Source organism: Mytilus californianus, unplaced genomic scaffold (assembly GCF_021869535.1).
Source record: "Mytilus californianus isolate M0D057914Y unplaced genomic scaffold, xbMytCali1.0.p SCAF_11, whole genome shotgun sequence".
Lineage (NCBI taxonomy): Eukaryota > Metazoa > Mollusca > Bivalvia > Mytilida > Mytilidae > Mytilus > Mytilus californianus.
In genome coordinates this window covers 20,151,358-20,295,536 of record NW_026262593.1, presented here as the reverse complement: position 1 = coordinate 20,295,536, position 144,179 = coordinate 20,151,358, and the positions used below count along the sequence as shown (strand labels likewise).

The 144,179-nt window shown below is 32.2% G+C and overlaps 2 protein-coding genes, 2 long non-coding RNA genes and 3 other non-coding genes across 10 annotated transcripts in view; 2 read left to right on the top strand and 5 right to left on the bottom strand.

The window, feature by feature from the left end:
• LOC127719715 (uncharacterized) overlaps nt 1-2,848 on the bottom strand; it is a 3,309-nt gene extending 461 nt beyond the window's left edge. The window contains exons 1-3 of the long non-coding RNA XR_007990463.1: nt 2,825-2,848; nt 931-1,089; nt 151-227 (exon numbers count right to left, since the gene is read on the bottom strand). This is a non-coding gene — a long non-coding RNA (uncharacterized LOC127719715). The remainder of the gene's footprint in view (nt 1-150; nt 228-930; nt 1,090-2,824) is intronic.
• Nucleotides 2,849-48,831: 45,983 nt separating this feature from the next.
• Nucleotides 48,832-89,266, bottom strand: LOC127719697 (eukaryotic translation initiation factor 4 gamma 1-like). 4 transcript variants are annotated; one of them, XM_052225935.1, is made up of 29 exons: nt 89,221-89,266; nt 86,635-86,720; nt 85,331-85,477; nt 83,688-83,867; nt 81,579-81,908; nt 78,622-79,357; nt 77,403-77,503; nt 75,881-76,136; nt 74,951-75,084; nt 74,088-74,198; nt 73,128-73,331; nt 71,778-71,915; nt 71,326-71,385; nt 70,757-70,900; nt 68,952-69,031; nt 67,937-68,093; nt 58,426-58,530; nt 57,403-57,559; nt 56,762-56,895; nt 55,922-56,049; nt 55,296-55,457; nt 54,724-54,916; nt 54,176-54,348; nt 53,089-53,293; nt 52,698-52,793; nt 51,952-52,092; nt 51,412-51,493; nt 50,877-51,023; nt 48,832-50,033 (listed from the first exon to the last, which is right to left on the bottom strand). In XM_052225935.1, the coding sequence occupies exons 3-29, from the start codon at nt 85,364-85,366 to the stop codon at nt 49,855-49,857; spliced, it is 4,569 nt and encodes a 1,522-aa protein (XP_052081895.1). In that variant the 5' UTR covers nt 85,367-85,477; nt 86,635-86,720; nt 89,221-89,266; the 3' UTR covers nt 48,832-49,854. The 4 variants fall into 4 exon arrangements, with proteins under 4 accessions (XP_052081895.1, XP_052081893.1, XP_052081892.1 ...); XM_052225933.1 differs by lacking the exon at nt 89,221-89,266 and adding an exon at nt 88,951-89,137; XM_052225932.1 differs by lacking the exon at nt 89,221-89,266 and adding an exon at nt 87,718-87,752.
• On the bottom strand, nt 53,904-53,979 carry LOC127721038 (small nucleolar RNA R38). Its single transcript, XR_007991053.1, has one exon. It is a non-coding gene; the product is annotated as a small nucleolar RNA R38 (small nucleolar RNA).
• On the bottom strand, nt 55,197-55,266 carry LOC127721040 (small nucleolar RNA R38). The gene has a single exon (XR_007991055.1). It is a non-coding gene; the product is annotated as a small nucleolar RNA R38 (small nucleolar RNA).
• On the bottom strand, nt 56,562-56,634 carry LOC127721039 (small nucleolar RNA R38). Its single transcript, XR_007991054.1, has one exon. It is a non-coding gene; the product is annotated as a small nucleolar RNA R38 (small nucleolar RNA).
• A 675-nt stretch (nt 89,267-89,941) lies between the features above and the next one.
• LOC127719701 (lysosomal amino acid transporter 1 homolog) lies at nt 89,942-123,459 on the top strand. The gene is made up of 9 exons (XM_052225938.1): nt 89,942-90,100; nt 98,049-98,136; nt 104,686-104,891; nt 107,445-107,574; nt 111,334-111,427; nt 113,196-113,347; nt 120,008-120,094; nt 121,127-121,297; nt 121,944-123,459. Exons 3-9 carry the CDS (start codon nt 104,698-104,700, stop codon nt 122,106-122,108), a joined length of 993 nt encoding a protein of 330 aa, XP_052081898.1. The 5' UTR covers nt 89,942-90,100; nt 98,049-98,136; nt 104,686-104,697; the 3' UTR covers nt 122,109-123,459.
• Nucleotides 123,460-125,351: 1,892 nt separating this feature from the next.
• On the top strand, nt 125,352-128,099 carry LOC127719706 (uncharacterized). Its single transcript, XR_007990459.1, has 2 exons — nt 125,352-126,197; nt 126,368-128,099. It is a non-coding gene; the product is annotated as an uncharacterized LOC127719706 (long non-coding RNA).
• The last annotated feature ends 16,080 nt before the right edge of the window (nt 128,100-144,179 follow it).

Sequence of the window (144,179 nt, the reverse complement as noted above, 5' to 3'; positions counted from 1 at the left end):
AGCTTGAAACAGGAGGCTGGACTGAATTTTAGAAACCTAGCATTTAAAAATTGCTGTATAAAAAAATATTTTCACTAGCTGATTTCGATCCACTTGCATGCCAAAAATATAACTTGCATAGTACACTTTCGCTTCATATTATTCACTTACTTTCTCTTTTAAATAATCTAATCTTTCACTTGTTTCCCTTTTGAGTCCAAAACCAAATGAAATATCTGCCTGGTTGCCTTAAAATAAAGGTTCTTGTATATTAAAAAAGGTATACATGCATATTATAAATTAAATACGATGACGCAACCCTATGATCGCTTCTCTCGAAACAGGCCTACGAGTTCGTCCCATTACTTGCAATAAGCAGTCCAGAAGTGATTCACTCCTGGCACACTTAATGAGTTTATTCGTTTATGTGTGAATACACTTAATAACATTGACGATACCAATTTTTCTGCACCAGATACACTCAAGTTGACATTAACTAGTTCGCTGATACAAATCTATTTTAGTACGAAATATCGTTTAAAAACATTAAAACTGTAGAAAATCTGAGATATTAGTGTTTACAATTTATATTTGTTTATAGTTCAAGATTTGTCTTTCACGACATGCAGGGTGGGGGGACGACAATATTCAGATGAATACGGATTAAGTTTTTAGGAGGAATCATAATGCGGTCGGAATGTACTGAAAGACCATTACATACTCCAGGAGACCATTTGATATGTTGATATATTTTTTTAGACTATTTGTTCACCTTAAGTTTGGTTGAATTGTTAACCTATTTGGACACTTGGCTATTTTTGAAGACTATTTGTTTACCTTAAGTTTGATTTAATTGTTTTGTGAGATTGCTGTCTTGTTAACCTATACCCTACATATTTCCATTATCGCACAAAATACTTAATCAGCAGCTACTTGTATATATTTACTCACCACAAGGATATGATGTCGTCTGTACTGTCACATAGATTGTCAAAAATATAACCACAAAATTTAGAATTTCCATTTGCTTTTCTTTCCCAGCAGGTGATATGTACTGATTCTTAAATTTCTTCTTTCAGATATTATTTTTCAAACAGCACTTTAAAATTCCTTAAAACAAGTTAAAACTATAGGCTATCAGATATATATTTGCTGGTGGACTATCAGTTCCCGCGGGTATCATTAGCTCGGTACTCAGTACTTTGGTAGTGACATGATTTATAACAAACCTTGCTAAAATTGCCGTTCATAAAGTTTGAAAATTACAAAGAAACTAAGGTTTCAACTCCCTCAGGCAAAGTTGACTTTAGATGGATTTGGCAATTTATTTTAGGTTCTTTTTGGTCATATAGCTCTTCAACTGTTTCTGAGTTCTTAAACATCCTTGGCTTTCAAATATTCGGCTTTGAGCGTTCCTAATGAAGGTAAATCTAGAAAAGCTCTTCGGACGCATGAAATTTATAACGTGATGTTTTTATTTTCTACAAATATCAAATTATGTGTTTGTATGCCCAGCTTCATAACCACAAAAACGATTTTCATGCAGTTCATATTGCCCAATGGAAATATTCTTGTTCAAACAGCACTTTAATCAAGGACCAATCTTCACTTTTAAGTGAAGCCGTCATTTACACGTTCGTCTTATGTTTTTTCCTTCAATTTGTAGGGCGTAACTGCCAAGTTGGTTAAAGTGTTGCAAAGAAAATATGTCAACCGTATATTCCAAACCTGACGTTGTTAACTTTCCAACTGACCTTTATAGTTTGTTCTCGTGTTGTAATGGTGATGGTGCAGCTCTGTCCCAAGTGTGGAAAGACACGTTTTGACGTGGCTGTCCCGGGCCAGGAGCTTGTAGTCCTGTGATTGTCGCTGGTTGCTGCCTGCCATGTTTATTTTTATTGTTGTGGTATATGTAATGCCGTTGTTTTTCTCTTGTAATTGGCTTAATTTTGTGGTCCTTGGTGTGAAATTTGCCTTGTTGCATTTATGTCATTTGGACTTTGATTGATAATTTTCTCGATGGAAATCATACCATATATCCTTACCTTTATATCTTTAAATTGGAGCAATTGAAATGATATTCATTGTACTTTAGCTACGTTTGATTGATAAGTTTCACGAATAATTGCCTTTTTTCTAAACTACCAAATTTTAAACTGCTGACGGGAATGTTTAGATGTCGACTGCGCTTCCCAGTAGTCTTATATTTGAAGATAATTAAATCGCGATAGCAAAGGGTGCGTAACCCGTTATGATAGTCAGATAATACAGTAATGGTGTTTTCCAAATGATTGTTTTTGTTATGACTTTCAAATAGTCATAGCATAAGTAATACTTTAATTTTCAAAAGTCAATGTAACATTTTCGAACTCGAATCGCAATAGTGGTAATTTAATGCGCATTTGAAGTACGTGTATAATCAACGAGCACCTGCATTAAGCAGAATCAAAGTGAATGAGAAAACGATAAGAACTTCTTACCACATGTTATAAGTCCTTTTATTGATATCTTTGGTCTTGTGAAAAATTTATCTTGATTTCTTTTTATCAAACATAAAATACGTATCTATCAATAGCAATATACATTTAAGACTTCAATGATTGTTTATCGGAAGTGATTTTGACCCACTAGATCCCCACTAACCCCAAACCCGTGTTAATATACTAAATATATATGCGATTGGCTAGTTAAAAAAATGTTTGAATGCTGTATTGTGAAGCAATTTTTGACATTTTCGGCAAAGCTTTCTTGTCCCATAAAGAAAAAACCCGAAAACACAGCTGCTCTTTGCGAGGTAATCTCTTAAAGCCAAAATATATATATAGACAAAAGTAAAGCTTTTTACCTGAAACCGTTGGCGAAATGTTAAATGTTTGTCGAAGTTTTCAATTTCAAACTTTATTTATATACATCGTGTAGTTAATTTTTGGGAAAAGTTGATTTCCTCGCCTTAATTTTATATCAATTGGATTATTATAGCTAATCATAATAAACAAGAATTCTTTATAAGACAAGTGACGTAGCAGGATATGAATCTAGACGTACATGTATAAGTGTATATAGCCTATGTAACTACCGGACAAATATATAAACGAATAATATGCCTTACTTATCTATGACCGATTATAGTGCGCATTAAATATTATCAGCCCCAAATGTGTCCGTTTTTGAACAATTATGCATTGTTCTTCATTTAATATTAACACAGAAGTCAACATATAAAGTAAATATTTATCAAAAAGTTTGGGAATGGCAAATGTTCATATGGATTGAAGATTAAAGTCACTGTTTTTAGTTTGTAGGCGCATTAATCACTTGATGTCACATCTGATAGGACGACACCATATGCTATTAGGGATGTGGTTAAGTTTCCTCCTTGAATGTGAAATTAACGAAAATGTTAGGGTAATATTTTTGAAAATATGTTTACCTACTTGAGGAATAACAGTACTGTAATTGAAGAGTTGCCATCGTCAATTGGGATTTGACGGTCGCAAATGCAGTTTTACTGGCAACGCGTAGCAAGTAACGCTTTATAATTTGCGATAAACAATCACTGAAATCTTAAACGTATTTTGCTATTGTTAGATACGTATCTTATGTATATGAAGAAAACAATATCACGATAGATTTTTCACAAGACCAAAGATAACAATAAAAGGAAATAATCCCGTAAATGTCGACTGCAATTGCGCAACGTTGTTGCCAATGACTCCGACCGTCAAACGTGGAATTGATGGTAGTCGTAATCCTATCAAAATTGTCGTCACATACCTTGTATCATTATAATTATTATTAAAATAAAGTACAAAGTTTAAGAGCATTGAGGACCCAATATTCTGAAAGGTTTTGCCAAATACAGGTATTGTAAACTACTATTCAACGCCTAGATAGGCACCAGAACTCAAAATTAGTAGAGGAACACCACAGTAGGTGCATAATTTGGATTTAAACTGTTCATGAATGTTTATATTTTTTGTATGGCTTTATTATGTCCAACTGTGGTAATTATATTATATTTCAGATTGGCAAAACGAGTTGCTTTCTTTAGAAAAAGAAAAGCAATTCGTGAACCCTAGACCGCAGACTGGTCACCAAAAAACTTCGTTGCCGAATTTGTTTGCCTTTGATTTGAAATAATTGACTAGCTGTGGGTAGAATAAGGCGATGATGATGTTAAAACACCTTTTTTGAAAATATGTAATTGTGTTTAGATTCTTGCAAAAGTCAATAAAAAACAATGCTGGATTTTAGCAGTAAATAGAAAAGTGTATACAGCTACCATTTGAATTTATCTTTTAAGGCTTGACCATTTTATTTATTACTTGGGTGTGTACATCATTTTTTCTTCGTGTTTAATATACAAAGTCCTAATCCTATTGCAATACCCAGTTTATGCAAACCGGATGTCTATAGCAAATCGCTGTGTAAATTTCAGCACTCAGTTTGCTTTATAATCTGGATGTATTTATTTTATCTTTCATATCTTCATATTTGCTTTCTTGATGCCTTCAATTATTCTTATACTCATTATTGAAGCTGTCTGTACTCATGATAGAGGTGATATAGAGAAATTGAAAGTCCAATTTCCATGTGAAGTGTAATTCTGTGTCATACAACTTATACGAATGTTGCGTATTTTGTTCTTGAGAGTAACACACCAGCTTGATTAGTACATTTTATATACTGACAATTATTTTGGTTAAATAAACATCTCAAATTTAAAGGATTTCCCGAGGTTACTTAAATCGATCCAAATATTTTACAGGAAAAACTTTGTTTTGAAGAATATCTTGTTTTCAGAAGTTTTATGAATACCTGGACATGCTCTCAATGGAACCAATTTATATAAAAAGATGCGTTTGGTAAAGTCAATAAACTAATCATTGATACCAGGATTAAAATTTTGTATACCAGACTCGCGTTTTGTTTACAGAAGACTCACAGTGACGCCTGAATCGAAAAAGGTTAAAAAAAAAAGTCAAATAAAGAACGAAGTTGAAGAGCATTGAGGACTCAAAATTCCGAAAGGTTTTGCCAATTGCAGCTAAGGTAATCTATTCCTGTGGGTAAAAAATCCTTAGTATTTCGAAAATTTATAAGTTTATAGTAAGAAAGTCACTTAGAAAAAGAAAGAAAACGAAATGAGGTCAGAATACCTTAAAGATGACCATTCGTCAAAGTTACATGTCAAGCTCCTACTGCCGTATCCTGAATTTAGTTAAGAAATACGAAAATTCACATTCCGTGCGTGAAATTAATATGTATGCATGCACGTGGTATTCTTGCGCAAGAACTAGTATTGATTGATTGATTGACTGTTGGTTGCTAAACGTTCAGTGGCAAATATTCATGTATGATCAGGACGAGAACAAATTAACAATAAATACAACAGGTATGTTCTGTCATAGAAGCCGTTTGGAAGGTTGAGGAAATTGTGGACTGCCACTGGAAAATGGCAATTACGCAAGAACACATTTATCGTTTTAGAAGACCCCATAAATTTAAAAGTATCATTTATCAACACCTTAAAAAGCACAATCATCCTATTAATTCAATCTTTAGAAGTAACAAATAAGCAACCTCATGAATCTCATTAAAAATTTGTACGATAACGGAAAATAATTGAACTAAATTGGATTAAAAAAATACAGACAGTCTATCCTCTCGGTCTTAATGATAATATCACGGGAATAGGTAATACATCAAGAACCGATTCTTTTGACATTTTGGATATAGTTTCTAAAACTATTCGTAAAAACCATTCTCATGGACGGAGAATAAATCGCGATCATAGAAAGTTTCGTACAATACAAATATTTCAGACCTAATTGCTATTAAAAAAAACAACTGCAGACATTGTCTGTTGATTAAGCTCTGTTCTGTACCTGTTAATAAATTACATCAAATTCTAACATTTTAAACTGCCTCCCAAAATTGATCGCCCTGAAGATCATAAAAAAACATTTCATTAAAATCAAATACGTCAATAAAGGTTTTGATTTTGTAATTATTGCTGGTCTTCTAAATGATCTTTCTATAAAAGAACAAATTCCTGGTTATTTTGATAATACTGAGATCCCTCTTATTTGTTAGTATACAAAAAATGTACACGGAAATATGTGTTTACTATAGCGAGGTGTGAAAAGATGTTAATATCAGTGACAATACACCTACGTCGTGCAATTGCAATAATTGCAGATACATTTATGGCCCCAGTTCCCATGTTATAACGAGAGACCTTAATATCGTCCAGGACCGAGAGTTGAAATCATTTTTTAGTATAGAAAACCTTAATATCGTCCCCCGTCAATTATTAATTGGAATGAGTGTCGTAAAATCATCCACGACTCGCTCCGTACTTGCTGTATACAATTGATAAAGAGAGAAAAAGCTGACAAAAAATCCTTTGATTCTTTTTTTTTAGTACAGTAATGAACATAGTTGATATTCGTATCAAACATTTTACTCCTAAAGCCAACCATGAAAGTCATATTTCTCGTATCAAACATAAGCTAAAAGAACTCGGCAAAGGATTTGTTTTGGTCCTGGCCGATAAGGCAGCCAATTATATCATTATTGGTTGACGTAAATTTTATATTGAGGCTCTTCAACGGGAAATCACGAATTCACCAACACTCCAACTGACTCAATTTTTGGGAAATGACATATGTGACAAACATAAACTTTTAGCTACCTCTTTACAAGCAGAACCGAATAACATGCAAGTTCCAACGATGTACTGGCTTCCGAAGCTGCACAAAACACCTTTACAAATATAGATTTAATTCGTCTCCAAGCCATTGTTCCGCTACTAAACTGTCTATTCTACTTACTAGTTCACTTGTTACAATCAAAAACCTGGTGATAAATTGTTCAAATAAGGCCTTTGAAAATAGTGGAATTAATTCATTTTTGAATGTCAAAAATTCGTTGGAAGTACTTGATAAACTGCATGCTCATATTGGTGATTTCGAATTTGTTCGCAGTTCTGATTTTTGTCGAGCCTTCGACTTTAGTCGAAAAAGCGAGACATAGCGATCCTACATTCCGTCGGCGTCGGCGTCGGCGTCGTCGTCGTCGTCGTCGTCGTTGTCGTCGGCGGCGTCCACAAATATTCACTCTGTGGTTAAAGTTTTTGAAATTTTAACAACTTTCTTAAACTATCCTTGATTTCTACCAAACTTGGACAGAAGCTTGTTTATGATCATAAGATAGTATCCAGAAGTAAATTTTGTAAAAATAAAATTCCGTTTTTTCCGTATTTTACTTATAAATGGACTTAGTTTTTCTGCCGAGAAATATTACATTCACTCTGTGGTTAAAGTTTTTAAAATTTTAATAACTTTCTTAAACTATCCTGGGTTTGTACCAAACTTGGACAGAAGCTTGTTTGTGATCATAAGATAGTATCCAGAAGTAAATTTTGTAAAAAAATAAATCCATTTTTTCCTTATTTTACTTTTAAATGGACTAAGATTTTCTGCCAGGAAACAACACATTCAATCTGTGGTTAAAGATTTTAAAATTTTAATAACTCTCTTATACTATTTTGGATTTGTACCAAACTTGGACAGAAGCTTGTTTATGATCAAAAGCCAGTATCTAGAAGGAAATTTTGTAAAAAAAATAAATCCATTTTTTCCATTTTTTACTTTTAAATGGACTTAGATTTTCTGCCGGGAAACAACACATTCACTCTGTGGTTTTTAAAATTTTAATAACTTTCTTATACTATTTTGGATTTGTACCAGACTTGGACAGAAGCTTGTTTATGATCAAATGCTAGTATCTAGAAGGAAATTTTGTTTTCTTCCAGTTAACATTACATTCAGTCTGCAGTTAAAGTTTTTAAACATTTATTAGATTCATAAACTATCCTGGATTTTTACCAAACTTGGACAGATGCATCTTACAATCAAAAGATAATATCAAGAGGAATATTTTTATTGATTTACTTCCTCATTTTTGTTGAGCCTGCGATTAACAGAAAAAGTAGGCGAGACACTGGGTTCCGCGGAACCCTTACGAATTTTTATATACCACATTACCTCATAATCTCATTAAGAAAATAAAATCACATACCCAGTTAAATGGGAATTTATAAAGTCAGAATGCAAATATATATGTTTAAACTCTTTTAGGTCAATTTTAGTAACGATAAACAAACGAACTATGCCAATTCGACCTGCTTTGATACGATAGCTGCACTTGAAATTTTACTAGATAACATTTTTGTTCGCTATGGAGATTTCGTATATCGTCAAGTTGTCGGAATCCAATGGGGACTAACTGTGTATCACTTATTGCAACCCTGTTTCTGTATTATTACGAGTTACAATTTATGACTAAAATCAGCAAAGACCGATCGAAACAACATCTGATACAAAAACACTCTTAGATATTTGGTTGATATATTGGCTCTCAATAATGACGACTTCAGTATGTACACTAAAGAGATTTATCCTGTTGAACTGACTAAAAAATAAAGCTAATGCTAACAATGAACACTGGCCTTTCCTGGGATTTTGATATCTATATCTTTAACAGGAAGCTAAATATTAAAATTAATATCCACTTTTAGATGGTGACGTTTCCTTGCCACCATCTTATAAATCAACGTGCAGACATCTTATACGTTCAGGAAATTCACATCCCATCTTATATGGTAATAATCCATACAAAGCACAAACATGTCGTCATTCAACTCAAAAACTAACCAAACCTTTAAACAGACTTATTCAGAAGGGATATAGTTACGATGCTGTTATTTATCAGGTCATTAAAGATGGCATTTTTTTTGGAATAAATATTGATTCACTCATATGGTCTTTGCATAGGAAATAAACTCATTCATTCTAAAACCAGTTTTTGGCATGATACGGGTTATGTTCTTCTCGTATATTTTATGATGGTATGATACTAAACCCCTAACGGGAGGGATTGTGCTTGATTTTCATATGATGAAGACATAATCTTTCAATCAGTTTAGTTGAGGTCTGGAGCTGGCATGTCAGTAACTGCTAGTAGTCCTTTGTTAATTTATGTTGATCGTTGTCCTTTTGCTTAGTTTCTTCTGTCGGACTCGGACTTCTTTTTAACTGAGTTTTACTGTGCTTATTGCTGTGTGTTTGTTTCTCCACATGGCTAGACATATTGGGGGAGGGTTGTTCGAGATCTCACAAAACATGTTTAACCCCGCCACATTTTTGCGCCAGTCCCAAGCCAGGAACCTCTGACCTTTGTTAGTCTTGTATGATTTTTAATTTTGGTTCATTTATGTGTCTCGGGGTTTAGTATGACGTCCATGTTCGCTGAAATAGTATACATTATTGTTTAGAAGCCAGCTACAAACTATTGGTTCTGAATAAGAGCGACCGTGGTTTACCGATGTTCAATCTCGCAAATCGGTTAAAAAGAGATAAATCAAGGTAACAAACCAAAAACTGGCTGCATCAACAGAGTAAACAATCGGACAAAAACAATACAACCAGAGACAATCATCGATTCTGATCGGCCAATTTTCTGAATTCTCTCCTATTAACCTTGTCTTGTAGTTTAATAGGAGAGAATTTCGACTTTAAAGGATTTGGTAATTGGGAAACCTACAAACGATCCTCGTTTAATGTTTATTCGGTAGCAGGCATTGATTCATTCATGGTACGTTCCCTTTTCAACAGTTTTGAACGTCATATTTTCAACTTCTCTAAAGCCACTGAACCAACTAACTTTAAATATTTAGGCTGGGTTGGCACATCGTTACTGGCTAGGTCCAGTCGGTAATTGAATTATCCTCTTCTCCTCTGACTATCTGAAACAACTAAGCCCATTTGAACCAAAATTGGAAGAAATACTGTATGGAAGGCAATCTTCAATTAATGATTGATGATAAACATTTGCCATTATCCGATGTCATTTTATGTTAATATTACATGATACAAGGGTTTTTTAGGAGTTACAAACATTTAGTACTTTTACACTTCTGCCCAAGATTATGGGAGGGTTGAGGGGCACACACATTTTGCCAATACAAATAATCAACATATTGTAGGTATTCCTATGGCACCAATGTTCCCCTTTAAAAGTTGTGTTTGTTTGGCATTGGTAAGAATCAGTCTGATAAGATCCGTCTAAATTCCAAAATTGATCAATACCTGACACCACAAAAATTCTCTCAAACTGCTGAGCTAATATCAATCAAACTTTACCCGAATTGTTATATTTCGTTCCATCCAACGTTATTCCTGTAAGCGATTTAGTTTGCTATGTGTCTGTAGTTACTAAACCTGTTTCTTTAATATGATAAAGCACTTATTTGTTCTTTAATGTAATGCACTCATTCACAGTATTAATTTATAAGACTGAAATTATGAAAAAAAAATTTCAGTTTCTGTGAACAGGGTGGACATGCAGTATAACATAATATGAAGGAAAGACAAGAGGAAAGAGAGAAAGGAAGGGGTGATGGAATTGGCGAAAAGAGGCTGAACAACAAAAAGAGATTTACGTTGATGGATTAATTCATTAAGTGGCTAAATAGATTTGTTGGAAGTGCTCAATGTTTGTTGCAGATTGTATATAAACTAGCTCGCCCATCCTCGGAATTGGCAGAATGTAAATTTGTAAAACCGAGAGATGAAAAGAGGCATAGGGGTAATAAACTTGGGAAGGAGAAAAGTAAATGGTACATTCTATGCTCGTCCCAGTTACAAGTGAAGACCGATGCATACAACATTGTATGTATTGCTTACCTTCTCTTTTAAGTATTTTAACTTCTCCTGCTGTCCAGTATTAAATTTCAGTTTCGGTGCCTAGATAAGTAAAGGATTATGACAAAGGGTAATATTCTTTCATATTTTAAGTTATCTTATGTAAAAAAAAAAGCAACGTAAAATATCACCATTAGTTTTCTCCTACAAAATAATATTTACCTGTGTGATTTGTAATCTTATTTACACGAAATATTTCACCAAAGCATAAAAAAAACATCTAAAATACTTAATGAAGCCCTATTTTTTGTTTGTCTCTCATCAACATGGAAGATTTAAACAATCAGCATGACTGTGTATCTTAAAGTTTACTTGGAAAATCTGAAGAACAGTTTGGAAAAGAAAATAATTTTAACATTAGATTCGGATTTATGTCTAATTTTACCCTTTCCTTACGTCAGCCATATTCACTTGAGAAAGTTATGACTTAAAAACCAACACAATTTCCAAGTAACAACACCCAACAACGTACCAAAATGAAACAAATAAAGGGATTCAGAAAGTAAACTGGAATTTATTTAAAGTTATGGAAGAACGGGTAATGAAATATCAATAGACCAATTAAAAGATTACTCGAGTTGTAAATATGTGCTAAATTGGATAGTCAATGGAAAGATATATACTATGAAATTAAGTGCTCGGGGCAAGCCCCTAGCTCTAGATTTCATAGTATATACCTTTCCATAGACTAACCGATACATGACTTAGTATTGTCTGACAAATTTAGAACATATTCACTTTCGAGTGATAAAACAAAATTAGCCTCTCCAACGTGCTCACTTTGAATGTTAACAATTCTTTCTTTTTTTTGATAAGGGGGTCTATAAAATGTACTATTATATAACGTTTACAATGTTGAAATCTCAACTTAAAATGCTTTTATAGTTCTATTCTCCTGTTTTCATTTATAATAATTAGACTAACAGTACTCATGGTTTGTTTCTTTTGCTCTTTTCCTATAGAAATTTCCTCGGGGGTTTGTATACTTCGTTAGTGCAGTTTTTGAGAGTTCACTTTCACAATTAATCTACAATGAAAAGTCATTCATGTATAGTGCATGGAAAGCCATGTTCTATGAAAAATAGAAGGGAAAATACCGATTTTCCATTGGACGAGAATGGGTGAGTATGTTCTAAAACATTATTCTTTCCCATTGTAATATTCAAACCTTAATATGAATTCACTTTTTATAATTAAGTGTTAACATGGTTAATAATAGGAATGTATATCATATTTAATGGTCATTTCAATGAATAATGAAATAGCACTGAGATAGTTTTGGAAGGACAAAAAAGGTAAACTTCTCAAAAAATTTCTGCTTCGGATAAAATTTTTAATACTTACATATCTTATTTTTTTTCATTTCAAAAAGCACACAATGTTATATAGATCAGCTTTTTGAAATTTGTATATTTTTTTATATAATTAAAAAACTCACTAAATAAATATTAAAATTAGGATCATTCAACATCAGATGCTTACTTTTCATTGATGAATATACAAGAATAGACCACTTTCGAGTTATGTCCTTCATCGGAAAAGTTCGTCAATTATGCGCGCCTTTATGACGTTATTTACCAGATATAGTATCACTGCACTATTAAAGTTCACCAAGTGTCTTCGTGATCGTCATTATGAAAGAAACTCTAGAAAAAGTTTTTGTTCCGTAAATACTTAATCACAATTCCCTAATGACAGCAGTGCTGATAATCAATTATAAGAATTTAATTTGCCGCATAATTCGTTCAATATAGCATCATATTTTTTCAACCGCTCGCTCAACATGGGAAGGAAGTGACGAAGCCCCTAAAAGCACGAATGATGTTCACTAAAACCAAAGTTTTTGACGGAAATGCAACAAACGCGAATGTGGTCTATTGAATTTTTTTCGAAAAAATTCCATTGCTTTATATATCAACAGTCAACATTGACTTTAAGGTCTGGTATACAATTATATTAAATATTATTTTACCTACACCTTTTTGTTCATATAATTCTATTCTTTTTCATCTCTAATAATTAGGCTCTTTTTCCATGGAAATTGTCTCAGGGGATCGTACACTTCTTTAGTGTAGTTATTAAAAGTTCACATGATTAATCTACAATGAAAAGTCATTCATGTATAGCATTTTATAATGCACGGAAAGCCAAATACTATGAAAATTAGAAAGAAAAAAAACTGATTTTCATTGGACGAGAAGGGGCGAGGAAGTTCTGAAGTTATATCAAGCTTTTCGTATGTTTTTCCAATGCATTATTTTAACATAATCACGAATAGCACGTGCAGTCATAGCTGTGGCTTTTTTTTACGGAAATAAAATGTGATATTGGAGTGTTTTGCAATTGTTGGCAGCCAATCAAAACTATTGATTCTAATGATCCATACATGTAATGTAATTATTCATGCACGCATTAATAGGATTAAAACTTATCTTTTATCTTTATAACAATAGTTCGACAAAGTGGTTTGAGGATAGGCTACTTATAAATAAACTTAGGCCATTCCATGTTGTGAAATACGTGTAAATAATTTTACTTTTTCTCACCTTGAATAAACTTTGCAAGTGAATTTTAAGTATTGTGCAATGTAACCAAACTGTGTTGTTGTAGTATGCGTATATAAACTTAATATGGCAAAAAATGACCTGTCAGATCACTTCCTCAAATTAACTGCGAATTATAAATGTTCAATTTACAACATGCTATCGTTCTATTATATGTTTGTACAAACTTTCGATTTGGAAAATAAACGATTCCATCGAAAGAACCAAATACATTTTGATTTGGTAATTATTTTATAACATAAATCAAATTCAGATTCACACACATGCGCGCACATACACACACACTTTGGCAAAACCACGAAATCACGTATCCACGAAAAGGCAAGTTTCCGTAATCCACAAAAATTGGTACCCATGAAAATAAATGAATCCACAGTATAAAATTCTAAACTAGTGCTGTCTTCTGGTTACATGCGCACAAATGTTTTAGACAATAATAAACTGTTTTTGGCACGTGAATGGGGGCTTCTTTGTCTTGACGTGGATTGGTTTTCAGCTGTTGTCTATTTACACTAAGAACAAAATTCTGAATAAGTTCCTTCATGTCTGATATTCGAAGGGGAACTAAACGCACTTCTGGCTTACGAAATTTTAATCCTGGTATCTATTCTGAGTTTATCTATTCATATCTCAAATAAAACCATATGTAGGTGATCGATTTTATTAAGACGCAGCATAAACATTTTTGTTTTTATTTTGGTTGGTTATTTGGGATGTTTAAATTTTAAAATTTCTCGTTTGTATGAAGATCAAGATCACGTTTTTGTTGTTATATATTGTATGTTTTATGCTTGAGTCGTTTTGAACTTTTTTTTAATTTGGTGATTATATTCAATATATTAATTTTTTTAATTTTACATATTAATCTTACCTTTATTGCGTTTTTATATAATAATAGGATTTAGAATGCACTGTTCGCGTCGCCAGGTAAACTAAATTTGCGACAGTAAAACTACCGATGGACGTCCGCAAAGCTTCAAATACAATACAGTTATCTCTGAATTCTAATGCAATTATTTTGTATCAATGGCTCTGATTGGAGCGACAAGCGTAAAAATCTCTATCTTCCTGTCTGTAACTAGGGAAGCCGACATTTTGAATTCCGGAATATATTGACATGTAATTTCTCCAATAATAAGCATAAAAACTCTCATTTGAACCTACAAATCTTCTTTTCATCAAATTTTATTACATTTTGAAGCGGTCAAGTAGTCAGAAAACGCCTGGTGTTTACGTTTGATGCCGGAAGCACACCAAGACCTCACCTAGTTTAGGCGGCAAATAAGATAACATCATTTCGCGGAATTTTCGTTTAATGAAAAATTTACACTAAAATAATGACTTAAATTGAATGATTTGTTTATTTTGCATTAGAATAGAGATAACTGTATTGTATTTGAAGCTTTGCGGACGTCCATCGGTAGTTTTACTGTCGCAAATACCCGTTTACCTGTCTCCGCTACGCGTTGCCACCTAAACTAAATTTGCGACAGTAAAACTATATACCGATGGACGTCCGCAAAGCTTCAAATACAATACACTTATCTCTAAACTCATAGGTCGAGAGAAACTGTCGATGTCATGACAAAAATGCGAAAGACGACGAAAAACAAGTTCACAAAACACTACATATAAAACCAAAGACTGAGCAACACGAACCCCACTAAAAACTTGGGATATCAAGTACACCGGAGCTGATATACTAAAAAATTATAAATTATTCTATATTATTCTTAATTTTGATTTTGATATATTATGTTTTTTGCGGATTGGCCATTCATTTTCATCTGTTGCTACGTATGCTTATAATTTGTCAGCGGCTCTCCACACGAACATTTATTTTCACTTTTGTACATTTGACCAGGATATTCTGCCCCCAGCGCGACACCTAATAAATGAATCATGCTAGTGTACACGTGGTATAAGAGTTTTTAACAGCAGTATTACATATCCATTATACATTTATACAGATTATCGTTAAATTGTCGTCTGTATGATATGATATGACATGATTTTGCATTGCTATTATGGAAACTCTGTAAAGTTAACATTTGGATCACGTATGTCCCTATATTCAAAAAGCAATACAATATATGTCATATAGAGACAACAGGTAGGAGTTTTTTTTGAGGATTGAATATTCATTTTCATACTGTCTTGGGCAAGATTATTTATTTTCAGTTCATACCATGCCAGGTTATTCATTTTCAAAATCCTCTTTCTCCCTCCTCCTCAGGGGAGATTTAGAGTTTGACACATAATTGTATTTACATATGTCTACTGTTAAAGACCACATGTTGACCCCATCTATCTTCTATTTTTTGTGTGTTGTTGTTGGGCCGCAGTGTTAAAAGTATTTGCCCAATCTCCTATTATCCCTGCTTATTTCTGTACGCCTGTTTGATGGTAATAAAACAGTGTATGAGCACTGTTATTTTAAATAAGATGACGTACATTTAAACTAGCGCTTAGGCGTCTTAGCCATGACTTGGTGTATTGATTTTTTTATTGAGAAATGTATTTTACAGTTTAGGAACTGATTCATTCGCCTACATAGATGAACATTTCTTTTTAATCCGATACATTCAAATTTTGACATTCTTATATCTTCTTTCGGTTACTTAAATACAAAAGTTAAGACGCAAAGAAATTGTCTAATATTGATTAGTATAAACTCACTTTTCTATAAATGCATATCATCATTACATGTATCGGATGTCACACAATTAGTATTATAGGTGCATTTACCATTCAAACAATTAAGTAATATCTATTGTGGTCGCATGAAAACAAAGTAGTATCCTGCTCCTGTCGTCTGTTTTTGACAACTGAATCATGGAATTTATAATTAATTGCATACCTTTGAAATTTGTAGGTGTCTGATGAATGTCACAGAACCGGAATCTGTAGGTTGATCTAATCCCCATATAGATAAAAAAAACTATATTGCAATTTATACTAAATACAGCAATGGAAGTCCATACTCTGTTCCTGTTTCTTACATGTATAGCAATCTCAGTGATTGCAAACAACTGTGGTGAGTAAAGGAATGTTTTTAAGGTTTCATTTTAAAATTACATTCGAATCAAATTATCTAAATGTTGTTCGTAGTTTAAAAACATCCGAACATCGTAAAACTTATTTTTTTATCAGAACAGGATTACAACGGATATTATGATTGGTTGAACGTTACAATCAAGTGGCTTTCATGCATATTCAGAACGAGGTTAAAATAACAATACATCCAATAGACAAGTTCTGTATACATGGTTAACCCGGATGAGGGGAAATTTAGACTGAATAAAAATAAGGAGATATGGTATGATTGCCAATAAGACAACTATCAACTAAAAACCAAAGGATAAGGATATTAATTGACACTGATGAAAGAATATATGTTGAAGGAACAGAAATTGTTTGTTGCAACAGGTTAGATACCAACCCCTCAACTATGTTGAACGCATCTATCCCATCGAACTTGAGATAAAGGATACAACAGATAGTTAAGTCGGCCTCATATCTTGACTTATATCTAGAAATTGACAATAAAGGTCGTTTGAAAACAAAACTTTACGACAATAGAAATGATTTCAGCTTCCCAATTGTGAACTTCCCTTTTCTATGTAGCAACATTCCTGCAGCACCTGCATACGGAGTATATATATCTCCCAGTTGATACGATATTCCCGGGCTTGTGTTTTCTATCATGATTTCCTTGATAGAGGGTTGCTGCTCACAAGGAAGCTATTAAACCAAGATTTCCAAGAAGGACAGTTGAAATCGTCCCTCCGTAAATTCTATGGACGCCATCACGAGTTGCTTGTTCGTTATGGAATATCTGTTTCACAGATGACAACGGATATGTTCCAATTGTCGTAACTACAATCTCGACGGGTGCCACATGTGGAGCAGGATCTGTCTACCCTTCCGGAGCACTTGAGATCACCCCCAGTTTTTGGTGGGGTTTCGTGTTGCTCAGCCTTAAGTTTTCTATGTAATGTTTTGTGTACTGTTGTTTGTTTGTCTTTTTTCTTTTTAGTCATAGCGTTGTCATTTTATTTTCGACTTGTGAGTTTGAATGTCCCTTTGGTATCCCTCACCTCTCTTTTAATGTCATTTGAGTCTTCAACAATAGACAATGATCTACAGAGTATGTGAAGCTCTTAGTGAAACGAGTCAATACATACGTTTCCCACCGAAAAAAATATTTGCAGGCTGAAGAGTAAAAAGCATAAAACTTGAAGAGCCAGTATGAGTTGTTTTCATCACTTGTCGTCTGCTGTTGTCTATTGAAGTTGAAACCCTTTTAAACTCATATGAAACCATTGTTCCAATAGAAACAAAGCTTGATCACAATTATCCTTAAGATGTTCTCAGTTTCCTCCGGTGATGCACAGTGGCTTTTTTTTTAGGACTCAATGTAGACGTAATAAAAAAAATTGAACCGTTTACTATTTAAAATGATAGAAACGGAAAATAGCTCAAGTTCTAGTATATATAGTTTGAACTGTTTTTAAAAAAGTCGTGGTTTTGTAAGAGAACTATTTTCCTCTTTGTTTGATATTTTGTGATAAAGGTAACAGACAATGCAAGGCGGTCTAGAGTAAAGCTTGTCTTTGGAGTCTTGTATATACTACAGGAACTTTTCCGTTGTTGAGGATTGCATATTAACCTCTAGATGTATTTTTTATTTATTGAGGTGCTATAGTGATGGGAGTTTGATAGAGACATTATCGTTACATTACATCTCCTGGATGTGTACTGATTGATACTTTTGTCTGGGAGAACACGATTTTTTTTTAATTGTTGTAAACTAGCTTTCAGTAACTGTGAGATTTATTTTTTTTTTCGGTGCTTTGTGTCTATTGTTATGCTGTTGTTTTGTGCCTCGTACCGATCTTTTGATTTAAGACAAATGCAACTGATTATTACAGTTTGTTCTTTAATTTTACAAATAAATTTTAAAAAAAAGTGTCTTGATCCAGGCACAGAGGCTGGAATAAATTATCATTTCAACCTGAAACAGGGCAACCGGGAAAGGATAAATTGCCTCAAAGATCAGGTTAGTCATTATTTCAAATTGAAGGAACCAGTTTAATAACTAGAGTCCTAGTAGACAACATGGCTTACATGAATTACTTTGGATAAAAAGAAATATATAACAATTCCTACAAAGTTTGACTGACTTTGGACTTTGGTCAAGCGGTTTGAGAACGAAAATGGTGCAAAAAATGAAGGTGAACTACCTCATAATGCCCTTGTTCCATATAATGTTTGCAGACACCCGGTAATGGCAACAGATTAACATCAGATCCCATGTTGAAGATGACCTTCTACTATCATTTCTGTCGATTTTTGTTTCATATTGGCCCCCTTTTTATAGAAGAAGATGAACATTTGATTTCTGACATGATTAAACCGGTAACTATGTACCACCTCTGCCTACATGTTTGTCAAAAAGTAGATATTAAATGAGTATCCTTTTTGGATAATTTTGTTATCATCAGTCTTGTAAAGTATCGAACCTATTGTACTCATCTTCCGATGCATGATATTTTTTCTTCAAATTGTTCAGTCAGAATCTAAGAATGCATTTGGCCACATGTTTTATCTCATCGGAAATACCTGATGATCTTTTATATATAATCTTCTATTCATCAGTTGGAAAGTTTAATAAAGTTCGGCTTAAAGTTTTCAGTGAAATACAATTTGAATAAAATTACAAGCCACTAATGCCACCATGATTACCACATAAAAGGATCGTGTGGAGATAGTTTCGTAATCACAAAATCCTGTAATGTTTCAAAACTTTTCGCCATGTAGTTTAATAGAAGGAGATTTTGGAAATTTGGCCAATTAGAAGTAATAATTGCATTTAATGTCCATGTTTTTTTCTTCGATCATAATCAATTATTTGAGAAAAAACATCTTTGTGACCTGTAATTAACGATGTAAGTAAGACATATTATTTTGCTGTTGCCAAAATTCCAAATTTCTGTGATTTTTATTTATTTAATGTTTTCTTCGTTTTCTTTATTAAAAATATTGACCATTCTTTATTGATATATATATATATAAAAGTCTAAATTGAAAACAACGTTCAAACCTATGATTGCGTTGGATAAAAACCGCAATTTTTATACGTGTGTATGTAAAACAAATTTCTTGGTAGAGGGGTCTAAATACAGCACAAACAACAATTTCCAAAAGACCAAAAAAAGTGAAAAAGTCTATTTTAACAAAACGCATTTGATTAACAGGTCGAACAACTGATGTTCTTAAACCCTGCTGACTGCCATTGGCGATTGCCAAATAAATTGATCACCAGATCTAACAAAATGGATCTTAATATTAATTAAATACCAAACAGAAAACAATAAACTTGTGGAAAAGATGGTATACCACAAACATGAGGTGCAAAAATTTGTACACCATATCCGGATTTCGACAATTAATGTCTCTTCAGTGATGTTAGGGATCGAAACGGTATTTGGAAGGCCATATAATTTACCTCAATTTAGGATAGACTCTTGAATTTTAAAGAGTCGAAATAGGATGAACGGATCATATAAACCCGAAGGAAAATATAATACAAGCCCAAACGAAAAAATATATAAAAGTCTAAATTGAAAACAACGTTCAAACCTATGATTGCGTTGGATAAAAACCGCAATTTTTATACGTGTGCATGTAAAACAGATTTCTTGGTAGAGGGTTCTTAATACAGCACAAACAACAATTTCCAAAAGACCAAAAAAAGTGAAAAAGTCTATTTTAACAAAACGCATTTGACTAACAGGTCGAACAACTGATGTTCTTAAACCCTGCTGACTGCCATTGGCGATTGCCAAATAAATTGATCACCAGATCTAACAAAATGGATCTTAATACTAATTAAATACTAAACAGAAAACAATAAACTTGTGGAAAAGATGGTATACCACAAACATGAGGTGCAAAAATTTATACACCATATCCGGATTTCGACAATTAATGTCTCTTCAGTGATGTTAGGGATCGAAACGGTATTTGGAAGGCCATATAATTTACCTCAATTTAGGATAGACTCTTGAATTTTAAAGAGTCGAAATAGGATGAACGGATCATATAAACCCGAAGGAAAATATAATACAAGCCCAAACGAAAAAGTAATATATATATATATATATATTTATCCAACGCAATCATAGGTTTGAACGTTGTTTTCAATTAAGACTTGTTTATATTTTTCGTTTGGGCTTGTATTATATTTGCCTTAGGGTTTATATGATCCGTTCATCCTATTTTGACTCCTCAAAATTCAAGAGTCTATCCTAAATTGAGATAAATTGTTGGGCTTTCCAAATACCGTTTCGATTCCTAACATCACTGAAGAGACATTATTTGTCGAAATCCGGGTATGGTGTACAAAAACCTTTGCACCTTTTGTTTGCGGTATATCATCTTCTCCGCAAGTTTATTGTTTTCTGTTTAGTATTAAATTTAAAATTAAGATCCATTTATTACATCGGTGATCCGTTTATTTGGCAATCGCCAATGGCAGTCAGCAGGGTTTAAGAACATTTGTTGTTCGACCTGTTAGTCAAATGCGTTTTGTTAAAATATACTTTTTCACTGTTTTGGTCTTTTGGAAAATGTTGTTTAGACCCCTCTAACAAGAAATTTGTTTTGCATGCACACGTATAAAAATTGCGGTTTTTATCCAACTCAATCATAGGTTTGAACGTTGTTTTAAATTAAGACTTGTATATATATTATATGGATACATTATAATTTAGAAATATATATATTACAGAATTAAGTACAAAAATTATTATATACAAGTACTACTAATGTTTAACGAGGCCGGGATAAGGTACCTGTATTTTTTTGTATCCTCTTAACAAATGTCAAAATTATCAATTTCACATTGTCCTAGTGGTTTCAGATATAATTTATTTCGTCTGTGTGCAACCAATGCCGCAATGATAACAGCCCCATCAACATTATATGATCTTATATGAGGATGGCTCGTAGAAGGTCTAGAAAATCAACCATTTGAATTTCAAAGCATTTTGTCTTTGAGAAGATTTTTGTATATTGGCTAATCAGACTCAATAATTGCCTGTTGTGTGTCTTCAACCTACCTATGCCAACATTTGATAAATATATATTCAGCATATGCCTACAAAAAAAAATGGGTATTATTAATTAATTACAAAATACAGTCAGTATGTTTAAGCATTAAAATTATTGTATAAAAATGAGAAACAAAAATAAAATACTTGCAAAATTGTATTACAGTAAACATGAAATTATTATAAAAAATATAGACAAAAATTATAAAATAGAACACTTGAAACTTACAAAATTGTGTTGTAGTAAATACTCAATTATTAGATAAAAAACACGTAATACTCGCCAAAGAAAAATAAAGTTAAAAAGCTATTATATTTGCGAATCTTTAAGATAACTTTTATTAATTATTTTTGAAACATACAATATACAAGCAACAACATATAAAAAATACTACAAAAAATACTGAACTTTAACAAAAAATAAAATAGCAATTTTAATTCAGATAAATTATGCAATATTTTAAATCTAAAATAACTTTCAAATTGCAGGCTAACTGACCTAAAACAGAGACTCCAGGATAACAACATGACACCAGTTAAATACGCAGATGTATCATCATATTTTCTACATATTAATAAATGTATGACTTTTGTGACAATCATACCACATCTCCTTATTCTCATTTAGTATTAAAACTGTATCTTATTCTGCTTCTGTGTCAATATTGTAGGATTTAATACTGAACTTTAAAAAGTGATTTTTTTTCGCAAGTCAGCATTTATAAAATATGTGTTTTAATAGTGCTATAGTCAGTATGTCCATGTATTTGAAAGAATCTAATTAAATTATAATTAAATATTTTGATCAAATATTCTGTATTACTCATGAGAAGGATACTTGTATATGTTCCAGACCATATGAGTATTTAGACCGTACGAGTATGGTCATGACCATATGGGTACACTCATATGGTCCGACCATATTCAAGTTCAAACAGTTGACTTCTTGTTTTACAGTTCATTTAGTTATTTTCGGAGTCGACATATTATGTTTCGTATAGACAAATTAATAATGACCATGCAAAAATGCTTCCACTATAATTTTAACCTGTGAGTAAAATTCATTTTATTTCATTAATCACGTTACAATGATTACGAAATTATTATCTAAGTCAAAATTTCATTTTTAGAAACTCTTAATTTATGACACCTTGAAGGGTAATACCGTACGCAATTACTGTTCAACGTATTCATTACTCGGACCATATGAGTATCTACGCATATGGTCATGACCATACGCGTATGGTCCAAATACTCATATGGTCCGGAAGATATATACATACTACCTATGCTGTCTGATATTTGACCAACATAACTGTTGTACTCTCAAATACACTAATAGTTGTAGATTAAGAAAACATACACTTCAAAGACAAATCGAGATTTGTTTAACTTTATTTTCAGTGAGAAGTTGTGTTGCCTAACTTTTTTAAAGAAATATATTTTATATATGAAAAGATGATTATTCCTTTTTAAATTATAAAAATCCTTATTTTTTATTGTTGTATTATATCAATCATAAAGATATCTTCAACACATAAAATTACCTATATTTTCACTATTACATGTATAACAAAATGGTTTTGAGTACACTTTAAGCTAATTTTAAACTTGTTATAAATTGAATAGCCTAATCAATTTATGTTTTTATAATACTTAATTTGTTGCATATTATTCAACCTATGTCTACATTTTTTCATACAATTCTATACCTAAATTTCAAAATGTTGGCATAGGTTGAAAAAACCGCCTGTGATGGCAATGGCTTTTGTCCGATCAGAATAAAAAGTTTTTAGATGTTTATCTATTCATCAACTCTGTAATTAAAGTTTATTTCACATTAAACTAGTTGTTTCAGATGTGAAGTTTATATATAATTTTAATCACTAGATACAAATAATGATGCCATGTTACCAACCCGATAACATTATATGAGAATGCATGGTTTGTAGAACGTCTACTAAGCATTACTCCTATACAGTTCACATCATTCGGTATTGTATTTTCAGTGAAAAACAAATATTCCCTTGAATTTGACAGTTGTAGGAAGTTAACCCTGCATTTCATTGCAGAAACTTGAGGTAACATGGTTACTAAAGCTTGTAAACAGAAAAAAGGAGTGACAATTTGATTGCTTAATTTCCAGTGATGGTTATTATCTTATATCCAATGAAATGTTATGTGAAATTTAGTCTGTGCTACTAGTGGACAGGATAAAACTTTACTCATGCCAAGTATTTCTTTATTTGAAACATAGATAAGTTCTACACATTGTTTTGATAAGTGCCAATTTAACAAAGACAAATAGGGGAAAATCAATGGTGATATTACTCCTAAAGTTTTGTCTTATCCATTATTACTATGTATTTGACAATTGAAAATGTTAAAACTTATCACATTTCATACTGACATATCGATTTGAGGTTGATATCTTTGTAATGTCAATGGTAGTTTTCTTCTTTGATCTTAGAGTGAGCTAATTGATGATAAACAATGTGGGGAGCTTTAAAAAGGGAGACGAAAGATACCAGAGGGACAGTCAAACTCATAGATCGAAAACAACAGACAATGCCATGGCCAAAAAAAAAAAGACAAACAGACAAATAATAGCACATATGACACAACATAGAAAACTAAAGACTTAGCAACACGAACCCCACCAAAAACTATACACACTGGACCACTTGTCATATGAAATCAAAGAATGGAAAAAGCTTACACAAGTAGATTAAATTCGAACTCAGAAATTGTAATTGCACTGTCTGGTTCCACCTAAGTAGTGTAGTTACAAACAAAAATAACAAATTTTCCTACGAACTAAAAAAGACAGTACATAACTAAACACTAATTCCGGCTTTAAACAAGGGGTATCTTATAAAGGAAATTTGTTGCGTTTATTAAATCTTTTCCCGTTCCTAGAAATATCGAATTCTAAACAGAAAGAAACAGGTTGCATATTCCTTAAAGAAATATAATTTCAAGGGTACCATACTTACCTTGCCCCTCCATCTTTTCCTATTCTATGGTTAGAGTTATATGTGTAAAGGTATATTTGATAGGCAACGAAAATTGGTTACATCATCTCCTATATCAATTTGTCATGTTTAGATAGTTTTCACTGCTACTTAAACTCATAGTCAATTTTATATCGAATACGGTAACGATATATTCTGTGAATGTTTATTCAGTTTCAGTCTCTTCATTCTATTTCCTTCTTCCAATTGAAATATTGTTTTCATCTTTATAACATTCACAAATACCTACTAGTATATTTATTACATTTTGGTGTATTTTAAACAAAGATTTCACCTATGAACATACACTTAAACCTTAGAGTAAAAGGTAAAATTATTTTAGGAATTATATCAAATATTTACAAGTGAGGTTAAAATATGAAAAAATATAAAAATATGCACATATGAATTTATATTTTTCCAATAATTGCCAATAAAAACGTTTCGGCTTATTCCCAATTGTGTCCTTTTAATCGACGAGCAAACTGGCACACATTTAGCTTTCTTTCTTTTTTTTTTATTTCAGATGTTATTTATATATTCAAACTTCAACAGTTTAAAACCTTTACCAGAACAAACCAGCATGTATCTGAAAACCAACATCTAGACTTAGCGATTGAATTTTGCTTTTGGTTTGGAAAGTTTAATCCGATTGCCCCAGTTTTCAAATGAATTTTGTTTGTTTTTTTGTTTTTTGTAGTCGGCGTAGGAACATAATATTCTTTCTTTTTACTTCTCTTTGGTTTTAAATAAAATAAATAAAAACCTGAGATCTTTTTTTCAATTAGATGAATATGTAAGACTTATTTCACTGTTGAGTATTTTGTAGACGAAACGCTTGTCTGGCGTATAAAATTTTAATTCTGGTATCTTTGATTAGTCTATTTAAAAAAACATATTAATTTCTATTCTCTTTAGACCAATTATTTAATTTCCGACTTACTGAAAAAGATATATATATATATACCCTATTTAGCACGGACTAACATTTGTATGCTGTCAATATATTTACAACCATTGAAACAATTTTTTTAAGTATGTTGAATAGATTATTTAAGTTTCAAATTCCAATAGGTTCATTATTACTTTCTAATTTGACACTTTGAGTAAAACAAATACAGGAAGTATTGGCCTTAGCATTAAGCATGCAAGCGTCGACAATGAACGACAGACGTATTAAACATCAAAGCATTATCGGTATTAATTATTTTTACAAGTAACAGAGAACAGAACACAATTCTATTAATAGAAAAGAAGGGATACGGAACTCAAAATCAGTACATGCACAGCAAAACACAAACAGCAAAGGAACAGCGCTTTTATTGCCGATAAAATACATTTCGAAACAAATACATGCATATATGTACCATTTATATTCCCAAAGATTAAGTCAATTAAAAATTAAATGATATATATGTATTTTAAACATTATTGTTATTTTTTCGAGATTATTTGCATAGTTAAAACAATGAGAAGACAAAATTAAAGGACCAGTATAGTTAAAAATGAAAGAACTTGAAAATGTTATCATATCGTATATATTGCTAAACAATGATGAATTTTAATTCAATGTCTTTCTATTTATTAATGTCATATTTTTTACTCCAATTTGCTATTTGCCAATTTTTGGAATAACAAAAATAAATGTCTATAGGACATCATGTACAACTGGCATAATTTACATTTCTGTGTTCAGTGAACCGCGAAATATTGTTAGATATAAAAATTAGAAGATGTGGTATGATTGCCAATGAGACAACTCTCCACAAGAGACCAAATGACACATAATTTAAAAACTATAGGTCACCGTACGGCCTTCAACAATGAGTAGAACAATTTGAAAACGGGACCAAACATTAAGAATCTAAATACACGGTTAGATTCAGCATATCAAAAAACCCAAATATTTCAATTTTTAATGAAATCAAACCTTATCATTATTATTTGCTTTTATATACAAATAAAAAATAACCAACTTAAAATGGAAAATTTTAAAGAAAAAAAAAAAGGAAAAAAAGGAAAAAAAAAAAGGAAAAAAAATCCCCCCCCCCCCCCAATTTTTTGAACCCCCTTATGATTCATCACCCCAAACTCTATCCCAGCCTTCCCTTTGTGGTATGGTAGCTCGCAGTACAATTTCAGAGAGATGCATACACATATGATTAACAGTTATTGTCTGGAAACCTTGAATAAACTTTGCAAGTGAATTTTAAGTATTGTGCAATATAACCAAACTGTGTTGTTGTAGTATGCGTATATAAACTTAATATGGCAAAAAAATGACCTGTCAGATCACTTCCTCAAATTAACTGCGAATTATAAATGTTCAATTTACAACATGCTATCGTTCTATTATATGTTTGTACAAACTTTCGATTTGGAAAATAAACGATTCGATCGAAAGAACCAAATACATTTTGATTTGGTAATTATTTTATAACATAAATCAAATTCAGATTCACACACATGCGCGCACATACACATACACTTTGGCAAAACCACGAAATCACGTATCCACGAAAAGGCAGGTTTTCCGTAATCCACAAAAATTGGTACCCATGAAAATAAATGAATCCACAGTATAAAATTCTAAACTAGTGCTGTCTTCTGGTTACATGCGCACAAATGTTTTCGACAATAATAAACTGTTTTTGGCACGTGAATGGGGGCTTCTTTGTCTTGACGTGGATTGGTTTTCAGCTGTTGTCTATTTACACTAAGAACAAAATTCTGAATAAGTTCCTTCATGTCTGATATTCGAAGGGGAACTAAACGCGCTTCTTGCTTACGAAATTTTAATCCTGGTATCTATTCTGAGTTTATCTATTCCATATGTAGGTGATCGATTTTATTAAGACGCAGCATAAAAATTTTTGTTTTTATTTTGGTTGGTTATTTGGGATGTTTAAATTTTAAAATTTCTCGTTTGTATGAAGATTCAGATCACGTTTTTGTTGTTATATATTGTATGTTTTATGCTTGAGTCGTTTTGAACTTTTTTTTAATTTGGTGATTATATTCAATATATTAATTTCTTTAATTTTACATATTAATCTTACCTTTATTGCGTTTTTATATTATAATAATAGGATTTAGAATGCACTGTTCGCGTCGCCAGGTAAACTAAATTTGCGACAGTAAAACTACCGATGGACGTCCGCAAAGCTTCAAATACAATACAGTTATCTCTGAATTCTAATGCAATTATTTTGTATCAATGGCTCTGATTGGATGACGACAAGCGTAAAAATCTCTATCTTCCTGTCTGTAACTAGGGAAGCCGACATTTTGAATTCCGGAATATATTGACATGTATACGTAATTTCTCCAATAATAAGCATAAAAACTCTCATTTGAACCTACAAATCTTCTTTTCATCAAATTTTATTACATTTTGAAGCGGTCAAGTAGTCAGAAAACGCCTGGTGTTTACGTTTGATGCCGGAAGCACACCAAGACCTCACCTAGTTTAGGCAGCAAATAAGATAACATCATTTCGCGGGATTTTCGTTTAATGAAAAATTTACACTAAAATAATGACTTAAATTGAATGATTTGTTTATTTTGCATTAGAATAGAGATAACTGTATTGTATTTGAAGCTTTGCGGACGTCCATCGGTAGTTTTACTGTCGCAAATACCCGTTTACCTGTCTCTGCTACGCGTTGCCACGTAAACTAAATTTGCGACAGTAAAACTACCGATGGACGTCCGCAAAGCTTCAAATACAATACACTTATCTCTAAACTCATAGGTCGAGAGAAACTGTCAACGTCATGACAAAAATGCGAAAGACGACGAAAAACAAGTTCACAAAACACTACATATAAAACCAAAGACTGAGCAACACGAACCCCACTAAAAACTTGGGATATCAAGTACACCGGAGCTGATTCTGCTAAAAAATTATAAATTATTCTATATTATTCTTAATTTTGATTTTGATATATTATGTTTTTTGCGGATTGGCCATTCATTTTCATCTGTTGCTACGTATGCTTATAATTTGTCAGCGGCTCTCCCCACGAGCACTTATTTTCACTTTTGTACATTTGACCAGGATATTCTGCCCCCAGCGCGACGCCTAATAAATGAATCATGCTAGTGTACACGTGGTATAAGAGTTTTTAACAGCAGTATTACATATCCATTATACATTTATACAGATTATCGTTAAATTGTCGTCTGTATGATATGATATGACATGATTTTGCATTGCTATTATGGAAACTCTGTAAAGTTAACATTTGGATCACGTATGTCCCTATATTCAAAAAGCAATACAATATATGTCATTAAGAGACAACAGGTAGGAGTTTTTTTTTGAGGATTGAATATTCATTTTCATACTGTCTTGGGCAAGATTATTTATTTTCAGTTCATACCATGCCAGGTTATTCATTTTCAAAATCCTCTTTCTCCCTCCTCCTCAGGGGAGATTTAGAGTTTGACACATAATTGTATTTACATATGTCTACTGTTATAGACCACATGTTGACCCCATCTATCTTCTATTTTTTGTGTGTTGTTGTTGGGCCGCAGTGTTAAAAGTATTTACCCAATCTCCTTTTATCCCTGCTTATTTCTGTACGCCTGTTTGATGGTAATAAAACAGTGTATGAGCACTTTTATTTTAAATAAGATGACGTACATTTAAACTAGCGCTTAGGCGTCTTAGCCATGACTTGGTGTATTGATTTTTTTATTGAGAAATGTATTTTACAGTTTAGGAACTGATTCATTCGCCTACATAGATGAACATTTCTTTTTAATCCGATACATTCAAATTTTGACATTCTTATATCTTCTTTCGGTTACTTAAATACAAAAGTTAAGAGGCAAAGAAATTGTCTAATATTGATTAGTATAAACTCACTTTTCTATAAATGCATATCATCATTACATGTATCGGATGTCACACAATTAGTTTTATAGGTGCATTTACCATTCAAACAATTAAGTAATATCTATTGTGGTCGCATGAAAACAAAGTAGTATCCTGCTCCTGTCGTCTGTTTTGACAACTTAATCATGGAATTTATAATTAATTGCATACCTTTGAAATTTGTAGGTGTCTGATGAATGTCACAGAACCGGAATCTGTAGGTTGATCTAATCCCCATATAGATAAAAAAAACTATATTGCAATTTATACTAAATACAGCAATGGAAGTCCATACTCTGTTCCTGTTTCTTACATGTATAGCAATCTCAGTGATTGCAAACAACTGTGGTGAGTAAAGGAATGTTTTTTAAGGTTTCATTTTAAAATTACATTCGAATCAAATTATCTAAATGTTGTTCGTAGTTTAAAAACATCCGAACATCGTAAAACTTTTTTTTATCAGAACAGGATTACAACGGATATTATGATTGGTTGAACGTTACAATCAGGTGGCTTTCATGCATACGCAGAACGAGGTTAAAATAACAATACATCCAATAGACAAGTTCTGCATACATGGTTAACCCGGATGAGGGGAAATTTAGACTGAATAAAAATAAGGAGATATGGTATGATTGCCAATAAGACAACTATCAACTAAAAACCAAAGGATAAGGATATTAATTGACACTGATGAAAGAATATATGTTGAAGGAACAGAAATTGTTTGTTGCAACAGGTTAGATACCAACCCCTCAACTATGTTGAACGCATCTATCCCATCGAACTTGAGATAAAGGATACAACAGATAGTTAAGTCGGCCTCATATCTTGACTTACATCTAGAAATTGACAATAAAGGTCGTTTGAAAACAAAACTTTACGACAATAGAGATGATTTCAGCTTCCCAATTGTGAACTTCCCTTTTCTATGTAGCAACATTCCTGCAGCACCTGCATACGGAGTATATATATCTCCCAGTTGATACGATATTCCCGGGCTTGTGTTTTCTATCATGATTTCCTTGATAGAGGGTTGCTGCTCACAAGGAAGCCATTAAACCAAGATTTCCAAGAGGGACAGTTGAAATCGTCCCTCCGTAAATTCTATGGACGCCATCACGAGTTGCTTGTTCGTTATGGAATATCTGTTTCACAGATGACAACGGATATGTTCCAATTGTCGTAACTACAATCTCGACGGGTGCCACATGTGGAGCAGGATCTGTCTACCCTTCCGGAGCACTTGAGATCACCCCCAGTTTTTGGTGGGGTTTCGTGTTGCTCAGCCTTAAGTTTTCTATGTAATGTTTTGTGTACTGTTGTTTGTTTGTCTTTTTTCTTTTTAGTCATAGCGTTGTCATTTTATTTCCGACTTGTGAGTTTGAATGTCCCTTTGGTATCCCTCACCTCTCTTTTAATGTCATTTGAGTCTTCAACAATAGACAATGATCTACAGAGTATGTGAAGCTCTTAGTGAAACGAGTCTATACATACGTTTCCCACCGAAAAAAATATTTGCAGGCTGAAGAGTAAAAATCATAAAACTTGAAGAGCCAGTATGAGTTGTTTTCATCACTTGTCGTCTGCTGTTGTCTATTGAAGTTGAAACCCTTGTAAACTCATATGAAACCATTGTTCCAATAGAAACAAAGCTTGATCACAATTATCCTTAAGATGTTCTAAGTTTCCTCCGGTGATGCACAGTGGCTTTTTTTTAGGACTCAATGTAGATGTAATAAAAAAAAATTGAAGCGTTTACTATTTAAAATGATAGAAACGGAAAATAGCTCAAGTTCTAGTATATATAGTTTGAACTGTTTTTAAAAAAGTCGTGGTTTTGTAAGAGAACTATTTTCCTCTTTGTTTGATATTTTGTGATAAAGGTAACAGACAATGCAAGGCGGTCTAGAGTAAAGCTTGTCTTTGGAGTCTTGTATATACTACAGGAACTTCTCCGTTGTTGAGGATTGCATATTAACCTCTAAATGTATTTTTTATTTATTGAGGTGCTATAGTGATGGGAGTTTGATAGAGACATTATCGTTACACTACATCTCCTGGATGTGTACTGATTGATACTTTTGTCTGGGAGAACACGATTTTTTTTTAATTGTTGTAAACTAGCTTTCAGTTACTGTGAGATCTAATTTTTTTTCGGTGCTTTGTGTCTATTGTTATGCTGTTGTTTTGTGCCTCGTACCGATCTTTTGAGCTAAGACAAATGCAACTGATTATTACAGTTTGTTCTTTAATTTTACAAATAAATTGAAAAAAAAAGTGTCTTGATCCAGGCACAGAGACTGGAATAAATTATCATTTCAACCTGAAACAGGGCAACCGGGAAAGGATAAATTACCTCAAACATCAGGTTAGTCATTATTTCAAATTGAAGGAACCAGTTTAATAACTAGAGTCCTAGTAGACAACATGGCTTACATGAATTACTTTGGATAAAAAGAAATATATAACAATTCCTACAAAGTTTGACTGACTTTGGACTTTGGTCAAGCGGTTTGAGAACGAAAATGGTGAAAAAAATGAAGGTGAACTACCTCATAATGCCCTTCTACCATATAATGTTTGCAGTCACCCGGTAATGGCAACAGATTAACATCAGATCCCATGTTGAAGATGACCTTCTACTATCATTTCTGTCGATTTTTGTTTCATATTGGCCCCCTTTTATAGAAGAAGATGAACATTTGATTTCTGACATGATTAAACCGGTAACTATGTACCACCTCTGCCTACATGTTTGTCAAAAAGAAGATATTAAATGAGTATCCTTTTTGGATAATTTTGTTATCATCAGCCTTGTAAAGTATCGAACCTATTGTACTAATCTTCCGATGCATGATATTTTTTCTTCAAATTGTTCAGTCAGAATCTAAGAATGCATTTGGCCACATGTTTTATCTCATCGGAAATACCTGATGATCTTTTATATATAATCTTCTATTCATCAGTTGGAAAGTTTAATAAAGTTCGGCTTAAAATTTTCAGTGAAGAAGTTGAAAAACTGATTTTCCATACAATTTGAATAAAATTACAAGCCACTAATGCCACCATGATTACCACATAAAAGGATCGTATGAAGATAGTTTCGTAATCACAAAATCCTGTAATGTTTCAAAACTTTTCGCCATGTAGTTTAATAGAAGGAGATTTTGGAAAATTGGCCAATTAGAAGTAATAATTGCATTTAATGTCCATGTTTTTTTCTTCGATCATAATCAATTACTGCATCGAGTGTGATACGATATTTATCCACTCGAGACAGTTAAATTTTCAAATTTAAAACGCGAGGCTCGCCGAGCGTTTTAAATATTTAAAATTTAACTGTCGAGAGTGGATAAATATCGTATTACACGAGATTTGGTGGTGGAATCTGTTTCTCTAATGATTTTCAAACAATATGCAGGCAAACTTAGTCCTTCTTTTTGAATGATCTGCAAAAAAATGTGTTCTTTCTATGTGACGTCATCAGGCATGGTCGCCTTTTTTCATATAGAAATATAGATTCTACCACTGCGTCGAGTGTGATACGATATTTATCCACTCGAGACAGACTACATGCCGTCACATAGGAAATTCAGAGGAAAGCAAGAAAATTCGACGTCATAATCGGATTTTAACCAATGAAGAACTGAGATCAAACGAACCACACGTTGATTAAATTTTGTTTATACAATGGGTGCAGAAAGGGATAAATTGACGAAGAGTTAGAGAAATATAGATTCTACCACTGCATCGAGTGTGATACGATATTTATCCACTCGAGACAGTTAAATTTTCAACCAATGAAGAAATGAGATCAAACGAACCACACGTTGATTAAATTTGTTTATATAATGGGTGCAGAAAGGGATAAATTGACGAAGAATTAGAGAAATATATATATATATATATATATATATTTATCCAACGCAATCATAGGTTTGAACGTTGTTTTCAATTAAGACTTGTTTATATTTTTTCGTTTGGGCTTGTATTATATTTGCCTTAGGGTTTATATGATAAGTTCATCCTATTTTGACTCCTCAAAATTCAAGAGTCTATCCTAAATTGAGATAAATTGTTGGGCTTTCCAAATACCGTTTCGATTCCTAACATCACTGAAGAGACATTATTTGTCGAAACCGGATATGGTGTACAAAAACCTTTGCACCTTTTGTTTGCGGTATATCATCTTCTCCGCAAGTTTATTGTTTTCTGTTTAGTATTAAATTTAAAATTAAGATCCATTTATTACATCGGTGATACGTTTATTTGGCAATCGCCAATGGCAGTCAGCAGGGTTTAAGAACATTTGTTGTTCGACCTGTTAGTCAAATGCGTTTTGTTAAAATATACTTTGTCACTTTTTTGGTCTTTTGGAAAATGTTGTTTCGACCCCTCTAACAAGAAATTTGTTTTGCATGATCACGTATAAAAATTGCGGTTTTTATCCAACTCAATCATAGGTTTGAACGTTGTTTTAAATTTAGACTTGTATTTATATTATATGGATACATTATAATTTAGAAATATATATATTACAGAATTAAGTACTAAAATTATTATATACAAGTACTACTAATGTTTAACGAGGCCGGGATAAGGTACCTGTATTTTTTTGTATCCTCTTAACGAATGTCAAAATTATCAATTTCACATTGGCCTAGTGGTTTCAGATATAATTTATTTCGTCTGTGTGCAACCAATGCCGCAATGATAACAGCCCCATCCACATTATATGATCTTATATGAGGATGGCTCGTAGAAGGTCTAGAAAATCAACCATTTGAATTTCAAAGCATTTTGTCTTTGAGAAGATTTTTGTATATTGGCTAATCAGACTCAATAATTGCCTGTTGTGTGTCTTCAACCTACCTATGCCAACATTTGATAAATATATATTCAGCATATGCCTACAAAAAAAATGGGTATTGTTATGACAATTATTAATTAATTACAAAATACAGTCAGTATGTTTAAGCATTAAAATTATTGTATAAAAATGAGAAACAAAAAAAAATACTTGCAAAATTGTATTACAGTAAACATGAAATTATTATAAAAAAATATAGACAAAAATTAGAAAATAGAACACTTGAAACTTACAAAATTGTGTTGTAGTAAATACTCAATTATTAGATAAAAAACACGTAATACTCGCCAAAGAAAGATAAAGTTAAAAAGCTATTATATTTGCGAATCTTTAAGATAACTTTTATTAATTATTTTTGAAACATACAATATACAAGCAACAACATATAAAAAAATACTACAAAAAATACTGAACTTCAACAAAAAATAAAATAGCAATTTTAATTCAGATAAATTATGCAATATTTTAAATCTAAAATAACTTTCAAATTGCAGGCTAACTGACCTAAAACAGAGACTCCAGGATAACAACATGACACCAGTTAAATACGCAGATGTATCATCATATTTTCTACATATTAATAAATGTATGACTTTTGTGACAATCATACCACATCTCCTTATTCTCATTAAGTATTAAAACTGTATCTTATTCTGCTTCTGTGTCAATATTGTAGGATTTAATACTGAACTTTAAAAAGTGATTTTTTTTTCGCAAGTCAGCATTTATGAAATATGTGTTTTAATAGTGCTATAGTCAGTATGTCCATGTATTTGAAAGAATCTAATTAAATTATAATTAAATATTTTGATCAAATATTCTGTATTACTCATGAGAAGGATACTTGTATATGTTCCAGACCATATGAGTATTTAGACTGTACGCGTATGGTCATGACCATATGGGTACACTCATATGGTCCGACCATATGAGTATATACTCGTTTGGTTATTAACGGGCCGGATCATATGAGTATTTAGACCATATAGGTATTTTTTTAACTTCCTTAACAGACACAGCTCGTTCTCTGATCCAAAATCGGCACAAGTTATTAATTGAAATCCTTTATATTTGTTACATATTGTCTGAATCTTGCTATATTTCTTACCTTCGCTATGTAGAGTCAATTCTTAGCACCTTTATCCTGTCGACAGTTTCGTTTGTACGTGAAACCACGGGTGTTTGGGGCATGGACATTTTTTTTCTCCCCCCCGGCGTTTATATTAGATTTTCTTCTTATTTCCACTTATTTTCACTTAACTGTTGTGTTCATACTCTTATACGATCTTACAATAACAGTAGTTTCTACATAAGAATAGAGGGACAGCGCGTATAAACAACTGTGATTGTAAATCGTATAAAGAGGGGCATGAACAAATTTAATAACTAAATTTGATTTGAAATTTTAATTTACAAAAAACAAATTGAAACACCGAAATAAAGAAAAAAAATGAGGGTTCAGTTGACTTCTTGTTTTACAGTTCATTTAGTTATTTTCGGAGTCGACATATTGTGTTTCGTATAGACAAATTAATAATGACCATGCAAAAATGCTTCCACTATAATTTTAACCTGTGAGTAAAATTCATTTTATTTCATTAATCACGTTACAATGATTACGAAATTATTATCTAAGTCAAAATTTCATTTTTAGAAACTTTTAATTTATGACACCTTGAAGGGTAATACCGTACGCAATTACTGTTCAACGTTCATCGTATTCATTACTCGGACCATATGAGTATCTACGCATATGGTCATGACCATACGCGTATGGTCCAAATACTCATATGGTCCGGAAGATATATACATACTACCTATGCTGTCTGAAATTTGACCAACATAACTGTTGTACTCTCAAATACACTAATAGTTGTAGATTAAGAAAACATACACTTCAAAGACAAATCGAGATTTGTTTAACTTTATTTTCAGTGAGAAGTTGTGTTGCCTAACTTTTTTAAAGAAATATATTTTATATATGAAAAGATGATTATTCCTTTTTAAATTATAAAAATCCTTATTTTTTATTGTTTTATTATATCAATCATAAAGATATCTTCAACACATAAAATTACCTATATTTTCACTATTACATGTATAACAAAATGGTTTTGAGTACACTTAAAGCTAATTTTAAACTTGTTATAAATTGAATAGCCTAATCAATTTATGTTTTTATAATACTTAATTTGTTGCATATTATTCAACCTATGTCTACATTTTTTCATACAATTTTATACCTAAATTTTAAAATGTTGCCATAGGTTAAATGAACCGCCTGTGATGGCAATGGCTTTTGTCCGATCAGAATAAAAAGTTTTTAGATGTTCATCTTTACATCAACTCTGTAAAGTTTATTTCACATTAAACTAGTGGTTTCAGATGTGAAGTTTATAGAGAATTTTAATCACTAGATACAAATAATGATGCCATGTTACCAACCCGATAACATTATATGAGAATGGTTTGTAGAACGTCTCCTAAGCATTACTCCTATACAGTTCACAGCATTCGGCATTGTATTTTCAGTGAAAAAAATATTCCCTTGAACTTGACAGTTAACCCTGCATTTCATTGCAGAAACTTGAGGTTACATGGTTACTAAAGCTTATAAACAGAAAATAGGAGTGAAATTTTGATTGCTTAATTTCCAGTGATGGTTATTATCTTATATGCAATGAAATGTTATGTGAAATTTAGTCTGTGCTACTAGTGGACAGGATAAAACTTTACTCATGCCAAGTATTTCTTTATTTGAAACATAGATAAATTCTGCACATTGTTTTGAAAAGTGCAAATTTAACAAAGACAAATATGGGAAAATCAATGGTGATATTACTCCTAAAGTTTTGTCTTATCCGTTCTTACTATGTATTTGACAATTGAAAATGTTGAAACTTATCACATTTCATACAGACATATCGATTTGAGGTTGATATCTTGTAATGTCAATGGTAGTTTTCTTCTTTGATCTTAGAGTGAGTTAATTGATGATAAACAATGTGGAGAGCTTTAAAAAGGGAGACGAAAGATACCAGAGGGACAGTCAAACTCATAGATCGAAAACAAACTGACAATGCCATGGCCAAAAACAAAAAGACAAACAGACAAATAATAGTACAGATGGCACAACATAGAAAACTAAAGACTAAGCAACACGAACCCCACCAAAAACTATACACACTGGACCACTTGTCATATGAAATCAAAGAATGGAAAAAGCTTACACAAGTAGATTAAATTCGAACTCAGAAATTGTAATTGCACTGTCTGGTTCCACCTAAGCAGTGTAGTTACAAACAAAAATAACAAATTTTCCTACGAACTAAAAAAGACACAGTACATAAACTAAACACTAATTCCGGCTTTAAACAAGGGGTATCTTATAAAGGAAATTTGTTGCGTTTATTAAATCTTTTCCCGTTCCTAGAAATATCAAATTCTAAACAGAAAGAAACAGGTTGCATATTCCTTAAAGAAATATAATTTCAAGGGCACCATACTCACCTTGCCCCTCCATCTTTTCATATTTCCTATTCTATGGTTAGAGTTATATGTGTAAAGGTATATTTGATAGGCAACGAAAATTGGTTACATCATCTCCTATATCAATTTGTCATGTTTAGATAGTTTTCACTGCTACTTAAACTCATAGTCAATTTTATATCGAATACGGTAACGATATATTCTGTGAATGTTTATTCAGTTTCAGTCTCTTCATTCTATTTCCTTCTTCCAATTGAAATATTGTTTTCGTCTTTATAACATTCACAAATACCTACTAGTATATTTATTACATGTTGGTGTATTTTAAACAAAGATTTCACCTATGAACATACACTAAAACCTTAGAGTAAAAGGTAAAATTATTTTAGGAATTATATCAAATATTTACAAGTGAGGTTAAAATATGAAAAAAAATATAAAAAATTATGCGAACAAACCTTTAAAATGCACATATGAATTTATATTTTTCCAATAATTGCCAATAAAAACGTTTCGGCTTATTCCCAATTGTGTCCTTTTAATCGACGAGCAAACTGGCACACATTTAGCTTTCTTTCTTTTTTTTTTATTTCAGATGTTATTTATATATTCAAACTTCAACAGTTTAAAACCTTTACCAGAACAAACCAGCATGTATCTGAAAACCAACATCTAGACTTAGCGATTGAATTTTGCTTTTGGTTTGGAAAGTTTAATCCGATTGCCCCAGTTTTCAAATGAATTTTGTTTGTTTTTTTTGTTTTTTGTAGTCGGCGTAGGAACATAATATTCTTTCTTTTTACTTCTCTTTGGTTTTAAATAAAATAAATAAAAACCTGAGATCTTTTTTTCAATTAGATGAATATGTAAGACTTATTTCACTGTTGAGTATTTTGTAGACGAAACGCTTGTCTGGCGTATAAAATTTTAATTCTGGTATCTTTGATTAGCCTATTTAAAAAAACATATTAATTTCTATTCTCTTTAGACCAATTATTTAATTTCCGACTTACTGAAAAAGATATATATATATATATACCATATTTAGCACGGACTAACATTTGTATGCTGTCAATATATTTACAACCATTGAAACAATTTTTTTAAGTATGTTGAATAGATTATTTAAGTTTCAAATTCCAGTAGGTTCATTATTACTTTCTAATTTGACACTTTGAGTAAAACAAATACAGGGAGTATTGGCCTTAGCATTAAGCATGCAAGCGTCGACAATGAACGACAGACGTATTAAACATCAAAATCATTGTCGGTATTAATTATTTTTACAAGTAACAGAGAACAGAACACAATTCTATTAATAGAAAAGAAGGGATACGGAACTCAAAATCAGTACATGCACAGCAAAACACAAACAGCAAAGGAACAGCGCTTTTATTGCCGATAAAATACATTTCGAAACAAATACATGTATATATGTACCATTTATATTCCCAAAGATTAAGTCAATTAAAAATTAAATGATATATATGTATTTTAAACATTATTGTTATTTTTTCGAGATTATTTGCGTAGTTAAAACAATGAGAAGACAAAATTAAAGGACCAGTATAGTTAAAAATGAAAGAACTTGAAAATGTTATCATATCGTATATATTGCTAAACAATGATGAATTTTAATTCAATGTCTTTCTATTTATTAATGTCATATTTTTTACTCCAATTTGCTATTTGCCAATTTTTTGAATAACAAAAATATATGTCTATAGGACATCATGTACAACTGGCATAATTTACATTTCTATGTTCAGTGAACCGCGAAATATTGTTAGATATAAAAATTAGAAGATGTGGTATGATTGCCAATGAGACAACTCTCCACAAGAGACCAAATGACACATAATTTAACAACTATAGGTCACCGTACGGCCTTCAAGAATGAGTAGAACAATTTGAAAACGGGACCAAAAATTAAGAATCTAAATACACGGTTAGATTCAGCATATCAAAAAACCCAAATATTTCAATTTTTAATGAAATCAAACCTTATCATTATTATTTGCTTTTATGTACAAATAAAAAATAACCAACTTAAAATGGAAAATTTTAAAGAAAAAAAAAGGAAAAAAAAAGGAAAAAAAATCCCCCCCCCCCAATTTTTTGAACCCCCTTATGATTCATCACCCCAAGCTCTATCCCAGCCTTCCCTTTGTGGTATGGTAGCTCGCAGTACAATTTCAGAGAGATCCATACACATATGATTAACAGTTATTGTCTGGAAACTGTAAAAATGCTTGTTTTTTTATCACTTTTGGCCCCTAATTCCTTAAATTTTGAGGCAATTACCCCCAAAATCAATCCCAGCCTTCCCTTTGTGGTAGGGTACCTTTCAGTACACTGTCAGAGAGATCCATACACTTGAACACAAGTTATTATCTGGAAACTAGAAAAATGCTTATCTTTGGCCCCTTATTCCTAAACGTTTAGGCAATTACCCCTAAACTCAATTCCAGCTTTTCCCTTGTGATATGGAACCTTGTAGTACAATTTCAGAAAGATCCATACACTTACACACAAGTCATTGTCCTGAAACTAGAAAAATGCTTGTTTTTTGCCCTTTTTTTGCCCCTAATTCCTTAAGTTTTGAGACAATTACCCCCAAAATCAATCCCAACATTCCCTTTGTGATATGGAACCTTGTGGTACAATATCAGAGAGATCCATACACTAACACACAAGTTATTGCCTGGAAGTTACAAAAATGCTTATTTTTGGCCCCTTTTTGGCTCCTAATTCCTTAACTGTTGGTACCATAACCACCAAAATCAATCCCAACCTTCCTTTTGTGGTATTTAACCTTATGGTAAAATTTCATAGAGATCCGTTCACTTAAACTAAAGTTATTGTGCGAAAACCAATGCGTCTTCGGACGACAACGACGACGACGACGGCGACGACGCCAGCGTCATACCAATATACGACCGCAAATTTTTTTTGCGGTCGTATAAAAATCATAATTACAAAAAGTTAGCGTTTACCAATGGACCATGAAAATCAGGTCAAGGTAAGATAGGTATGTATATCTTACAATCATTCTATACACCAAATATAGATGACATATTGCTTACAACAATAGTATCTGAGAAAGAGAATTAGACACGAAAACTTAAAATTGGCCAAAGGAACTAAACCGTGAAATGAGGTCAAGGTCGGGTGTACCCTGCCCAAATGGACATGTTTACCTTGCACAGATTGTATATATCAAATATAGTTGTACTTTTACTTATAACTTGAAAAAATAAAATGCTTCGCTGGGGCGCAGCTTGATACGACCGCAGAGGTCGAACCCTGAACAGTTGGGGCAAGTATGGACACAACATTCAAGCTTGATACAGCTCTGAATTGGGATTGTTATTAAATATTTGACACAGCATAGGTTTCTGACACAGAAAGAATGTGGTCTAAGAACTTGAATTTTTTTAATTTACCTATTATGGTCCAATGTCCAAAATCAAAATACATGGTTAGATTCAGCATATCAAAGAACCCCATATTTTCAATTTTTGTTGAAATCAAACAAAAGTTAATTTTGGACCCCAACTTGGACAAACTTGAAAACTGGGCCCATAATCAAAAATCTAAACACATGTTTAGATTCAGCATATCAAAGAACCCCAAGAATTCAATTTTTGCTAAAATCAAACTAAGTTTAATTTTGGACCCTTTGGACCTTAATGTAGACCAATTTAAAAAACGGGACTTAAAATCAAAAATCTAAATACACGGTTAGATTTGGAATATCAAAGAACCCCAATAATTCAATTTTTGATGAAATCAAACAAAGTTTAATTTTGGACCCTTTTGACCTCAATATGAACCAATTTGATAGCGGGGCCCACAAATAAAAAATCTAAATTCATGGTTAGATTCAGCATATCAAAGAACCCCATATATTCAATTTTTGTTGAAATAAAAAAAAGTTTAATTTTGGACCCCAACTTGGACCAACTTGAAAACTGGGCCCATAATCAAAAATCTAAACACATGTTTAGATTCAGCATATCAAAGAACCCCAAGAATTCAATTTTTGTTAAAATCAAACTAAGATTAATTTTGGACCCTTGGGACCTCAATGAAGACCAATTTAAAAAACGGGACCCAAATTAAAAATCTAAAAACATGGTTAGATTTGGCATACTAGTATCAAAGAACCCCAATAATTCAATTTTTGATGAAATCAAACAAAGTTTAATTTTGGACCCTTTTGACCTCAATATGAACCAATTTGATAGCGGGGCCCACAAATAAAAAATCTAAATACATGGTTAGATTCAGCATATCAAAGAACCTCATATATTCATTTTTTGTTGAAATCAAACAAAGTTTAATTTTGGACCCCAATTTGGACCAACTTGAAAACTGGGCCCATAATCAAAAATCTAAATACATGTTTAGATTCAGCATATCAAAGAACCCCATATATTCAATTTTTGTTGAAATCAAACAAAGTTTAAATACTGGACCCTATCTTGGACCAACTTGAAAACTGGGCCCATAATCAAAAATCTAAACACATGTTTAGATTCAGCATATCAAAGAACCCCAAGAATTCAATTTTAGATGAAATCAAACAAAGTTTAATTTTGGACCCTTTTGACCTCAAAATGAACCAATTTGATAACGGGGTCTACAAATAAAAAATCTAAATACATGGTTAGATTCAGCATATTAAAGAACCCCATATATTCAATTTTTGTTGAAATCAAACAAAAGTTTAATTTTGGACCCCAATTTGGACCAACTTGAAAACTGGGCTAAAAATCAAAAATCTAAATACATGTTTAGATTCAGCATATCAAAGAACCTCATATATTCAATTTTTGCTAAAATCAAACAAAGTTTAATTTTGGACCCTTTGGACCTTAATGTAGACCAATTTGAAAACTGGACCCAAAATTAAAAATCTAAATACACTGTTAGATTCGGCATAACAAATAAATAAATGTGATCAAAGATTTTACAAATCTAATGCGCCATACTGTGCAATTAAAGATTACTTCTTGAAATTTTTCAATATTTGAAATTTGAAAAAAAAATAATATTTGAAGAATAATTCTTTTTAATTTCTGAAATCTGAAATGAGAAAAAATTGACCCCCCACAATTTCTTTTTACCCCCCCCCCCCCTTTTTCCCCAAAAATATTCTTTCCCTCAAGATATGGTCATAATCTCAATTCAAATTTCCAATGGAGTTGGCAACCATAATTACCCATTTAAATTTACCATAGTGCTAACTTAATCTATTTTATAATAGAATTAAAAATATAGTGTCAAATCTTTCATATATAAGATGCAACATTTGCAGATATTTTTACTGGTCTACCTTTATAAATATGCATTTCTTTAAACATAATTTAAAAGCAGTGTAAGGGAAGTAACCAAAACGTTGTATTTGGATTACCTCCCTTACACTGTTTTAAATTATCTTTATTGTTCATTAACCATTACTTTATACATAATTTAAAAGCAGCGTAAGGGAGATAATTTCAATGATGTATTTGATTTATCTCCCTTACACTGCTTTAAATTATGTTTTGTACTAAAGTATTTGTCCATTAACCAAGACAACCTTGTTTTCCCCCCTTTTTTGCCCCTAATTCCTAAACGGTTTGAGCCATAACCCCCCAAAGCAAATCCTAACCATCCCTTTGTGGTATGGAAACTTGTAGTATAATTTCAGAGAGATCCATACACCGTTCCACAGTTATTGTCTGGAAACTAGAAAATGCTTATTTTTGGCCCCTAATTCCTTAACTGTTGGTACCATAACCCCCAAAATCAATCCCAACCTTCCTTTTGTGGTATTTAACCTTATGGTCAAATTTCAAAAAGATCCATTCACTTAAACTAAAGTTAGAGTGCGAAAACCAATGTGTCTTCGGACGACGCCGGACGACGACGACGACGGACGACGACGACGACGACGCCAACGTCATACCAATATACGACCACAAAATTTTTTTGCGGTCGTATAAAAACCTGATAAAGAACTTTTTTTCAAGGACAACAGACATATGCCAGAGGAAAACATCAGATAATAAGTTGCTTACAGATGTCTTTAGTTGTCTGTATTTGGCAAAATATGTGTGGATTGCTATTTCTGGTTCTATTGTCTTGTGGAATCAAAAGGTTAAATGTAGGGACTGCAACAATTTGGTGTATAATTTTGTAAAAGAAAATAATTCTGTATCTGAATAGTCTTATTTTAACTGGGTACCAGTTTAGGTCTGTCATCATATCATATCATATCCAGCTGGTGTTCTGGAAGAGGTTACTTGCATGTGAAGCGGGCTGCTTTTTTCTGCCCTTTTTTAATGAAGGGAAAATTTGTTGTTTTAGATGTGGTCCCAAATGATTGAGCAGTCTGTAGTCTAATTTTGGTCGGACTAGAGCTTTGAATGCGTGGGCTTTTACAGAGCTCCAGGTAAGCAGTCTGGCGTCTTACACTTTAGATGGTTATTTTTAGATTTCTACGAATAAATCCAAGAAACTGATTTGCTTTTGCGGTCATGTTATCAATATGTCTATCCCATTTAAATTTGACTTAAAAGTACCTTCTGAATTATTAAATCTTATACAAATAATTTACGTTAACGAATGCTGTAGGCAAGACAACAAAACCTGCATATCAGCATGATTTCCCGAAGTTACATTTTTATTAAGTCCTAAAGCTGGTGAACCAGAACAAATCTCGTGGAATGGAACAAGCATCTAGTATCTTACATCAAAATTATATTACCAAATATCAACTGATTATCTGCACGGAGTAAGGTAAATGAAAGCTACTTAGTCATGAAACTGGAAGTTATCAACCATTACAAAATTCATATTTTTTATTAAACATCTCATTATATAATATCCTAGTGGGACAGTCTTCTCTGCCAACTTGCTAAAAGCCTATATCATATCAACTTGTAGCCAGTACAAAGCTCCTCACAATGTTATAGATCTTACACAACTTATATATAAGTAACATACCTCTGTTTGTTAACTGGTCTTCATAATAAGAATATTGACAGAACTCGAACGATAGTTTTCATCCGCTTATATACTCCAGGTTGAATACATTATTTCCTGGATAAGGGTGTTCCCTAAATGTTTCTCTTACTGAACATGAGAATCACTCACAAACACCCCTATAACCTTAAACCCCATTCAAACGTCTAAATCTACACATACTTTCTACAGCGTGAAACATGTATTGCTACAATAATCTTTTTTTTGTAACCATAAAGATCAATAAACATTACATACGGTGTTACCATGTTATCAAGTTACTTTCATTGGGCCAAGTGATGGCAAAAGCTCATACTCTAGAACTTTAGGCCAGGCGAGTGAATGACAGAATATAACACAACGTTTCTTAACTGTTTAAAGATATTGAACCAGTAAAAACCAGACACCTTCTTTCTTTGTTGACACAAGCAACACTCTCCAGAATATTAAACTATTATATAAGGCAATATATGGCAACCTCACAAGAACATCTCTCATCATAATATATTTTGAATTGATTTGTAATAAAATGCGTGGGGCGCAGCGTGATACGACCCTGGGGGTCGAACCCTGAATAGTTGGGGTAAGTATTGATACTACTTTCAAGCTCGATACAGCTCTGAATTCGGATTGTGATTAAATATTTTACACAGCATAGATTTCGGACACAGAACTGAAAAATTTGAAATTAGACACCTATCATTGTCCAATATCCAAAATCTAAATACACTGTTAAGATGCAGCATATCTAAGTACACCAACAATTTAATTTGTTCATTTATTAATGGAAAATATTAGCTAAGTTTTTAAAATGCTCCATAAGGAATTAGCTTAAGCTGTAATTGGTATGAAACCTTTTATTATCATGTATAATAGTGAACTGAAGATTCATATTTTTTTTGGCAAAATAGGATAATAATATGGGATAAAGTGGTTGGGATGTTATTTGAATTAGATTTGTGAATTTGTGTTTTTTAGAGTGGACTATCATTTAAATTGTGGTTTGAGTTATTTCCTTTGAACAGAAATATCAATATGGAGGAAATTGTCTGAAGTATATGTGGGAAATGTTTAGCACCCTAATTTGGACCCACTTGGAATCACAGCCCAAAATCAAAATTCTAAATATACAGAAAGATTAATTATATCAAAGAACCCCAATGTTTCAAGATTATGTAAACCCCATTGAAATTGGTCAGATATAAGCAATTCAAACAAAGTGGTTTGTGAATGAAAATGAAGTCAAGGTCAGATAAACCAATCCAGACATGTAAACATTACAATCATTCCCTACACCAAATATAGTTGACCTATTGTTTATAGTATACAAGAAACTGACCAAACTATGAAAACTTAATATTAACTAATGAACCATGAAAATGAGGTCAAGGTCAGATGAACTCTAAACAGACATGCATACCTTACAATTATTTCATACAGTTAAATTATTGTTTATGGTATCAAGTAGGAGTCATTAACTACTGAAACCTATTGACCAATGAAACATGAAAATAAGGTCAAGGTCAAATATCTGCCAGACATATCTACACCTAACAATCATTTCATACACCAAATATAGTTATCCTTTTGCTTATAGTATTAGAACAAGAGTGCACACGCTGAAATGTCTCGCCTTCTTTACTAATTGTTGATATTATGTTGATAGTCCTAAATATAAAGTTTTATTACAACTGTCACATAAACTTAACATTAACCAAGTAAACTAAACATTGACCAATGAACCATGAAAATGAGGTCAAGGTCAGATGAACCATGCTAGGCAGGCATGTACAGCTAACAATTCTTCCATACAACAAATATAGTTGACCTATTGCTTATAGTTTAAGAAAAACAGACCAAAACACAAAAACTTAACACTGAGCAATGAACCTTGAAAATGAGGTCAAGGTCAAATAAAACCTGCGTGACTGCCAAATAGATCATAAAATATTTCCATACACCAAATATAGTTGAACTATTGCATATAGTATAAGAAAAACAGACCAAAACACAAAAACTTAACTATAACCACTGAACCATGAAAATGAGGTCAAGGTCAGATGACATCTGCCAGTTGGACATGTACACCTTACAGTCCTTCCATATACCAAATATACTAGACCTATTGCTTATAGTATCTGAGATATGGACTGGACCACCAAAACTTAACCTTGTTCACTGATCCATGAAATGAGGTCGAGGTCAAGTGAAAACTGTCTGACGGGCATGAGGACCTTGCAAGGTACGCACATACCAAATATAGTTATCCTATTACTTATAATAAGAGAGAATTTAACACGACAAAAAATCTGAACTTTTTTTTCAAGTAGTCACTGAACCATGAAAATGAGGTCAAGGACATTGGACATGTGACTGACAGAAACTTCGTAACATGAGGCATCCATATACAAAGTATGAAGCATCCAGACCTTCCACCTTCTAAAATATAAAGCTTTTAAGAAGTTAGCTAACGCCGCCGCCGCCGGATCACTATCCCTATGTCGAGCTTTCTGCGACAAAAGTCGCAGGCTCGACAAAAACGGACCAAAATACAAAAATGAACCAGGAAAATGAGGCCCAGGTCAGTGGAAACCTGTGGGACCGACATATATACCTTACATTCCATACAATAAATATAGTTGACCTACTGCTCACAGTACCATGAAATGAGGTTGAGGTCAGGTGAACCCTATATGAAAGACATGTAGACCTTGCAAAGATCATTTACAAAATATGGCGTTCTCATGTTGTACTGTGACACCACTGTCCCAGGTTAGGGGAAGGTTTTCTATGATGTGTCATCTGTACTATTATTTGTCTGTTTGTCTATTTATTTTTGGCCATGGCGTTGTCAGTTTGTTTTCGATCTATGAGTTTGACTGTCCCTCTGGTATCTTTCGTCCCTCTTTTTTGGCCCCAGTAAATATGTTTAACCCACCACATTCTGTATGTGCCTGTAGTTCAGTGGTTGTTGTTTGTTGCTGTACATCGTATTTGTTTATTACATAAATCAGGCCATTAAGTTTTTTTCGTTTAAATTGTTTTACATTTGTCATTTTGGGGCCTTTTGACTTGCTGTGTGGGGTTGATGGAGGCTTTACAAAGTTGTTGACTTTTATGTTGTTTGGTCTCTGGTGGAGAGTTCTCCATTGGCAATTATACATTTCATTTTATACTATTAATCATAATCAGTAAGAAATTCACATGACAAAATTAACGATTTTTTTTTTTAAAGCATCGGCAGACCAATGAAAATGACATCAAGGACAAAGGACATATGAGACAGAAACTCCATTTCATAAGGCATCTGTACGCAAGGTATGAAGCCTTCAGGACTTTTACACTCAGAAATGTAAAGCTTAGTACAAATAATTTAGGCCATCACCGAATTGTAATCTATGTCTCGCATTTTGAGACGAAACTAGTAGGCGAGATAATTCAGTTATCAGGCACATTTGAATAAAAGTTTTGACTTGAAATATGAAACTTCTATCATTATGATAGAAATAAGAAAAAATTCTCAATTTTGTATGAATCAATCATAAGAAAGCATCTAGTCCCAAGAGTCAATCCAACCAACTCTAGTAACAAAACAGCAACACAAACTTTGATGACACACATAACTGATTAAGACTATTTTGATATTACCGACAGGTAACCTACATTTGCTCTTACTTGACCGAGTACGAGAATGTCCAACCAGAGTAGGTAACCTATCGATAAATAATATACTCTGGATTCAAGTCGTTATTATGAAATTAGTCAATTTCATTAAAGCATGCTTAGGCCAAATAAAAATATATGTGTGGCTCAAGTTACACAGAATTTGTTTAATTTTTAGCATGTATAGGATACTTTTAATAGAAATTCAGATGACAGAAGTCTATGAATTAAATTATTGAATTTCACATTCCATAAAATTGGATCTTTCAAAATTTATTTTTCAGAAATGTAATAAAAGTTCTAGGGTCGGTCGCGTAACTAGAACCACAAATACATTTTTATTTGGCCTTACCAAGGTTTATGGACCGACTTTCCAAGACTGATTACTTAATACCTTTTACCTTTGTGTGTGATAGATGTAAGTAAAATTCTTAAACATGGACAATAAAAACCATAACAAATAATAAAGATTCAATCTTGGTTTATTTACACCCCCTGGTTTTTTAATAATTTTTCAGTCATCACAGTCATAAAAGGTCAAAAGCATTTTAGGCTTGGTTTATTTTGATGTTGCTAGAATATCCTTATATCATGCACATTGCACAGATATTAGCAACTGTTAAATTCATACACATTCAAAGCTTGAAAACAAGAATTATGAAACAATTTGGTAAATTAACAAAAAACTTTTTAACAATTACACATAATGTCCTTGTTTTCAAGAAAATAATAGTATTAACATAAATAATATTCATCTTTCATAAATAATAATTTATCACAATACATAAACAATTATTCATTTGCATATATAACACAAAATATTTTAATTGCATGTTATACACATAATTATGCACAAATGCTTCAAATCATTTACCAGCAATTATACTGTCACATGATTGATGAATGGGTTAAAGGTCATACGAATAAGTTAGTAGCACCATATGCCATGAATTTATTCCCCTGAAGTTGTAAATGCACTTTCTCGAGAGAACTTGTGTCACATAATATTGATAAACTTCAACTGGGGAATATCTTATTTCATTTGTTACGATCATGGAAGGCAGCTGAGCAATATATAAACATGATACTCCACATATTAATAATGCTTCCATATCTGTAAAAATATTCCAGTAAAATGAATCAATGATTTATATGCTCGGCACGATCAATCACACTGTAATAAATAATCTAACTTCTTACACATGCACATTTCTTGAATTTATACAACCAAATCCATGATATAATACAATAATCTGTAATTGCTGAAGACGTTGAAAACGTCCGGTTTTATACATGCATGATCACGTTAAAAATTGTCAATTTCAAAAGATCATGATCACGTCACTGTTTTAAGTGTTTCATTTAAGTTGCCATTCAATATCTCAACTGTAAATAAATGCCTTACGCCACATTTTTTTCATCTATATCATTCAGAACAGTGGCAGTATTAAACATGAAAACATTATATGACTAAAATGAAGCTATTCTCAGCTATCCACTTCATCATCTGCTTCTCGTAACCATGTGAAAAATTGAACAACTTGTTTCATTGCTACTCCTTTTCCTTCCTGTTCTGCAGGGTCCTTACTTGCTTCCCACTGATTAAAGGCATCCTCAGAAATAATGTCCTCATCATACAATGTATCAAATAATGTCCGTAAAACTCCTGCAAAAAGCAATCAATGAATTTAGTTATTTCTTTGTGAAACTGAACATTATCAAATTTTTGTATTTGAAATTTCAGATCAGAAAATATGGTACTACTCAAATCTTCCAATAATGAACCACAAGCTTTACTATAACAAGTCCTTGATTGCTGTTTTTTTTTTACTATTTACAAAATTGTTCGGTATCTAAATTTCACAATAAAGCAAGAACGGGAAGAAATGGTACTCAAACAGTATGTCTTCCTTCATCAAAGGACAAAAACAAGTCTAACAACTTATAATGTAATCACACGACTCAAATTCTATGGGTGAAGAAAACTGTATAGTCATCAGGAAAGTCAGAAAAAACAGGTTTCTTAACAAATAATGACCCTACATAGAAACTAAATTTCATCAATGCCAAGATAAAATGTGGAATGTAAAAGATAATGTGATTACAAGTCATATGCAAACATCTTCCAAGATTGACAGACTTATTCATAACCTAACAAAATAATTTAATTTTAGATGTAACGCGTCTTCTGATTGGCTGACATTGTTTTGTTTATCAGCTCATAGACATAATTTTGTCAGATGACCGTGACGTCATCACCGTTTTTTCATGGTTTACTCCTGTTTAAAATGGAATTTAGAATTAAATTATAAGAAATGACTGTATTTATGACCTATATTTTTTCTGTCTATTCTACGCAGGTTATTCAGTGTGCACCACATTTTTGATGTTATTTCTTCATAGACAGAAAAAATATTACAGTCATCCCTTAAATAAAACAAGGAGTTATCCTGCATTTATGCTTTTTTTTAACATAACTAATTGTAAATTCTTTTCTTATTTGACTAACCTGGTGGGTGTTCTAATTTATGTACAAGAGCTTGAAGTGCATAGAGTGCCTGTAATTCAAACTCTGCTTGATGATCTAAGTATTTCTGTAATATAACTCCTCGTGCTGTAATTCTTGTAGCGTCTACCTTAGCACTGTTACCACGCCCTGGAAAAGAAAACGTATCACATTAACATATTGCAATGTTGATAATGCAAACAAAAATACAAATTGGAAACAACATATACATATACAAACTTACCATTACATCTTTTAGTGTAACTATACTTTTATAGACTTTACAGACCTGCTGGACAACTTTTTTTTTATCCCACTACCAATAATTATTTTTTTTATTTGTAACAGAATTGTATTTGCTTCAATCCCTATTACACACAGAAAAAAATATCATGTGATGTCCAACCCTCCCCTACATTTTTATCCTGGATTAGCTCTCATAAAATTTGGGATAAATATCTATGATACAGCAAACCAATATCACATGTCAACCTACACATAAAATATTCTGAAAGTCTTTACAAAGACTGTACATTACCTGTTATTGCACTTGAACATACTGCAGTCATCAATGCACGAATGAACTTCTTATCTTTAGTTGTAAAATCATCTAAATTAGCCTGTGAAAAAATAATATGTTCAATCTAAATTCAATTCTATCCAAATCAATTCCACTTTTTTTTTTTAACTGCTTTCTAGTTTATTAATGTAACAGCTGTTACTGTATGAGTTCAAAGTAATTTTAGTCTTGTTCTACTTGTCCAGTTGTATATTCAGTAATGCATTGGAACCCTTTTCTATTTATTATTTTGTTTTTTTTTTTAATTACAAACTATTAAATTTTCTATATAATGTAAATTCAGAAATTATTGTGTGCATTTATTTTGTGATGGTTGAACAATGAACACAAATGAGAGTTAAATTATTGCAATTTCAGGAAATGTTGGGTTTGTCTACTTTGAATGAGATATTGTGATTGAATGCGGTCTTTTTATTTTATATATTTGTTGATGTTGAAAACTTTGTTTTGCTCTATGTGTACACATAAATAATCAGCTAAATCTACACTGTTGTATACCTCTATCCAATCAAATATTTCTTCATTCCTAACTGCTTTTTCTACTACTAAATCATGTAAATTATCTTGGATTCTTTCTAAAGGCATTCTAACAGTTGGTGTTGTTGGTGTGCTACCATCCCTAGTTGTAAATTCTAATTTCTGAAAGAAAAAAACAAGATTACTAAAATCATTATTGCAATCTTGCAATATTTAACATTCCAACAAAGATGGGGAAAAACGCGATGATGTCAAATACAATATGAGCCTGTTTAAATTTAACTTACAAATGTGTGCAATGTAAAGTGTATGCCTAGCAGATTTGCTCAAAAAGAATTGATGGTTAAAATTGAATGAAAATTTTCCAAAAATAAATTAAAACAGGTTTTAAATGTTGTGATTTTAAAAAATTATTTATAAAAGCAGATAAGAAATGTCGCCTAACTGTCAATATTATGTTTAGAATATATAAGTATAGCTCAACATTACATTAAAATAATGTGTGTGAAAGTCCAGAAAAGAAAAACATTCCATAAAGTCTCTTAGCCCATATTCCCAACTAGCACTCATCCTTAATATTTTCTATTTTGTTAACCAAAAAAAAAAAGAAAAATAAATTTTTCAACACAACTTTGAGAGTATCTGCAAATGCTATATGAAGCTGTATAACAAAAGTAAACATTGAAGGCAACTTTTGTAAATTATTTTTTTTCATATTTGGCAGAGTATAAATCTCTACACCAGAAGATAAACAAACATTTCATTACCTTATCCTTTAAAAACTGTGTGATCTGGTCTTCAGGTACAAAATCTGACCATTCTAAACCTGATTTTCTCCATAAATCACCAACTTTTTTATGACCCTGCAAGAAAAAAATTTCAATATCTAAATCAAAAGTAAATAATTACAAATTTAACCTCTGACAACAAAATTCATAACAATTTCAACTCATTTTAAATTAATCCTTTACTAAAAACACAATCATTCTAACAGCATTTCCCCTTTAATTTGATTATCCTATTGTTATCATAAAAACACATGCCTTCAATAGCTGGTAGATGATTCAATTAAAGGAAATAAATAATGGTTACGAGAATCAACAGGATGTTTGATAAATTAATGCCCATTACAGTCCTTTTGATGATCAAATAACTAACCTCACGGTCACTAGCATCATGAAGAATCTCAGCTACCAGAATTCCAGCTTTGCCAGTTTCTTTAAGAGGCTGACATGCTTCTTTAAGAAAGCTAAGAGGTACACTACCATCTTGAACCATGGGACCAATTAGCTCTCCAAAATACTGGTAGATCTTAGGAATGTCTATTTCCATATCTTCTGCATATGCAAGAACTGAATTCAGCCTGCATAAAAATGTACAATACTATAGCCATAGCACTTTCCAGAAAGTCATTTTCGTAATCATGAATTTTACTCTAAAATTATTATTTCTTTTGTTGGGCAGTAGAATTTTAGAAATTATTAATGGTCTTTTTGCTTCAAACATACTTGTGCTTGAACTCAATTATAAAACTAAAAATGTTTGTATAATTAAGTTACCCATTGTTTTCTATTTACTCCTCACCGTTGCACTGCAGTGAATCAATATTTATAACAGTATACTTCACAACAAAGAGAAGTAACTTGTATCCAATTGTAATTTTAAAATCAAGTTCAGAATATTTTTAGTGTATTGATTTTTTAGGGTATATTCTTTAGTCTTGTAATGGTAGTCTTTGAAGTATATCAATCAATTTTGTAGGTATTTCTAACTTTAACTCTTGTTATCTTTCCCCTCAACATCTCTGATCAATCATTGTACTTGCATACAGTATCAACGTTCAAGTTTCTGGCAGTGATTTTTGATAAGCAGCTGCTTCGTTTCTTTCTCAACTGTAACAGACTTTATTGTACAGTAGTGGTAATTTTCAATGATATACATTTATATTCTTTACTTAACATAAAATTCAGATTTATAGTCTCAGAAAGAAAGTTATCAACATTGATTATCAGACCTGGATAACTTTATATAAAATCATCTTTGACTATAAATTGAAATTAAAATAACATTCATTGTTATTGCACAATTGGTTGAGTGTATTCCTAAAATTCTTTCAGTTGAGAACTACACCTACTTAATATGATCATAGATAAAAGCTGGTTATAATATATTTGCAGGTGAGGTGGTCTGTATCATGACTGGATCCCCAAAAAACGAAGTTGGTAACCATATTATTTTGACTTACCCTTGTAAATATTGCTTATCTGTGATGATTGGTTTCTTGACTAGATCATGGAGTAAAAGACCTGTATGTCGTCTAGCGACCGTAGATCTCTCTAGCACTTGATTTATACATTCAGATACGAACACATGGTTGATTGAGGGACAATTCAGCTCTTCTACACAAATAAGAGCCTCCTGGAATAAAATTTATTGAACATTTGATAACATGAGATGACATCCTTCAAAAAATTACATCTTCTGAATTTACTTTGCAACCCCCCCCCTATAAAGCACTTAATAACACTCAAAATCTTTCAAATCAGATCATAACACTATCTTGAACTGCTGAAGATCAACCGTTATTTTCACAATAGAATTGAATATGCTATCTTTCAAGTTGTTTAAACAAACTATAAGAAATAGATAAAGAAAATAATTTCAGTAACTAAACGCTCATGTTCCTATTGAAATATGGTTAAGTTGAACATTTTCATAAACTTTTGTCATTTTCTAAGGCATTAAGCTCAAAATTAAACATCTGTAGTTCTTTTAAAGATAAATTTGACTGACCTTCATATCTTGTAAATGGAGGTATTCATCTAAGATTGCATGTGCTTTCTTCACCATTTCTGCTTCAGTTAATTGAACACTAGCTTCGACTGGTTTTTCTGGCTCTTTCAAAGAGCTCTCACGAGGTTCCCGTCCACGACTGCTTTCTCTGCTTGGTCCTTCCCTAGGTGTGGTTTGACCACCGGCAATTGACCTAATAAAGGAATTTTATTATATATTATGTTTCTAAATTTTGATGTTAGGAGCATTATGTGTTAGAATATATAAGTATAAAGTACAGGAAATTGTGATATAATGAAACTGTAAACACATCAACAGTATAGCATATTCACATAAAGCAAGCTTTCATTTAATTTCAGGAAGTTTTAATCTGTAGTTCCTGAGAAAAATGCAACATACACAAAAGTTCAGGAGTATCCCCCCTGCCACTCTTCCCTTTGGAGCAAGGGCATAATTCCACAAAATTAATCCGTTAAAGTCTCAGATAAAAGTTGGTCAACATTTCATTTCTGACAGGGATAACTTTATTCATCACAGACATGCTTTAACAGTAGTATATTCAAAGGTACTACCTAGCTGCAGCAAGTGCACTTTCTTTTTCTTGTTCCTGTGAGGATCTTTGAGAAATGCGTACTGGCCTTCCAAATCCTCGTCCTCCTCTCCCTCCATCACGTGCAGGACTAACTCCATACCGTGATCTTCCTTCCTCTTCAGGTTTACTCAGTGCGGAAAATCTGTAAAGTCATAAAAATATCATTACTTGTTTTTCAATTTCTTTAAATCAATCTGAATAATAAGTCAAAAAGATTTCTACAAAAAATGCAATAATTTAGGCTCAATTAGGCAAATCTTCTCTATAACACTTGAAAGTTACTTCTTATTTCTATTTCTAACGCCGATTTGACATTGAAAACAAAGATACGTTGAAAGAAAAAACATTTAACTTAAAATAAGTGAAAACTCTTTACTCCCTCCATTGGTGAAACAGGTTATATCACAATCCTAATTGAATTCTCAATCTTGCTTTAGTACCAAGGTTAATAATTAAATTTTGAACCACTGGTCAACTAAACTTATTCCACGGATTTTTTTTTTGTTGAAGCTCTACAAGACTAACACCATTACACTAGAAGAATGTTTTTTTTTTAAGTCAAAAGTTTTGTGACAATTCTTTTTTTAAACAATCAACTTCACAGACCTGTTTCCTGGAGTTTTTTCTGCTTCCTGTGAAGTTCTAGCACCACCACCTGAACTTCCTCTTTGCCATCCAGCAAATCTACCAGCTCCACCTCCAGGACCTAACTGTATGTTCTCATCAACATTTTGCTAGAAAAGAAAATTTATTCTACATTTAAATACTGTAAATTCAGAAATCTTTCCGTCCATCAATTATTGGAACTGTTAAACAAAGGACAGAAATGTGAAATTCACTGAAACCGGATGCTGTAAATATGAAGTCCCTATTTAAGAATTGTATGCTTCTTTTTATAATTTCATCGGGAATGCAAGTGTTGACATACTAAAAATGTGAGCAGGAACAACGCTCTAAGTAGTTATTTTTAGGAAAATGTGACAAAATTTTTTGATGGTCGAACAGGCTAGAAATGATTGCAATTTAGCCACCACTATTAGCGTGGGATTATAGTGGGAAATATCATACATGTAAGTTGTCATGAGCAATTCTTAGCATGTCATTATCTTGCATATCTCAAGCTCACATCCAGAGTTGGATCTGAAGAACAATACTTATGTTGAACAAATGCATAATTTTACAGAACCTTGTGAGCATTATTTCTTCATCAAATAACATTTTCCCAAAGGCTTTTCAAATAGTGTTTCCAAGTCTCAGAATAAAGTTCTCAACACTATTTAAATCTGACAGGGATAACTTTATATTCATCACAGACTATTTTTCATATCTGTTCATGAGTCTGGTCAAGTGTAAAAGGGAGGGGAGGAATAGTACACCATTCCAAAAGGTTGACAATGCAAGTCATTTTTATTCATAACACATACTTATGCATATTAATGTACTTACTCTGGATAATTTTAATCTTGCAGGATCAATAGTTTGTCTTTCACCTCTCCTACTAGGTGGTCCAGCAACTGTACTCCAGCCATCAGGTGTAGCACCACCACCCATTGAACCAGACTGTCCTCCGAGTCGTGGACCTGCAATGATTGTTTTCATATTGTAATGGTTCATCTAATGGTACATACTTTAAATGGTCCCTACATATTTCAGTTTCTTCATTTGTCAATGATTAACTACCAAATGGTCCCTTCAGTACATATTTCAGTTTCTTCCATTTGTCAATGATTATAATTAACTACCAAAAACAACCATATGAATAAACTGCTATACAAATAACACAACTTGGTCATTGAAGGACAGAAATGTAAGTTGTACAAGATAGTGAGATTATATGACCAAAATATAAAAGATTCTTTAACGATAATATTCAAGGACTTTTCTTTTTTTTGTTGTTTAGTAGCTGTCACATTAATGCTTACCCTCCATGTTTTTATATTATTCAAAAACATGCTTGTAACCATATGTCAAAATGAAATACTTCACCAAAAAAAAAAAAGAATCCCAGTAATTGTCATTCAAATACAGGATTTTTTTTCATTCATAGCAGTTTGCCCTTAAAACAGTAAATGAATATTGTATCATACCTCCTCCCCCTCGTCCACCACCTCTGCCACCAGATTTGGATTGTACAGCCAATGACTGTACTAATAACTGTTTTTCCTGTGCCTCCTGCTGAGCTTCTTTGTGAATCTGTTCTATCGTCTTTGGATTACTTTCATCCCTTCGTGGTACCCAATTACTCTTTTAAAAGAAACATTAGTTATATTTAACTGCAGTGTGTATCAACACAATTAGTTCTTTTTAGTTGTATTCACTATTGAAGGTTTACCTGTTTCCATATACAGTTATTACTACGATGATTGATTGGCAGCGGTTTATGCTAAGTAGTTAATATTACATGAAGGTATTTTGATGTCAAATGAAATTACTACATTTATAAGACCCATTCCATGCGAGAAATTACATAAAGGACTTTTGATCAACTTTACAAGACACGTTGTTAAATATTCTTTTTATTTATTATTCTTTATATAAACCTCTATATATTTATTTTCAATGTAATCAACTTCAGCAACGAGGAATTCAGTTGTTCACCAGCAGTGATGTAAGCCAGGGATAACTTTTTATCATCATTAGCTGATTACACTGTGATGAGAAACAGAAGTAATTATAAAGCTAATCTTTTATAATATAACATGCAAGTATTTCACAACTAATTAATTATTTCCACATTGTAAATTGTGTTTTATTGATCACCAGTATGCTACCAATAATTATGCATACTTTTTAGAATTTCGTTAATTTTTTGTTTTTGTACCATTTTGCATGGACTGGCTCATATACTAGCTTACAACAGAGTCATACTATAAGGTTAAAATTATATTCAAATAAATCATAGATCATTTCAGCTTAAGAGTTATTCAAATAAATCTGGTAGAATAGTGTAAAAAGATTTTCTACATGTACTTTTCTTTTTTAGAATTAGTTTTCATGTTAAAAGTATACTTTTTTAGAATTAGTTTTCATGTTAAAAGTATCAATAAGGAATGATATGTGGTAGTTATACATTCCCTCGATTTTGAAATGTGTAAAGTTTATATTCTTACATGTCTGAGTTCTACCACATCCTGTAACATAAATCGGACTCTAGATGATGTCTTCTTTTCTTCTACTACCTTATTCATTCTTTGGAAATACTGATCTACTCTTGGCTGAAAAAAAACCCAAACAAAACATTTCAGTTGTCTATAAGCATGTGGTTATGCAGGTAATGTTTACCTACTTACACCATCAGGTCTTTTCTTTGTGATACTGTGGTTTCATGTTTATCTATCTGATACCCATTTAAGTGGTTATATGCAAACCACAATTTTAAACTTTCAAAAATGAACAAGTTTTCTAGAGGCTTGTATGCCGACTTTTGCATATCCCATATAAAAAGCTTTCTTGTTTTTCTAACAATTGAGTGCTTATATAAATATATATGTTAGGATTCTTAATACATGCAATAATATTAGAAAATTGTACATTACAATATTTCTGACCAGTAATGCAGGTATAATTTTTCAGTTAAGCACAAGTCTTTTATAGCATTTCATTATTTTTTTTAAATTGCAATACAATTATTTTCAATGTAATCAGCTTCAGCAACGAGGAATTCAGTTGTTCACCAGCATTGATGTAAGCAAGGGATAACTTTTTATCATCATAAGCAGATTACACTGTGATGAAAAGCAAAAGCAATTCTAAAGCCCATCCTTTATAATATAACATGTTTGTACAACTCATTCATTGAATAAAACAAACTTGAGGTAAGTTCAAGTTTGACCGAGGCATGTTTCAATTTTTCAGAACATACAGCAACCTCTAGATGTCTTAGAAACTTTTATTTGGTTGTTGTTTGCCGTCTTATTAAACATATATACCACATCTTTCTTTATATCTAAAAAGTTTCAAGAAATGAAATTCCCTCCATCTTTCTTTAATAATAAAATTTCCAATGATAACAGCTTCAGTTCGAGGAATTCAGTTGTTCACCAGCATTGATGTAAGCCAGGGATAACTTTTCATCATCATAAGCTAATTTCACTGTCATGGCAATCAAAGCAATAGTATAGCCCATAATTTATAACAAGTACAACTTATTCAATATTTCTACACTGTAAATTGAAATCCCCAAAACATTGAAATAAACAGATCTGAGATGAGTAAGAGCATTTAAACAGACACATCTGTATTGTCAACACCATATAACAACCTCTAGATGTCTTTTGATGGGTGTTTTTTGGTTTTAATGGTTGCCATGTCTTTTGATGGTGTTTTTTGGTTTTCATGGTTGCTGTCTCATTTGACATTTAACCAACATATTTCTTTCATATTTAAGAAATGCAATTTTCCAACTCTTCCTTTCAATTAAATTTTCAATGTAAGCAGCTTCAGCAACGAGGAATTCAGTTGTTCACCAGCATTGATGTAAGCCAGGGATAACTTTTGATCATCAGTAGATGCTTACATTGATGGTAACCAAAAGCAATATTAAAGCCCTAATTTAATATAAAAAATGTTACTATTTCCATACTGTATATAATCCCAAATAATTGAGAATAAAGAGACTTGAGGTGAGTATGACCTTGACATAGACATGTCTTTCGTTGTTTTTTTATGTGGTTGATTGTGTTCCCGTCTCATATATACCCAGTCTTTTAATGACAGTTCCTATTTTGATTTTTTTTAATATTTAAGTTTTGAGAGTTGGAATTCCCTAACTCTTCCTTACTTAATAAAATATTTCAATGTAAAAACAACTTCAGTTCGAGGAATTCAGTTGTTCACCAGCATTGATGTAAGCCAGGGATAACTTTTCAATCATCAGTAGTTGCTTACATAGCGACAAAGATTCAAAAACAATCTAATAGCCCATAATTTATTTCACAACTTGAACATTATTTCCACTGTCAATATATTGTAATCCCAAATACATTAGAGGTGAAACGAGTTTGACACACACTCCTTGTTCAGACCATACAGCAACCACTAGATGTCTTTTGATGGTTTAATTTTGGTTGTTAAGTTTGCCGTTTCATTTAATATATTCCCCAAATCTCATTTACACTTAACAAATTTCATGAAGAGGAAATCCACAACTCCCTTACAACAAATAATTATTTCAATGTAATAAGCTTCAGCAACGAGGAATTCAGTTGTTCACCAGCATTGATGTAAGCCAGGGATAACTTTTAATCATCATTAGCCAATTACACTGTGGTGGCAATCAAAAGCATTTTTTTTTTAAATATCTCATATTTCATCACGTTAGTATTTCACAACTTGTTTATTATTTTCACACCATATATTGTAATCTTGAATATATATTGGATGAAAGAGACTTGAGGTGAGTTGGAGCTTCACATGGACAATTTTCTATAATTAACACCAAATAGTAGACTCATGATGACCTTTTAGAGGTTTTTGTTAAATGGGTAACTGGCCTACTGGCTCATTTGATATATACCTATAACAACTTTTATTCACAATTCCTTTTTTTTTTGGGGGGGGGGGGGGGGGGGATTTAAAAAAAAAATTTCCGTAAGTTTTAAAAGGTAGAATTCCCCAACTCTCCCTTACATAATACAATTTCAATGTAAACAGCTTCAGTTCGAGGAATTCGTTAGTTCACCAGCATTGATGTAAGCCAGGGATAACTTTTAATCATCATTAGCTGATTACACTGATATTGCAATCAAAAGCAATTTTATAGCCCATCATTTATAATAAAACATGTTAGTATCTAACAACTCGTCATTATTTCCACACTGATTATAATCCCAAACCTTTTTAAAAATAAAGACTAACTTTTCATACATTGTGACAGTTGTCTCATTGGCACTCATACCACATCTTCTTATTCATATTGAGGTGGATTCCAGTTTGACACAGACAAGTCTAGATGTTTTTGAGCGATTTTTTGGTTGTTTTTGGGTTGCTGTCTCATTGAACATATAGACAACATATTTTCATATTAAAGAAATGGAATTTCCCAACTCTTCCTTACAAACTAAATTTCAATGTAAACAGCTTCAGCAACGAGGAATTCAGTTGTTCACCAGCATTGATGTAAGCCAGGGATAACTTTTGATCATCATAAGCTAATTACACTGTGATGGTAATCAAAAGAAATTAAATAGCCCATATTTTAAAACATGTTAGTATTTCATAACTTGTTGATTTTTTCCATACTGTTTACTGTAATCCCAAATATATTGGATTAAGCACATTTAAGATAATTTGTTTAAATTGGACAATTTTCTATAACTAAGACCAAATAGTAACCCCTTAACTCTTTCAGAGGTTTTTGTTTATGGTATTACTGGCTCATTTGGCATATATCTACAGCTACTTTTATTGGATTTACAGTTTGGCTAAACAAAATCATTATAGACTTAAGGTGGAATTCCATAAAAAATCATTATAGACTTAAGGTGGAATTCCATAAAAAATCATTATAGACTTAAGGTGGAATTCCATAAAAAATCATTATAGTTTTAAGGTGGAATTCCATAAAAAATCATTATAGTTTTAAGGTGGAAGTCCATAAAAAATCATTATAGTTTTAAGGTGGAATTCCATAAAAAATCATTATAGTTTTAAGGTAGAATTCCATAAAAAATCATTATAGACTTAAGGTGGAATTCCATTACTCTTTCTTACATAATAAAATTGTAAACAGCTTCAGTTCGAGGAATTCGTTAGTTCACCAGCATTGATGTAAGCCAGGGATAACTTTAGATCATCAGTAGCTGATAACACTATTATGGCAATCAAAAACAATTCTTCAGTCCATAATTCACATGAATTTTTTTGATCATTATTTCTGCACAGTATATTGAAATCCCAAAAGATTGAAATAAACAGACTTGAGGTGAGTACGAGCATTTACACAGACACATCTCTCATGTCTCTATTGTCAAGACCATATAGCTACCTATAGATGTCTTTTGATGGTGTTTTTTTGGTTTGTTTTAAAGGTTGTTATCTCACATAGCATATGGCCTGTTATTTTTCTTTTTTAAGAAATGGAATTACCCAACTCTTCCTTTCAAATAAAATTTCCAATGATAACAGCTTCAGTTCGAGGAATTCGTTAGTTCACCAGCATTGATGTAAGCCAGGGATAACTTTAGATCATCAGTAGCTGATAACACTATTATGGCAATCAAAAACAATTCTTCAGTCCACAATTCACATGATTTTTTTTTTATCATTATTTCTGCACAGTATATTGAAATCCCAAAACATTGAAATAAACAGACTTCAGGTGAGTTCTAGCATTTACACAGACACATCTCTCATGTCTCTATTGTCAAGACCATATAGCTACCTCAAGATGTCTTTTGATGGTGTTTTTTTGGTTTGTATTAAAGGTTGTTATCTCACATAACATATAGCCTGTATCTTTTCTCATTTCTAAGAAATAGAATTACCCAACCCTTGCTTTCAAATAAAATTTCCAATGATAATAGCTTCAGTTCGAGGAATTCATTTGTTCACCAGCATTGATGTAAGCCAGGGATAACTTTTGATCATCATAAGCTGACAACATTATTATGGCTATCAAAACAATTCTACAGTCCATAATTCACATGTTAGTACAACTCATTGAAATATACAGACTTGAGGAAATGTACATGTACACAGTCTCTATTGTCAAGACTATAAGACTATATAGCAACCTCTAAATGTCTTTTGATTGATTTTTTTTGGTTGTTAATCCTAGTACTGCAGGACATTGATAATGATATAGTGATTGCCATTATAACTTTACTCTACTGCAGGTTGTCACTAAATTGACTTTCTATATAAGGTAAAGGTTCTAGCCAATCAAATCACACAGATATTTTTATTTTAAGTTGATATTACGTCAAAAGCAGGATTTCCCTGTAGAAAGATGTTTTCATTGGTGGCTTCCCAGCTACTTTTATTTTATTCACAGTTCTGTTTTTTATTTCGGTTAAAAAAAAACATCATTCAATAAGTATTAAGGTGGAATCCTGAACTCTTTCTTCAAAAATAAAATTGTAAACAGCTTCAGTTCGAGGAATTCGTTAGTTCACCAGCATTGATGTAAGCCAGGGATAACTTTAGATCATCATAAGCTGACAGCATTGTTATGGCTATCAAAACAATTCTACAGTCCATAATTCACATGTTAAGTTTTCACAACTTGTTCATTATTTCTACACAGTATGTTGAAATAAGACTTGAGGTGAGTTTGAGAATTTACACAGACACATCTCTTGTGTCCCTATTGTCAAGACCATATAGCAACCTCTCAATTGATTTTTTTGTGGTTGTTAAGGTTGCGGTCTACTTTAACATCTTTTTCATACTTAACAAGTGGAATTCCCCTACTCTTCCATACAAATTAAAATTTCAATGTAAAAAGCTTCAGAAACGAGGAATTCAGTTGTTCACCAGCATTGATGTAAGCCAGGGATAACTTTTAATCATCATCAGCTAAGTACACTGTGATGGGAATCAAAAGCAATTGAGTAGCCCTAATTTCATAACATGTAAGTATTTCACAAATTTTACATTACATGTATTTCTATACTGTATATTGTAATCCCAAATATATTGGAATAAACAGACTTGGGGTGAGCATTGAGTTTTACACGGAAAATTTGATATAATTAAGACCAAATAGTAACCCCTAGATGTCATTTAGGGATTTTTGTTTTAGGGGGTTACTGGGTCATTTGACAGATATCTAATAAGTTTTAAGGGGTAGAATTCTCTAACTCTTTTCTTACATAAACTTTTTTTTCAATTCAAACAGCTTCAGTTCGAGGAATTCGTTAATTCACCATCATTGATGTAAGCCAGGGATAACTTTTAATCATCATAAGCTGATTTCACAGTTGTGGGAATCAAAAGCAATTTTATAGTCCATCATTTATAAAATGTACATTATTTCTACACTGTAAATTGAAATCCCAAATACATTAAAATAAACAATTTGATTAGAGTTTATTACACACTTTTATAATGTTAAGGCAATATAGCAACCTCTAGTTTTCATTTGTCTTTTTGAGTTTTTTTGTTTGTTGTTGGGTTGATGTCTCATTTAACATTAACCCACATCTCTTTTATATTAAACAAATTTTATGATGTGGAATTCCCTATCTATTCCTAACAAAATTTCAATGTAAAAAGCTTCAGCAACGAGGAATTCAGTTGTTCACCAGCATTGATGTAAGCCAGGGATAACTTTCAATCATCATTAGCTTATTACACTGATGATAACATGTCATTTATAAAATTAAATTATTCATTTATTTAACATCCTTCATTTTTATTTACTTAAAATGATGCTCCAACTCTGTAGAACAATTATTCTGTGATGATTACATACACTAAATACTTATTGATGTCAACTTTTCTTAGAAGTTTAAAGTCCAATAAGAATACATGTTTGGATATAAACATACCCTCAGATGAATTTTACCCTATAGACATACACAGTGACATATCCATCCACAGATACATAACTGTAATAAAATGCTTCGCTAGGGCGCAGCTTGATACGACCGCAGAGGTCGAACCCTGAACAGTTGGAGCAAGTATGGACACAACATTCAAGCTTGATACAGCTCTGAATTTGGATTGTTATTAAATATTTGACACAGCATAGGTTTCTGACACAGAAAGAATGTGGTCTAAGAACTTGAATTTTTTTAATTTACCTATTATGGTCCAATGTCCAAAATCAAAATACATGGTTAGATTCAGCATATCAAAGAACCCCATATATTCAATTTTTGTTGAAATCAAAAAAAATTTAATTTTGGACCCCAACTTGGACCAACTTGAAAACTGGGCCCATAACAAAAATCTAAACACATGTTTAGATTCAGCATATCAAAGAACCCCAAGAATTCAATTTTTGTTAAAATCAAACTAAGTTTCATTTTGGACCCTTTGGACCTCAATGAAGACCAATTTAAAAAACGGGACCCAAATTAAAAATCTAGAATATACAGTTAGATTTGGCATATCAAAGAACCCCAATAATTCAATTTTTGATGAAATCAAACAAAGTTTAATTTTGGACCCTTTTGACCTCAATATGAACCAATTTGATAACGGGGTCCACAAATAAAAAATCTAAATACATGGTTAGATTCAGCATATCAAAGAACCTCAAATATTCAATTTTTGTTGAAATCAAAAAAACTTTAATTTTGGACCCCAATTTGGACCAACTTGAAACAGGGCCCATAATCAAAAAACTAAATACATGTTTAGATTCAGCATATCAAAGAACCCCATATATTCAATTTTTGTTGAAATCAAACAAAGTTTAGATACTGGACCCTATCTTGGACCAACTTGAAAACTGGGCCCATAATCAAAAATCTAAACACATGTTTAGATTCAGCATATCAAAGAACCCCAAGAATTCAATTTTTGTTAAAATCAAACTTAGTTTAATTTTGGACCCTTTGGACCTTAATGTAGACCAATTTAAAAAACAGGACCCAAAATTAAAAATCTAAATACACAGTTAGATTTGGCATATCAAAGAACCCCAATAATTCAATTTTAGATGAAATCAAACAAAGTTTAATTTTGGACCCTTTTGACCTCAATATGAACCAATTTGATAACAGGGTCCACAAATAAAAAATCTAAATACATGGTTAGATTCAGCATATCAAAGAACCCCACATATTCAATTTTTGTTGAAATCAAACAAAGTTTAATTTTGGACCCCAATTTGGACCAACTTGAAAACTGGGCCAAAAATCAAAATCTAAATACATGTTTAGATTCAGCATATCAAAGAACCTCATATATTCAATTTTTGCTAAAATCAAACAAAGTTTAATTTTGGACCCTTTGGACCTTAATGTAGACCAATTTGAAAACTGGACCCAAAATTAAAAATCTAAATACACTGTTAGATTCGGCATAACAAATAAATAAATGTGATCAAAGATTTTACAAATCTAATGCGCCATACTGTGCAATTAAAGATTACTTCTTGAAATTTTTCAATATTTGAAATTTGAAAAAAAAATAATATTTGAAGAATAATTCTTTTTAATTTCTGAAATCTGAAATAAGAAAAAATTGACCCCCCACAATTTCTTTTTATCCCCCCCCTTTTTTCCCCCAAAAAATTCTTTCCCTCAAGATATGGTCATAATCTCAATTCAAATTTCCAATGGAGTTGGAGACCATTAATTACCCATTTAAATTTACCATAGTGCTAACTTAATCTATTTTATAATAGAATTAAAAATATAGTGTCAAATCTTTCATATGGATTTTTTTGTAAAAAAAAAAGATGCAACATTTGCAGATATTTTTACTGGTCTTCCTTTATAAATATGCATTTCTTTAAACATAATTTAAAAGCAGTGTAAGGGAAGTAACCAAAACGTTGTATTTGGATTACCTCCCTTACACTGTTTAAAATTATCTTTATTGTTCATTAACCATTACTTTATACATAATTTTAAAGCAGTGTAAGGGAGATAATTTCAATGATGAATTTGATTTATCTCCCTTACACTGCTTTAAATTATGTTTTGTACTAAAGTATTTGTCCATTAACCAGGACAACCTTGTTTTTCCCCCTTTTTTGCCCCTAATTCCTAAACGGTTTGAGCCATAACCCCCCAAAGCAAATCCTAACAATCCCTTTGTGGTATGGAAACTTGTAGTATAATTTCAGAGAGATCCATACACTGTTCCACAGTTATTGTCTGGAAACTAGAAAATGCTTATTTTTGGCCCCTTTTTGGCCCCTAATTCCTTAACTGTTGGTACAATAACCCCCAAAATCAATCCCAACCTTCCTTTTGTGGTATTTAACCTTATGGTCAAATTTCAAAAAGATCCATTCACTTAAACTAAAGTTAGAGTGCGAAAACCAGTGTGTATTCGGACGACGACGCCGGACGACGACGATGACGCCAACGTCATACCAATATACGACCACAAAATTTTTTTGCGGTCGTATAAAAATTATTTTGAAATTGATCTTATTTCCCTACCATTTTTTCGTAATGGAGATTTTTATTAAATAAGCAAAGGATTTTTTTTTTCTCTAATAATTAGCCTTTACACCACTTTATTCAGCTTTGGCCTACTATTAAATTCTTCATTCATTGTAAATATGCAATAAATAAAATTTTTGTAGTGTTTACTATCATTACTATGCTGAGGTTTGATTGATTGTTGATGTTTAATGCCACTTCCAGTAATACTGACTATATAGTGGCATTCAGTTTCTATTGTTGGGAGGAAGCCAGAGCCTGGAGCAATCCTTGTCAATCAAGATTAGTCAAAAGCACCGGACAGGCTACTGATACAATACATGATCTACACGTGTAATTGAGACCACTGGACTATAGGCCACCGGCTAAGGTTTGAAACCATACCCTATGTCAAGGTTTAAAACCATACCCTATGTTAAGGTTGAAACCATACTCATGTCTGAATTTTCTTATCAAATTCAAGTACTAGCATTAACTAATAGGACTTTACGCAAAATTCCAGTGCTGTAGACTCCCAAATTTGTTAATTGTAATAAATTTATGCAAAATTTACCTTGGCCTTCTCAGAGTCTAATTCTTTTCCTATGGTTCGTAACAATTTACATAAACATTCCAAACTCTCCTCATCTTTAGAATTGAGCAATTTAAAGACACATTCATGCATGATTGGTTCTGTTAACATTTTCAATTTAAATAATTCTCCAATGAACCTGAAAAATAAAAAAAGCAACCTATGTATTTTTTCAAATCATTAATAAATTAAACTCTTTCGATCTTACATTATAATTAGATACACAAAGGTGGAATATAAATACTTCAAACTAATAAATTAATTGTGTCCAATTTTAAAACATGATAATCCAAAAAGTTTCAAAGTAAATAGACCATGACTGAGGCAGCGGAACCAACTATTCTCCATGGAAATGAGATGTGCTAATGCTTATACAACTAAATACTAAATATCATTGACCTAACACTAGTGGTTCCCCATAAATTGACCTAATCACAAACTAATACATGTAAACTATGAAAAGTTTCAAAGTCAATAGACCTTGACTGAGGGGGCAGGGCCAAATAATCTCCATGGTAATGAGATGTGCCAATGCTAATACAACTGCATACCAAATATCATTGACCTACCACTAGTGGTTCACCATGAACTAGACCTAATCACAAACTAATACATTGTTGCCGCCGCCGCAAACAGCATACCTATGTTTCGCTTTTTGACTCCGAGGCGAGACAAAAATGACCTATTATACTATTTCCAAATGCAAGTCTTATATTTATTATTTTTGAATAACTGAGAGCAGCTTCAGCACAAGTTCATAAATTTTATAAAAGAGAGAAAAAAAAATTCAGGATTTCAGATGAATGTACATATTTAAATTTCTAGGCATTTTTCTACTGTCACATGTTTTACTGTAGTTTCAATATCTAAATAGTCAATCAGCAACATTTTCAAACAAGATTTTTTTTTCAGATATCAGCTATTTACTTAGTCATTGTACTCAGAAGTATTTTTTTGCATTTTTTACCACAATGTGATGAAGAGCAAATGTTCAAACCTAATATTTCCTAAAGATCTGCGTCGAGCATTCGTCTCTGTTACTACAATCTCTGCTTCAATTTCTGCTTTTTTGCTTTCCTGTGAATGAAAAATATTGTTTATTATTTTCATTATCTAAAAACCATCATTATAAACAAGTGACAAGGACTGTAAATGAACATAGTAATAAAAAATCAAGAAGTACACATTTATTTCTGTTGCATATATTTTTCATCAGCTTCAGCAACAAGGATGTCATATTTATCACTGTATTTGTATGCCAGAAATTTCAACATGGATCAGATGGATATAGCATAAAGCATCGATTATTTATATATATAATAAAGAAAAATGCATTATAATCTACCAAGTCAGTAACTACAGCTCAACAATATTTAGAAAACAGACAAAATAGCAAAGCAGGAATTTAGCGTGACCATAATCCAAAATGTTTGCCAAAGATACCCCATTGATAGAATTGGCAATCATACATCTTCTTACATTAGATTGGGACAATTTTATGCCTCACATAGACTATACTTTGACCTCTAAAAACCTTTTTCTTTTTAATATTGGGTTACATATAGCTTCCATCTCCTTTTAGTCATGGCTTCTGTTTTTTTTTTTCTCCTCAAGTTTCACATGTTTTGAGAAGTGTGATTCCCTTACTTTTAGAGTAGAAAATTTCCAATGTACAAAGCTTCAGCAACGAGGAATTCAGTTGTTCACCAGCATTGATGTAAGCCAGGGATAACTTTAATCATCATTAGCTAATTACACTGTGATGGGAATCAAAAGCAATTAAAAAGCCGATCTTTTATAATAAAACATGTTCACAGTAATTGTAATCCAAAATATTTTTTAAATAAAGACTCGAGGTGGATTCCAGTTGGACACTGAACCTTCTCTATTGTTCAGATCATATAAAAACCACTAAGAGTGATTTTTGTTGTTGTTTTTGGGGTTGTTGTCTCGTGTGACATATATCCCAAATCTCCAATGCGAGTTACAATTTTTAAGAAGTAGGATTCCCTTACTTTCTTAAGTATTCAATTTTCAATGTAATCAACTTCAGCAACGAGGAATTCAGTTGTTCACCAGCATTGATGTAAGCCAGGGATAACTTTCGATCATCAGTAGCAGATTACACTGTGATGGGAATCAAAAGCAAATTTAACACCCATCTTTTATAATATAACATTAAGTATTTGACAACTCTTCATTATTTCCAAACTGATTGTAATCCCCAATAATTTGAAATAAAGACAATGTGGATTTGAGTTTGAGACAGACACTCCTCTATTGTTCAGACCATATTACCACCATAGATGTCTATAGAGTAATTTTTTGGTTGTTTTTTTGGGCTGCTGTCTCTTTTGACACATACCCCACATCTTTTCTCAAGTTACAAGTTATAAGAAGTATGATTCCCTTACATTTCTTCAAGTAGTGAATTTCAATGTTAACAGCTTCAGTTCGAGGAATTCAGTTGTTCACCAGCATTGATGTAAGCCAGGGATAACTTTTAATCATCATTAGCTGTTATAACATGTATTAATGATTTATAAGGTATATTGGTATAAATGGCTCATATTGTTCGGCAGTTAATCAGATGTACTACGGAGTTTTATTTAAACTCTGCTTACATTTTTTTTTTCTTACAAAAAGATGTGCTAGTTTACTGTTCACAGGGTAACAGTCTGCAAGAAAAGACATGTCACCTTACCTGGAAACATAATTCTGACTCTAAGCCCACCGGTATTTGCTCTTACTCCTAACTCTGCAGAAGCAAAGAAGCTGTCTTCTAAATAGTTAAAAACTTACTTCTGCATCTTTCAATTTTATTCTCAACTGTTCTATGTCATCTTCAGCAGCTTTGTCTTTTTCAAATTCCTTTTGACATTTAGTCAGCAGTATAGCACGGAAATTTACAAATTCTCCAGATTTCTTAGTTGATGGCACTTTAATCTAAAAACAAATTCCACATTATTGTTCTGAATATTATTGTTCTATATTCAACTTCTTGGATACAAGAAATCCTTCATAGAATTTATAACAATCATCGAAGAGCTATTCTACAACTCATCTTGTCAGCTAAAAAGTTAAAACTACATCAAGTGTATTTGAAAGTTACGTGAAAGGTATTTAGATACCAAGAAATATAAAATTTTAATGTAGTTTTTCATATTGAAATCAAAAATCATTGTGGTATTAGTGAGAACTGACCTTGACTTAAGAATTATTATTATTATTCATTGTAAGTTTGCTTGGTGAAACTTTTCTTCTTTGAAATTATAGTTAGTACCTTTTTGCTATCATTTCCTTTATACACTCAATACCAAATAAAAATATGAGAACTTCTGTTTACATATATGACATTTACAGGTACTTACTTGGGTTAAATAACGACACATGCTGGCATAGGCTACACTAAATCCTGGTTCTGCAATGGCCTGAAATAAAAAATCAATTGTGCTTTCAATGAGACTAAAATTAGTTCAGCAGCAACTTTTGTCTTGAATGAGAGGTTTATGGTTCAAGATAATTATGTTTTTTCATTGGCTATACATACATGTATGTTTATATACTGTTACCACAGTTGATAATTTCTGTCTGATTATCATGTTTCAAAATTCTGTAGTTTTAGTTCTTCCCACTGGACAATAAATTGCAAAGTTCAAGTCCTTTTCCCCTTTTCCAATATCTTGAGACAAAGGGATTAGTTATTTTATTAGCCCCCTGAATTTTTACTTCAGTAGTTTTCAAAATTTGCTTGAGATTCCTCATGTGTGTCATACACATTTCAATGACATCTTAGGCAACTACTCCTGTTCGTATCTCTTACCTTTTCAAAAACAAGGTTGGCAACACCCTGTAGATGATCTTCTGATGTAATTTCAAGTTCTGACATTTGTTTTACAAGGGTCTGGAACTTTTGTGGAGTAAGTTTGTTTAAGATACCTCGTGCTTTCTTATACAATTCCTAAAAAAAGAAGATGAATTATTAAATAACAGAAACATCAGTTTGCGATTCACCTTCAAATTATTTTTTAATACTACTTTCCATGGGCTGTGCAGTACTTCAGATAGTTGTTCAAAGAAAAATCACCAGCATCAAATTTTTGTCACCAGATTCAAACATTTGTACCAAAACCCAACTCTTTTCAGATTTCTGCATCACATATTCTATTAGGAATGCAGTTCATGCATATCAGATCAAAACATTAAACAATTTACCTGACCAATTAAAGGTGCACCTTTGGGTCATTCAGCTGATAACTTGTTTATTCAGTCATCTAACTTTCTCTTAACAGCTTATTTGTTTGAGGAAATGGAAGCCATTTATCAATGAACGATTTAGATATTATAGTTTGTCAACAATGTACCGTTTTGGCTTATAATTAATTTCTTGCACAAATGTGGCCAGATAGAATATAAAATCATAGCAGGCAACTTTGGCCAAGCCAAGTACAACCCCCGTTTTCTTTGCTTATCTAAGTAAGAGGGTGACTGCTCTTTTATTTTCAAAGCAATCTTTCTAGTGTCACATCTTCAAGACTGTACTTGTCTCTTGAAGAAACTGTTAAAATTTCTCCTACCCTCTGCAATGTCATGTGACAACATTATCAGGTTTACAATTTTTCTCTTTCATGTTTATATATTCATTTTTTTTTTATCATTTACAGATGGGTTTAAATATATTTTCCTCCATGAATACTTTTAGAATACACCTTATAGCTAATCCCGCTTGACCCGAGAATCAGTCCCGCTCGAACTTTTGACGTCATACAACAATCACTTTTCCATTGTGGCGTCAGATATTTTCTATTATGACGTCAAAATTTTACGGGAACTTGTGTGATGTCCAGTAATGGCGGACAAATAGCGATAAGGTGTATTCAAATATTTTCCATATATCACTATTTTCTGATTGAATGTTAATTCCAGATGCACTTCTTGTTGAATTTTGATTCAAAGCATTAAAACCAAAACTAGACTTAGCAAAACAATCAAAATTGTATGAGGTTTATCTTTGCTAGAGGGAGTTGCATCCTTAGTTTTAGTACAATTCCCCAACTGTTTAAGCAAATTTTCCAGGTTATAATGGCACAGTTTGATGCAAATTCAAAACTTAGCCTCAAGATACTGTAACCCAACTTTCAAACCACACTTAAAATCCTCTTATTCAACAAACCTCTGTTTTAAGTTCATCTTCATCCTTGACTTCCTTAGTATCTTTATGTGTTGGTTTCCAAGCGGATTCAGCTTTGTGTAATTTTACTTCCTGTTGCATCGAGGACAAATTGATTACTTTCTGAGCACTTGGTCGATCAGGAATTCTCTTATGACTTTGTTGAGAGTTTCTTTTCGTTATACTACCACCACCACCACCGCCACCCTACAAAACAAATTGAACATCTATAATCAGGGATCTCCATGGAGGAACTTTCACTTGTAAAGTCATTCAATTTGATTGATAATTAATGTACTCATGTTATTTGGCATGAAATTTTGTTGTGATTTACGATTGATAAGTCTTATCTTGTAATCATTTAAAATGGGAGATACGACTAACAAAGTCAGTAATTTCTGAATCTAAATTGTCATTAGCATTGGCTGAAAAGTAATTAAGAATTCACGAGTCAGTATTTTGTGTCTTTTGTCACCTCTTTGGGTCGAGTCCTTTTCAACTGATTTTTAATTTGTTCTTATGGTGCACTGCTACACCACTGGCAAAGGTCAATGGGAGGGTTGACCACTCACAAACATACTTTACCCTGCCATATTCTTTATTTTCCTGTTCCAAGCTAGTAGTCAGTTGGTTGTCTACCATAAGTTATCTTTTTTCTATCTTATTAGCTTAAATCAGTCTGTTGGATTTCTCTTTTGAATTGTTTCACATTATCCTGGAGCTTTTTATAGACAACTGTACAGTATGGGTTTTGCTAATTGTCGAAGGCCCTCCGTTGAACTGGTTTACATTTGTCCTTTGAACTCTGGTGGATAGTAATCTCACTTGCATTACCACATCTCTCATTTTTATATTTATACTAGTACATCAGTCCAAGACAAATAATTTCCTGACAGGAAACAGAAGTAAATAGCAGCCCTTACCGACAATAATATCAAAATTTTCTGTCTTTTGATCACTTACCCTTGATGGAGTTCCTTTCACATAGCCAGGTGTGAAATCAAATCCACTTGATTGTGATGCAGAGAAACTGAAATTATCTCGTGAACTTCTAGCAGTACCTCCTAGCAGTGGCTGTAAATCAAGTCATTTATTAGCAATTAATGAGAAAAAGAAAATCATCACAGTTAATATTGACAAAAGTTACAATCCAAGACAATATGTTATCTTAGATGTAAAAATTCATAAAGGGTTCTGCAGAACTGCGTCTCTCGCCTGCGATTTCTGCGGTAAGTGTAAAAATTCAGTCCATTTATCCGTAAAATACAGAATCAATCTTTTTTCTTTAGATGCGATTTATTGATCTTGAAGATTAGCTTCAGTCCAAGAAGTAAAATGCTAAATATGAAATCAGTATATATTCAAAAGTTTGCAACTGTGATAAAAACTAAGTCTATTTATCAGTAAAATAAGAAAACATTCAAATAAATATTTTTTTAAATTTTGCTACAGACATTATCTCTTAATTGTAAACTAGCTCCTGCCAAAGTTCCATAAAAATTCTATGAAGGTTTGACAAAGTAGTTGATGTGAAACAAACCTTAACCTTAACTTTGTTTCTACTTAAAAACTGTAAAAAAAAAGTTTCTACTTGTAAACTGTAAAAAAAAAGTAAGTCCATTTACCGGTAAAATATGAGAAAGTAAAAATAAATATTTTCAAATTTTTGCTCTGGATAAAGTCTGTTGGTCTTCTTTTTCTTGTAAGAGGATGTTTATAAACTCTGTGGACATCAATGATGATTTCTTGTAAGATGCCTATAATCTCAGTGGACATCAATGATGATGTATTTTTGTTAAAGATTGAAAGAATGTGATTAAACTTACGTTATCTAAAATGATGTCAGGCAAATCTGGCAAGTCTTTTGGTTTGGCTGTAGATTCTTGTGAAAATTGTAGTTGAAGCAAAAATTCTCTGTCATATAATTTTTTTCCTTCCATGTTCAATGGACTCCACTGATCTAAAATAAAATTTTATTTAAGCTGAATATAATAGAACTGTAAAACATTGGCATTCTGCAATGTAAATTTTAGTAAAATTTGGATCCCAAATGTAACGACTTTAATAAATCCTGACAATGGTAAAATTGCAGTTAACGACATTATATTCTTAAATACTGTATAAAACCAACAAATTTTAGCGAGCGATTTATTTTTACAAGTAGAAAAATAACACGAATATGTTTCAACTTTGATCTTTCTTACTTAACTACATGAAATAAATTTTAAAATCATAAAATGTAATTGCACTAGGTGGACTAGAAAGGCCTAAATGTGAAAATAAAGTATCTGCAAAAATTAGTTGGTTTACAGTAAATCAAATTAGACAAAATGGCTAAGGGTTTGTTAGATGTTTTTACATCAACAACTACTGAAGCTACTGTTTCAATTTTTCTTGTAATTCCTATTTATTTGAATGAGTGGCAATTATATTGTTCATATAAATTTACACACCTATCATCCGTTACAAATGTGTTTAAATTCAGGTTCACCACAAACTACTAAAATAGAGGATGCACTGTGGGCTATGTGAGCTGAATTTTGACTAAATGGGATTGAAGTTTCAAATTTGTGAAAGACGTTTTTAAAAATATGTTTTTGGGAAACTTCATTGGAATTAAAAAAAGTGTCACATGTTATATAGCACAAACAGATAAAGCCGAGCAATATAGTTGCTGAGAAAAGTGAGTTGTGGCTTGACAAAAGTATACCAGTAAACCATTTTTCCTTTGAATAGTATCTTGTGTATGTGAATACCTTCTTTGTAAGTGTATTTTAATTTCATTGATGGATCAGATTCAGCATCAGCATCAGCATCAGATTCAGATATTTCTCTGTTCTTTGCATTTTCTTCCTGGACTTTTTCATCTTCCACTATTATTTCAACTGTTGGAACTTCAACACTGACTTCTTGTACAGACTCTTTTTTTGTTTTATCCTCCTCTGGTTTTTCTTGCGGTGGTTTTTGTTCTACAGGTTTTTCTTCTACTGGTGTAATTTCTTCTTTCACATGCTATTTAAAAACATGAAAATCGATATGCAACATGTTGAATATCATATATAAACTATGTGATTGCTATTTATTTTTTCTAGCCCATTTCATTTCCTATTCTGGGTTAGAATAATTTTTTTGGAGGTAAGAGAAAATCTTGTAAATAATAAAATAATTTTCGCTTAATTTTGCTTGAAGTGGTAAATTTCCACACCTTCAACATCTTTTATGGTACATGCAAGGCAATTTTGATAATTGAACCTCTGTGAACAGTGATAGCTGGCAATTGAAGGCGACAAAACTGAAGATATACACCTTTTCTTTCAATTTCTGTTGAAGGACAGAGTAAAAATATACTATTATATAACTTCCATGTGTCTGGAAAACCTTCAACATGCACATGTACACTCAAGAGAACTTGCTTGAAAAGCAAAAAAAAAAGTATGTTTGAAAGCATAATAACAGAAAGGTAATAAATGATTTATTACCCACAATTATTATCATTCACCATGAAACATTGGACACAATGATTGATTTTTAACTGAATTACCTGGCGTGTACTTTATCTTGAAAACAACAATTCAGAATCAGATACAAGTCTTTCTTTTACTCTCCCAAAGAACATAGTATCATACTTTTATAATGATATGTGAGCTATATGAATGAAAGAATCTTTAGTAAGCAAGCTTACATACCCCAACCTCCGCATATAAAGTTACAAGGAAAAAGCTTTTAGTGATCTGATGGCATGTTTTTTTTCTGCTTCATTAAAGGTATGATTCTTTTCTGGGTTATGATTTTAGACTAATTAATATCCTCTTCTACATAAGGTGACTATGACCTTGATCTTAGATGAAGTGACCTAAGAACTAACAGGAACCATCCTCTCATATGAAATCATAAATGCATGCAAAGTTGTAATCCCATATAAAGTTTTCTGAAATGAAATGACTAAATACCATATACCCCTTTAATTTGATGTGTGGGGTATAATTAGGATCGGTCAAGTATTACTAATGTTGCATTGAAAAATCAACAGAGAGACTATGACACATGTATATTACAATGCAACTGCAACTGTTATTTTTTATGATTAAAAATATGCATTCAAGGGGAAAATTACAAGAATGAAATAGACAACCAGCATCAATTACTTTTTTCATACACAGTTACCATAATTTGTCATTCAATTGTTGTAAAATACAGTTATTGTATATAGAAAGTTGCAACATATCTAAACTTCTGATGAATATTATGGATGATAAATATCAGTTTTAGACTTCTTACCTCAACATCAATAAATGCATCCATATCACTTCCATCCATTTCCTTCTTGTTCAAATCTTTCAATTTCTTTTTGGTACTTTCTTTTTTGGATTCTCTGGCAACTGATAAAAAAGATTTAACTTTTAAGTAAAAAATGACCCCCTTCAGGTATGTGTACATTGTACATGCAAGTCAACATCTTTTACCTATTCCATTTCCTGTCAAATGTAAGTTGAAATCTGACAATATCTTCCTTATAAAAGTCTTTTTGAATTCTTCAGAAACTTTTCAGGAGTGAAAAACGAAATATTCAGTCAACTTCTTTCTGAATAGGGTCAATTTTGTTAGAAGTCTCAATCAAATAAATTTCTGTTATTCTGAATTTTTACATATTTCTTGCTTTTAAATCAAAGGTAAAATTCTGCTAAACTTTATGCCATGTTAAAGATAAAATTGATATATTTAAAATCAAGCCTAGAATATTAGGTATTTTCAATGCAGATTTTCAGCCATGAAACAAATAAAAACTGCTCATTAAAATTGTCTTGAAGAATTATAATGTTTGGTCCAACTTCAGAGGACCATGATCCAAAAACTGTATCACAAGGATTTAGCAACATTGCTAACTACTGAAGGGATAAAACATGAACAGACACAGGGTCAATCCTTACCCATGAAAACAATGGGAACTCAAACAAGAATGTGTCCATAGAAAACAATGCCCTGCTGGAACTATCACTTTCCCATGTTCTATGAACTGTAAAATCTGGGTTAAAAATAGTAATTTTTCATTGAATTTTAAAAGCTCGCATCATAATGAACATGTGTACAAGTTTCAAGCTAATGTAACTATAAATTCATGGTATAATACCTCAACAATAAACTTTGAAACCTGATATGGAAGGAATGGATTAACGAATGGACTACAGGATAGGCAGACCAAAAATCTTAACTCTTCACTACTATTGTGGGATGGAATAAAGAAAAACCACCATCTGACCACCATGTCAACAGTGAAAATTTCAGATGAGCATTCTGCTTAGCATAAAAAATGAAACTACTAAGTTGTTTAAGAATTAAGAATGAAATGAAATATTGATGACCATTTTGCCAATTTTCTAAATGAAAAAACAAAAAAACTTCTAGGTACATGTAGCAAAACAATGTTGCTACCCACTGATACATTAACTCTTACTTTATCATATTATCTAAATTATCATATTATCAAATTAAAACTAACCAACTGTTTCTGTAACTGAAGCTGGTTCCCCTACAGCTTTTGGATCTGGTACTGGATCAACAGATGAAGACTCCTCTTTCCCTACTTCCTGGATCAACATATTTTCTTCACTTTTGACAACAGGGTTTTGTTTTTTATCTTCAATTTTTACAACACTTTCTTCACTTTTTGTTTTAGAAGGTTCTGAAATAACTTTAGTTTCAACCTTTTCTTCCACTTGTGTGGGAACATTTATGTCCACTGCATTTATATCCTCGCTACCACTAACTAATTCTTGTGATGGTTCTCGACTGGAACCTTCACTTATTCCATTAGTTTGTACATTTGACAAAGAATCTACAGAACTAATAGTTTCTGGAGTTTCTGATTTAGTCCTTGTAGCTTCAACTACTTCTACATTGTTCTGAGAATGCACATTAGATTCACTAGATGAAAGACTTGGGGTGTTTTCTACAGGCAGCTGAACGGCTGAGACATGTGTATTTACAATTGGTTGTTGTGGTATGCTGTTTGTGGTGTCTCCTTCTGTAACAATCGGAGGTTGAGATTGAGGTTCCACCACTGGTGCAGTTTGTACTAAAGGTTGAAGTTGCACACCTGGTGGCGGACCTTCAGTAGAAAGCATCTGTGTAGGATGCTGTCCACCTCCTCCAGATCTCATGGTTGCCGCAACCTGAGCTGCAAACTGGGCACAAATAGCACTAGCTTCGCCTTGTGGAGGAGAAGTACCCCCTTCCTAAAAGAAAATGAAACATATAAAATACAGTTTTTAAAAAGAGTCGTCCTGATCATTTTACTGATAATTTCTTTTAATGTCTGACATACATACATGTTGTTACAATGTCAGTCAAATGTTTTACACAAGTTGCAATGTCAGTCCAAATGTTTTACACAAGTTACAATGTCAGTCAAATGTTTTACACAAGTTACAATGTCAGTCCAAATGTTTTACACAAGTTACAATGTCAGTCCAAATGTTTTACAAAAGTTACAATGTCAGTCCAAATGTTTTACAAAAGTTACAATGTCAGTCCAAATGTTTTACACAAGTTACAATGTCAGTCAAATGTTTTTACACAAGTGAGTGAATTTTTCAAAAGAATTACAGTATTGGAGTAAAGATAATGTATTTTTGACTATCCAAGTGATCTACAAAATGAAATTCTATTCTGGGCACAATACATTAACATTTTAAAAAAGCATTCTGCAAGTATTGCCAAGGACCATAACTCTGCACAAAATCATCAGACCAGAACAAAATTTGAACTTGATCTGTAACTTGTCATGATAAAACTATATACTAATTATCAAATCAATATCTTCAAGCATGACAAAAAAAAGTGAGGAAAACTGATTATTTGAGTGAATTTTCTAAGTTCAAGGACCATAACTCTGCACAAAATCATCAGACCGGAACAAACTTCAACCTTGATCTGTAACTTGTCATGATAAAACAATACACCAAATATCAAATCAATATCTTCAAGCATGACGAAAAAAAGTGTGGAAAACTGATTTGCCGGACTGACATATGGACAGACAGACAAACGAACAGAGTGCAAGCCTAAAGTCCCCTTCGACTTCGTCGGTAGGGGACTAATTAATGTTGTCAAATTGAGCAGTTTAGTCAAACCGGTTACTTGGACAATCTTTGACCTATTAACTGGTTAACCAGTTGTTGATTTGATGTTTTATTAAAGGTCTTCAGTAATCTACAAATGCACGGTTTTATGACAAACTGAATTAAAGTTATGTTTGGGTATTATAGGGCTTGGTCTTGAGTAGTCTTGGTAAAGTTTTGTTTTTAATAATCTAATATTACCATATCTACTGCGTTTGTAATAACTTCATATTGATAAGATGAAAATCTTCTTGCTCTCTGAGAATTGTTTCATTTTCTCTGATGTCTCAGAATATTTTGTGGAGTGTTTCAAAATGAGACGATTATGCGTGTTACTTGTTTCACACAGTATTATACATTAATTCCATTTACAAAATTTGCATTTTACCATTTTCGAGTCGCCATTTTGTTTAAATATGACAAAGCCTGAGACGATGGAGGTGGCATATTTACAATTTTCAATACACATTTATATCAAATCTATTAAAATTGAAAAAAGGTCTGGTCAACCGGTTAGCTTTTTTTGGTATTTGATATACGACAGTTAACCGGTTATCTGATTAACTGTTGACAACACTATTTTAAATACATTAGAACTGTTACTTAAACCATAGGCACTTAAATCAATTCAATTGATTAAATCAGAATTATGAACAGAATTGCAACCAGAGGACTATAAATCAAACTTTCGTTAGAAATAACATTTGATGTTATATTTACACCCCTTTAGAAATTACCTTTTGACAGAATGCTGAACAGCTTAAGGTATTTGTCAGGTATTTGTACATTTATGTTGGTGTAAGACCTATACATTGTGTATGCCCTCACAAACTCCAGCATGCATCTATTTTGTCATACTCATTGCTTTTTGATATGCAAAAAAGTACCAAAGACTCAAATGGCTGGGTTGCACAAAATGAATCACTATCAGAACAATGGTCTATAAAAAACACTTAAATATATGGAAATAGAAAAAGGTAATAGAAAAATAAAGTTCCCAAGAATAAATGGGAAAATATTCCTCAAAGAATTCCATAATAGCAAGTGCACAACTTCAAAATATGTGCAATCTTTCTGTTAAGTTTCAATGATCCATGTTGAAATTGTAAGAGATTACACATAACAGGTAACCCTATTTTCATCAACTTCCACCAGTCAATCAGGCATCACAATACTTTAAGCTGCTTTTGCACTTTGTTCAACCCAGCCAAATATAGCGAAGATATTCAGTCATCCTAATACACATACAATTCATTAAACTCTTTCATTACAGCATATTAAATATTTGCAAGAAAAATTACAACACTTCAACTTGATTTAGCTTTATTAGACAAACCTCAATACTCTCATTAGGAGTTTGTCCTCTAGACCCTGATCCTGTGGATCCAGGTGTTGTTGATCTTGCAGACATGACATCACTAATTATATCTTTGCCAGTATTGGGGTCAACAATGGACAAAATCTTTCTCTCTCTTTTCTGAATTACAGGTTGTGGCGCAGTCATTCCTGGTGTTGATGGTGGCCTCTGTGTTGGTACTTGGTACATTGTCATTGTGTTTTGATATGAAGTCGGTGGCATGCCACTATACCCTCCAGAACTTACTGTTTGCGGTGCTGACATATTGTACGGTGGTTGGGGAGCTGGCATCCTCTGACCACCAGGAAGCTAAAATATTTTACACAGTAGAATATTAGCTTACATATAAAATGAGATTAAATGTCACAGAAGTTTAATAAAATGTTGACACAAAGATATGTTTTACCTGTCAATGCCTGTATGTAATTTGGATAGTATAATGCTTATATTCAAACTTAAATTGCATAACTTTAACATATTATCTACCAAAAAATTTCAATAGAAATGAGATACACCTATGCTAATACAACCCTATACCCAATCCATTACTTGGACAAGGTGATTCTCTTTAGAGTTAAACAATCTTAATCTTTAACTTAAACTCATAAACTGCACAAATTTCAAGGTCAGTTGACCATGACTGAGGGGGTGTTGCCAAATAATCTTCATGGATATACTAATACAACTTTACCAAATATCATGGACTAATCATTAGTGGTACCTCTTTAAGTGACCCAATCATAAATTAGAACAAATGTTTTCCATGCAGTTGATGCAGGAAACATAACATCTCACATAAAAATGTTCAGTTCCATGTTTATGTTGTTACCCATCTCATAGCTTCCAACGTTTCCAGCTTGTGTGAATAAAATGAGATATTGGGTATACATCAATGAGACAACAACTCAAAAAGACATAGAAAACTGAAAGACCACTGGAGATCATCAACAATAGACGTGTCTATACAATTAATTTTATTAAGCCCAGTTGTACTCTTTTTTCGCTGACTTTTCCCCCAAATATAATTGTTCAAACAATAGTAGATATAGCAAGGTGTCTCGCTAACATTACTGATTTTGACTGAATTACATGTCTAAAAGAGTAAGGACTTATAAAATGAATAAAACAAGAATGTGTCTATAGTACATTGATGCCCCACTCGCACTATCATTTTCTATGTTCAGTGGACCGTGAAATTGGGGTCAAAACTCTAATTTGACATAAAAATTAGAAAGATCATATCATAGGGAACATGTGTACTAAGTTTCAAGTTGATTTGACTTCCAACTTCATCAAAAACTACCTTGACCAAAAAATTTATCCTGAAGCGGGACAGACGAACGAACAGACGCACAGACCGAAAAACATAATGCCCCTAGGAGTGGCCTAAAAATTAAATCATTAAACAACTGTATATTACAGAATTCTCAAAAAGTGTTGGTCTGAAGGGTTTGACCACTAAAATTTTGCCAAGAACCGAAATAATTAGGATATTATGCAATTGAAATAATAGTGAGGACCAGCAGATTTTCTTCAAGGACCATCAGGGAAAAAAAAAATTTCCAGAACTGGCATAACCTGAATCTTATCTGATCACTTTACATTGACCAATGAACAAACAAAACGGTATCAAAATCAGGGGACCCCTATCAGACAGAAATTTACACTATTGATTTCAAAGATGAAAAAATTGTGAAAACATTAGGCCAGGCAAAGGCAACTCAAATTAACAATAACTCATAGGAAAGCTAAAATTTTTTGAAAGTTTGGTTATGATTGACTGGTGTTTATCGCTACTTTCTGTACTATTCAATTGTACCTAGTCAATTAAGATTGGAATCGAGCGCACCTGTCGTGTGCAGGATTCGAGCTCGCAACCTCGGTGTTAACAAACTAGTAATACAGTCGTTAAACTTATTCGCCACTTGACCCAGCTTGGGTTTGAAACATATGCATACATTACTAACATTTGACAACAATAATTGAATGATTCATTCAAGTTCACTTGTATAACCGTTGCACACTTGTTCTGCATGCACTAACCAATATTTACAGATGTTATAAATGTAATTTCTTGATAAATCTTACCATCATTGGCTGCATTTGTCCTCCAGGCTGAGACTGAACAATAATCTGTGTACCATAACTATTCATGTTGGTACTTGGTGGCATGAACATTACAGTTGGGTACATCGGACTCTGTCCTTGTCCTGGCATCGGCATTCTCTGCTGTTGAGGAGGCTGCATAGGCCGTTGCGGGTAAAATGGCTGAAACAATAAAACAGTATTCACGATAAACAAGAGTGGAGACAGCAAAATGTCAGGTCTGTATTATTCGATTCGCTCGTGTATGTAACAACGTTTTAGATATTAGCGAGAGAAATTTATGTATTACTGAAAAATTATTACACCAGGGTTTTCGATATCATAAACTAGTCAAAACATTTACTAAATTTTATCATCGGTACAAGGACATCATTCGTAAATATAACTCAACATGCAGACATCTTATACGTTCGGGTATTTCACATCCAATCTTTTATGGTAATATTCTTTACAAAGCACAAAAATGTCAGTATTCACCTCAAAAGCTAACAAAACCTTTAAACAGACTTATTAAGAAGGGATACAGTTACGATACTGTTGTCAGGTCATTAAAGATTGCATATTTTGGCTTTAATATTGATTCACTTATAGGGTCTTTGCATCGGAATTAAACACATTTATTCTAAAACCAGTTGTTGGCATGACAAGGGTTATGTTCTTCTCATATATTTTATGACAGTATAATACTAAACCCCTAACAGGAGGGATTGTGCCTGATATTCATATGATGAAGACATAATCTTTCAATCAGTTTAATTGAGGTCTGGAGCTGGCATGTCAGTTACTGCTAGTAGTCTGTTGCTATTTATGTATTATTGTCATTTTGTTTATTTTCTTTTGTTTCCTATTCTGACATCGGACTCGGACTTCTCTTATACTGAGTTTTACTGTGCGTACTGTTGTGCGTTTGTTTTTACTACATTGGCTAGAGGTATAGGGGGAGGGTTGAGATCTCAAAAAACATGTTTAACCCCGCCGCATTTTTGCGCCTGTCCCAAGTCAGGAGCCTCTGGCCTTTGTTAGTCTTGTATCATTTTTAATTTTAGTTTCCTGTGTATAATTTGGAGTTCAGTATGACGTCAATTATCACTGAACTAGTATACATATTTGTTTAGGGGCCAGCTGAAGGACGCCTCCAGGTGCGGGAGTTTCTCGTTGCATTGAAGACCCATTGGTGGCCTTCGGCTGTTGTCTGCTCTATGGTCGGGTCGTTGTCTCTTTGACACATTCCCCATTTCTATTCTCAATTTTATTGTAGGTTAATTGTATGAATATTGTCCAGAGTAGGTTTTTATAATGCATAAGTTTGTGAGTGCAATATATATTCTTTGTGGAATAATATTCAACAATATTTATGCAATAACCCTTTGATTGTACAATGAACATTATATTAAGTTATGGTCAAAACTAGTTACTTCATGTATTTAAATTCAAACTTTTAATCTTGCATCAAAATTATTAAATGCATCCTGGGTAGAGTTTCAGGTAAATTAAGGCATTATACCCTCAAAATCTAAATGCCTAGCATCATAAATTTAAAAGCTGCTCAAAAACACTTAATTAAAGTAGAGCAGACCATGCCCATTTTCCCTTCTACTAGACTTTTTTGTATCTTATATACATACTGCTGGTGTCCTTTGCTGTGGTTGTTGTTGATACATGTTTTGTTGCTGAGCAAGGGCTTGGCCTTGTGCCAACTGTTGATTATTCAATTGTTTACTTATATCATGGGGATAGTTCTGTTGTGGATTCACCTGCTGTTGAATAAATTGCTGTAAAAATAAGAGTATACTTAAAAAAAAAAAAAAAAATTTAAGCATACACTTTCCCCATCATTTAGTATCAAATAGATTTAGAGTAGGCAATTGAAATTTAGATTTTAGATTCCAAATACCGTGTCAAGATTTTTTTTGGACAGATCAACTTAAATTTATACACAAGCAAAATAAATGGAGAATGTGTCCAGTGGACACAGATGATGCCCCACCTTGCATATAACGTTATAAAGGGACTAAACTCAAGAATGATAAAAAGTGACTCCACCCAAATTCTAACTTGATCTGAGTTTTAAGGTAATAAGCATTGTGTATAAGTTTCATAACATTTGGTTGAGGCAAACTAAAGTTAGAGAACGGAAACCAATTTTGGGATGTACGGACGGACGTACAAGGGTAACACTCAATTTTTCCATTTATAAAGGGGCATAACTCTAGAACGATTTAAGTGACGCCACCAAAATTCAAACTTGATCTGTGTTTTGTGGTAATAAGCATTGTGTATAAGTTTCATAACATTTGGTTGAGGCAAACTAAAGTAAGGGAACGGAAACTAAAAATTTTGCAATTTTTCCATTTATAAAGGGGCATAACTCTAGAACGGTTAAAGTGATGCCACCCAAATTCTAACTTGATCTGAGTTTTAAGGTAATAAGTATTGTGTATAAGTTTCATAACATTTGGTTGAGGCAAACTTAAGTTAGAGAACGGAAACCAATTTTGGGATGTACGGACGGACGGACGTACAAGGGTAACACTCAATGCTCCCTCCGGTGACAGCGGGGGCATAAAAAGGAAAGTCATATCATTAAGTAAAAAGATTACAAATAAATATACTCTGCTCACTTTTGAATCTCTTAAAATCTTATCATACATCAATGGCTAAATAGTATATGAAATTTACAACAAATACACGTATAAAAATTACATTATAAGTAATGTTGTAAGTAATCTAATTGTTAAATGCTTCTCTAACAGGAAGATCAAATTTGATAGATGACTGCACAAATTTTATTTAATTTTTATTATCTAATTTTTTATCATAATTTCATGATTAACATTGTATTTTCATATCAAGTATTATAAACAAGTAATTAAGTATTGATATCGAGGAAATTGAAGGAATTTAACTTAGTATACACTTCGTAACATACCTGTTGCACCTGTTGTGGATTAAAAAACCCTCCTTGAGAAATGTAAAACTGTGGCTGCTGTTGTACTTGCTCCTCTTGTGGTACCCCTAAAACAAATCATGCCTTAACATTATTTCAATGATCTTTGAGACAATGCCCGAGAGACAATAAGTATCACAACCCCACATAAGCTCATTCCTTCCTTTTCTGCAAATACACAATGATGTATGTAGCTGTCTCATGACAAACTTTTGAATCCACTGGCCAGATGCTAAAATTTATATCTAGATTTTTACAATCCTGGGCTAATGGGTGTGTGGTTAAGAGAAAAGACTGATGTAGACTGGTTGTTTAAACAGCCAGTGCTCTCCTCAGCCCCTAACATCATTGTGGAACCGCTGTGCTATCAATCTAGCTGCGGTTTCATGGATCAAATATTAACAATAGTCATGTTTTAATGAAGTAACAAATTAATTCTGATGAAAATCTAAATCTGATGATGTACCCTCATGTAACAATGGATAGAAGTGAAAGAAAAATACCTTGATTTGTTTGCATGAAAAGTTGTTCCTTTTGAAATAATATATGATCCGTCTACAAATTCGATGATTTCCATTCTTTTCTTAAATATATTAGTTGTCAATGTCTTTGATTTTCTTAATTAAAAAATGAAAAATTACAGATGAGCGAGCTTAAACACCCAGGCGATAACATATTGCTTTTGGCGGTCAAGGAGCCAAGGCTACTTCTTCATCCTAGTCACTCAGTAGTGCAAGTCCAGATACTACAAAACATACTAACCCATAATACCCTAGAAGAATGAAATACAATATGTGAATATTTCTAATGAAAGCAGATCCTACAAAAAGCATGCAGCCTAACATATACATATATACTTACAACTGTTAAAATTTGGTGTTCCTCTTGGACTGTATAAGGTTAAGGAAAAGGACTAAGAGTTTAAATATTTTAAATCATCCCATTTCTAGCACAACAAAGCTTTTAATTTGCAACCTGGTACCCGCAAACATAATACAAGTTCTTGATCTAGAATAGTATATCTCTGACACCCTACTATACAAGGAACAAAGGGAATAAACTTACCCTTTTTACTGACACAATTTCCCATAAAGCATGAGCTACAAAAGGGAATATGTTTAAGAATCATATCACTTCAATGCATTTGTAGATGTGCATATACATACCTAATTTTTATCTATTATTTACATGGAAATACCTGTAATGTACTTGCATTAATTCACATGGACACATATCATTTCAGATGTAACGACAATGATAAAAAGATGCCCTTGTTCCTAACAGTAGAGACTTTACTTGTAAAAATATAAACTAGAAGGCAAATCAAAAAATCTGGACTGACCTTTTAAAAAATTTTAATGCACATATGATAAAAGGCAAAGACTTTATTTTTAAAAATTTAACCCAAGTTTATACATATTTGGCAAAAGTTTTAAGATCATAAACTGACTTTAACTGGTTTCAAGAGGTTGGAGATCAGATCTTTTTTTTAATAAAATTGCCAATAGCACATTTAATTAAATACAAATGTATATATATATATATATTTGTCCAAAAGATCAATAAAATAAGTTGGTTAGATTGGTAACAGGAAATGTTGAACATGATTTTTACTTCCATAAGCTGCAACTGAAACACATTAACATTTACATAGTTATGCCACTCCATCATCCCTTATTTCCTCATCCATATATTGTATGTCTTTAATCAAATGTATTTTCAACATTTTTTACCCAGTCTTGGTCCCTTTTTACCTGAAATATGTTCCACGTAAGGCTATCTCTGGATCATGTCTTGTTTCTAACTGTACATCTTTTTCGGAGAAGTGGAAGATTTGGTCTGTTAAACAGTCAAATTGGCTTTTTTTGGGATTGGGGGAGGAGATTGGTTTCTGTTATCCTTTTCATGTATTTGTGAATCATTAGGCTTTTAAAGCATATAGCACATACAGTACTAATGCACACTGTTTTGATTTTTAGAAGTAAAATTAAAAAAATAAGAAGTCCCGAAAACAAAAGAAGAAATTCTAAATAATGTGACTTTGTCTAAAAATAAACATTACAATATACTTTCTGAAAATGCCAGAGTTTTTCCCAGGAAATACCCTAATAATATACCAATAAAAATACATGTCAGATTGACCTTAAAAACTTTAACAAAAAAAAAAAAAACTCAGAAGAAAAATACATGTCACTGGTATTTAGAAAAGACATTAAAATTAAAAAAAAACATACTAATAAAATTACTAATAATGTACAGTATATAAGGCATCAAAATAAGCAAAACAAGAATTCTTACTTTCTTTTCGGAAATTGTACATATCTAATAATCAGTGCTTCTTTTCATTATATACAGCTTCCATTGTATGTTATTATTTTCACTTTTGTTCATCATTACAACAAAGACTATTGTGTATCTACTAATAATTTGTGTATTGGCAAATATCCAATATCTGACAAAAATTACACATCACCACATGTCAAGAATCCTAAATATCATTTAAGGGTTAATTCAGAGAAAATTCATAAAACATATTCCAAAATATCCAAATTCATTTTGATTACATACTAAATACTGTTGATAATAACACCGTTATGTGTTTTCATCTCTTTTCCATGATGTCGTAATTAATGTCATGTGATATGTGCACGCTCAAAGAATGTGGTTCCTCGTTCGAAAAGCCCCGCCTTCATAACGAGCTGTCGAACTATTTCTACAGAAAAAAAACAAAATAAACAAAAAAAATCACTCTAAAATCAGTTTTGCAATCAATAGTTCAATGAACTTGGATATATCTCACATAAGTTGTCCCGAAAACTGCAAACGTGACAGGACGAAAACCGGCATCTGTTCTCGTGCAAACTGACATGAAATAAAATGAATAAACCTAAGAAGTACATCAAAACAATTGTTGACTATGCATAAAAAGGATACGTTACACTTCTCTGCTGCGTATGTCCTGTTATTTGAGATGGTGTAGGTGATTTCACTTTTGGTACATTCGACATTTCATTCAACGTGAAAAGGAAGCGGTTTAGTCCTGGAAAAGGACCCTTCCGATGCTTGTTTCCCAAGCTCTGTCTCCTACATAAATTGAAACAAAATCATTTTTGTTAGAGTTCGTGTATTCAATTTTCATACTCACTAGTATTTAGATTATTATGATGGTCAGATAATCAACGATGGCGTAAGATTGTAGTCATGTAAATAAGTATGGCTACCTTGTTGAGGGTCTGCAAGGAGACGTAGCTCGGCTATTTCCGGTTACAATACGGAGGTTATCGGCAAGGGTCAAAGGTTACCATAAATGTTGTTTGAAGCTGTGTCAGTTTTTTTTAAAATTCTCCTGATTTGATTATAATAGAAGATAATCTGAGTTTCTTTGTCACGATTTATACATCAGTGAAAATAGACGAGGTTAGAGTGAAATCGTAGAAACGTTAGAAAGGTAAAGTGCAAGAAAAAGGGGGGTAATATTGGTACACACAAAGTCACAGGACAATTACCATTTGCCGATGTCAAACCTGGGAACAGTATATCTGTTCCTGGTCAAACTCATATGGAAGAGTGGCACTTGATCAGTTCACTAGTGGTATATCTGGTATTATTTTCGTAAATAAATTCTGCTTATGATAAAAACATGCAACAGATAGATTTATGATTTGAGTAAAAGGTATAGTCTAGATGGACCTTATTGCTATTTGGAAATCTGCGCCACTTGACGTGAGAATATGCGCTTCTTGAACTATTGATGTCATACAACAATCACTTTTCCATTGTGGCATCAAATATTCTATTATGACGTCAAAATTTTACGGGAACCTATGTGATGTCCAGTAAATGGCGGACAATTAGTGATTTGGTGTATTGCTAATCAACGTGCTCTAAAACCAGAGACATATACAGATACTATTCATGTCTCTGCTAAAACCAAGGATTTATATAATTCCTTGCCAAAACTGAGCTTAATAATTACATTAAATTTAGATACAACATATAATGATGATAAAACTTGTAACAAAACAAATAAATGTATAAGCAATTAACTTTTAACCAGCAATAAAATTTAACTCGGTATATAATTTAGCTGAAGCTGCCCTGCACAACATGTACAATATAGACTGATCAAGACGTATAAAACCACATTTATGATGCAGATAATTGTAAATGGGTCATAACCCTGAGGAAAAGGTTCAACTTCCATCCCAAATGTAAAAATATAAAACAACAAAGGGATGTTCTGCTGGGTGCTTGGTGTCATCAGAAACAGATATAATAAGTACCACAGATTGGCATAGACAATCTCACCAATATCATACATGTAACATCATTCCCAGCAGTCCCTGTTGAGATTACTTAAGAGTTCATATAACTGTATTGTATCCAAAACAATCTGTTGAAACATCTTGTTCATTTTGCTTGTTTTGTGGAAAGGTGAACAATACATGTATATCGGAACATCTTGTTCATTTTGCTTGTTTTGTGGAAAGGTGAACAATATATTGGAACATCTTTGTTCATTTTGCTTGTTTTGTGGAAAGGCAAATAAATCTTCAGGATAGTAAATTAAAGAAACAAGAACATTGTTATCAGAATGTAACACATAGGTAAATTGCGAAATAAGATAAGACTCATCAATTTCTTATTTACAAAAACTTAAATAAAAGGAGAAAAATATTAAATAATCTCAATTGTCCATTTGCCATTTGCCAATTACCAATTTTATTCTATTATTACACACTTTTAACACAAACTGAGTCTGTTTCCATTTGTTAATTGTAGACTAGTTCTATATCGAACTAAAAAGGTTTCTAACCAAGCAAAGCATGATAAGTTGAAAGTGATACATAAGCGTTTTAACCAATTTTCAGTTTGATTATAAAAAATATTTCAGATGAACAAAAAATTTAATGTAATAGACCACTTTCGAGTTATGTCCTTCACCGGAAAAGTTCGTCAATTTTGTGCGCCTTTGTGACGTCATTTACCAGATAGAGGGGATCGCCTGTATCCCTGCTCTATTAAAGTTCATCAAGCGTCTTTGTGATTGTCATTATGCAGGATAAACTAGAAATAATATTTGTTCTGTAAGTGCTTAATCACAATTCCCTAATGACAGCAGTGCTGATTATCAATTATAAGACTTTAATTTGCCGAATAATTCGTGAAATATAGCATTATCATTTTTTCAACCAACCGCTCAACATAGGAATGGAAGTGATGATGCCCCTAAACGCACGAATGATGTTCACTTAAACCAAAGTTTTTGACGGAAATGCAACAAACTCGAAAGTTGTCTATTAAAAGATTTGAAAAACTTTTAAAGGCTACACACATTATGCAAAGATAAATTTCCACTGGCTCTCCATTGTCAATGAAAATTTATGTCCCTCCTAAAGGAGACAACTAAAAAATAGATCTCTAATTACAGAGTCAATTACAGGAATTGGTAAATAGACTATTTAGGCATAATAAATAAACTCAAAAATGAAATATCTTTTAATGGTTCACCTTCAAAAATGTAAAAGGAACATGAGGAAGGAAAAGTTAGAATATTTTTGATAAAAGCAAAATATTTTTTAAATGATTTCTCTAAATGAACATTGAAATCCAACACAACCATAATTGACAAAATGTAAACCAAATTAAAGGTTAACTATTGATATATTAGGCAGAACATATTTTTATAGTTTTCATGAAAAATAGAAATGATCAACAATTTATTTTTACGTAATACACGAACTTCTGACACAATTTTACTAAAAATGGGATGAAAAATAACTGACTATTATTTGATCTCTTGAGATATATGTCAATGGTTTCAGAAAAGGTATCTCTCAAAAGGATTACAATTCGACTTTGACCAAATTAAGGAGACCTTTTACATGTCCCTTTTGCAATATTTTATGGCAAATAAATGCAGATTGTTGCCATGGATACACAAGAAAAAACTTTTAATTTACCATTTTAGCTATTGGAAATTAAATCTCTGAAAGATGCTGATGATATACATGCATCTTATGCAAATATATGACACAAACAGTAAGCTTGATTTGTTAGATGGCAAAAGCAAGAGGAGGGTTTAAATCTATGGAGGTCAATTCATATTTTCTCTCCTGACAGCATATTGTGACTTTAAGCTGCACAAGTTTGAGACCCAATAAGGGTTAAAGACTCTTAGGGTATTACAAAGTTTTCCATCTTATAACATTTAACTCAGACACTGTTCGGTAAAATCAAGGAATTGTTTATTTTAAGAAGGACTGTAAACACGGCTTATTTCGACAAACACTTCTCACAGAGCAATTATCCATGTTTGTCTCGTCAGAAGTATGATAAATAAGATAATGAATAATGACAGAGGTCCTGAAATGTGTATTAGTGAGTGATTTTGACTTGTTCAGATTTCATCTCAATGCATTTTCCACCTTTGATTTTAATATATATATTTGTAATAATAGGTGTATAGGGATATTGCAAGAATATAGGTGAATATTGTTACCAGTAGATTTTTAGATTGCACAAGCTAGCGAGTGTGTGTGTTAATATATATTTAAATATTCAAACTTTTGACATGGGTTATTCCATCTAACTAGAATTAAGAAAACTGATAAAGAGAAAAACTAGGTGTTTCACTACAATTGATGTATTTCAGTCTGATTAAATAATTTCTTAGAAACTGTAAATAACAGGACTATTGCAGCAGCTTTTCTATACATACTCTTTTTATAATGTTACATTTGTAGCCAGAACTATATGTTCAATATTATCAGTATTTCACAGTTTCCAATTGGCCAATCTGGCTAATAACTTAAAATTTCCCAGTATGACAACTAATGCAAGACACAAATTTAAGTGATACAATTAAGAAATTTAACCAAATATATTCTTGCAGGCAATTAATGAATGGGTATTATTGATTTTAATGCTTTATCTGTGAAAAATCTCCAGGAAGTATATTTGCAATTCCCATGGGGCAGGGAACTGGCAGAAGTGTCATGTTGAGGACATAGTTAGCAGGAGGATTAGCTAATTACATAAGGTCATGACCCCTGGCATGGAGATGATTTATTATGTAAAATGTGTCTACTGAAATTCAATTACATGATTATTTTTATCTGGAAGGGGTCATATTTCATGACTGTCTTCACTAGACTATTAAACTGGTTTTTGTAACTGGTTCCTGGAAATAATCTATATTGTCATATTTTTCATATTAGAATTGACTACATATATTTTTTCTTGATCTTAAAGTAGATCTATTGATTTTGGGGGAAAGTGATGATATTAACATATACTCATATACTTTAAAAAAAAAGTTGTAAGGAAATATTACTTTGCTTATTAAAATATATTGCATTACACAGTATACAAGGAAAAAATGTTCTAAGTAACTTGTGTCTTATCATTTTGCTTTACATTTAGAATATTTAAAATGCATTTTCAATGATTGTTGTCATGTTTGGATGTGTATTTGGATCATATCAGTATCAATAGAAAAATATATATAAAAAGGCATTAAAAGAAATGAAAGTATTAAAATTTGTTTCCTACATATTTTTTAGCTGTGAACTGATTGAAAATAGTTACTTCGATTCGATTGTTAAACATCTCAGTTTAGCAACAAGACCAGTACATTTATACATGATTGAACAGGCTTTAAAAATAACCCCATGAACAATTTTTTGTTGGATAATTTAGAACATTTTTTGCATAATGACCTGAATACTGTTATTTAATTGTGACCTTTTAGGTCAATGGTCAGTTAAATTAGGGACATTATGTAAATGGATGGTAATAGATTACAAAAATATATTGTTTGTGATTAATATTGACCAAAGGTCATGATACTACATGCATAATGTGTTTTGCCACAAGATATATGTACTGTTTTATAAAATAAACATATATATGTGAGTAAATATAAATTATTTATATTGTGACATATCTTATACCAAATGGAAAGTATACATAAAGGAAATGAATTTAAAGAAACAGTTTTGCTGTATTCTTATTCTTATTATTTGAAAATATGGTGTAAGAGTCCATGAATTAATAAAATGAAGCATAAATTAACAGGGCTATACATATTTGCTTTGCAAAGAACAAATATAATCAGCTTAATCTCTTAAAATTTCTGACTAATCCAAAGACAAGTGCTGGTGAAAGGAAAATCCCCCCTCCCCCTTTCTTTCTCTACTTTGGTCTTACTTCAAGAGTTATCATGAATATTCACTGTAAATCTCTCGAAACCAGAAGAATGACTTTGTCTCAAAACGTCTAACATTGGTGTGACTTTTTAGGTTACTGTTTTGTCAGTCTTAGGCAAGTCAGAAGTTTTCTGATAAGGTCCATTTTGGAATACATACTTATAAATAATTAATCATCAATATTAGGTATACATCGATACTCTCAACTGTATGCATGATACGATGCCATGTGTTTTAATGTTTGCATGATTTAGTAGCCATTTGAATTCGAATTGTTGTGAGTGAGATATGAATTATAATCTGTTTTTTGGAAAATGACGCTATCAGCGGCATGTTTCCGATACCATTGACCAGAACTAACGGAAGTTGATTATGCCTCCGCCTACCGCACTCGGTTTCATATTTACTGTTTTACATACTAACTGGAATCTGCTTGTATTACGCTACACTCTAACAAAGTCTTTGTTAAAGTGTTGTAGTCGGACGGGAACCAGTTTACATACGTTATTTCATTTACCAAAAAGATATCTTGACCTGTCCATATGTTTTTTGTTATTAAATGGTATTTGGAGCTATCCCTTTGTTATATTTTTCATATTTATTCGAGCTTTCACTTTTATGCACATGTCTTACAATCGTAAACAATCGGTATTTATACATGATAAATAGATCCATTTTGTTATGGTGTTGGACTTTTTACCCTCCAATGATCAGCAATCGCTAGACAAAATAGTTCTCCTAAATAATGTCAGCCTTTCATGCCATTTCAACTTTACAATCATTAAAAAAGTAATAATCGGAATCATTTTGATATCCATTGGATAGAAACTGGTCTTTATCAAGATTTACGAAGATTTTAATAATCGGAAATTAGTAATACGGTTATACCCACGCGGTGCGTATGAATCTTTGTTCACAAAGTTATAGCAGCAGAGTCTGTAAATATGGACAGATACAGATTTGTTTTCCGTATTGGCCGAGTTCTGATCCGGCCAAAACAGGATTTCGGAACGTCTCTAGTTTTTAGATCGTAAGTCATGATAAACTCAAACTGAAAGTAAACAGTTGTTTGTACGACGCAGTTTTTATTTACTCACCATAAACAAGCTGAAACGTTCAGTATGGCATATATTTTAGGTTAAAGACGGTCCCATTCATTTGAAAAGCATTTTGAAAGTAGACGATGGAATTATTTCAGGTTTAGGGAACGAGTAAATTATCACAAAGTTCATTTCTTGACGACCTCATAACTTCATCATGTCGATTTTTACTGTTCACTTTCGCTTCTCATGTTTTGTAAACGGTCTTTTATTTTTAAACCCGAACCAGGCATATGCATTCTGTAATTGCGCAAATCTTCGTTCTTTGGTCAATTGGCTTATGGATAGTTGTATCAATTTCAACTCTTACATTATTTAAAAAAAAAATATATTTGCATTACACATGCAATGGCAGTACCTTTCCAATTACTATTTATGTGTTGTGTCTAAATTAAAGTTGTAACACTTTATAGTGACTGGAAAGGGTAGAAAAATTCATCAGATGAGAAAAGGCTGAAGATGCATGGAAACGGCACCAAATCATTAGATATTGCATCTTATAAAAAGAAACTGAGATTTGGATAGTTCCACTTCAAGGTAAAAATGTTTATCTCTTGTGAAATGAAATAAAAAAATATTGTAACACTGTAGTTAATCATGGTTAATTAATAAAGATACTATTACATGTATTTCTGTATTGGCCTTATTGTTGGTCCTCGGCCAGCAGTATTGGCCTTCGGCTTCGCCTCAGACCAATACACCAAGACATGAACCAATAACAAGGACAATACAGAAATACTTACGCAATAATATTATAGAATGACAGTATGGTTCAATAGCGGGAATCAGCCCCTCAACTACTTTTTACATAAATATTAACTTCTGGCTTCAATTCCTTGTTCGTCTTGTCTGGAGATCTTGTTGTAGTTCCAGTTAGGCAAGCATTTTAGAGACGTATCCCGTCCATCCTCTCTTGACTTGTAATTTCTGGTGATAGATTTTGCCGCTTGACGTATCTTTTCAAGCTTGTTTTTTTTTTGTTACCGTGTAGGGGTCCCATACTATGGCTCCATATTAAATTGTAAGATCCATTCCTAAAGGTCTAGATCATTGTTCTAATCTGACACAAATTTCAATAACTGGAATGCTACCCGAGTTGAATATATGGTGACCTACTAGAACAGCATTATCACTATTGGAATTGTGTTTAATACCATGATTGTTCAATGTCATTAACTTAAATGGAGACAGACATTTGACCTGAAAGGTGGTGTGGGAGTGCAAAATCAAAAACTAACTGACTATGATATATGGTTAAAGAATGAATATCAATTACATGGGTCAACATGGTCAAGGGCAGAGTTGTTATGAAATAACAATATGGCAGAGAAGTGGTTTCAAGTTTCATATAAAGCGACCTGACTGACATGAAATAAAAAATCAAAGGAGTATCCCTATTTGTCTAATCTTCAAGGTGAAATAAAACTAGTAAAACAATATTATACTATTGTCTAAATCTACAGAAATATAATTTGCTTCAAGTAACAGAAATAACTAGGTCACTAGTAACTTATTTAATGAGTATGTGGGGTATAAGAGCTTGATAACAACAGGCTCTTCATAATCATTTGGTTTGAAAAGGATACTAGTAGTCTATATTCTTGATTTAGAAAAATGTAATTGCAAGACAAAAATCACATTACTTAGAATACTTTAGATCATTCAGGTAGTCCTTATTTATATGTACAAAAGAACAGCCAGTAGTCATTGGATATTGTAGATCATTCAAATAGTCTTGACCTATTTATTAGTACAAAAGAACAGCCAGTAGTCATTGGATATTGTAGATCATTGTGGTAGTCTTGACCTATTTATTTATAGAAAAAAACAGCCAGTAGTCATTGGATACTGTAGATCATTCAGGTAGCCTTGACCTATACATTTGTACTAAAAAAACAGCCAGTTGGCATCTTCACATAACACACACATATACGAATATCAATTATATGCTTATGAGACATGTTGGAATGTTAAACTAATTACGGTATGTGAAAATCAAGATTTGCATAAAAAATATCACAATATTAGAGACAGTGGCGTCATTTTTCCTCAGAGCTTTCAGCTCTTTGATTATTTTTATTTTTAGACTGTTAATAGTGGAGGTAAAACAATGCTATTCTGAAACCTGTGATTGAATAAAGACTAGTTGCCAATTTGCCAGTTGCCATTGGAAGGTAGTATTTTTATACCATGCTAAAAATGTTGGTTGGGCATATAAAGCTTGTGTTTATACATTTACACTTACTTAGACCACTCTTTTTCAAGTACAGTAAGTTTTTCATGTAATATAAAAATAAGATGTGGTATGATTGCCAATGAGTCAACACTCCACCAGAGACCAAATAGCAAGTTAGCAATTATAGGTCAACGTACAGCCTTCAACAATGAGCAAACCCAATACCGCATAGCAAGCTATAAAAAGTCCTGAAATGACAAATGTAAAAAACCTCAAACGAAAAAAGGAACAGTCGAAAAAATGAACAGCCTAATTTATGTAGAAAATAATAAACAAAAAACAAACATCATATACAGCAACAAACAATAACCACTGAATTACAGGCTCCTGACTTGGGACAGGCATATACAAAATGTGGTGGGGTTAAACATAAGTCCATAATTATCACTAATGCACCTTGTGTATTTTGTCTTTTTGTTTGTTGTTTTCATGCTTTAAAGTACTGATCTGATGAATCCAGTCCTTTGCAACTAATTTTTACATTTTTTTATATCACTGTTCCAAGTGAGGTGAAGGGTTGAGCATTCAAAAACTTCTTTATACGGCTTTGATGAGCGTGGCTTTCATGAGCAAGGACCCTGTAAGCAAATGGTTTTCTTTGATGTCTGTCATAATTATTTAAACGCCCCTGCAACAAAATGTTGAGGGGCATATTAGTTTACACCTCTCCATCCATCCGTTGTCAGTCCATTAGTTCGTTCGTCCGTCTGGACATAGATACATGGTTTGTCCAGCTATCTCCTCCTACAATTTTTGAGCTAAAGCTTTAATACTTTGTAGGTTATTTGTACACATACCGGGGGTAATGAAAATGTTTATGTCCACAGGATTTCGTTTTTTTTTTCAAATATTCTCAAAATGCCAGGTATTTGGACCAGAGACATATAAATACATTTAGTATATATGTCTCTATTTGGACTAAGTAATTTTTTTGTACTCAGAATAAAAATAAAAGATAGATTATCATACATAGTGTTAAATTTATAATTTCTTATGGTAAGTCAGGGGCATCATTTGTGTCTTACAGACAGTGCAACAATTTCAAGTTGTACTTCAACATCACTGTTTGTCAAATCTAAAGTATGTGGAACTATACTCATACAAATATGGCAGAGCAGAGGTGGGCAACAATCATATCTAGTTCTTTTTTTGTGTAAATATAAATCAGGATGTTGGATTTATCTTTTTGAATATTTTTTTTTACATTTTGTCAACCCTGAACCTTTTGTCTGATAACATTAGTTTCTATGGGTTTTGCTCATTGTTGGAGCCTGTACAGTGACCTGCAGATGTTTACGTCCACGTCCTTTGGTTGTTTGTTGATAGTTCTCTCATTTGCAATCACACCACATTTCATTATTTTCATATTATTGTATATCCTTATTCATCTGTCCACACAACATACAAAAGTTAGAGAATGCTTTATCACAGGAGAAGGTATGATACAGCCACCTTTTTGGCCCCTTGAATTCGAAAATCAAAAAGTATTGTAAATCTTCAAAATTATCATAAGACATTAGTCTGTCACACATAAGTATTTATATTTTTTAAACATAGAAATTTACTTATTTGATCTAAGATGGCTATTTCACATATAATTTTTGGTCAAAATATATGTGAGCAAGATCTAGAGCTATGTTCCCAAAAAGATATTTTACACATATAAGCATCTTTGGAAATATTTTGTAGCAACAATTTTTAGCTCACCTGGCTCGAAGGGCCAAGTGAGCTTTTCTCATCACTTGGCGTCCATCGTCCGTCGTCGTCGTCGGTCGTCGTTAGCTTTTTACAAAAGCTATTCTTCTCTAAAACCACTGGGCCAAATTTAACCAAACTTAGCCACAATCATCATTAGGGTTCTAGTTTAAAAAATATGTTCGATTACGTCGCCAACCAACCAAGATGGCCGCCATGGCTAAAAATAGAACATAGGGGGTAAAATGTAGATTTTGGCTTATATCTCTGAAACCAAAGCATTTAGAGTAAATCTGACAGGGTAAAACTGATTATCAGGTCAAGATCTATCTGCCCTGAAATTTTCAGACAAATCTGACAACCTGTTGTTGGGTTGCTGCCCCTGAATTGGTAATTTTAAGGAAATTTTGCAGTTTTTATACGACCGCAAAAATTAAAAATTTTTTGGTCGTATATTGGTATGACGGCGTCGTCGTCGTCGTCGTCGTCCGGCATCGTCCGAAGACACATTGGTTTTCGCACTCTAACTTTAGTTTAAGTGAATGTATCTCCATGAAATTTTTCCATAAGGTTCAATACCACGAAAGGAAGGTTGGGATTGATTTTGGGGGTTATGGTACCAACAGTTAAGGAATTAGGGGCCAAAAAGGGGCCAAAAATAAGCATTTTTGTAACTTTTAGACAATAACTTGTGTGTAAGTGTATGGATCTCTCTGACATTGTACCACAAGGTTCCATATCACAAAGGGAAGGCTGTAATTGATTTTGGGGGTAATTGCCTCAAAATGTTAGGAATTAGGGGCCAAAAAAGGGGCAAAAAACAAGCATTTTTCTAGTTTCATGACAATAACTTGTGTGTAAGTGTTTGGATATTTCTGAAATTGTACTACAAGGTTCCATATCACAAAGGGAAAGCTGGAATTGAGTTTGGGGGTAATTGCCCGAAACGTTTAGGAATTGGGGGCCAAAAAGGGGCCAAAAATAAGCATTTTTCTAGTTTCCAGACAATAACTTGTGTTCAAGTGTATGGATCTCTCTGAAATTGTACTGCAAGGTACCATACCACAAAGGGAAGGCTGGTATTGAGTTTGGGGGTGATGAATCATAAGGGGGTTCAAAAAATTTTGGGGGGGGATTTTTTTTTTTATTTTTATTTCTTTTTTTCCTTTTTTTTTTCTTTTAAAATTTTCCATTTTAAGTTGGTTATTTCTGATTTATATTTAAAAGCAAATAATAATGAGATGGTAGGAGATACACACCAAACAGGATGTGTAAATTATTATATAATAAGTATTGTGCAATAGCAAGAAATTTTCAATTGCACAGTATTGCACAATAGCAAGAAATCTTCAATTGCACAGTATTGCGCAATAGCAAGAAATCTTCAATTGCACAGTATTGCGCAATAGCAAGAAATCTTCAATTGCACAGTATTACGCAATAGCAAGAAATATCCAATAGCACAATATTGCGCAATAGCAAGAAATTGTCAATTGTACAGTATTGCGCAATAGCAAGAAATAATCAATTGCACAGTATTGTGCAAAAGAAGATACTTCGTATAAATTGCTTATTTCTTGATCAATTTCAATGGGGTTTTATTCTTGAATTCTTGGGGTTCTTTAATATGCTGAATCTAACCGTGTATTAATTAAGTTTTTGGATTTTGGGCCCCGATTTTAAATTGGTCCACATTGAGGTCCAAAGGGTCCAAAATTTAACTTTGTTTGATTTCATCAAAAATTGAATTATTGGGGTTCTTTGATATGCCGAATCTAACCGTGTATTTAGATTCTTAATTTTTGGTTCTGTTTTCAAATTGGTCTACATAAAGGTCCAAAGGGTCCAAAATTAAACTTAGTTTGATTTCAACAAAAATTGAATATATGGGGTTCTTTGATATGCTGAATCTAACCATGTATTTAGATTTTTGATTATGGGCCTAGTTTTCAAGTTGGTCCAAATCGGGGTCCAAAATTAAACTTTGTTTGATTTCAACAAAAATTGAATATATGGGGTTCTTTGATATGCTGAATCTAACCATGTATTTAGATTTTTGATTATGGGCCCAGTTTTCAAGTTGGTCCAAATCGGGGTCCAAAATTAAACTTTGTTTGATTTCAACAAAAATTGAATATATGGGTTTCTTTGATATGCTGAATCTAACCATGTATTTAGATTTTTGATTGTTGGGCCCCGTTATCAACTTTGTCCACATTGAGATCAAAAGGGTCCAAAATTAAACTTTGTTTGATTTCATCAAAAATTGAATATATGGGGTTCTTTGATATGCTGAATCTAACCATGTATTTAGATTTTTTATTATGGGCCCAGTTTTCAAGTTGGTCCAAATCGGGGTCCAAAATTAAACTTTGTTTGATTTCAACAAAAATTGAATATATGGGGTTCTTTGATATGCTGAATCTAACCATGTATTTAGATTTTTGATTATGGGCCCAGTTTTCAAGTTGGTCCAAATCGGGGTCCAAAATTAAACTTTGTTTGATTTCAACAAAAATTGAATATATGGGGTTCTGTAATATGCTGAATCTAACCGTGTATTAAGTTTTTGGATTTTGGGCCTCGTTTTTAAATTGGTTCACATTGAAGTCCAAAGGGTCCAAAATTTAACTTTGTTTGATTTCATCAAAAATTGAATTATTGGGGTTCTTTGATATGCCGAATCTAACCGTGTATTTAGATTCTTAATTTTTGGTTCCGTTTTCAAATTGGTCTACATAAAGGTCCAAAGGGTCCAAAATTAAACTTAGTTTGATTTTAACAAAAATTGAATTTTTAGGGTTCTTTGATATGCTGAATCTAAACATGTATTTAGATTATTGATTATGGGCCCAGTTTTCAAGTTGGTCCAAATCGGGATCCAAAATTAAACTTTGTTTGATTTCAACAAAAATTGAATATATGGGGTTCTTTGATATGCTGAATCTAACCATGTATTTAGATTTTTGATTTTTGGGCCCTGTTATCATTTTTGTCCACATTGAGATCAAAAGGGTCCAAAATTAAACTTTGTTTGATTTCATCAAAAATTGAATTCTTGGGGTTCTTTGATATGCTGTATCTAACCATGTATTTAGATTTTGGATATTGGACCATAATAGGTGAATGTCCAATTTAAAATTTTTAAGTTCTTAGACCACATTCATTCTGTGTCAGAAACCTATGCTGTGTCAAATATTTAATCACAATCCAAATTCAGAGCTGTATCAAGCTTGAATGTTGTGTCCATACTTGCCCCAACTGTTCAGGGTTCGACCTCTGCGGTCGTATCAAGCTGCGCCCTGCGGAGCATTTTATTGGTTATTATCTTGAATATTATTATAGATACAGATAAACTGTAAACAGCAATAATGTTCAGCAAAGTAAGATCTACAAATAAGTTGTCATGACCAAAATTGTCAGTTGACCCCTATAGGAGTTATTGCCCTTAATAGTCAATTTTTAACAATTTTTTGTAAATTTTTGTAATCTTTTACAAAAATCTTCTTCTCTGAAACTACTGAGACAAATTTAAGCATACTTGGCCATAATCATTATTAGGGTATCTAGTTTAAAAAATTTGTCCGATGACCCAGCCTTCCAACCATCATGGCTGACTTGGTTAAAAATAGAACATAGGGGTAAAATGCAGTTTTTGGTTTATACCTCTGAAACTAAAGCATTTAGAGCAAATCTGACAGGTGGCAAAAATGTTCATCAGATCTAGATTTATCTGCCCTGAAATTTTCAGACGATTCCGACAACCCATTATTGGGTTGCTGCCCCTGAGTTAGTAATTTTACAAAAATTTTGCAGGTTTTTTGTTATTATCTTAGATATCATTATAATATCTAATACTATTGATTATGATTTTAACCTTATTTTACGTGATTTCCAAAGCATCAGTAAATACAGGTGAGCGACACAGGCTCTTGAGAGCCTCTAGTTTTTAGGTAAAGCTCTTGCTCACATCTATACTAAATATTAATGACAAGTTCACAAAATGAGGCTTTTGTTGTTTTGCAATAAATGTAAGGAGTTTGAAAAGCTAATGCCAATATGTAAGACAAAATTTAAAAATATAAATAGTGATGTCCGACAGACAAATGTCTTATGAACATCTGCAGGATGTTATTTAAGGTTCGATAGACCAAAAAAGAATCCTTATTATACTATATATAGGCTTGTATGCAGAATTTGTAAAAAGCACAAATTCATACATCCTTGAAAATAGAAGGTTTCCTCATTCCATATTATGATATAAATTTGGTAATCATGAAAATAAATGTATCCACAGTTATTGATAACAAAAACAAAAGCACAAGTAAAACAATACTTAATTATACCATATCAAGAATACTGGCAGTTAACATTAGTTATCACAAAGACTAGGAGGGAACTGACTGATATGGAAATCATGCCATCTTACACCATAATACTAGTAGCTATACTTTAGAGAAGATTTCATACTGCGACGTCATGAACAGTCAATCATGAAGACACTGGAAAAATGAATCAAAATTAATAGCAAGAAAAGATTTGAATAAAATAGAATAGAATATGATATAATTAATAAGGAAGTTGAATTGATACAATTATTTATTTAAATGATGTCTTATTTCAGCCATAGTCTGCTTTCTTTAAAAAATATACTTTTGAGAACATAACTTACTCTTTTGTACATATGTATAATGCTATAAATGCCTATATATCATATCGAATAAGAAACACGTATTTCATGTTATAGAACATGTATGAATATCTGCTGTTAATAAATTAATACTTATTTCAGGCGTTGTTAAAAATGCCACATTTGTATCCATGGTTACTTGGAGGCCATCACTATGACAGCATACATAACCTCACAAAAGGTAACTGTAGTGATGGAGTACAATGGTTGTATGTGTTACTTGGTGACTGTGTGACAAATTCAAATGAATACGCATCTGATATTTTTGGATTACTATCCATTGCATTATGGGTTTTTGTTAGTACACCGTAAGTATAAACTGAGCAAAGGATTATAGATTAACTTTTCGCTTAAGATTTTATTTGCCTACCTATAGAAAATATTTTCAACCAAATATTGTTAACATACAGGTTTATTAAGATGAGAATGAGTAATAGGCCAAATATGATTTATTGGAATGTCATTGGCTATTTGATGAAACTGTTGTGTAATGAATTTTATTAATCGGATTTTCAAAGTAAAAATCGGTTATTGATTTGGGGATGTACGGCGGGCGGGCGGCGGACGGACGGACGAGCGGACGGGCGGCTGCCAAACAGTGTCTCTTCAATAACATGAAAACCCTTTAACAAAATTTTTTCAAATTTAGATATGTTGTTTCCTGCGACTAAATGAAGGTCAAGTTCAATTTTCACGATTTTAGCTTTTTTAATATCCATAAGTGGTATTTTTTTGTGATTTAGTTATTTTCCTTTGAACAGGAATTGTTAATTATATACATAAAGTTTGATTACACTATTAAAGCCTTTATAGATAATTTTCACGTGTTTATATGTCCTGTTATCACTTTACTAAATAGTAAACTTATGGTTAATGTCTTATCTTGAATGACAGATTTATTTGAAAATTTTCTGTTTTCTAAGTGTTGATGATTAAAAGCTATACAGGAGTAAATGTAGTTGGAAATTTACTGTTCATTATTAGATATTTTGATTAGGTGAACTCCTTTCAAAAACTTAGCTTATATTGTCTATTAATAAACATATATTTAGATTTCTGATTTTGGGCCCAGTTTTCAAGTTGGTCCAAATCGGGGTCCAAAATTAAACTGTGTTTGATTTCAACATAAATTGAATATATATATAGGGTTCTTTGAAATGCTGAATCTAAACCTGTATTTATTTTCATTATTAGTTAGATAATACCACATCGAGGTACAAATGGTCCAAAATTAAACTTTTGTTTAATCAACAATTGAATTCTTGGGTTCTTTGATATGCTGATTTTAACAATGTTTGAGTGTTAAATCATATCTAATTTTAGAGAACTTAGTCATCACTGGTTGTTGTTATTATATTATTGATTATAATTTGAAAAATTACATCATATCTAATTTTATAGAACTTAGTCATCAATTCACTGGTTTATTTCTTATAATCATATCTATTTATCCAGTTTGAGTTATTTCCCTTTGCACAGAAAATATATGGATAAAATAAAATTGTGTTTCATTTCAACTTAAATTAAACATATATAGGGTTCTTTCAAATGCTGAATCTAAACCTGTATTTAAATATTAGATTTTTGGGCCCAGTTTTCAAGTTGGTCCAAATCAGGGTCCAAAATTAAAGTTTGTTTGATTCACAAAAATTGAATTTAAGTGGTTCCTTGAAATGCTGAATCTTACCATGTATTGAGAGATTTCGGATTGTGAGCTCCTTTATCAAATTGGTCCACATTGTGGTCCAAAGGGTCCTAAATTAAACTTTTGTTTGATTTCATCAAAAATTGAATTTTTGGAGTTCTTTGATATGCTGATTCTGACAATGTACTTAGATTTTGGATATTGGACCATAATAGGTAAATGTCCAATTTCAAATATTTCAGTTCTTTGACCACATTCATTTTGTGTCACAAACCTATGCTGTGTCAAATATTCAACCACAATCCAAATTCAGAGCAGTTTTTAGCTTAAATGTAGTGTCCAACTGTTCAGGGTTCGACCTCTACAGGCAAATCCGGTTTGCTGTCACTCTGACAGCCTCTTGTTTGTGATTAATTTAAACTTATTTTTTTCTTAAATATGAAAAAATGATAGGACACACTTTTACCATGAACAATTTGTAACAATATAAAATTTATAAAGCATTATACAATGAAATGCAATGTAATGAAATGCAATACAATTCAATACAATATGATATCATACGATACACAATATACATTATGCTATGCTATGCTATGCTATGCTATGCCATGGTAAGCACATTATTATGGTAATGCACACAATTAGAGACCTTGTTTAACCCCTAAAAATGTGATTGATTGATTGATTTCAACACTATTGTGCTATTTCATGGCGGTCAGTTTATATTGGTGGAGGAAGCCGGATCGAGTGCCCGGAGAGAACCACTGACCTTCGGTCATTTTACTTAGTTTCTTTTGTTATCTATTCTGACATTGGACTCGGACTTCTTTTAAACTGAGTTTTACTGTGCGTATTGCTGTGTGTTTGTTTTTTCTACATTGGCTAGAGGTATAGGGGGAGGGTTGAGATCTCACAAAACATGTTTAACCCCGCCTCTGACCTTTGTTAGTCTTGTATGATTTTTAATTTAAGTTTTAAACAATGGGTCCAGAGAGGATTAAATTGCCAAAGAATTAGAAAAATTATTTTAATTAGATTGCTTAGAGTAGGAAATATTGTATACTGTATATACACCTGTCTTTTGTTAAAGACAGTTTGCTGACCTCTAGAAATTTTAAGATTAATTTTATCGTTTGGGTTGCTGCCTTATTGATATCTCATTTTATTCATAAGTTTTGAATTCCATAATTGAATGTTATAATTTTAATTGCAGTCAAATGGTCAGCAATTGCAGAAACATCCAAGGTGTGGCTGGAATTTCAGTATTCCTCATAACCCAGTGGACATTAGGAGACACCACCAATCTGATTGGAAGTATATTGACCAGTCAGATGCCATTACAGGTATGTATGATGGACCCAAATGTAGACGGCATTACTCAAAATAGCAACCAGTTGCAATCTTAAACCATTGGTAAGCTTGATAGATTTTTCAAGAGTTCTCATGTTAAACCTTTGCCATCGGTTAATTTTGACCAACCAAATAGCAGCTCTGTTTTCAAGCAAAATAAACAATTAGCATAGGGAATATACACAAATATCATGATCAAGATATTTATCTTAAACCTCTCTTATTTTTTAGAGAAATTTTGTTTCTACAGCTTTCCCAGTTTAGACAGATATGAATCAGAATGAATTTTTTTAAAAGTCTTTCTTAGTGTCAATTGATGCATAACAGTACTATAGTTGAAGAGTTGCTGTCGTCAATTGGCGATTTGATGGTCACTAGCGAAATATATCAGTGACAGTACAGCGGATATTTGCGACCGTCAAATCAAAACTATAGTACTGTACTGCTATTCCAATTCTAATGCATTAAAAAAAAGAAATAATACAATAGAGCTTGAAAAAATATATAAATTTGAAATAAAGTAAAATTCTGCAAAACTTCATGAATGGTTTTGGCGCATAGACGTCATGGCTTAATTTGAGATCATACAAATGAGAACTTACAAACTGAAGGTTATTACTTTACTTCTAAGATTCAAATTTGAATAAAATCACAGATAAATGTTGTTTTATTTTTGAAATATTTTAGTAATCGAACATTTGTTGATCCAAGCAATTCAAAATGTTGGGTTACTTCCTAGTTGCTAAATGTCAACTGTAGAATTTGATGGTAAATTTAAGCCAGTGAAAAAATTGGAACATAAAAATTGCATTAGAATAGTTATTATATTATCTTATGTAGGAATTGTGAATGCCCCAATGATTAATATAAAGTCACATGTTTCCAACTGAAATCCTGACAAATATATTCAGGCATTAAGCCTAATATCTTGACAAAGATGGCTGAAGGATACAATTTTTTCCCCCATTTTTTTTTTATAAAAATCATTTCATTATTAAAGTCATATTGTGAAATGGCCATTTTATTTCCCATTTGTCTGTGCACATACCTCCCTGTACTTATATTAGATTTTTACGCAGGGTTTAGTTTAAACAGGTTTAACTATATACCAAAAAAACAACCTCAAAACTGCATATAACCTGAGGTCTTTGAAGGATAGCTCTGATAATTGAATATAATTTTAGCTCAATACGTACATATGATCATAGTTTGCGGCTATTTTGGTCCAATTGTGTTTTTTGGTAGTATACATATTTTATGTTTTCTTTTTGCCTACTCATTCTTTCAAGAGGGTCGTACATGGAGGTATGTGCACGGACAAATGGTTGTCGTTTGTTGTTGTATATCATATTTGTTTTTTTCTTTATTGTTTTGTACATAAATCAGGCCATTAGTTTTCTAGTTTGAATTGTTTTACATTTGTCTTTCTGGGGCCTTTTATAGATTACTATGTGGTATTGGTTTTGCTAATTGTTAAGGCTGTACGATGACCTATACATGCTTTAGTTGTTAACATCTTCGTTATTTGGTTTCTGGTGGAGAGTTTTCTCATTGACAATCATACCATATCGTCTTACTTTTAAAAGTGGAAATAGAATGGATATTTAACAATTAATAAAAAAAAAATAGCTAATTAACATGTTGCTTTTTTTACCGATTTGCAAGAAACAATAAAGAGTTAATAAAGAGCAGGAAAACACATGAAATAAAAATTAAAATTGCTAACATGTTGCAAGAAAATTACCCCTTCACCACCTTCTTTAAAGACTTTGAACAAACATTAGGCCATCATGTCTACTATTTCTGTTATTGTATTTCATTGTATATTTTTATTTGTAATATAAATTGCATTTTTTCCTTTTATGTTTTAATGAAATAATTTGCTTAAAAAGTGTGTTGAGGGAAAACCATGGTCTATTTATCTGCAATTTTATGTTTTACCTGATACTTGATAACTAAACATGAAACCCATTTGTAATATTTTTGTTGTCTTAAGTGTTTGGTAATAATCCTTATAATTGTGTTTTGCCGCTTCTTAAGAATTTGTATAAATATGACTTTAAATGAGAACCATTAACCAATCCTACAAAAATAAGAAAAAACAGATCTTTTTTTAAATAATGCATAAATGTAGTAATAATTTTTGTTTTAAAAGTTTTGTTATGCTCACTTAAAGGCCTGCTGGACGTAAATTAATAAATCAAATTAAATAACGAAGCCGTTTGTACGAAAAGCTAAAAGGTTAATTTACGCACTTTTTCAAATTAATTGGACAACCTGTAGAATAAAAATAATTCTACAATATCTTGAAAATTAACAATAAAACAAAACTTACAATCATTAGAATAATGCTTAATATCCTTGTCAGGGCGGAATAAGAAGGGGTTTGGTTTTACCAAATATGGAACTGCATGGTTGCTTAGTTTGTCCTCCCCTTTTCAAAATCTTTGTTCCGCATCTGCTTGATACAAATCTGCATGTGTGCTAGACCACCATTGTGAGTCAAGTGTAATAATGAGTTGCGGAGCCGCCATCTCATTGGATAAATCAGTAACAAGGTCAATGTCTAATATTAATTCAAACTATCAATCATTTTATTTATATTACAAATTATATATATCATGTGTCTTACTCATTAACATATTTAAACAAACTCATCCATCAGATTTGTTTGTTTAAATATGTTAACTTGTAAGAACCATGGTATATATAGCACATAGAACATGGCAGGAAAAGCCCCATGAGTGATAAATTTGTTATACAGTTCGATGCTGACCTCTATGGATCCATAGAGGGTAAGTAAACTCCTCAGGGGATCCATAGGGATAGGTAGGGGTCAGTAGCAAATCATATAACTTATAGTATTGCAGCAATCTTGTATACACAGTTTTCACACTACTTCAGAATCATAGGGAGAAGTGACTTTTCTTTTTGAAACTGATAGGGAGAAGTGGTGAGATTTGAAAGAGACGTGCTCGTTCGCTCGCAGTGCTACAATGTTTGATTTTTACTATAATATAAAGGGCCATATGTATCTTATTTTTTTTATATTGTTCAATTCATACCTGAGTATACAATTAAAGTAACAGTTCAAATTCAAATTCAAAGTTGTTTAAGTTTATCATTTCTAGTTGCACAATTATATTAGCCCTCTTGTCAGAAACTACCAACTAAATATCTAGCACTAAAAAGAACTTTTTTTTTATATCAAAAAGGAAAAGAAAGTATAATATAATACTTAAATTTCAATAAAAAACTATTCTGTTTATCATGTTTATGAAATTCAGTGTTTCTCGTTAAAAAGCTATATAAATTTTACAAAGTTAAGCAACTTTAATCAATAAATTGAAACAGTGCATATACATGGATATATATACATTAAGCAAGTAGATCTAACCAAAAGTCTGTTAATGCGTGTGGAATGCGTAAATTTTTTCCTTTGGGATCAATATTCTTCTGTCAGCTGTGCATTCCTGTGTCCGTATAAGCTGGTTCGCGACTGACTACTACACTTTGTTCATAATTCACAGGGCGAAAGCGACTAATAAACGAGTATTGTGAACAACGGGGCAAGTAGATATCGCTTTTGACAGTCGGGCAAAGCGACTTTTTCGCCCTAGTCACCTGCTAGCATGAGCCCTGATACAAATATTTAGCTTTTTTTTTGCTTTCACTAGCTATTTATTGTCAATTTTAGACATATTTAACAGAATATTTTGTTTTTTTGCTAATTTGCTAATTTACTATTTCAGATATATTTGGCAGTTTATTTTGTTTTCTCTGACTTAGTTTTGTTTTCACAATATGTATGGTATCAGGTCTGGAGAAGAAAGCAGAAAAAGAAAGGTTTGTTATTTCTAATTTTAAATAAATTTGTTTATTTGTTAAAAAAATTCATGTGCATGTCTTACATTTGTATAGAATTGTACTCAGTTTGCCTATTATGACTCATGTTTCTATCGGCCAGATTGTAAAATTAGGATATATTTTTTCTTCTAATTGATGCATGATAAAATTTATTACATTTTATTTTAAAGTTGCGAAACATGTACCGTACATGTAAATGATTATAATGGATAAAGAAAATGGTTTTAATGATCGTTATTATCATTATACATGGAAAGCCAGAAAAGATAAAAGACAGGTGTTCAGGTTTAGTAAAATGCTAACTTTACTGGCAAAAACTGGAAGTGGCTGTTTCGAGGTAGAAAAAGTCATATCACATGACATTTTTCTATGCATCTGCCTGGTCTTTCTCAAAGCCATATTAAGACAACTTGATGATTTAACAGATTTCCCTTTCAAAAAATTTGACCACTCTTTTCTAATTTTCCCTCATCATCCTGTAAAAATCACTTGACTTGTGTAATGAACCTCAAAATCCACGAAAATTGCACCCCACAAATAATTATACTTTCTTAGTGCTCACTTTGTAACACATGACAAAATTTAGCATTTTGTTATTGCGAACCCAATGAAAGTTTTCCACAGTGCCATCTCTATCTTGACCAGGTATTTAAACTTTTGCAAGTTCACCTGTCCTATTGAATGAATACAATAGCAATTTTTCTCTGTGTAGTTTATTCACTGGGACCTTTAAATTTCTTCTAAGAGAAATCTATCATTCATTGATTAAATTACCTGTGTAAAAAAAAATTCTTATATATAGACAAAAATACTGTTTTTATACTCATTAATTGCGTGTGCTGATGTATTTATTCAATATTAATAATATATTTTCATTCAGTTTAATATAAACATTGATTCAATCATAAAAAGTTGATTTCTAACAAAAGTTTTATCAATGTTCCTATTGAAATTTGATTTTTTTTTGTTTAGTTATAGAATACATTTAAGAAGATCTTAATTTGAAACATCATTATTTTCAAGTTCTTATTTATGTCAAACAAATTTTTTTTTAAAAGGAACAATGTTGAAAGTTTTGTCAGAAATCAAATTTTTATGATTGAATCAATGTTTATATTAAACTGAATGAAAATATATATTATTAATATTGAATAACTACATCATCACACGCAGTTAATGAGTATAAAAACAGTATTTTTGTCTATATATAAGAAATTTTTTTTACTCAGGTAATTTAATCAATGAATGATAGATTTCTCTTAGAAGAAATTTAAAGGTCCCAGAGAATAAACTACACAGAGAACAATAGCTATTGTATCTATTCAATAGGACAGGTGAACTTGCAAAAGTTTAAATACCTGGTCAAGATAGAGATGGCACTGTGGAAAACTTTCATTGGGTTCGCAATAAGTTCATGAAAAACTGACTACACACTTGTCAAAAGAAAGAGAAAAACTGACAACACACTTGTCAAAAGAAAGGGGGAAACATACAACCAACAAAATACTATGCACAGAAAACTAAAAATTGAGCACCATTAACTCCAACAAAATCGAGTTGAAGTTGGTGAAGATTGGTACTTTAGAATGGTCAGTAGTACCTGCTCTACAAGTGACACCACACATTGCAAAACATATAATAATTCTATATGTGTAATACATGTAGAATATTTTCAAAACTTAGTTATGCAGGTAAGAAGTACATGTAATTAACATGATTACCATTTGTTTTTTTTTTTGTATTTTAGAACAGCACCAACCCTCAACTTTAATATTATGTCTAACAGTGGGCTTTCTGGTAATGAATGGACTATTCCAGGGATACCTGCCTTCATCTAGACCATTACCAGTTCAACATCATCCCGCAGGCAGAAATCTTCTTCATGTAGAAATATTTCACGTAAGATATGGCTAATAGGGATTCCTTCATCGGAAATTATATGTTGTAAATTAAGAAATTGTTGCATGCATTTATAATTGTGGGACAATCGACAGAAATGCAAGTTTAATTAGTTTTTTCATGAAAGTTGCATACCAATACTGCTATCAAAATTTATAATGCAAGTTTTTAATTTTGCAACACCTGTCTTGTCCCAATTTTTGCTAAAAATAAAAACATAGCAAAAATTTCAGTATTTACTGTACATGAATATATATCCTTGATTCCATATAAACATACACATGAAAAAAGAATGGAACCAACCTACATGGCTGAAATGGCTGAGAATAGAACATAGAGGTAAAATGCAAGTTTTTTCTATTATCTTGAAAACTGATACATATAGATAGAGAAAATCTTACAGGTGGCCAAAAATGTTCAGAATGTTGATCTACCTTCTTTCATTTTACATCTGGCGTCCTTCGTCCGTCGTCGTCGTTAACATTTTACATTTTGAACTTCTTCTAGAGAACCACTGAATGGAATGAAACCAAACATAGCAAGAATGTTCCTTATGAGGTGCTGACCAAGTGTTGTTACTTTGTAGCTGATCCATAATCCAAGATGGCCGCCAGCGGGGGACTTAGTTTAACATAGGACCCTATGGGAAATACATACAAATGTCTTCTTTTAGAGAACCACTGAATGGAATGAAACCAAACATGGCATGAATGTTCCTTATGAGGTGCTGACCAAGTGTTGTTACTTTCAAGCCGATCCATAATCCAAGATGGCCGCCAGCGGGGGACTTAGTTTTACATAGGACCCTGAGGGAAATACATACAAATGTCTTCTTTTAGAGAACCACTGAATGGAATGAAACCAAACATGGCATGAATGTTCCTTATGAAGTGCTGACCAAGTGTTGTTACTTTGAAACCGATCCATCATCCAAGATGGCCACCAGCTGGGGACAATGTTTAACAAAGGACCCTATGGACAATACATACAAATGTCTTCTTTTAGAGAACCACGTACTGAATGGATTGAAACCAAACATGGCATGAATATTCCTTATGAGGTGCTGACTAAGTGTTGTTACTTTGAAGCTGATCCTTCATCCACGATGGCCGCCAGTGGGGGGACTTCCTTTAACATAAGACCCTATGGGAAATACATACAAATGCTTCTTCTAGAGGTGCACTGAATGGAATGAAACCAAACATGGCATAAATATTTTTTATGAGGTGCTGATGAAGTGTTGCTACTTTGTTGCCGATTTGCTGTTCAAGATGGCCACCAGGATTTTTTATTTAATTACAGGACCAATATAAAACCAAATTTGGCCTCACTCATTATTAGGGTACCTGTTATGATTTTAATCTATTTTTACATGATTTCAGGATCAGGGGAGCGACACAGGCTCTTGAGAGCCTCTAGTTACCTATGACCTTGAAAATGCATAAATGATCAGCAAGAGAAGACCTACAAATAAATCAATATTGCTGAAATCGTTGACTCTTTATATGATTTGGTGCCCTTAATTGACAATTTTTACCATTTTTTTGTGGTATTGCCTATTATCTTGAAAACTATAATAGATCAATAGAAACTTTAAACAGCAAAAATAACCAGTAATACAAGATCTACAAATAAATCAATATTGCTGAAATTGTTGGTCAACTCTTTATATGATTTAGTGCCAATAAATGACAATTTTTGTCTTGCCTTTTTTTTTTCGTAGTAATGCGAGACATAGGTATTACTATCCTGCGGCAGTGGCGTAAACTATTTGTATAAAGCTTTGTATTTCAGAAGGTGAAGACCTGGATGCTTCATACCTTGTATGCAGATACCTAATGTTACGAAGTTGCCGCCTGTCATATGCCCATTGTCCTTGACCTCATTTTCATGGTTCAGGGACTGCTTGAAAAAAAAAATACAGTTTTTTTTGTCATGTTAATTTCTCACTTATTTTGAGTAATAGGATAACTATATTTGGTATATGGGTTCCTTGCAACGTCTACATGTCCGTCAAACAGGGTTAACCCGACCTCGACCTCAATTCATTGATCAGTGATCAAGTTTAAAGTTACGTGATTAGGTCCGTTTCTCAGATACTACAAGCAGCAGGTCAACTATATGTGGTGTATGGAATAATTGTAAGGGGTAAATGTCAGCATTTGTATGTATTTCCCATAGGGTCTTATGTTAAAGGAAATCCCCCCACTGGCGGCCATCGTGGATGAAGGATCAGCTTCAAAGTAACAACACTTAGTCAGCACCTCATAAGGAACATTCATGCCATGTTTGGTTTCAATCCATTCAGTACGTGGTTCTCTAAAAGAAGACATTTGTATCTATTGTCCATAGGGTCCTTTGTTAAACATTGTCCCCAGCTGGTGGCCATCTTGGATGATGGATCGGTTTCAAAGTATCAACACTTGGTCAGCACTTCATAAGGAACATTCATGCCATGTTCGGTTTTATCTGACCTTGACCTTAATTTCATGGTTCATTCGTCATTGTTAATATTTTGTGTTTTGGTCTGTTTTTCAAATACTGTAAGCAATAGGTCAACTATATGTGGTGTATGGAATGATTGTAAGGGGTACATGTCTGTCTGGCAGGTTTCATCTGACCGTGGCCTCACTTTCATGGATCATTGGTCATTGTTAATTTTTTGTGTTTTGACTGTTTTTCAATAACCATAAGCAATGGGTCAACTTTATTTAGTGTATGGAATAACTGTAAGGTGTACATGTCTGTGTGGCAGTTTTTATCTGACCTTGAAGTCATTGTCATGGATCTTTAAAAATGTTAAGTTTATGTGATACTTGTAGTAAAACCTTTATCTCAGACTTTCAACATAAAATCAATGGTCAGTAAAACAGGAGAGACATTTCAGCGTGTGCACTCTTGTTATTAAGTTTTTGTGGCTTTGCCTATTATCTTGAAAACAATAATGAAAAAACTATAAAAATCAAAAATGATCAGCAAGACGAGATATGGAAATTGGTCAGCATCCATGTAGTTAAATTTGTTAGTTGTCTTCTTATAGGAGTTATTGCCCTTAGATGAATTTGTTCATCCTTTTTGTGTTTTGAGCAAAAACTATAGAAGATAAAGAGAAATTGTAAACAGAAAAAATATCAGCAAGTCTAACAAAAAAAGACATTTTAGTCATGAATAATATTTTAGTCTGCAATATTGGAACATGTCCATTGACAAAGATGCACATAGACAAGACTTGAAACAGGAAGTATAGTATCCATAACTTCACAATTATTGTATATTTAGAAATTATTGCGTGCATTTAATATTGCGATTTTTGAAGAATGGACATAAATGCGAGATTGATTATTGCTATTTCAGGAAAATATGCATACCGTTATATGCATCAGATATCAAAATGCGCAATAAATAAAAACCTCGCAATAATTTCTGAATTTACAGTATGCAATTTTTGTCATATTTTGAGGAAAATACATTCATGCAATTCATCTTTCATCCATAGAATTTTGAAAAAAATTTGGAAGGTATAATTGAGTTGCAAAAGACTTTTGTCCCCACCTGTGTGTTAATTAAAAAAAAAAGGGGGGGGGGGGAGTTGCAGCTCAACATATTTTAAATCAGGGCTAAGGTAAATGACTAAAATTTAAAAAGAAAACAGGAAAATTAAATTTATCATTTAAGAATGAAAACAACCTTCAAAAGGTCATAAATTTGGTCCTGCTTTGTTTCATAAAAAAGAATGGCCAACATAGATACAAGTATCTTGTCTTAGGTAAAAAAATCACTTATTCCAACAAAAAATTCTCTGAAACTGACATTATCAAGATGCTTGATTTCTTGATTGACAACATATTTGTTATATTGGAGGACATGTTATTCAACAAACAATCAGCATTCCCATGGGAACAAACTGTGCCCCTCTTCTTGCCGACTTGTTCCTTTATTCATATGAGGCTGACTTCATACAGGAACTTCCTAGGAAGAAAGAAAAGAAGTTAGCAGTATCCTTTAACTTTACGTTCCGCTATATAGATGATGTTCTCTCACTAAATAATTCAAAATTTGGTGATTATGTTGAACGCATCTATCCCATCGAACTTGAGATAAAGAATACAACAGATACAGTTTAGTCTGCCTCATATCTTGACTAACATATAGAAATTGACAATGAGGGTCAGTTGAAAACAAAACTTTACGACAAAAGAGATGATTTCAGCGTCCCAATTGTGAACTTTCCATTTCTATGTAGCAACATACCAGCAGCGCCTGCATACTGAGTATATATCTCCCAGTTGATACAATATTCCAGGGCTTGTATTTCCTATCATTATTCCTTGATAGAGGGTTGCTGCTCACAAGGAAGCTATTAAACCAAGAGTTTCAAGTGGTGAAGTTGAAATCATCCCTTTGTAAGTTTTACGGACACCATCACGAGTTGGTTGACCGTTATGGAATATCCCTTTCACAGATGACAACGGATATGTTCCTTATGTCGTAACTACAATCCCACCCCCAGTTTTTGGTGGGGTTCGTGTTGCTCAGTCTTCAGTTTTTTATGTTGTGTTTTGTGTTCTGTTGTTTGTCTTCATCTTTTAAGCTCACCGTTCCAAAGGAACGGTGAGCTTTAGCCATCACTGGGTGTCCTACGTCATCGTCGTCGTCCGTCTGGTGTAAACTATTTCAAACATCTTCTCCTCTGAAACTACTGAACCAATTCCAACCAAACTTAAGATGAATGATCCTTAGGTTATCTAGAATAAAGTTTGTGTTTTATTTTCTGTTTAGTCAAAAAACATGGCCACCATGGCTAAAAATAGAACATAGGGGTAAAATGCAGTTTTTGGCTCATATCTCAAAAACCAAAGCAGTTAGAGCAAATCTGACATGGGGTGGTAGTGTTCTTAAGGTAAAGTTCTATCAGCCCTGAAATTTTCAAATGAATCTAATAACCCATTGTTGGGTTGCTGCCACTAAATTTGTAATTTTAAGGAAATTTTGCAGTTTTTGGTTATTATCTTGAATAGTATTAATGATAAAGATAAACTGTAAACAGCAAATATGTTCAGCAAAGTAAGATCTACAAATAAGTTTATATGACCAAAATTGTCGATTGATCCCTTAAAGAGTAATTGCCCTTTAAGGACAATTTTACACAATGTTTATCATGTTTTCTAACTTTAAAAAATTTTCTCCTCTGAAACCACTGAACCAATTCCAACCAAACTTAAGCTGAATGATCCTTAGGGTATCTAGAATAAAGTTTGTGGTTTATTTTCTGTTTTGTCAAAAAACATGGCCACCATGGCTAAAAAAAGAACTTAGGGGTAAAATGCAGTTTTTGGCTTATATCTAAAAAACCAAAGGAGTTAGAACAAATCTGACATGGGTAAAAGTGTTCATTAGGTGAAGTTCTATCAGCCATGAAATTTTCAGATGAATCTAATAACCCATTGTTGGGTTGCTGCCACTAAATTGGTAATTTTAAGGAAATTTTGCAGTTTTTGGTTATTATCTTGAATAGTATTAATGATAAAGATAAACTGTAAACAGCAAATATGTTCAGCAAATTAAGATCTACAAATAAGTTTATATGACCAAAATTGTCAATTGACCCCTTAAGGAGTATTGCCCTTTGAGGACAATTTTACACAATTTGTTTATCATGTTTTCTAACTTTAAAAAATCTTCTCCTCTGAAACTACTGAACCAATTCCAACCAAACTTAAGCTGAATGATCCTTATGGTATCTAGAATAAATATTGTGTTTTATTTTCTGTTTTGTCAAAAAACATGGCGGCCATAGCTAAAATTAGAACATAGGGGTAAAATGAAGTTTTTGGCTAATATATCTCAAACACTTAAGCAATTAGAGCAAATCTGATGAGAGGTTAAAATGTTCATTAGGCCAAGTTCTATCAGCCATGAAATTTTCAGACGAATCTAACAGTCCATTGTTGGGTTGCTGCCACTAAATTGGTAAGTTTAAGGAAATTCACAGTTTTTGGTTATTATCTTGAATATTATTAATGATAAAGATAAACTGTGAACAGCAAAAATGTTCAACAAAGTAAGATCTACAAATAAGTTTATATGACCAAAATTGTCAAATGTGTTCTTAAGGAGTTATTGCCCTTTAAAGACAATTTTTCACAGTTTGTTCATCTAGTTTGCTTACTTTAAAAAATCTTCTCCTTTGAAACTGCTGAATCAATTTCAGCCAAACTTGGGCTGAATGAGTTTCAGAGTATCTAGTATAAATTTTGTATTTGATTTTCTTTACGTCAAGAAACATAGCCACTATGGCTCAAATGGAACATAGGGGTAAAATGTATTTCTTTGTTTTTGAAGAAAATATGACAGATACAAAGAACATCTCAATGGAATTTTTTAGCTGCTCATTAATGTATATTAAAAAGAAAAAATAATCTTTGATGAAAGATTTAAGGAAAATATTACAGGTGAGCGATTCAGGCTCTTGAGAGCCTCTTGTTTAGCAATGGCGTTGTCAGTTTATTTTCGATTTATGAGTTTGAATGTCCCTCTGGTATCTGTCGACTCTCTTTTACAGGTATATGTTATTTTTTTTTCTGTAATTTGTTGTCAATAGGCATGGTATTAATTTACACATGATATATGATTAAGTAATGCCGCATTTTTATATTTCAGGGTTTAGAAGATGAAGTAGGATATGCAATAGGCGTGATATCAAGTTTATTTTATATAGGTTCTAGACTAGCACAGTTATATAAAAATGTAAGTTCTTTTTCATGGTTCAGTGACTGATAACTATATTTTATAAATTAAATCATTGCATGGTCTTCATGGCTGTCAGACAGGGTTCAGCTGACCTAATTTCATAGATCAGTTTTTGTGGTTAAGCCTTTTTCTCAGGTACTATAAGCAATAGGTCAACTTTAATGTATGGAATGATTTAAAGTGAACATGTCTATCTGGCAGGGTTAATATAACCTTGACCTCAGATTTATAGTATATTGGTCTACGCTAAGTTTAAGTGGTTAGGTACCTTTTTCAGATACTGTAATGAATAAGTCAACTATTTGATGTATGGAAAGATTGTAAGGTGTACATGTCCAACTGGTAGGTTTCATCTGACCTTAGTCTCATTTTGTATGATGACCATGATTCATTATTCAGCAATAAGTTTTTATGGTTAGATCCATTTCTCAGATACCATAAACAATATGTCTACTATACTTAGGGTATGGAATGATAGTGAGGTGTACTTATCTGTCTTGCAGAGTTTATCTGACATTGACCTAATTTATATGGATTATTGATCATGTTATTAAAGTATATGTGATACCTGTAATAAAACCTTTATCTTAAATACTTTCAATATTTCGATCATCAAAAATATTGCAGGACATTTCAGCATGTGCACTTTTGATTGGGTTTCTTAAATCTTAACAAACCTTTGAAATGTTCAAAATACTAAGGATTTACTACCCTCTGGAATAGATTACCTTAGCTGTATTTGAAATTTTTTTTTTTGAATTTTGGATCTTCAATGCTCTTCAACTTCGTCCTTTATTTGTTTTGAATGTTTTAATCGAGTATCACTGATGAATCATTTGTAAACAAAATGCTTTTCTGGAGTACAAAATATTAACTGGGTATCTTTGATTTTTTTTTTTCTGCATAACATGGATTTTTCCTAATCTTGACCAGATGACTCATTTTTCATTGAATTATGGACCTTGTAGAGGGCAGGACATTCTTGTCCTTGTTCATTGTAGTTTGATGTGTATGTTTTTTTTATTTCAGTATAAAAGAAAGTCTACAGATGGCCTGGCTCTGATGATGTTCTGGTTGGCTATACTTGGTAATGTGACTTATGGACTGTCTATTTTAGTTAGATCCATAGAAACAGACTGGATTGTCATGCATCTTCCGTGGTTGGTTGGCAGTCTTGGTGTTGTCCTGTTGGATGTGTCTGTATCCTTTTATTTAAATCCACAATTGTTGGCTGTTTTACAGCTAAGAAAAGGACTTTAAAACTCCATCTAGAAGTTGTACTCTTCTTGTAATGTCTTAACAGCTTTAATATAGTATGAAGTAGATCAAAGTATATTCAACAATCACAAACTTTATTTCATAAACCCTTTACTGTAAGTATTCATAACTAGGGTTTAGAAATTGTTCAATACCAATCCTTAGACTTTGTTCTTTTGGTTTTTTTTCTTACATTCAAGTCCTGATGGTTGTTGCTATGATGGCATTAAGACTACTTAAAAATGCAAAATGCTACCTGGTTTCATAGTTATCTTATTTTAAGTAAAGTTGATATAAAAAATATTTGGCCAGAATCATAAGACGTTTAATAATTTTTTTACAAAGTGTAGAGGATTAATAGATAAGATATTTACAATGATACTGAGTTGAACAAAATAAAAGGTAAATTCAGAATATAATATGTGTGTTGATAGCTGTATAGGTTCATTCATGTTATAAAATATTGCACCAAAACAAAATGCAAATAACTTACTTGATTTCCAGTCTGTTCCATTTTAACCTTAATTAACTCAATATGATAATAATTGAATTTACAGTATATTATACATATTCCTTAACTTTTAATCAGCTTGTTATACAGTTTCGAATTTATAGTGCTACAGACTTTGAAAGACTTTCTAATGAGAAAATGACAGAAGAAGAAATCCAAGTGGATGCTAATGGTGTGATAAACTACGGTGGACATGAGAATTATGGATCTATCAATAATCCGGATGAAGTTCCAGCAGTGTAGTCAAATATTAGACATTAATTACAATTTATATTTAATTTGTATTGCAGGTTTTTTTGTTGATTTGGTTGTTTAGGTGAAACACAAATTCAAGTGTTCCAACCGAATACAGTGTGTGACCATGAATATTTGTCACTTGGGATTTTTCTGTATATTTCATATAGAACTTCAACTTTTCAAAAAATTATTATAGGGTCATTTCTGGTTGGGTTTTGATCAATTTGATACCAATAGAAGCATAATTGTCACAGGTTTATTAATATATATGTTTGCATTTTAGTTGTGGAGCTTTTTCATTCTATGATGATATAAACAATTACCTTTATGTATTATAACCAAATTAAATTGTAAAAAAATATTACATCAAAACAAAATGCAAATTATAACTTACTTGGTTTCCAATCTATCCCATTTTAACCTTCATGTTCACATTAGGAGAAAACAAAAAACAACTGAAAACAAAACTTACCAAATAAACAGATATACACTTAAGACAAATCGGTGTCTTTCAACACCTTGTTTGTAAAAATTCAACCATAAATGCTGTTAAAATATTTATTTCTTAAATGTGTTTTTATTAATTATTATTGTTTTTTTTTAAATAATTCTTTATTTAAAGAGGGTAGCACAGTTAGCTATGAAATATATATAAAAAAATATAGATGTCAAATACTTTTGGCCTTATACTGCATAAAGTAGACTTCAATACAGAATTTGTCAAACATATGTATTCAAATGTCTATTTAAATGAATTTGTTCTCAGTAAATGAAATTTGGTATGTACAAAAATTCACAGCATATTCATTTTTCTTTCTTATAACTTAGTACAATATGCCAAAAAATGAATTTGTTTTAGTTTAAGGAAGTTATTTCCCTTCTTCAGATTTTTACAGCTTATTATTGACGAATTTAAGTAAAAAAAATCTTGATTTTTACAATAAAAGTTACACCCTCTACACCCCTTAATATGCCACTGATTCCTAAGATTTATTAAAGTGTAAAGTATGTGAACATTAAATATTCATTCACATGTTCTTACATTTTGAAAAATTGCCTGTAGTTTTCTGGGAGAGCCTAACAAATTAGTAAAAATAATGTTAGAATTTGCAAGAATATAAATTTATGAATTTCATACTTATTTTTAAAATGTAGAGAGAAAAAAATCATCATAACCCAGCAACATCATTGGCTGAAGTTGGAATTTTTATGATTTGATTTTTGTATGAATTAATCTACACATGTAAATATTTTCTCAAACTATGAACAATCTGCCAGGATAAAAGATCTTTTTTATTTTCCCTCCATAATTCGGGCATTTTTATTGGGTTATGTTTTCCTATTTTCAGTATAGTTTAAATACATGAGAGATTATTAGTAATTTCTTGTGACATGTTAAATTTTGTATTTTAGTGATATACATAAAAAATTCATTGGATACATGTAATTACTGTAAAATTAGGTTGTTAAAATTTTTAAGTTGTACATATATAAATTCATAAACATGCAACCTTTCAGTTATCATTTTAATCTTAATATTATTAACCTAGAATTAGATAAAACTTGATATAAGGTGAAGATACAATAATTGAATACATCAACATTGGATTTAACTGTTTAACTTTTTCTGGCAATGCATAAATAGCAGATCAGGAAAGAATATCATGTTGGTCAAAATAGCTTTTAAATTGTCAGAGACATTTGCAGGATTTTTAAATTCCTGCATGTAGTATTGGATTTTACCTCTCAGAAAATAAATTAAGAATGATGTAATAAATAATAGTCCATTGGAACCTACATAATGTTTATTAGGATTTTTGGCTCTTTGTATAATTTTGTATTGTTTCCTAAGCATAATAATTAAAGTGACAAAATGTCTTTCAGTTCTTACAGAAATTGTAAAGTTTTTTAAAACATATAATTCATGTATAATCTACATTGTATAGCTTATTATGTATTTTAGTTTAATGCCAGGATAATTAATTAGATATACATGAAAATTAAATGGTGCTTGTAGTATTTATACAATTTATTATATTACCTGTTGGTTTTAATATTTGTTAATATAATTGAAACTTATTATATGTACTCGAAATATTATTTGTATGTAAGAAGGTCTGGATTGGGGGGGGGGGGGGGGGAGGGGGGGTCTCTTATTTCTGTATTCTTTAATTTTTTAGGCCATTTTTCTCAATTCTTTATACTTTTTGGCCATTATTCTCTATTCTTTATTTTGTACTGGGACTATTATACTAACAGGACTGGAAACCGTTACACCAATCAGTGTAATAATACTCAACATCACGGTCGTTAGAATGAGACTTTACCTGCGCTATTTATCGATACCCATATTGTTTTGACAGTGACAGCGTGCCTTGATCTTATAATTCTGGTAATTTATTTTTTTATTTTATAGTTATTTGAAATGACAATCCTTAATAAAAACATGGTTACTATAATGATAAAAGATATCTCGATCTTTGACAGTTGTTATAAATCACCAAATCCAGTCTCAAGTGTAAAAAATGACGTATAAAGATTGAAATTTTCAGGATGATAATAGCGTAGGGACGATGTGGGAAAACGTATATGATTCATAAAATTTCTTATAACTGTTGATTGAAACGAGATACGCGAGTTCCGTTTGTTGTAAAATCATATTGATAGGTTATAGTTTGGATTTGCTTATTTTTATTGTCACTTTTTAAAGTGAAAAGTGGAATATAAATCACTTTCTCAATAACAACCAGAACCCACATGCACGGCTCAAATAAATTATACTGTTCTTATAAAATTGCTTACTCCTTTTTATGTGTGCAATATTTTTATTAAAATCAGGGTTAATATTGCTTAGTAATGGTATTCAGGTGACATTACCATATTACTTCGTGAAAATATGTACATTAGTATCCACAATCAGAACTACAAAATGACAAAAAAATGACAGCCATATTGAAATTTTGATGTAAACATGAAGTTCATAAAAGTTCAAAACAATGTGGCTACATGATATTTTTATGAGACCCGGGTAACTTTTGTTATATGAATTAATTATGAACTGAAATTGTCAACATTGTTTTTATTGCACACTTATTGTTTTTATTGCACACTTATTGTTTTTATCAGGATTAATTATGATCTGTTAACCTTTGACACGTTGTTTTCTGTTTTCTTAGGGGTCAAGTAAAGGGCCGCCATTTTGACTGTATCTGTTTTATTTTCAACACTAATATATTGACTACTTCAATCAAAACAAAAAATCAATAATCCGCTATCAGGGCAATGTAATCTCAACATATCGATCAGTTTCCAGTCCCGTTAGTATAATAGTCCCAGTTTTTTAGCACCTTGTTATTCTCTATTCTTTATTTTTTTGGTCCATTTTCTCTATTGTTTATGTTTTTTCCCCATTATTCTCTATTCTGTAAACCCCCATCACACCCTCATGTAAGTTGTAGCATTATTTGTTTATTTATATTTTTTTTACACAGAAGATATATTTCTAACATCTCATCAAAAGTAATCTCAGTAAATATATAAAGAAACCATATATTTTCTACAGGTACAACAAACATTAGATGATTTATTTTAAAATTTGTGCCTCAGTGGCCTAGTGGTCTAAATAGATCATCTATAGTGATCACTAGCCTGTCAGTGCTGAGGAACTCATCTCATGGCAAGGTGCATTAAAATCTCATCTTTATTGACTAGTATTGCCACTTTTCCTGCAGAAGGTTGATTTTATTTCTCAGAGGGAATCCAGCTTACTCTTCCAATAAAAACTGGTTAAATTCTAAAATAGCTAAAATTCTGAAAGTGACGTTAAACTAGAACAATCAATCGATCTTTAAAGATTCACTCTTGATTGTGAATATTGGGTGAATGCTAGTTGTTTCTGGTGATTCACTCTGAAAGATGTCTCTGTATATAAGTATAGATTATTGGGTTTTCTTCCCATTTTTATCATAAAATATCTGCCATGAGCTACAATGAGAACCTTTTTGGCGAGTGAGTTCAGTTGACTAGCAAAAAGCTTCACATTGTGTCGATATCTATACGTAGAAAACCAATAATCTGTCTATCGTTCTATTACTGGTTCCCCCCCCCCCCCCCCCTCCCTTAGAAAGTTATACATTTGACGAAAGACAGTTTTCCTCACACATTGTGACGTCACTGATAACTTCTCCTCATACATTGTGACATCATGGATAATGCCTGCTCACTTCTCAAAGCCTTGATACAACAATAATGGAGGGACTGAGCAGGGTGATATAGGCATAGAGATAATGTAGATGATATATGTCAGGGTCATAAATCAAGACTGTTATCACCTCCAATCACCAACATCGAATTAGTCCACGCCAGTAACAATGCCAAATCACCTTTGTGTGTATTGCATTGGTACCAATTTTTTTTTTATATTAATGTTACTTTTAAGTTAACTATGACAAACTTAATTGAGATTATTGGAAATTAACCTTAGCAGATTATGTTGTGGAGAAACAAAGCGTTGTATATTTATATTTATTGTTCTGGACTTGGTTTAGAATACTGTATTATATTCCTTTATAAGAATTGTCATTACTTTTGTAGATACATGTATTTTTATATGCTTTGGAGAAATCTCGCTGAATATTTTGAATTCATTTCCCCTCATGTACTATTATCCTTGTTTGACTTTAATGAGTCATTTTCCAAACCATTTGAAATTCCTCCTATCGTTCCCATTCATGTGTACAAAATCCAAATTGAAGGGACAAATATTTATAGATAAACTCATTATAGATACCAGGATTAAAATTTTGTACGACAGAGGCACATTTCGTCTACAAAAGACTCATCAGTGATGCTGAATCAACAAATTTAAGAAGGCCAAATAAATACGAAGTTAAGAGCATCCACCCAAAATTTGAATATTTTTGCCAAATACAGCTAAGGTGATCTATTCCTGGGTAGAAAATCCTTAGTATTTTTAAAGGATTTATAAAGGAGAAGTTGCATCAATTGCCAATATTTGCAATAAGTTATGTCATAGTAGTAACTGCCATTTAGAAAGTAGATTTACAAAAGATCAATATTGCACATAATAATTGTGCTTCATTTGTTCGTTTGAAATTTCAGTGATTTTTAGGCAGCGATTACTTATTTTCCTGTTTAAGGTGTTTGAGTTAATGAAAAGAATCTATTATAAAATGGCATTACTACTTGATGGTAAATAATAAAAATGATATTTCAGTGCCATAATGAGGCCTCCTTGAAATTTTTTCTTGATACCTATTTTTTTCATAAATAAGAACTTGTATAAATTTGTTAACAATTGATGTCTTGTACACTAAATGTTTACAATTAAATTGTTATTTGCTAATATAAATCTAGTCATTTCTCATGTGTTGTATAAAATAGTTTATATTATTGTAAAAATATATAAAGTTGTATGTTAAACAGTTATTGTGATTTAAAATTTAAAAAAATAAACTGATTATCATTTTTCATTCAAAGTTATTAAAGCATTCCCAGATTTTTGTCAAAAACATTCTGATATTGATTATAACCTTTAAAGAGGTTTTGTTAAACATGAGCTATTGACATGTATAACACTTGTACTACAGCCCCCCTCAAATAATGCTATTGTATTTTATTTTCTGCAACCCTTGTTACAAGGACATTATCATCAGAGGAATTTTGTTATTTATAGTCAATTATGTTCAAGATTCTCATGTAGATAATATACTATGTTTACTATATAGATCATTAAAAATAACCAAGATAGTTAGACAAGTTTTGAAATAAGGCAACATACAAAAAAAATTTAAGAATGTTGTTTAAATTATTTAATGGACTTTATCAGTTTTAGATCTGTTCTGAAAACACATAATATTTTTTATCTATTTACATTTAAACCTCTAAGAAATTTTGTTGGACTATTTAAGTGTATTCTGCTTTACTATATCATGTATATGTATACTTCTTCTTCTTAATAAAGATATTTACAGTGCCTATCATGTTATGTATTGGTCAAGTTGTTTGTTTCGTATGCTGCAGATTCAGAGTTTAATTCTGGCATGGGAATAAACATACCTATTCCTTACAACTTTTTTATTGAGCTTTTCTCATCCCTTTGCATCCAGTGTCGTATTCAGTCATATGTTAACTTTTACAAAAATCTTCTCTTCTGAAACTACTGGGCCAATTATAACCAAATTTGGCCACAATTATCATTGGGGTATCTAGTTTAAAAATTGTGTCAGTGACCTCACCTGCCAATCAACATGACATACAGGGCTAAAAATAGAATATAGATGTAAAATAAAGTTTTTTCTATTATCTTGAAAACATCTATAGACATAGAAAATCTGTTGGGCAGAAATGTTTAGAATGTAGAGAGTCCTTATATGATTTATTGCTGTTAAATGACAATTTTCCAATTTTTTGTCTCGCCTGCGACAAAAGTCGCAGTATGCGAGACATAAGTATTACTATCCGGCGGCGTCGGCATATACTATTTGTATAAATCTTTATATTTCAGAAGGTAGAAGACTTGGATGCTTCATACCTTGTATGCAGATACCTTATGATACAAAGTTTCCGTCAATCATATGTCCATTGTCCTTGACCTCATTTTCATGGTTCACCGACTGCTTGAAAAAAAATTTGATTTTTTTTTGTCTTGTGAATTTCTCACTCATTATGAGTAATTGGATAACTATATTTGATATATGGGTTCCTAGCAATGTCTACATGTCCGTCAGACAGAGTTCACCTGACCTTGACCTCATTTAATGACTCAGTGATCATGGTTAAAGTTACATGATTAGGTCCATTTCTAAAATACTATAAGCAGTAGGTCAATTATATTTGGTGTATGGAATGATTATAAGGTGTACAAGTCTGTCTCACAGGTATCATCTGACCTTGACCTCATTTTCATGGTTCATTGGTCAATGTTAAGTGTTTGTGTTTTGGTCTGTTTTTCAAGTACTTTAAGCAATAGGTCTACTATATTTGGTGTATGGAAAGAATGTAAGGTGTACATGTCTGTCTGGCAGGTATCATCTGACCTTGACCTCATTTTCATGGTTCATTGGTCAATGTTAAGTTTTTGTGTTTTGGGTCTTTTTTTCAAGTACTATAAGCAATACGTCTACTATATTTGGTGTATGGAAAGATTGTAAGGTGCACATGTCTGTGTGGCAGCTATCATCTGACCTTGACCTCATTTTCATGGTTCATTGGCCAATATTAAGTTTTTTAGCTCACCTGGACCTAAGGGCCAAGTGAGCTTTTCTCATGTCCGTCGTCGTCGTTGTCGTTGTCGTTGTTAGCTATTTACAAAAATCATCATTAGGGTATCTAGTTTAAAAAATGTGTCCGATGACCCCGCCAACCAACCAAGATGGCCGCCATGGCTAAAAATAGAACATAGGGGTAAAATGTAGATTTTGGCTTATATCTCTGAAACCAAAGCATTTAGAGTAAATCTGACATAGGGTAAAACTGATTATCAGGTCAAGATCTATCTGCCCTGAAATTTTCAGACAAATCTGACAACCTATTGTTGGGTTGCTGCCCCTGAATTGGTAATTTTAAGGAAATTTTGTAGTTTTTGGTTATTATCTTGAATATTATTAAAGATAGAGATAAACTGTAAACAGCAATAATGTTCAGCAAAGAAAGATCTACAAATAAGTTGTCATGACCAAAATTGTCAGTCGACCCCTTTAGGAGTTATTGCCCTTAATAGTCAATTTTTAACAATTTTTTGTAAATTTTTGTAATCTTTTACAAAAATCTTCTTCTCTGAAACTACTGAGACAAATTTAACCATCCTTTGCCATAATCATTATTAGGGTATCTAGTTTTAAAAATTTGTACGATGACCCCGCCTTCCAACCAATATGGCCAACTTGGTTAAAAATAGAACATAGGGGTAAAATGCAGTTTTTGGTTTATATCATTGAAACTAAAGCATTTAGAGCAAATCTGACAGGTAGCAAAAATGTTCATCAGATTTAGATTTATCTGCCCTGAAATTTTCAGACGAATCAGACAACCCGTTGTTGGGTTGCTGCCCCTGAGTTAGTAATTTTACAAAAATTTTGCAGTTTTTTGTTATTATCTTAGATATCATTTTAATATCTAATATCTAATACTATTAATTATGATTTTAACCTTATTTTACATGATTTCCAAAGCATCAGTAAATACAGGTGAGCGACACAGGCTCTTGAGAGCCTCTAGTTGTTTTTTGGTCGGTTTTTCAAGTACTATATGCAATATGTCAACTATATTTTGTGTAGGGAATGATCGTAAGGTGTACAAGAAAGTCTGTCTTGCAGGTATCATCTGACCTTGACCTCATTTTTATGGTTCAATGGTCAATGTTAAGTTTTGTGTTTTGGGTCTTTTTTCAAATACTTATAGCAATAGGTCAGCTATATTTGGTGTATGGAATAATTTTAAGGTGCACATGTCTGTCTGGCAGGTATCATCTGACCTTGACCTCATATTTATGGTCATTTCAATGTTAAGTTTTTGTGTTTGTCTGACACAATTTATCTGACCTTGACCTCATTGTCATACATTTTTAAAATGTTAAGTTTCTGCAATGCTTTTAGTAAAACCTTTATCTTTAAGACTTTCAACATAAAATCAATGGTCAGTAAAACAGGCTAGACATTTCAGCGTGTGTGCACTCTTGTTTGTGTTTTTACCTATTATCTTGAAATTATTATAGATAGATACAAACTTTGAATTGCAAATATGATCAGCAAAACAAGATCTACAAATAAGTCAGCTTGGGGAAACTTTGACTTTTCTTAGAATTGAGAATGGAAATGGGGAATATGTCAAAGCGACAACAACCCGACCAAAGAGCAGACAACAGCCGAAGGCCACCAATGGGTCTTCAACTTAGCGAGAAAATCCCGCACCTGGAGGTGGTCATCAGCTGCCCCCTAAATAAAAGTGTGTACTGGTTCAGTGAAAATGGACGTCACACTAAACTCCAAAACATATAAAGGAACTAAAATTAAAAAAAAAACATACAAGACTAACAAAGGCCAGAGGCTCCTGACTTGGGACAGGCGCAAAAATGCGGCGGGGTTAAACATGTTTTGTGAGATCTCAACCCTCCCCCTATACCTCTAGCCAATGTAGAATAAAAAAACACATAGCAATACGCACAGTAAAACTCAGTTTAAAAGAAGTCCGAGTCCGATGTCAGAATAGGTAACAAAAGAAACTAAGCAACATGACAATGATACATAAATAAACAAAGGACTACTAGCAGTTACTGACATGCCAGCTCCAGACATCAATTAAACTGATTGAAAGATTATGTCTTCATCATATGAAAATCAGGTACAATTCCTCCCGTTAGGGGTTTAGTATCATACCATCATAAAATATATGAGAAGAACATAACCTGTATCATGCCAACAACTGGTTTTAGAATAAATGTTTATTTCCGATGCAAAGACCCTATGAGTGAATCAATATTGATACCAAAATATGCAATCCTTAATGACCTGACAACAGTATCGTAACTATATCCCTTCCGGATAAGTCTGTTTGAAGGTTTTGTTAGTTTTTGAGGTGAATGCCTACATTTTTGTGCTTTGTAAAGAATATTACCATAAAATATTGGATGTGAAATACCTGAACGTATAAGATGTCTGCATGTTGATTTATATTTACGAATGATGTCCTTGTACCGATGATAAAATTTCGTAAATGTTTTGACTAGTTTGTGATATCGAAAACCCTGGTATAATAATTTTTCAGTAATACAGAGTTTTCTTTCGTTGAAATCAAATACGTTGTTACATACACGAGCGAATCGGACAAGTTGAGATATATAAACACCATAAGATGGTGACAAGGAAACGTCACCATCTAAAAATGGATAATTAAAAATAGGAAATGAAAAATCATCTCTTTTATCATAAATTTTTGTATTAAGCTTCCCGTTAAAGATATAGATATCAAGATCCAGTAAAGGGCAGTGTTCATTGTTAGTATTAGCTTTATTTAAAGTCAGTTCGGCAGGATAAATCTCTTTAGTGTACATACTGAAGTCGTCATTATTGAGAGCCAATATATCATCTAAATATCTAAAAGTGTTATTAAATTTTTGAATCAGATGTTGTTTCGGTGGTTCTTTGCTGATTTTAGTCATATATTGTAACTCATTACAATACAGAAACAGGTCCGCAATAAGTGGTGCACAGTTAGTTCCCATGGGAATTCCGATAACTTGACGATATACGGAATCTCGATAGCGAACAAAAATGTTATCTAGTAAAAATTTAAGGGCAGTTATAGTATCAAAGCAAGTCCAATTGACATAGTTCTTTTGTTTGTTGTTACTAAAAAATGACATAAAAGAGTTCGAACATATATATTTGCATTCCGACTTTTTAAATGCCCATTTAATCAGGTGTGTGAATTTTTTTCTTAATAAGATTATGAGTCAAAGTAGTATATAGGGTAGAAAAATCAGAACTTTGAACAGATTCAAAATCACCAATATAAGCATGCAATTTATCAAGTACTTCCAAACGAATTTTTGACACTCCAAAAGTAATTAGTTCCACTATTTTCAAAGGCCTTATTTGAACAATTTATTACCTGGTTTTTTATTGTTCCAAGTGTACTAGTAAGTAGAATAGATAGTTTAGTAGTGGAATAATGGCTTAAAGACGAAATAAATCTATATTTGTAAGGAGTTTTGTGCAGCCAGTACATAGTTGGAACTTACTTTGTATTTGGTTCTGCGTGTAAAGAAGTAGCTAAAAGTTTATGTTTGTTACAGATGTTATTTTCCGAAAATGGAGTCAGTTGGAATGTTGGTGAATTCTTGATTTCCTTTTTTAGAACCTCAATGTAAAATTTACGTCAAACAATAATGATATTGTTAGCAGCCTTATCAGCCAGGACAAAACAAACTCCTTGGCGAGTTCTTTTAGCTTATGTTTGATACGAGAAATTTGGCTATTATGGTTGTTGTTAGGAGAAAAATGTTCTTTAAAATGTTGAATACGTATATCAACTATGTTCATTGTCGAATTACCCACTAAGTTTGAATTTTTTGTCAATGTCTAATTACAAATGGGAACATATTATGCAACTCCTTGATTATTTAGTTTTAAAAGTTTGCAATGCAAAGATTGGTGTGGTGCATAGTAGAGGACGTTATCTTCTCCACTTCTGTTACCATAACTAACGTTCAGACACCATTTTTGGACTTTGTGACATATAGGGTACCCTAAATATATGCTGTCAGAATTGTGAATATTTATAGTGTCTGTTGTACATGGTATGTCACATAGTATAACTCATTATTTCCAGATGCCCATATTTAGAGATCCCTCATGCGGATCATGGTACCAGAGGTAGTAATGAGCAGGACATCTTTTATGCAGCGTATACCGCTGTTCAATAGTCATAAATCGATTAAGCGAAAACAAATTCGGGTTACAAACTAAAACCGAGGGAAACACATCAACGATAAGAGGAAAACAACGGAACAACAGAAACACTGAACTTTAACAAAAACAAACGCCAACATACATAGAAACGGACTATTTGAAAACAACTGCCATATTCCTGACTTGGTACAGGACATTTTAAGGAAAAGATGAAGGGTTGAACCTTGTTTTATGGCTAGCCAAACCTCCCGCTTATATGGCAATGTTATATACCGCTAACTGACAACACTACGTGACAGGAACACAGTACAAACAAACACAAGAACACTCAGCACGAAGACATTCATAAATAAATAATATGATAGTACATTACAACATGTAAACCGCAGAATAACAACGGACACCTCCCATAAATTAACGATAGCACACCAGGACACCACAAACGAAGTATAAACTGCGCGTCACATGAATGGATCAACGCCACAAAAAGTGACGTATTTTTGTGACGTTTATATTATTACAGGTAAATTTTCTAAAAATAAAATAGATTTGTTTTATTGACACGTACAAGAATATTAAATTGGGATTGAGTTTGAAATGGTGTTAATATATTATGAACAAGAATTACGTATAGCAGAGAGAAACAACGATAACGTTTGGATTATGCACATACTTGATGGATATGACTGGGTTCACAATATTTTTTAGCATTAACCCTTCTAATAACCTGGGACAGTTATGTAACAGCACAGTTTATAAGAAACTGTAAAAATCAGTTGGAAAGGGATCGACTCATCAATTCGACACTTAGCTCGTTATCAAATACAAAAAATATAAAATGCAAAGTTACGATCTTAGTATTAACAGTTACTGAAAGCAGTTTTATCCATCTTGCTCTCTTAAAATGTTAATTTTGTATACAAATAAAAAGAAATGATTTTTCACCTTCACGAATCTGGCAACATAGGGTCGTTGTACCCAGTATTTTAAATTTTCAAACTCAACTATTGCCACTAGCCATACTAAGAGATTCTGCACGTGGGTCATGGTAACCCAGGTACAGGTAGACACGGCATCAATTATGCTTTGTTTAACAAATACCATAGACCTTTAAATTTCTGGCATATGATTTCGGAACTGACCTATTGCCGCCTGGCAATACAAATAGTTATTTGGGTCATGGTACCAAAGGTAAGGACGGGCATGGCATCTACTATGCACAGTACAGCAAATACCTAACCTTCCCCAGTACCATAGCTGAAGGGGCGTACCGGTATTTTTAAAAAGTTCAATTCAACTGACTGCATGCTAATACAACGATTTTTTTTCTTTTAAACCATGGTAGCAGACGTAGAGGTATGCATAATTTCTTCTATGTATCGTACCAGAAATACTCTAGAAATTCACGAGTCATGCAGCATAAGGTGGAATGGGTTCCCAGTATTTCATATAGAACAACTCTAATAATGCGGCCTGGCCAAACTAAAAGATTCGGTACGTTGGCCATAGTACCAGAGGTAGATGTAGGTATGGCCTCTACTATGCACTGTACCAAAAATACACTAGAAATTCAAACGAGTATGGCAGGATAGGTGGTTTTTTGGGGCTGGCGGACCGGTTATTCACAAAGTCGAACTTCAATATTGGATGCTGGTCTTATTTAGTTCTTTACCACTAAGCAGTAGGTGAGGGTTGCCAATTCTTCAGTAAAACAAATAATTCTGAAAAGGTATCTTGATATAAATGATTACTTTAGACTAAATATAAAAACAGAAAAAGAAGAACAGTCCAGTTGTTATTATAAGAAATAAAAAGGTATTCAAGTGAGACACACCGTGATGCCCACCTTGTACAGATTCTTAAGATATCGTAAGTTAGAGGTGTAATTAACTTCTTTATAGCATTTGTTGATTTATTGACAAAATGTTAGTTGTCTATATTACATTTAGCTACTTTAGATGTTAGATCAGAATCAAACGATTGCAACGATAACTGAATAGCCCTGAGTTCTCACCATTTGGAACACAACTTTTTCTCATTGTCATTCAACATACCCTGGTATAATGAAAAATATTTTCATTCGATTCAACAGCACCCAAAGCTACATTACTAGCATCTGAATATATCATATTTTCGGTAAAGAAACATTTAGTAAAAGCTTCTCATTAAACACCAACAAATTTTCATGTCAAAATTTCAATTCGGCTTGTACACATTGTTCATACATAATATATAATTTGGATCCAATATTTTTCTGTTCTATAGCGAAATATAAATAGGCATGTGCTTTTGGTACAGTTAATAAATATATTGCAAAATCACACATTAACTTTATGAAATATATTCTTGGGGTTATTAAACAGAAAAGCAAGAAATTTTGCAGGTCGGATACACCATCTTATACGGGTATGCATACTTTAGCATACCAATATAATTGTCTGTTTACATAATATTCAAAATGTTTTACCTGGGTTACTGATCAATCCAGTGAAAGAGTTGCAATGCATGATGGACTAATACGTGTTTACAATTCTCGAAGAACAGTTGTTTTTTACTGACATACAACACAATTTTTCACAGATTGCAGGAAAAACATTTCATCTTTCTTTTCTTTTTATGTGGTTAAATTTAAAGACCATGATATAAAGTATTAGTTCTTTTCTCAGATTGACGAATAATCGTTTCTGTCCTAAGAATATAATAATCGAAATACGTGGACAATAGCTACTAGTATTATGGATAAAATAAACAAAGATTTTACGAAAATGCGTTCCCAAGACAAACAACCAAACGACACAAAAACTTAAACAATAATTAGCTGCACTTGCATTCAGTTTTCCAAACGTGAGCCTCCTGAACTTTTCAGTTATTTGGTAAAATAGGGGAAGTGAGTATCTAATATTCGTAAAATGCATTCAAAAAATCTTTTTCTTTGGCAGAGAATATATTGTTTTATATCAAGCCTAATTCTGTCATTGCAAAGGTCAATAAATTCTTTAAAGGGGGCTTTATATACAAAAAAATTACCCTTAGAGATTATCAGAAAATGTTTTCTGGTGTTACAACATGCAATGAATAATGCACTATTATTGTAAATACTTTTTGTCTCAGTTATTGTTGAATTAGTGTAATAGAATATCATTCCATTCCTTAACCTAATTTATTGGTTTTTCTATATACTTCTGGAGTCACACCATTTTTACAAAGTCCAACTGTGATTTTGAGATGAATAACAACAATAAAAGCGCAATTCTTCTTCTATTTTTTTCCTTTTGTGCGTAGTGATTTTTCATCTATTTTGCTATATATACACGTATACGGGCGTATGATGTAATTCCAAATGTTTTCAACTTGAAAATGAAGGAGGTGTGGCATATATGTCAATAAGACAGCAACTAAACGACAAAAATAACCAAACGACAACTACAGTACAGCATAAAGTCTTTAACAATAAACTGGTAACCCAGTCTAATGGCTATCTATATAAAAAATTATTGAAAGCAAGACATAAGCTGTAATGTATACAGGATACGAAAATTCCATGAGCAAACAGTATCATGTAAACCATTAGTACTTTGATAAGTTTTAAAGGGCTCAATAGAATTAACTGTTCAATGGACATTTCGTTATTAATTTCACGTGAGTGGAATGAATGCACATGTACAGGGCCTAATAATAGACAACAGTGTCACGTATTCTTTTCTTACTTTGAAAAGTCGAAATAAAAAGTGGAATGCTGAAGCTTGTGAACAATACGTTTTTTATATCTGAGCATATAAATTGAAGATAATGTTATATACATTACATGTTTTATAGTAGATGAACAAAAAATAATCAAATATGAGATTCCGAGAAACAATACAAAATTCCACGTGTTATTAAGTGATAGTAAACTCGTAGTAGCCCACAATGCATTGTGGTTTATTGAGTCGATTGGCCAATTTCTCAAGGCCATGTTTTCATTTTGACGTAAGAAATCTAGTTGGTTGAGTGATCTATTTATAGAAGTGGAAAAAAAACTTATATGGCTTAAGTTTTAATTACATGGCATGCAATATGTATACTTTTTCTATCATGCTATATACACCGATAGTTTAGTCCGTTTTAACGGAGTGTTCGGACCTTAAAAATAAAACTTGTAATGAATGGTAAGATTTTTATGTTTATTGATTCATATAATTGATAAATTGATATCTATTTAATATTTTGATTAACACTATAAATTATTTTTTTCAGTGTCTAATATGATTTTTACCATTTTTTGTTTTTGCAAAAAAAATATTATTCTGAATCATTTAATTTTAATTCACGTTTTTGATTGATTGATTGATGATCTGTTTTGACTTTTTTGTAAACAAATTGTTGGCCGATGCCACGGCTGGTATAGTTTTTCTCTCCGAGGTTATAACCAGCCCAGTAAGAAGTGATGACATGCATTATCATTATATGGTATTATTACATTGGTTGCAATGAATTACATTGATTTCCCAGTGAAATAAAAACCGATAATTTCACATGTGAAATAAACGTGGTTATTTCACTCCTCTGACGTCATACAACAACAGGCGTTGTCATGACGTCGGATCAAAACAAATTGTGAATGCTTAGAAAAAGATATAGTTCCTTACATATTCTAGTTTAATTTCAGAAAAAATACCATTTGCCAATGTAATAAAAAGAATAACTAATCAAAGAATTCAAATATCGAAAAATATTCAACTCGTGACCGAACAACACTGATAATTAACTCATGCGCTACGCGCATTCGTGAATTAATGTGTTGTTCGGTCACTCGTTGAATATTTTCTCTATTTGAGTTCTTCGATTAGTTATTCTATAAATAATTATAAATTAACTGTTTACAAAATTTTGAATTTTTCGAAATACTTAGGATTTTCTACCCAAGGAATAGATTACTTAAGCTTTATTTGGTAAAACTTTTAAGAATTATGGGTCCTCAATGCCTTTCATTTTCGTACTTTGTTTGGCTTTTAACTTTTTGGCTGAGAGCGTCACTGATGAGTCTGTTGTTGACGAAACGCGCGTCTGGCATACAAAAGTTTAATCCTGGTATCTATGATGAGTTTTTCTACTAATTAATAGGGGCTAAGCTTGAGACGAAATTAGGTGTAAGCAATAAAACAATAAGCACATCAAAAACAAAAATTTGTAATAGCCTATCACGCTGCCAGTGATAAGCGGAATGATAACAATGCGAAACAAATCGGTGTATGCTTTAAAAATGTATTTAGTAGTATAAAAGTGATGTTCATAAATGTAACTCGTAGTGATGGTCAATATCACCATTGTCTTTAGAAGAGAAATAAATGATATGTAAAAAGTATAACAAGAACCACCTACAATATTCACAGTACAACAGAAAAAATGTGACGGTGTTAAACAGTGCTCAACACACGCCAATAAACCAATCTAGACCAATTATTGAAAAAGTTAAGCATACAATAACAAGACTGTCCGGTCGGTTTTGAATTATAAGAATATCAGTATAATTATCTAATTTATGGAGCTTTTTTTCGAAAGTGCAAAAACTCTTGAATGCTTATATTTAGCAATGTTTCTATTTGTGTAATCTAGTTAGGGGGTTTGAATATCGATGGGGATTTTTTCAGTTCAAGGAAGACGAAACTTATCTATAAAAAGTAGTCAGATATACAAAAGATGATTTTGTCTTTGTAGGACAGAATAAGCTTTCTCTATATATTCTTTCTTTTCTTTTACTGTGGTTTTGAGTTGCAGTCTTACTGACAGTAACCCTACATTTCATGTTATTCATATTAGAAATTCATTACATATAATAATTATCCAGCATAGATACAGCAAATTCCAATTCACCCGTTACAACATCAGTATTCCGAATTCAAATGGTCTATTGCAAGCTACTCCTATTTCAATATATTATCAAATAACTGCACAATTAGATTCAATAGAACTTTATTGCACATTCTGAAATATATTGAAAAATAAACATAATTTCTTCAATATTTTTATCTTATAAAAATCACAACTAGATTTAAGATTGAGAATGGAAATGGGGAAAATGTCAAAGAGACAACAACCTCACCAAAGAGCAGACAACAGCCGAAGGCCACCAATGGGTCTTCAACGCAGCGAGAAAATCCCGCACCCCGAGGCGGTCCTCAGCTGGCCCCTAAATAAAATTGTGTACTAGTTCAGTGAAAATGGACGTCACACTAAACTCCAAAACATATAAATGATATTACATTAAAAAAACATACAAGACTAACAAAGGCCAGAGGCTCCTGCCTTGGGACAGGCGCAAAAATGCGGCGGGGTTAAACATGTTTTGTGAGATCTCAACCTTCCCCCTATGTAGAATAAAGAAACACATAGCAATACGTGCAGTCAAACTCAGTTCAAAAGAAGTGCGAGTCCGATGTCAGAATAGGTAACAAAAGAAACTAAGCAAAATGACAATGATACATAAATGAACAAAGGACTACTAGCAGTTACTGACATGCCAGCTCCAGACCTCAATTAAACTGATTGAAAGATAATGTCTTCATCATATGAAAATCAAGTACAATCCCTCCCGTTAGGGGTTTAGTATCATACCATCATAAAATATATGAGAAGAACATAACCTGTATCATGCCAATAACTGGTTTTAGAATAAATGTGTTTATTTCCGATTTAAGGACCCTATGAGTGAATCAATATTAATACCAAAATATGCAATCCTTAATGACTTGACGATGGTATCGTAACTATATCCTTTCCGAATAAGTCTGTTTAAAGGTTTGGTTAGCTTTTGAGGTGAATGCCTACATTTTTGTGCTTTGTAAAGAATATTAACATAAAATATTGGATGTGAAATACCTGAACGTATAAGATGTCTGCATGTTGATTTATTTTTACGAATGATGTCCTTGTACCGATGATAAAATTTCGTAAATGTTTTGACTAGTTTGTGATATCGAAAACCCTGGTATAATAATTTTTCAGTAATACAGAGATTTCTTTCGTTGAAATCAAATACGTTGTTACATACACGAGCGATTCGAACAAGTTGAGATATATAAACACCATAAGATGGCGACAAGGGAACGTCACCATCTAAAAATGGATAATTAACAATAGGAAATGAAAAGTCATCTCTGTTATCATAAATTTCGTATTAAGCTTCCCGTTAAAGATATAGATATCAAGATCCAGGACAGGGCAGTGTTCATTGTTAGTTTTAGCTTTATTTAAAGTCAGTTCGGCAGGTTAAATCTCTTTGTGTACATACTGAAGTCGTCATTATTGGGAGCGAACAAAAATGTTATCTAGTAAAAATTCAAGGGCAGTTATAGTATCAAAGCAGGTCCAATTGACATAGTTCCTTTGTTTGTTGTTACTAAAATATGACCTAAAAGAGTTTGAACATATATATTCACATTCCGACTTTTTAAATGCCCATTTAATCAGGTGTGTGAATTTTCTCTTAATAAGATTATGAGTCAAAGTGGTATATAGGGTAGAAAAATCAAAACTTTGAACAGATTCAAAATCACCAATATAAGCATGCAATTTAGCAAGTACTTTCCAACGAATTTTTGACACTCCAAAAGTAATTAATTCCATTATTTTCAAAGGCCTTATTTGAACAATTTATTACCAGGTTTTTTATTGTACCAAGTGTACTAGTAAGTATAATAGATAGTTTAGTAGTGGAACAATGGCTTGAAGACGAAATAAATCTATATTTGTAAGGAGTTTTGTGCAGCTTCGGAATTGTATTTGGTTCTGCTTGTAAAGAAGTAGCTAAAAGTTTATGTTTGTTACAGATGTCATTTTCCGAAAATGGAGTCAGTTGGAATGTTGGTGAATTCGTGATTTCCTTTTGTAGAACTTCAACGTAAAATTTACGTCAAACAATAATGATATTGTTAGCAGCCTTATCAGCCGGGACAAAAACATATTCCTTGGCGAGTTCTTTTAGCTTATGTTTGATACGAGAAATTTGGCTATTATGGTTGTTGTTAGGAGTAAAATGATCTTTAAAATGTTGAATACGTACATCAACTATGTTCATTACCGAATTAAAAAAAGAATCTAATGATTTCTTGTCAGCTTTTCTCGTTTTATCCATTTAGAGCAGTAAGTACGGAGTGAGTCGTGGATGATGTTACGACACTCATTCCAATTAATAATCGAAGGGGAAGATATTTAGGTCCTTTACTGAGGAATGATTTCAACTCTCGGTCACGAACAATGTTAAGGTCTCATGTTATAACATGGGAACTGGGGCCATAAATGTATTCGGATTTTTTTTTTTTTGTTTTAACATTTTGTTGCAGTTCAAGAGAATTCTTCTGGACATCCGTCTCAAATAATTCCTAGTGGATCTAGATATACAGAACTTATTTGTTCAGATCGTGTACAGATGCACGTGTTTCAATCATCTGAACCAAATGACCCTAGAAACATCCAGATTCGGATTCTTCCACTATCTGAACTAAAAATTGGTGTTTATGAATCCGTTAACCTATATTGCAATGCAGTTATTAACAATATTGGAGGCACGTTATTAATAAACATGTTATTCTAATTATAATATACATCTAATAATTTTGAGTATAATGTTGGAACTGCGGTAGTTTTGGAAGTGTTTTTAAATCTTTGTTGAGATTATTTGACAATGTGATTTACAGCAACGTTGGTCAAGTTGTAAATAAATTGTATATATTTAAAAATAAAGTTAAAATATTTCACACGAAATGTTGGTTATATGTCATATACCGACGTTTGTATGAAATTAAAATTGGACGATAGCAGAGCAGTACAAGGTAATTCAAATTTGAAAAAGGAAAAAAGATGAGAGACATTATTAAAATGAATCAGAAATCAAAACAATAAGCAACGCGATCCCGCTGACAAAATACTATATGTGAACTCATATATATATATGCCCGTAAGAAATGGTAAATGGTAAATTATGTCTGAAGCACTAAAGCATTAAATCTGTGGTTTCTTCGTTTTTATATGGGCCGGAAAAGTGACATAATATATAACAAGCGTATAATCTGTAATGCATTTGTAATGTGAGATGTTTAAAATGGATTATCTTCTGTTTACCATACAAATTCTCATGTTATATAAGCTATTTCAATTGCTTATGTTATCTTCTGAAAGGTCTATCTGCATGTCAGAAAAGAAGATGGGTAATTGCATAAGAAATTGACCATTGATAATTAGCCTTGACTAGATTGTTTGTGACACAGATATTATGTTTTTTCAATATTGGGAAAAATTATACATTCGATAGGAATTATCATGACTGTTTTAGTTTATTTTTTTATTCAATCACATTTAAACTTCGAGAGAATCCCCTCTTGAAGGTCGTAGATTTGTTATAACCAAGAAAAAGTATGGTCATCGAAAAGATTAAGCGTCGTCGTGAAAGCTCTTTTGGAAAAAAGTTGGTTTTATTCACAGTGCGTCATTGAGATATATGTTGCACACATTATTTAATTGATTGATTTTTTGCTTAACATCCAGGGACAAAAACAAATTTCTTGAAAGGGCATACCAGAACTTTTCTTATGAATTCACGCATAACTGTGTTAAAAACATTGGTTTTTTGAGTAAGTTGGAAGACACAAACTTAGGAAAAACGTATCTACTGATACATATGTATTTCTTACTATCTAATTAAGACATCATCATTTCCTTAAGATGTGGTCACCATGTTTTTTGCATCTATCACATTTAATTTGAAATTAAAAACACCACATAAGCAATAAGAATTTAAATTATGATCCAATTTTTTTTTTGTAAAGCCACTGCATAAAGTCTTGCAAAACACATGTATAATTAGAGGAACAAACTGGTGTGAAAAATCACTTACTTCTTATACCAATGATTGTCTGCAGACATACTTGTTGAGAAAAATATAACAAACCTGCTGTCAATCCAAATATTAAGCGATTTTATGATGCCAAAGATACAAATTTTAAGAATGATACGGATTTAAATCAATTCAGATTTGTCAATTTCTAACCCCAAAAAACATTGTCTTTGCGTTGATCATCTTTTGATGAAATAAAGTTGAACAATTTTTATAATATGTCTTTTTTTATACTGTAAATTCAGAAATTATTGCGTGCATTTATTATTGCGATTTTTAAAGAATGGACAAAAATGCGAGATTAACTATTGCGATAGCAGGAAAATCTGTATACAGATATATGTATCAGACATCAGCATGCGAGTTCTTGTTATTGCGATATTCAACCAGTCGCATTATTCGCATTAATAAAAACCTCGCAATAATTTCTGAATTTACAGTATTCAATAGGGCAGTCGAAGCCAGTAAAGGTAGTACAGGGACCAGCAACAGTGACATATGTAACAATACGTAACATTTGTCAGCCATTGTACAAATTTAACCCAAAAAAACAATTGAATTATTTCAAAAGAGAAAACAGTAAATAAAGAGGGAAACTGACCTAAATTGACAATCAGGATGTTATTTTTATACCATAAAACTGTGATTTATATGTTTATATATATATAGATATATTTTAATAGAAAACGACTTCTTATTCTATAGATTTTATGAACAATCCGGACATTCAAGATGAGACTAGTAATTAAAAAAAGAAAAAGATATTGTATGATTGCC

What these genes read in the sequence shown, in the direction of transcription:
- LOC127719697 (XM_052225932.1), bottom strand. Translation starts at nt 87,742, where the DNA reads ATGGGAAATTGTGTCAGTAAAAAGG. An exon ending in AAAATACACTTACAAAGAAG is followed by an intron (nt 75,085 to 75,880) that starts GTATTCACATAC and finishes ATTTTATTTTAG; the next exon opens with ATCAGTGGAGTCCATTGAAC. An exon ending in TAGACTCTGAGAAGGCCAAG is followed by an intron (nt 58,531 to 67,936) that starts GTAAATTTTGCA and finishes GTTTTTTTTCAG; the next exon opens with CCAAGAGTAGATCAGTATTT.
- LOC127719701 (XM_052225938.1), top strand. Translation starts at nt 104,698, where the DNA reads ATGCCACATTTGTATCCATGGTTACTTGGAGGCCATCACTATGACAGC. An exon ending in CCAGTCAGATGCCATTACAG is followed by an intron (nt 107,575 to 111,333) that starts GTATGTATGATG and finishes TTACTATTTCAG; the next exon opens with ATATATTTGGCAGTTTATTT. An exon ending in TAGCACAGTTATATAAAAAT is followed by an intron (nt 120,095 to 121,126) that starts GTAAGTTCTTTT and finishes TTTTTATTTCAG; the next exon opens with TATAAAAGAAAGTCTACAGA.